This window comes from Gossypium arboreum, chromosome 8, assembly GCF_025698485.1.
Source record: "Gossypium arboreum isolate Shixiya-1 chromosome 8, ASM2569848v2, whole genome shotgun sequence".
Classification (NCBI taxonomy): Eukaryota; Viridiplantae; Streptophyta; class Magnoliopsida; order Malvales; family Malvaceae; genus Gossypium; species Gossypium arboreum.
Window position 1 is genome coordinate 139,151,809 of NC_069077.1, and position 142,942 is coordinate 139,294,750.

The 142,942-nt window shown below is 31.4% G+C and overlaps 14 protein-coding genes and 2 long non-coding RNA genes across 20 annotated transcripts; 8 read left to right on the forward strand and 8 right to left on the reverse strand.

The window, feature by feature from the left end:
• Positions 1-1,130: 1,130 nt before the first annotated feature.
• LOC108467631 (uncharacterized) lies at positions 1,131-6,073 on the forward strand. The gene is made up of 7 exons (XM_017768342.2): positions 1,131-1,870; positions 2,898-3,276; positions 3,589-4,958; positions 5,047-5,160; positions 5,293-5,447; positions 5,535-5,658; positions 5,770-6,073. The coding sequence occupies exons 1-6, from the start codon at positions 1,469-1,471 to the stop codon at positions 5,581-5,583; spliced, it is 2,469 nt and encodes an 822-aa protein (XP_017623831.1). The 5' UTR covers positions 1,131-1,468; the 3' UTR covers positions 5,584-5,658; positions 5,770-6,073.
• Positions 6,074-7,765: 1,692 nt separating this feature from the next.
• On the forward strand, positions 7,766-11,849 carry LOC108467977 (phosphatidate cytidylyltransferase 1-like). Of its 2 annotated transcripts, none has more exons than XM_017768818.2 (13): positions 7,766-8,001; positions 8,372-8,509; positions 8,941-9,194; positions 9,281-9,432; positions 9,704-9,845; positions 9,987-10,143; positions 10,352-10,399; positions 10,491-10,580; positions 10,733-10,861; positions 10,975-11,031; positions 11,141-11,224; positions 11,310-11,384; positions 11,469-11,849. In XM_017768818.2, exons 2-13 carry the CDS (start codon positions 8,432-8,434, stop codon positions 11,499-11,501), a joined length of 1,299 nt encoding a protein of 432 aa, XP_017624307.1. In that variant the 5' UTR covers positions 7,766-8,001; positions 8,372-8,431; the 3' UTR covers positions 11,502-11,849. The 2 variants fall into 2 exon arrangements, with proteins under 2 accessions (XP_017624307.1, XP_017624306.1); XM_017768817.2 differs by having other exon boundaries at positions 11,509-11,849.
• LOC108468852 (ethylene-responsive transcription factor 3-like) lies at positions 11,358-14,083 on the reverse strand. Its single transcript, XM_017769711.2, has 2 exons — positions 13,052-14,083; positions 11,358-11,578 (listed from the first exon to the last, which is right to left on the reverse strand). The coding sequence occupies exon 1, from the start codon at positions 13,733-13,735 to the stop codon at positions 13,058-13,060; it is 678 nt and encodes a 225-aa protein (XP_017625200.1). The 5' UTR covers positions 13,736-14,083; the 3' UTR covers positions 11,358-11,578; positions 13,052-13,057.
• An 8,032-nt stretch (positions 14,084-22,115) lies between these two features.
• LOC108468945 (ribonuclease 3-like protein 2) lies at positions 22,116-24,700 on the reverse strand. 2 transcript variants are annotated; one of them, XM_017769814.2, is made up of 4 exons: positions 24,075-24,700; positions 23,133-23,255; positions 22,826-22,956; positions 22,116-22,520 (listed from the first exon to the last, which is right to left on the reverse strand). In XM_017769814.2, the coding sequence occupies exons 1-4, from the start codon at positions 24,660-24,662 to the stop codon at positions 22,361-22,363; spliced, it is 1,002 nt and encodes a 333-aa protein (XP_017625303.2). In that variant the 5' UTR covers positions 24,663-24,700; the 3' UTR covers positions 22,116-22,360. The 2 variants fall into 2 exon arrangements, with proteins under 2 accessions (XP_017625303.2, XP_017625302.2); XM_017769813.2 differs by having other exon boundaries at positions 23,133-23,273; positions 24,075-24,697.
• A 648-nt stretch (positions 24,701-25,348) lies between these two features.
• On the reverse strand, positions 25,349-27,946 carry LOC108468980 (ribonuclease 3-like protein 2). Its single transcript, XM_017769850.2, has 4 exons — positions 27,273-27,946; positions 26,310-26,450; positions 26,009-26,139; positions 25,349-25,680 (listed from the first exon to the last, which is right to left on the reverse strand). Exons 1-4 carry the CDS (start codon positions 27,777-27,779, stop codon positions 25,524-25,526), a joined length of 936 nt encoding a protein of 311 aa, XP_017625339.1. The 5' UTR covers positions 27,780-27,946; the 3' UTR covers positions 25,349-25,523.
• An 816-nt stretch (positions 27,947-28,762) lies between these two features.
• On the reverse strand, positions 28,763-30,453 carry LOC108468560 (glutathione S-transferase U16-like). Its single transcript, XM_017769442.2, has 2 exons — positions 30,079-30,453; positions 28,763-29,164 (listed from the first exon to the last, which is right to left on the reverse strand). The coding sequence occupies exons 1-2, from the start codon at positions 30,397-30,399 to the stop codon at positions 28,763-28,765; spliced, it is 723 nt and encodes a 240-aa protein (XP_017624931.1). The 5' UTR covers positions 30,400-30,453.
• Positions 30,454-36,825: 6,372 nt separating this feature from the next.
• Positions 36,826-41,617, forward strand: LOC108469854 (aspartic proteinase A1-like). Its single transcript, XM_017770923.2, has 14 exons — positions 36,826-37,039; positions 37,903-38,290; positions 38,381-38,441; positions 38,767-38,861; positions 38,973-39,085; positions 39,222-39,390; positions 39,480-39,519; positions 39,664-39,728; positions 40,016-40,129; positions 40,259-40,323; positions 40,483-40,639; positions 40,731-40,850; positions 41,095-41,183; positions 41,285-41,617. Exons 2-14 carry the CDS (start codon positions 37,919-37,921, stop codon positions 41,367-41,369), a joined length of 1,545 nt encoding a protein of 514 aa, XP_017626412.1. The 5' UTR covers positions 36,826-37,039; positions 37,903-37,918; the 3' UTR covers positions 41,370-41,617.
• Positions 41,618-44,755: 3,138 nt separating this feature from the next.
• Positions 44,756-50,100, reverse strand: LOC108470317 (dihydrolipoyllysine-residue succinyltransferase component of 2-oxoglutarate dehydrogenase complex 2, mitochondrial-like). 2 transcript variants are annotated; one of them, XM_017771620.2, is made up of 15 exons: positions 49,962-50,100; positions 49,697-49,766; positions 49,539-49,604; positions 48,837-48,900; positions 48,718-48,745; positions 48,317-48,387; positions 47,677-47,751; positions 47,515-47,570; positions 47,393-47,437; positions 46,975-47,250; positions 46,779-46,873; positions 46,447-46,537; positions 46,223-46,333; positions 45,477-45,671; positions 44,756-45,309 (listed from the first exon to the last, which is right to left on the reverse strand). In XM_017771620.2, the coding sequence occupies exons 2-15, from the start codon at positions 49,745-49,747 to the stop codon at positions 45,118-45,120; spliced, it is 1,416 nt and encodes a 471-aa protein (XP_017627109.1). In that variant the 5' UTR covers positions 49,748-49,766; positions 49,962-50,100; the 3' UTR covers positions 44,756-45,117. The 2 variants fall into 2 exon arrangements, with proteins under 2 accessions (XP_017627109.1, XP_017627111.1); XM_017771622.2 differs by having other exon boundaries at positions 49,697-49,763; positions 49,962-50,064.
• A 2,320-nt stretch (positions 50,101-52,420) lies between these two features.
• On the forward strand, positions 52,421-57,820 carry LOC108469906 (NADPH--cytochrome P450 reductase 2). Its single transcript, XM_017771015.2, has 17 exons — positions 52,421-52,997; positions 53,097-53,156; positions 53,261-53,337; positions 53,470-53,527; positions 53,668-53,788; positions 54,293-54,362; positions 54,448-54,642; positions 54,738-54,830; positions 54,995-55,220; positions 55,314-55,397; positions 55,480-55,631; positions 55,967-56,063; positions 56,318-56,467; positions 56,546-56,623; positions 56,722-56,844; positions 56,946-57,059; positions 57,340-57,820. The coding sequence occupies exons 1-17, from the start codon at positions 52,641-52,643 to the stop codon at positions 57,418-57,420; spliced, it is 2,136 nt and encodes a 711-aa protein (XP_017626504.1). The 5' UTR covers positions 52,421-52,640; the 3' UTR covers positions 57,421-57,820.
• Positions 57,821-59,603: 1,783 nt separating this feature from the next.
• On the forward strand, positions 59,604-60,690 carry LOC108469314 (uncharacterized). The gene has a single exon (XM_017770207.2). It carries the CDS (start codon positions 59,826-59,828, stop codon positions 60,552-60,554), a length of 729 nt encoding a protein of 242 aa, XP_017625696.1. The 5' UTR covers positions 59,604-59,825; the 3' UTR covers positions 60,555-60,690.
• Positions 60,691-62,130: 1,440 nt separating this feature from the next.
• On the forward strand, positions 62,131-62,797 carry LOC128279407 (uncharacterized). Its single transcript, XR_008269523.1, has 2 exons — positions 62,131-62,414; positions 62,542-62,797. It is a non-coding gene; the product is annotated as an uncharacterized LOC128279407 (long non-coding RNA).
• A 364-nt stretch (positions 62,798-63,161) lies between these two features.
• LOC108467399 (uncharacterized) lies at positions 63,162-67,557 on the reverse strand. Of its 2 annotated transcripts, none has more exons than XM_053018205.1 (6): positions 67,170-67,557; positions 66,529-66,643; positions 65,712-66,356; positions 65,500-65,611; positions 64,741-64,802; positions 63,162-63,583 (listed from the first exon to the last, which is right to left on the reverse strand). In XM_053018205.1, exons 1-5 carry the CDS (start codon positions 67,193-67,195, stop codon positions 64,777-64,779), a joined length of 924 nt encoding a protein of 307 aa, XP_052874165.1. In that variant the 5' UTR covers positions 67,196-67,557; the 3' UTR covers positions 63,162-63,583; positions 64,741-64,776. The 2 variants fall into 2 exon arrangements, with proteins under 2 accessions (XP_052874165.1, XP_017623487.1); XM_017767998.2 differs by having other exon boundaries at positions 67,150-67,557.
• An 11,618-nt stretch (positions 67,558-79,175) lies between these two features.
• On the reverse strand, positions 79,176-80,938 carry LOC128296674 (uncharacterized). The gene is made up of 4 exons (XM_053032126.1): positions 80,761-80,938; positions 80,437-80,673; positions 79,807-80,283; positions 79,176-79,297 (listed from the first exon to the last, which is right to left on the reverse strand). Exons 1-4 carry the CDS (start codon positions 80,936-80,938, stop codon positions 79,176-79,178), a joined length of 1,014 nt encoding a protein of 337 aa, XP_052888086.1.
• A 24,466-nt stretch (positions 80,939-105,404) lies between these two features.
• Positions 105,405-106,365, forward strand: LOC108469350 (zinc finger protein 2). Its single transcript, XM_017770240.2, has one exon. The coding sequence runs from the start codon at positions 105,734-105,736 to the stop codon at positions 106,217-106,219; it is 486 nt and encodes a 161-aa protein (XP_017625729.1). The 5' UTR covers positions 105,405-105,733; the 3' UTR covers positions 106,220-106,365.
• A 4,404-nt stretch (positions 106,366-110,769) lies between these two features.
• LOC128296462 (uncharacterized) lies at positions 110,770-112,516 on the reverse strand. Its single transcript, XR_008287074.1, has 3 exons — positions 112,423-112,516; positions 111,871-111,937; positions 110,770-110,994 (listed from the first exon to the last, which is right to left on the reverse strand). It is a non-coding gene; the product is annotated as an uncharacterized LOC128296462 (long non-coding RNA).
• A 26,835-nt stretch (positions 112,517-139,351) lies between these two features.
• On the forward strand, positions 139,352-140,432 carry LOC108469508 (nicotianamine synthase-like). Its single transcript, XM_017770384.2, has one exon. It carries the CDS (start codon positions 139,422-139,424, stop codon positions 140,241-140,243), a length of 822 nt encoding a protein of 273 aa, XP_017625873.1. The 5' UTR covers positions 139,352-139,421; the 3' UTR covers positions 140,244-140,432.
• Positions 140,433-142,942: the final 2,510 nt, after the last annotated feature.

Below are 142,942 nucleotides of genomic sequence, written 5' to 3' on the forward strand. Positions count from 1 at the left end.
GCGTGTAAAATTGAAAGTAAACTCAATTGAGTCACTTGGTTTACAGCAAAAATTCTAGGGAAAGAGTTCTAGTGGAGAGTGATCTGTATTAAAAGTATAGATGTGAAGTTGTTATATGTTAGGTGAATATGACTTAAATCATAATTTATACGTGTTGAATCATGGTGAATTAGCTCTTTACACAATACTCTGTAGAAGAATTTGAACCGTGCAACAAAGTTTTCAATGTACATTTTTGTGTTTCACGTGCACTGTTTTCACGTATTCTAGTTACAATTTACCATGTATATATATGAACTTATAGCTTTCAGGAAAAAGCAACAGAAAAAATAAATTTCTATTTATATTTATATAAAACATTTGACTAGTTTGGTGTCACGAATTAATAAAACATTAAAATCTTGTATGACAGGTCATAAAAAAAACTAAATCAACTAAATATTAATATTTTAAGTGATTTATATTTTCAAGCACATTTGATAATTCATAAAATAATTGTCTCATAGAAATTTTCTATGATGAAAAATTATAATTAAATAAAGAGTTACTTATTACTTAATGTAGAATATTTTTAATTAATTTCTTTTAATATTATATTACAATGTAAAATAAAAAAAGATAAAAATATAAAATAAAAAATTACATAATTTAAAATTTATATCTATCAAATTGTTTAATTATATATCATACTTAATTTTAAGTAATATATCAAAACATATTTAATTTTTTACTTAAATTTTCAACTTAATTTTTAGTTTTCCAAAAACATATACTGTTTCACGGAATAAAAATGAACTGTAAAAAGAAAAAAACTTTCAATTTGTTCTGGTGCAAATAGAGAATGTCATAGTTTAGTAACATTTCATAATTTTTTAAAATTAAATAACTAAAATGTAAATTTATTAATAGTTTAGTGCCTTAAATTTAATTTAACGAAAATTTTATGGTGACCTTAGTGGTGCCCATATAATCTTGATTTTTACTCATTTTTTTTCTTTCTGTTTTGCTGACGTGGCTACTTTTCATTGCTCACTTCCCGATAACCACAAAGCCTTCACCTCACGTTGTAAAAACTCCAGAAACCCAAGATTCACCTCAAAATCCCCAAATTATAATATCCGGTTCGATTTGAGGAAACCGCCCGGTTCACGTTTAAATTACAAAAACTCCCCTAAATAAACCATCTTTTTTATCTTTTTCGTCATTCGACGCTCTCACAAAATCCCTTCGTTCATTCAATCCTAACTCTGATCCCTTCTTTGACAAAGTAAAAATTTATTTTAAAAATTTCTCTCTCTTTCCCCCAATTTACCCGCCAAAAAGTTCCCTGATTTTTTTTAATTTTTTAGTTTTATAATTTCTTAATTCCCACTCGGATCTTTATTTCTTCCTCTCTCTCGCTCTCGCTCTGGTTTCAGTCCCTCTTCTGAGACGACGACGTTTTTTTCTAGATTGGCTTTGTTTTGTAATGGATCCCGAGGTGGGTGTCGACGAAAACGCAGCGTTTGAGCCTTCTCCTGCGGTGGGGGAGAAACGTGGGGTCGAAAACGGGGCAGTTTCTGCGTCCAAGAAGCAGCGGTGCGGTGGGGAACTAAAGAGGGTAGCGGAGATTGTGCTGGTGTTGTCAACGATGGGGAAGATGAGGGGAGGTAAGAATCCTACGTCGGCGGAGATGTCGTTGATGGCGGAGGCGCGTGAGACGTTGGCGGAGATGTGCGGGGAGATGGCACCTAAGGATATTGTTGGGAGGGATGCGATAGGGAACGTGATTGAAGAGTTGGGGCTTAATTCCAAGCTCAAGGAGCAGAGATTAGGGTTTAGGGGTATGGGAATGTCGATTTCTCAGAAGGTTTTGCTCGCCAAAATGAAGGTAAAAAATGTCTTAATTGTATTATTATTTTTATTCTTTTAATGAATTTTTCATTAATTTTGTTTTTTATTTGGTCTGGAATTATGGGTACATTTGGATTTGTGTGGTCATTTTCATTTTTTGATTGATTTGATTTTATATTGGTCAAGAAGTATATAGGGCAGACGTTAATTTTGTTTTTCTTTGGTGCAATTTATATGAGAAATTGTCCTGAAATTCAGTTTTCCGTATAATTACGAAAGTTAAAGTTCTCAATCTATTGTATAATTTGATTTTCTTCTCGGTTTTTAAAGTGAATTTTGGTGGATTAAGGGCTGTGTGTGTAGCTGTGAAAAGCTTAATTTGGTTTAAATTGCTTATAAGAAAAAAAAGGTATATAGCGATTTTAGTAACTGCTAGCAGGTTTTTGTCATTTTCAGTCTGATATTTTTTGTGGCATAGTTGTTTATTTATGGGTTCATGGTTTTGAGCACCATAAGATAGACATGGCTTAAGGTGGTCGTTGTTTATGGATTGAGAGATGCATTTGATTCACATGTTGTTGTACTACTTAGACTTGGGTGTGACTGTTAATACTCGATATAGGTATGTGTTTGACGTGAGTATGTTCAATATTTTTTAAAAATCTTTTCATATATTTGGAGGATCGTATCTGTTCATACCCATGTCTAAATATGTGTCGAACACAAGTACTTCAAAGGAAATTAAATCGGAATAACATAGATATGTTGTCTTAAAGGGTGGCAATGGCAAAGAATAGTATACCAATCATGCTATCTAAAGGACGCATCCTTTAGTTCCTAAATTTTGTAGCATTCTCATGATATTTGTTAATGTAATATTAAATTTTTGGTATCAAATGCTTCCTTCCATGATCTATGTGCTGCCAAGCTTTTCAGCTGTTTATGCAGACATGGCTTGATTTAATTTAAAGCGCACTTTTTCTGGGCATGTTAAACGATTGAAAAGGTCATGCCATAGTATTATACTGGAATCTGAGTGTTTGATTACCTTAATGCTTTTCCAGATGGAAGAACCTAAGAAATTCACTACACCTGGTACATATACATCTCAGCCTTTGCAAACGAATATTGGTGGATCAGCTGAAAACCGTGGAGCATCACATGCAGTTCGCCTTTTGCCATCAGATCGACCGATTCACCCAACTGTATCTTCTGGTGGCATCCCAGTTTCTTTGCCACCTGCTCATGTTGCAGCAGCGGGTTCAACTCCCTTACAGCATCAATTGCCCACCAGCGATGTAAAAATGCCAGCAATGTCCACTGGATTACCAAGTGGCCATCTGGGAAGGGATTCGTCTTCATTTGCATATTCCAGGGTTGAGAGACCACAAATTAAGTTGGATGGAGGATCAAACGCGGCTTCTTATGTTTCCCAAATACCAGGTAATTCTCTCTTCAGCCAGGTCTCTTTCCCTTATTAGCAAATAAAATTGAAGTGCTATGTACATATCAATTGGAATTTTTGACCTTTGTATTTAGTACCATCCAGAGATTAGATAATATGGTCTACTTACTTTTTCCATGGGTGGGGTGGGGGAATGGCTTCCTTGATTGCAATGGTGTTCTATGGTGAATTATCAGATGATCAATGCTTCCTTTACCCAAATGTTTTGCTACTATGTTATTACTATTCTCTCCCTTATTCGGTTCTGTTAAACATTGCTGCATCTTTATTGCAAATATTGTCTGTTTCAGTTAATTCTTCGGCAAGCCATCCACCCGCTAATGCTCCCACTTGGTCAATACAAGCTCAATCTGCAGGGTTAGCTAAATCTGGGCAAGAGAACAAGGTTTTGACTCATAATCCAATAAAGGTTGAAGGAAGTTCTGGTTTGACTACAGCCCAGATGAATAATCAAGCAGTGAGAGATCAAACCTTTAGACCATTCATTACTCAAACTGCACCTGGAACTTTTCCTAGTGTGCACCAGCCAGTGCAAGGTGCAAACTTTACACAAGCTCCTCCATTTATTAATAATCACAATGAAATTGCTCGAATTGTTCAAAAGCTGTTACAACCGAAGCTTCCTGCGCATCCAACTTGGACTCCTCCTTCTAGAGAGTATATGAATAAGGCTTTGACTTGCCAAACGTGCAAAGTTACCATTAATGAAGTGGAAACTGTGCTGATTTGTGATGCATGTGAGAAAGGATTTCACTTGAAATGTTTGCAGTCAAACAATCAGAAGGCAATCCCTAGAGGTGAGTGGCACTGTGCTAGATGCTTGTCATTTTGCAACGGCAAGCCTTTGCCTCCTAAATATGGTCGTGTCATGAGAAGTATCAATGTATCCAAAGTGCCTTCTAGCACAGCTGAACCTCAGTCATCTTCAGAGAAGAAAATGGAAAATCTGGGTCCAACTGTCAATCATGAGAAGGTAACTGCAAATGGAAGCTCCGCATCACAGACTCTGGCTATGGCCACTGCAGTTGACAGCAATTCTGTTGAGTCAGCATCTGGTTCTAAGGTTCCAAAAGAGAACTTGACGAAACCTTTGGAGGCTGTATGTGAATTGCCTTCTGTTGGCACCGTAAATGAGAGACCTGAAGAACATTCTCAAATGACTGAATCATCTAATCATGAAGAAAGAAAAGATCCCACATCAACATCAGAACCTGCTGATACATCAGATAACACAATCTGCAAGAGGGCAGATCATTTTCAGCCTTCAGATAACTCTCAAGATATCCAAACAGGGCAGCAAAACTGTGCTGAAGTCCCTTCAAATAATTGCCATGTTGAAAGTTCCGGAGTTAAAGATATGGAGAAAGATTGTTCGAAAGGAGATATTGACTGCATTAAACAGATTAATCAAAGTGAACAAGATGCTGTAGCTGCACAAGTTAATCCTTCTGGAAATTCTGGAGCTAATACTGAGATTTCAAGGCATCTGGAGTTTTCTTCTGATGGTTTGCGTGCTGTGGAATGGGCTGGTGACATACTTCAAGTTGTGGATGGGAAAAAATTTTACCAGTCTTGTTGCATTGATGGCATAACTTATAAAGTTCACGATCATGCTCTTGTTCATTCTGGCCAGGATAAACTGATACCATCTAAGCTTCAGGTGAGCATGTTCGAAAAAATTTATATTGAGATTACTGATTCCAGTGTCCTGTAAAAAACAAACTTATAATTTTGGATCTTCGCTGCAGGCAATGTGGGAGGATGCTAAAACAGGGTCAAAGTGGGTGGTTGTCAAAAGGTGCTACTTTCCTAGTAATTTACCGGAGGGTGCTGCACATCCATGTCCTCCTGAAATCAGTGAGGTAATCCTTCATGCATGTTTACTCCGACTGTTCTCTTACTATTGTTGTATCTGTTGTCTATACATGATGACTGTCATAGTAGCAAGTAAAATCTGGTGGTTTGCTAATTGTTGCTTCTGTTATTCTCTGTAGGTTTATGAATCTAATAACGATAGCACTGTAATGGCAAGCTCGATCCAGTGCCCTTGTGAAGTTCTTCCCGCAGATAAATTCAAAGAAGAAAGTGAAAGACGAAGTCAGTTAGGAATTGAAGCAAATGAAAGATCAAAGGCAATTTTCTTATGCAGGTATGTCTTTTCGATCGATAAATTTAGCATGTGTTAAGCACACAACAGATCGGATTTCGACTAATGATGGAACTATTCATTCTGCAGATGGCTTTATGATGAATTCAATGGAAGTTTTCAGTCTATATCAAGTTAATACAATTCTGCACCCACTATACCCACCATGCCATGACTTGTTTGCGTGGCACATTATATCCGCTACTCAGATTGGGTAAATATAGTAACAACATCTTGATTTTGTTTTCGATTTTCTAATATTACCCTGAACCATTTTTTTTCCTGATAAATTTTCCGGAATTGTAACCTTTTGTGTTGAATACAGGTATAAAAAAGGTTTGCAGCTTGGACCTGTTGTACACATCTGAGGATCATTATTACTTGCTATTTTGCCTTGTATTGTACATGTAGGCATAGTCCTAGAACTAGTTTGTGTATCATAGTTTGGTTAGCAATTTAAGTCGATTTCTTAGTGCCTTTTCTAATTTGTTTCAACTATTATAAAGAGCCTGTTTCAACTTTTTAGAACATTTTCCCACATTTTCTTTTATATGAAATCATTTTTGGGTGTATGTGACCAAATGCTTAAATTAAAATCTCAAATTGATTAGACTTGTTTATGGATTAAACTATTTATTCGGCTCAGAAATTTGATCCTAGTTTTGTTTTTGGAAATAAAAACTGATATTAGAAAAGACAATTTTTTAATACTATTTTTATTAATTGAGCAATAAAATGGACATGTGAATTTGATGCAACCATGGTAATTTGGTAATTTTATTTTACCATTGATTAGATTAAGGGTATCATTGAGTAGAGTCGTTTAAATGGTGGTAATTTTAGCCTCTAACTTGACTTAAGATTCTGTATTCGGTTCGAGCTTAATTTGAACATTAATTTTAAATTTGAATTTAGTTTGAGATATCATTAAACTATTTAAGCTCGAATTCAATTAAGTTTATTTATTAATTTTATACTCAAATTCGAATTAAATTTGATTAAATTTATCCAAATTCAAGTTTAATCTCATTTATAATTAAATTCTTTTTATGAATATAAATATGTAATTTTATAATATAAAAATATTAAGATAAAAGCTTAATTAAATTTGCAAGTGGAATCACTTGAATATCATTTGATGGATAATAGTTCAAGCTAAAATTCAAGTAAAATATTTTCATAAATATTTCTAAAGATTAGAGTTCAATCACTGACAATTTCAATTATAGAAAAAATTGTATAAGTTATTGAAATAATATTTTATATAAAATTTATAAATTCAATGATAGACTTTTTTAATTTATTTTAATATTCTTTTGAGAATTTAATATTATTTTATTATAATTATTTTGTCAAATTCAATATTAAACCCTTTTTCCTAACTGATATTATACAAATTTTAAATTGACAATCGCCTTTGGTTTTAGTATTGAAGGATTACATTTTATCCAAAATTTAACTATTAAAACCATTAAATTATTACACTTTATTTAAACAAGACTTTAAACTATTTTTTGGTTAAATAAACCTTTGATTTATGAAATTTACTCATAAAAGTCTTTAATTTTTAATATCTAATCTTTTATTAATGAAAAAGAAATTATTTACACTTTGAAATCAACATGAAATTTAAAACAGTACTCAAAATTTTCAAATACATAATTAAAGGTGTAGCGTAATTAAACACTTTCAAAAGGATTTTAAAAATATATTTTATTTTACTTGTAAAAACATTATTTTATTTTATTTCTTAAACTATTTCAATTAAATTCACATCAAAATGCAAATCAATTTAAAATTTAAAAATAATTTTAGTTTAAGACTTTCATATTAATTTTAACTCAATGGTATGGATTTTTTCTAACTTAAGCACATCCTTTAATTATTTTGCTAAATTTGGAAAAAAATTGTTAATTGGTTAAATAGGTCAATTTTTCAAAAATTTAGAGAAATAAACAATTTTTGAAGAGAGAACGTGAAAGTTCATCCAACTGGATGAGCTTTCTACGGTCATATCAAGAAAAATGCGCCTAGTTGAAAAGAAAACGTATCTAGCTGGACGCACTTTTCCTAACATGTTAATAAAAAATTTGCCTAGCTAAACAAGTTTTTCTGCCAACTATCTAGAAAGTGCATTCAATTAGACAGACTTTCACACACTTTTTAAAAAAATATATTTTTCTAAATTTTCAAAAAAATAGATGTATTTGGTCAGTTAACTTTTTTTTTTGACACATGATTAATTTAACTTTATTATCTATCGTATTAACCGCCCACGTGGCAATTATATACAATTAGTTCTCAAAGGAGCCTACGTGGCAGATTCTGGGAATTCCAAGTCATTGGGTCCAGAAAAGAAGAGTTTTTTCGTGTTCTTCAGTCTTCAGTTTCTGTTTGTTTCCTAAGAATCGGTAGAAGCCGACAATTTGATCCTTCATTCTCCTCTTCAATTTTTCATTTTATGTTTTATTCCTTTTTTTTTTCACATCAATTCGATCGTTCACCGTTTATGAGTTTTGCATTCAAAGGAGGTTTAAAACTTTTCAGATTCGGAACTGTAAGCTCCCCATTTCTCCTTTCTTCCTTATAACTATGGCAGTAGATTTGCATGGATATTTTTCCCATTGTTAACATTTTTGTTTTTATTTTTTCACATTCCCATTTTGTTATGGAGAATGTCAAATTTAAGTATTACAGTTTTGGGTTCCTTTAGATGTACGAAAAAATACAGATAGAACAAAGAATGCAAATTTAAAATTTCTTTTTTAAGAAGGAAATTTTTTTTTAGGGTAAAAATTATATGTTCTAAAGAGGAAATCTAACAAATAATCGAAAATTAAAAAATTGCGTGATAGCATTGACTAAAATTTCATCATTTGCTTGAATTTCTTTGTTTGTGATAAGAAGAAACTGTTCTATTGGTGCAGGGAGGGGTGTGTTTATGTTGTCTCAAAGTTTATTAGATTAGCGGTACAATAATAAGAGCAATGCAAAAGGATCATGGTTCTAGTGCACCATCTACGCCTACTTCCGCCCGACTTCGGCACCGGCGACGTTCCAATGAGGTCTGTATTATTTACACGTACATAATATAATTCAAGTGTTCTTGGGCAGTTGATTTTTATTTTTATTTTGGTATAATTAAAGTATTTTTCGCGGTGCTTTTGGGTTTGTGGTTGCGCCTCCCAACATCTCGTCTCGAAATTGAGTTCTTTACTGATAGTGCATTGATCATTGCACCCAACACTTATTGTTGATTCTTTAAGACCTTGATCTCGATTTCGATATTTAGAGAGTATGTTACTCACATACCCGTGTCCAAATATATGTAGTTGTTTAATAGGTTTACTCCTTTTTTGCAACTTGCCTTTTATAGTTCGATTTGGACGTGCTCACTTGATATGCCGTTTGTTCTGTTAAGTGATGAGATCCCTTTTTTCTTTTTTTCCTTTTTATCATCAAATGGTGAAAGTGCGCTTGTGTTCTTTGATGTCAGTTTAATTTTGAGATGAGCAAAACAAATGGGAATCATTTGCTTATCAATGATCACGACAAATATAAATCAATGTGGATTCGTGCGTGTTCATCTCTGTGGATGCTGGGGGGCTTCCTTTTGATTATCTATTTGGGGCACCTTTATATTTTGGCAATGGTGGTTGTTATCCAAATATTCATGGCAAGTGAACTCTTTAATCTACTCAGAAGAGCTCATGAAGATAAACGCTTGCCGGGGTTTAGGATCTTGAATTGGTAAAAGTACTTACAATGCAAATTCGATATTGTGGTATAGCACCTCAGATGGATTGATATTCTGGTGGAACTTTATGTCCTTGTAGGCACTTTTACTTCACAGCTATGCTGTTTGTATATGGTCGCATTCTCAGTCACCAGCTCGTGAACACAGTAACTTCGGATAAAATTTTCTACAAGCTTGTTAGTAAGCTCATCAAGTATCAGATGGTTATTTGTTATTTCTTATACATAGCAGGTTCGTAATTATATTGCTTTTGAAAATAAGCGAGGGATACACACATTCTTTTTACATATAAGCCCATGAACAAATATTTAATCTTAATCGTCCTGCATTCATTGCTTTTTCTCAATTATGATGGGGTCGATTAACTTGTTCGGTTGTCTAGAACATTAAGTTCCATGTTAGTTTATTATTATTTTTGTTCTGGAATTCGAGTTGGCTCACAATAATATTAAGTAGTTTTTATCTGCATTCCCTTATTAGTCCAATATTGATTCGTATTCAGGTGTCATGTGGTTCATTCTTACACTAAAGAAGAAGATGTATAAATATCAATTCGGGCAGTTTGCATGGACACACATGATTCTCATCGTTGTCTTCACTCAGTCTGCATTTACCGTAGCCAACATTTTCGAAGGCATCTTCTGGTAACATGCGAGCCTAAGTAGTTAGTCTTTAGCAGCTTTGTTACTTTTTATTTATTATGGTCCGATAAATAACATTAAATTGTTTTTATCATTTACTCTTTTCCTGATACTGAAATCGAAACAAGTCTTGGATTTATGCAGGTTCCTTCTCCCGGCATCACTAATTGCTGTCAATGATGTTGCTGCTTATTTCTTTGGTTTCTTTTTTGGTAAAACTCCTTTGATCAAGCTATCTCCTAAGAAAACATGGGAGGGTTTTATCGGTGCATCAGTTGTGACAACAATCTCGGCATTTGTGGTAAGAAAATTTACACTGTGCTTGACTCGGTCTTCAACTTTTTTCCTTTCGGGATAGACTTGAAACTATAGAGATGCCTTATTCATGTTTCTTTTGTGCCATCACTATTAGTTTGATTCTGCGAGGTGATTGTTTCTAATACTTTGATCACCGCGGGTAACCAGTATGCATGATCGTGAACATAATTTCTTTGCATCTTTTTATGCAGCTTGCAAATGTCTTTGGTCATTTTCAGTGGCTGACATGTCCAAGAAAGGTAACTCATTCTGCAATGCATTCACCTTTTAAAAAAAAGTGATGCTATTCTGATAATGCTCATATGACTGAAAAGTCTGAAATGCATGCAGGATTTATCAACTGGTTGGCTTCTATGCGATCCTGGTCCACTTTTTAAGCCAGAGTATTATCCTTTGCCCGGATGGCTTTCTCGATGGGTGGTGAGGGATTGAGAAATGGGAGAATTTTATTCAATTTGAACTCTGCTCTATAAATATCTCTTACTCGGCATTTGCTAGCTTTATTTATATATTAATCTGTCCAGCAAAATACGATCAGTTCTGTATTTTACACTTTTACTAATATGTTGCAGCTGCCATGGAAAGAAGTAGCAATTTTACCAGTTCAGTGGCATGCTCTATGCCTAAGCTTATTTGCGTCGAGTATTGCTCCATTTGGAGGCTTCTTTGCAAGTGGTTTCAAGAGAGCTTTTAAGATTAAGGTACACCTTTTTGTTTGTTATTCCTCTGTTTGAGATCGTAAAAAACCGAACATTCATGAACTTTGTCATATCCATTCTGATCTCCTTGACCAACCCTTTCTCGGGTGACACAGGATTTTGGCGATAGTATACCCGGACATGGAGGATTTACTGACAGAATGGACTGCCAGGCAAGCAACTAGTTGTATGACATATTTTTCAGTGAACAGCTATAGTGTTTTATCTTTTCATGTAAAGCTCGATTCGAGAACTACTTTTTATCTGTTTATCTGTTTCCAGATGGTAATGGCTGTTTTTGCATACATCTATCATCAGTCATTTGTTGTTCCCCAAGATTATACTGTCGAGATGATTATAAACGAGGTAACCGCATCGATCTTCTCATCATTTCTTTTAAGTTTGGGAAACACAACTGAATACGATTTTATTTGTTTGTTTGTTTTCGTAGATATTACGCAGCCTTACTTTGGAGGAGCAGCAAATTCTATATACCAAGTTAGGTCAAATATTGCAGAAGAGAATGGTTGAACTATATTGAACAAAGTTCTTACACAAATGCACTTCGATTTCCTGCCTTTTTCATTTTTCGAATTTTTTTGGATTGAAGGAGAATAGTTTACATTTTTTCTCCCTCGGGTGATTGCCAGTCGGACTTGATAACGATCTTTGGAGGTCTCTTGTATGATCCACACGAACGTAGCACGAAGGACTCGGTTTCTGACGAAGTAGACAGAGGTTTCAGCTGTTAGTGAACTTAGTTTTATGGCACCAAAGATTAGAATGATCTCTATTAATGTTCATAATGCAAATTGAGTGATGAGAAAAGTGGAACATAAAAACAGATATTTGGTTGGAACTTTTGCATTTTGGACTCTCTAACTTGTCTTCAAGATTTGACATAGATTTTTACTCTTAGTACTTTTTTATGTTTGTATTAGGTTTGGATTATACTAGATCTAAACAAGTTCAATTATGGTTTTATATCAAAGTGATTATCTAATTTTTAAAAATAAATTTTATATATTATATTTTTTAAGTCGTGAAAATATGGTTGAAAATTTTATTAAATTTTAAAGCTTGAAAAATAATTTTAAGATTACTTTTAAGTGTTTTTAGGTTAGGTAAGCTGCAGTATTTGAAATTTACTGTAGAAAAACACAGAAGTATAAAGATGCGGTACTAAGAAGTTAGTATGTAAAAAGGCATATATGTGTAACACCTCCTCAAGACGTACCACACCTTTTAATCCAAGTATCGAGTCCTACTCGAGAGGTATCGCACCTTTTTCAAGAGAGACCGAGTACATGTGACGAGGCTTTTGAAGTTCAAATTTTAAAATTTATCCTAAACTGTCATAAATGTTTGTAAAACTCATCCTTTGATATAAATATAATATGAATATCTAAATATAGAAATTAAGAGAAAAATTTTCAATTATTTATTTTCTTCATCTTACTGAAATATTTTTCTCAATTTCAAATCCACAAAAGCGTAAAAAATTTAGTTAAGCCGTAAACAAGGCCTAAAATTTGATTTTGTGTTCCTAAATCATTTTTTCCATAAATTATGTTTAATAAATTTACATGAATATTCTTTTTGTTGACAAAATAAATGTTCTGAGTTTTAAATATTCAAATTTGAGATTCATAATGTGTAGTTTTAATACGTGTGTTCTTCGTTTATGATATCTAAATTGTAAATGTTTTTGCAATAATTTAATTTTACTTGAACAATCTGTATGGTATTATTCCAATGATAAAAATTTAATTTGAAACTTAATTTTAATCCTTTATGATTTTAATAATTTCTTTTTGCCAGAAAATCAATTATGTTTAGAAAATTTGTAATTTGAATATTTAAATTTTCTTCTAAATGATAGCAGGAAAATTTATTTGGATTGAAAGTTATTAAGATTTGCGGATGCAGAAAGATTCATAGTAAAATTGAAAGGAAATGCATTTATAGATCATAGAATCAAAGACCCATTTTTTCTTTTGAGGGATTGAATTAGACAAATTGTTTTATACAAGAAAGAAAGATCAGATAATCAGACTGAGATATGAAAATCGAAAACCCTAAATTCATGATCATATTTCTAAAACAACAATGATCTTTATCATTTGATAAATAGCGAAGGGAAATCGTACTATTTCATCTTAAATCATAAGGATTTGATAAATTGATCGTTACCGCTGATCAGAGACATAAGGTGAGATCATCGACTTCATCCAACGGTGGAAAATTGAGATCGAAAGGCAAGATTTTCCGACGCGAAGACGACACGTTATCGTCATCCCCGTCATCGACGACCGACGACGACGAATCACAGTCACTACGACAATCCTCCGGCGCCATCCGCGGCATCTTGGGATGGTATTTCCTTGTCGAAACCGCCTCGAAATCTGATGGTTTTCGCGGTGGTTGGGTAGGTCTCGGACCACTAAACGACTCCACCGTGCTACTCATGCTACTCCTCGCCGGTCTCTGCGGGTTCACTTCCGGATCTTCATAATAGCCGCCCGTCTGATGAAACCGGTGGCCGTCGGCGATAAATCCTTCGTTGTTCCGACGATGATGACGATCTATTCCGAAAGCAGGGAAATCGGAGGAATTAAAAGGGAAATTCGTTTTCGCTTTGTTTCCACGGAAGGTAATCGCCGCCGCATCATAGGCTCGAGCAGCTTCTTCGGCCGAATCGAAGGTCCCTAGCCAAACCCTAGTTTTTTTCAAGGGATCTCTAATCTCCGCTGCAAATCTTCCCCATGGTCTTTTCCTAACACCTCTGTACCTTAGTTCTTTGACCGATCCGTTGGCTTCTACCGCCGGTTTCATCGCTGCATCGGCAGCCGCGGCGGCTCCTCTTCCTTTCCTCATCGGAAATAATCGGAAGTTAAATCTTCAACCAATTCTCTCAAAAAGGTAATGAAAAATCAGATCTTTTAAATTTCAAAGATTGAAAGAAAAGCAAAATTGTTATATCAATACAAAAGGGTTTGATGAAGAAGATTAGAGATTTTAAAAATTATATAGATCAAAAAAGTAAACTCATCAGATCGATAGGCCCATATTTAATATATTTAAGAAACTGAAAAAAAAGGATTAAAATGAAAAAAATAAAATAAAAATAAAAATAAAAAATGGAAGAGGGAAGGAAGAAGGGATGGCATAATCTTCTCTTTTACACAAATTATATTAATTTCAGTATGGTTTTTTTTAAATTCTTGATTTAAAAAAAAGAATTTTACTTTGTTTATTTATTTATTAGATTAGGATTGTGTTTTATTTCAGGCATTCTAAATAGGTATAGTTCATATTTTGATTATTTTAATTTTCTTGATTAATTTGGCCACTTAAAAAAAGTTGATCAAATCAGTCATTCTAAAGGTAATTTATCTATATATGCCCAAAAAAATAATTAAATCAAGTAACCATGTCATTTTGCTGAAATTTTGTCAATCTATTATTTTTTGGAGAGAGAAAAGAAAACGTGTGACGCGTTTTCTTTGATAGATCAGTTAAACTGCGTTCTGCCCAATGGTAACATTTGCCAATGGGCAAAAATCCCAACGACTATGGAACTCAAACAACCAATTCAATTTTTTTCAATTCAACTCTCAACTCACAATTTTCACAATTTGATTCTCAATTTCTTGTTTTCGATTTGTTATTCTCAATTTTCAATTCTCGGGTTTTTATTTTAAATTCCAAATTCTAAAATATTTTTTTTAAATAAAAATGGTCTAAATCCCTTTGTTTTATTTTAAACAAAACAATTTTTAGAAAAGAAAACGCGTCTTACAGGGCGTGTGTTCATTGGTCTGCCAGAGAAAACGCATCACGTAGGACGTGCTTTTAGGAAAGAGAAGAAAACGCGTCCTACATGCACACTTTCTCTACCAGATCAAAGAAAATGCGCCCTGTGTGACACATTTTATTTTTTCTTTCCAAAAACAACATAGATCGATAAATTTTAAAAAGATTTAGTTTCTCAAATAATTTTTTCCAGCATATTTACATAAATTTCCCCACTCTAAAATTAGAATAAACTATTCGATTAGTCACCTTAAATAGGAGTCATTCTTATTTCGGTCACCCAAAAAATCATGTGAAAATGCACGATTAGTCTTCTATTACCATTTTAACGGTGGAGTGACTAATTTGATTAATTTTTTTTTTAGGTTATCAAATTAACAAAAAAAAATTGGGTGATCAAAATAAGAACAACCCCTATTTTGAGAGACTACGGGATAGTTTACCCTTATGTACTTAAAAAATTGCTTAATGATAAATGCAACCTTTAATATTTACATTTTTTGTCAATTTGACCATTATTCTTTTTTGAGCTAAATTTGACTATCAATCTTTCAAAAATAGTTGAATTGTTTTTTTTAATGATAATACTAACTAAAATATTAAAATTTTAAACATAGTGATTTGCACGACAATCCATATGTACTTTATTTTTTATTTTTATTAACTTTTATAGTTGTTTTAATTTTGAATATTTTATATTTTTAAAATTACTTGCCGATGTGGCATATAATACAAATAATATCATGACAATATGAGGTACATGTGGATCATTATACTGATTACAACACCAATATTGTTAAAAAATTTAATGTTTTAGTTAGCATTTACATTAAAAAAATATTTGACTCTTTTTGACGCAATGCCTAGAACTATCCATAGCCCCCAGCTCATAAATGGGAGGATAATGCTCTTCGCATTCGAACCCACGTCCTCTTCCATTGATAACAATACCTATATCAATCAAGTGAAGACTGAATCGACTAACAACTGGATTTTTTAACATTAAAATAATCTTCACATTAAATTACTTAAATAAATAATATTAATAAATTGAATCCTCTCAAAACAATTTTCAATTTTCATTATATTTACAATTTTGTTTAGATTAAAATTTAAATATAGTTTTGTATTTACATTTCCTTATCAAAATATATATACAAATTTTTATTTTACAAGGAATTAACCAAAAAGTAAAAAGTAACCGAGAAGAAAAAATGGTAAAAGTATCATGGAGTCAAGTTGTTTTTTTGTTCTTTTACTAAAAAAATAAATAGATTAGTCTCTATATATTAGATCAAAGAGCAAATGAGCCATTTCTGTTAAAAATTTCACCATTTGTACTGTTAAAAAATGATATGAATGATGGAATAACCAAATAGTAACTCATGATGTGTCACGTGTACCTCATGCTGATGTATATGAATGAATTTTTAACAGAAGAATCGGTTTGCTCTTTGATCAAACGTACAAGGATTAATTTGTTTAGTTTTTTAAGTAAATGGGCCAAAATGCAACCAACTCCTAATACAAGAGCATTCATGCTAATTTTATTAACACAAGTCTCAATGGGTCAAAAAAGGTAAAAGTGTTATCGAGACCCCTAGACTAAAAGTCAGATTACATTTGACTCATTTTACTCAAAAAATGGGTAAATTAATCCATGTATATTAGATTAAAAATCAAATTGGTCTTTTCTATTAAAAATTTCATCGACTTCTACTGTTAAAAACTAGCTTGACTGACAAAATAACCAAATAGTTACACGTGGCATGCCACGTGTATCTCATTCATACATATAATAACTAGTTTTTAATAGTAAAAATAGATAAAATTTTTAACAAAAAGATTTATTTACTCTTTAGTCTAATATATAAAATAAAATAGATAAAATATAATTTGACTCTGATATAAATTAAGATTATGGTCAAGAATGTAAATTAATATGCTATTTCTTATTCTCCACTAACAAAAATATTGTAAAATTTGAAAACTATAATATATTTTCTGTAAAAAATCTATCCCACATCACCTAAATCTTTTAATTTTTTTTGTTTATAAACGATATTGATTTATTAAATTTAAAGGAATTAATGAAAAGAAAAGTTTGTGTATACAATAATGGGATTTTGTATGTTTAGTATAATGTAAATGGATAGATTCTTTTTGCACGTTTCTCAACTATTTTATTTTGGTCAAATTCGCTATTAGACTCAATATTTTACATAAATTATGGATTTAATATTTATACTTTAATTTGATCAATTTTAATCTTGCAATTTTGAAATAATCAATTCTAATCTCTATACTTTTTAATTTTTGAACTTTAGTCCTGGTTAAACGGTAATAATTAAATATGTTCGGTTAACTTCTGCTATTAGTCTTGTATTATGCCTAAAGTTATAAATTTTAGTTCATGTTTTCCAATTGGATTATTCTTGGTCGCTATATTTTTCGAATTTAGAAATTTTAGTCTCAATACAACGGCATTCATTAAATCTATTTATTAATTGGCTTTTTGTGTAGCGTGTGAAAGTAATAAGCTGAAATGACATTATACATGTGATAATATATTTGTCGCATCAAATTTATAAATAGCATAATTTAACTTAATGAATTTAGAGTAAACTACACATATGGTCACCCAACTATAAAAAAATTTTATTTTAGGCATCCAAAATAAAAAGTTTGCAATTTAAGCACTCATGTTACATAGTTCGGTCATTTTGGTCACTCTCGTTAAAATCACAAACGATAAGCTAATGTGGCAACTAAAAATTGGTATAATAATAAATTTATCCCTCAACTTTTACATATTATATCAATTTAGTCATAATTTAAAAAAAAATCCCTTGACATTTATAAATGTTCTCAATTTGATCCTAATTTCAAAATCCTCCACCCCCGTTCCTCTCCCCTGATTTCTAGTGGTGTCAGAAAATGCAGTTTTGGGACCTCATTTATGTAAACCGAATCCATAAATATTAAATAGGGATATTTACAAAGTTAGAATATAGATGAATTGAAATTCAGTTAAGCAATTTAGCCAAAATTGTGGTTAATTAAGGACTAGGGACTAAATTGTAAAAGAATAATTGCTATAGATTTTAATTAGAAAAAGGTTTGGGGATCTAGATAGAAATTATCTAAAAGATCAAAATGGTAAATAAACCAAAATTTAACATGTATTAGTGGATGGTAATGATGATAGGCAATTAGTTTAAAATTAAAAATAAATTAAGTAAATAAAACATGATTAAATATGTTCATTAAGATAAATCACGGTATAAATAAGGAAAGGTAGTGGAAAATTTTCATCACTTTCCTCATCTCCTACCGTCCATGCATAGAAACAAATAAAAAAAGATAGCTTTAAGTTCATCCAAGATTCGGACACTAAATTGGTAAGAAAACCAAGTCCTTTTTCTTGTAACTTTTATAGATTTCAGATCAGGAGAGCTTGATTTAGCTAGCCCATGTACCAAATTGATAAACTATTAAAGTTTTAAAAAGTTTTCATTTTTGAGAATTGGGTGAATTAGGTGTGAAATTGATAGGAATTAAGCTTAGATTATGAAAAGGATTAAATTGCAACGCAATTGTTAGTTTAGTACATTAAGGACCAAATTGAATAAAATGCAAAGCTACTATAAAATTTTGGTAGGAATAAAAAGTATGAGGTCCCTAATGAATATATGTGAAATCGGATTTCAATCCAAATTTTTAGATTGAAAGTTATGTTTGTCTTAAGTTTAAGAACTAAATTGAATAAATTAAAAAATATGTTTGGGTTTGTATTTGAATTCCATTTGGATGGAATTTGATATTGTGTCATTGTTGAATTATCATTCATAGCTAAAGACAACGCCGAACTGTCAAGAGGGAAAGGAAAGGCAAGAGTTGACACGAGTGACACAAGCTTTTAGTTTGTATTTCTATAATTCAAAATCAATTTAATTCTTGTATATTCATGTTATTTTGAATTATATACTATTTAGGTGAGTTGAAAATGGTCACTTGGTTTGAATTGTTATGATTGAGATTGGATATCGATATATGGACTAAATTGAATAGAATACAAAATAGCATATTTTAATGGATATACAATAATTGGTGTGAAATTGTGTTGAAACATGTTATATGATGAGTTGAAATGATGAAATATTGATGAATTGAAAATAATGATTCATGAATTGGAATATATAACTAAATTAGAAATTAGTTACCTTATTAACTATTCGGACTAGTTTGGATATAGTTGATATGTCATAGGGTTAAGATATTGATTGCAAACCATCTTTTTCAGGCAGCCTGCGATGACAGGATAATCAAATTGTGAAAGCCATCGTTGCTGGGCAACCCAGGGTGGCAGTATGTATATGTTTAGCGTCATCATTGTTGGACAACCCGGGGTGACAGATCCACATATCCGTTCTAAGTCCGTGTCTGGTTAATATTATTATAAAATATGAATTGATTAAATGGTATGTGAACTAAAATGCGAATTTCGACAGCATGTGAAAGATTATGCGAAATGAGTTGAAAATGAGCCTTAGGGGCCAGTTGAATAATAGTGAGCCAATAGGCTCAGAAATGGTTGAAATGTTGGCATAAAATTATATTTATATATATATATATATATATATGCTAATGATGGTAGATGAAATAATATATGTATGCCTATAGTTCTTAATATGGATTAGTTAAATACTATATGCAATGAATGAGAAAAGGCAAATGTAGGTGCATTCATAGTGAATTAGTGTATAAGAATGAATATATGTATACTTAAGTAGTAATAGAAGTTTTTGACATGAAATTGTATGAGAATAGGCTGTGTATTGAGTTTGAATTAGATGTATGCATCGGTTAAACTTGTGTGTTTATTGACTTGAATCATGGAAATACCACTAAGCTTTATCGTTTAGCACACAATTTGTTTTTCTATGCGCAAGTATAGGTACATCTTGAGATTACGAGAAGTGATTCCCGCATCCAATAAACGATCTTCGACACATCAATGTTTGTAAAGTTCTTTTTTTTATTAGTATTTAGGACGTACCTAGGGTTTAAGTTAGTTTTGTATCATAAATGGTCGATTTGGAAATTGGTTGATTAATGTTATCATGAGGTACCATTTTGACATATTTTGGTTTGAATATACTTGATATGTTGTTGAATTGACTGTAATTGAATGTTTAAGTGTTATTTTAGGTTATTCCAACTTGTACCAAATTGGACCTTTGGGAAATAGTCGATCACGTTGCCACGACGTCCTCTCAATATTGTGATGAGATTAAACAGAGAGTTACGTCGCCATAACATACTTTCAATGTCGCGATGAGCCAAGTCAGTTTGTTGTGTTGCAACTGCGACAAGGAACCCCCGAAGTCGCGACGTCAACCCCATACTTTGGAATCTTTACAATTTGGTTCTATTTTGATCTCAGGTTAGCAAAAGAGCTTTCGTAAGCTCATGTATGACCCGGAAATGATTATATATCGTATTATACACATGTGATACTTATATTTAAAAGTTTAATGATATGTAATTGAATATAAATGATCGTAGTTGCTTCGGCAATGAATGTGGCATCCTGTAGCTCGGATTCGACGATCGAGTCGGGTATCGGGATTTTGGTCCCTTTCCCTCCCCCACCACCGTCCCTTTCCCTCTCCCTCTCTGCTACTGCTGCTTTTGGAGACGAACATTATTTAGTTGCAATTTCAAGTATTCCATTATTTTGTTTACTACCATGTTTTTCTTTTTAAAAACCTCAACCATTTTCTTCTTTTCTTTCAAATTTCTCATACCCTACTTTATTTCCACCATCCTATAACTCTCTTATTACCTACACTTTTATTTTTGTTAAGGTTCCCATTTGGGACCAAATATAATAGTAATAACAACAATTTTTTAGATGATTTAAATGAAATCTGGGTGTAAAATCATTCCGCAAGACCAATAGAATGATTAGAGGATTGTAATTTTGTTTCATACGAGCTTTACACCAATCTAAGATTTTGGTTAGTTTAAAACACGTTACTCAATTAACACTGGAATTCTTCAAATGGGCGAAAACCCAAAAGGGATTTTGGCATACAAGTGAATTTTATTGTATATTTGTGCATTATTTTGTTTTATGATAGAATGCACTTTGATTCTAGTTGCATCCTCAAGGTACTCATTTTGTTGAGACAAAGGGTGGTATCGCCTAGTTGTATATAGTCATAGATACTATGTGCAAAGAAGGCGAATTGGACACTTTGCAAGTACGTTATTTTTTTTTTTTTTGTTTGGACAAATGAAATAGATTGGCTTATTATCGGATATTGTCCTTAATTGATGGATATAGAAATGTAGGATCATTGGATGAAAAACGTAGCATGTAAGCCTAATGTTATAATACCTTATTAAATTGCTTTTGTAAATTTCAGAGGATGCCTCAGCTTTGAGTTTTTTCATGAAATGAGAAAAAGTGGAGGGAGAGGTCTGGTAGGGGATAGGGATAGGAGATTTTTAAATTAGGATAAAATAGAGAATATTTGTAAATTTTAAGGGTTAATTTTTTAAAATTGTGACTAAATTGATATAATATGTAGAGGTTGAGGACTAAATTTGTTATGATACCAATTTTTTTATCTACCACGTCAGCTTGTCGTTTGTGATTTTAACGAAAGTAACCAAAATGATTGAACTATGTAACATGGGTGCTTAAATTGCAATTTTTTTTATTTTGAGTGCCTAAAAAAAAATAGTTGAGTGACTATCTATATAAATTTCCCAGGAATTTAATAGCTAACATTCGATCATGATTAAAAAATTTTAAAATTCTAAAATTACAAAATCTAAAAATAACAAAATTAAAGTACAAAGACTAAATTCACAATTTACGCATATTATATGTGGTAACGGCAGAGTTTAATCTTTTATTTTTGAAAGGAAAACCTGAAATAGCATAAACCAAACTAAAGTGTTTGTGTCATTCAACACAAACTGTTTTCTTGAATAAAAAACTCATGAAGGCAAAATAGCGAAGTTGTTCAAATTGAGCTGATTGGTACACAAGGCAAAACTTGGATAATCCGTCCAACGGTTGATTATAGTTTTATATTTTTTTAATAATTTATTTAATTTGAACTAGATAAATCAATCAAGTTAAAATAAATGGTTGAATTGATTCGATCGTAGATCTGATTTTATAAACATAGCCAAATAGCATAAATGAAATTAAAGTATATGTTGTATAGATAGTATAAAATAAACTAACAATTGACGTCCTAATCAAGAGATCGATGAATGAGTTGATACACAACCCGATCGATATGCATATTTGAAACGACAAAATCAAACCAATCACACAATCCATAAACCTCCCGAATGATTTGTCCCTCAATTACAAATACAACTATGGTTGGTTGGGTTTAAAGGGAAAAAAAAACTGTTTTCTTTGTTCAAGAATCATCACTGCTCTACTTTCGGAAATTTTCGAACTACAAATTTACTATCCAAAGGTACCACAACATCAAAGTCGCAATCTAAAGCTGCCTAAATTGCCAATATTTGTTGCTTCTATAGTACAATCCAACAGTAAAATCCAACACGTATATATACCAATATATAACTCAGCCAAATCCGATAACATTATCCATATACCCTATAGATATGAGAGAGTCATATAATAGAAAATTATTGCAGGGAACGAAGCAAAAGGTAAGCAGCAGAGTTGCGGGCATCTTTTGGGGTTGATTTTTCATCACCCTTGTGGCGGCGAACACCATCCTGTGTTTCAACTTCAACTGAATATACATATTTCATTCCGTGTTGGCAACGTTTAGCTTTCACTAGGCTGTAAGTAAAAAACACCAAAGCAAAGGACACAAATGATTGGATATTTTCCAGGGAAAAAAAATAAAAGAAAATATGCCAAAAAGTTCTATACCCTTTGTAAATTTAGAATTTAGTCCCTATATCTAGGTCTAACTGTTAACACGGTTAATAATATTTTATTAAATTCAGGTTCTACCAAGTGGGTCACCAATAAATTTAATCGTGTTAACAATTAAATTTATATTTTGAAATTTAGAAAGTAGAGAGACTAAATTCCTGAAAATAAAAATATAAAGACTAAAAATCCTTATATATATACGCAACCTGTAAACTGGTTGTCCCCATTTTCTCTTGCCACATGATCCATACAGCTTATTTTGTGCTCCAATAATCTCAGAAGATTCAAAATCCTTTGGCACCTTAATTTCATCTATCATTAATACCTCTTTAAATATCTGCCAATATCATCATATAAAGTGTACATTAGATGATGAACCAATCTCCATCTCCATGCATGTGGTGTTGCATACTTGCAGTCCCCACTCAGAAAGGGATAATATAGTTTTTGGTCCTTAAACTTCAGGGTCAAGAATTATATTAACCCAATTAAGAATAAACGAAAGAACTGTACCGTCCTCAGCTTGGTGAGATCAAAATTGAGATCCAAATAAACAGCACCGGCTAAAGCTTCGACAATATCAGCCAAAATATCTGGAACTGCCAAGTTTTTAAGATCATCTCCTTGTTTAACTGCCTGTACATACTTCCTAACCTTCAGCCAATAAGATATATATATCATGGGCTTAATGTATTACATTTTGATTAATTGAAATTATATAGCTCTACTGAGAGTGAATTACCCAAAATGGTGAAAATTTTAAAAAATTACTAGATTAGGTCGTGTTTTTCAAAATTTATCGGATTAGATCGATTTTGGAGAGAGAAGAAAAATGCGTCTCAACATATTTAACGAGAAAATATCTCCAGTTGGACGCGCTTTACTGTCGCATCTGCTGAAAACAATTCTAAAATTTTTATTTTCCACTAAATATAAATATCATAAAAACTTTCTAAAGAATATATAAAAATGTTAAAAATTAAAAAAAATCCTAAAATAATAATTTCCTAAACCCTAAATTTCAAAAACCATTACAAACCCTAAACAAAAATCTTTAAAAACCTCTAAACTCTAACCTTAAAAAGTTAAAAAAACCCTAAATAAATCGTGGATAGAGAAGGAAACGCGCTTTGTTGACGGAGCGAGAACGTGTGTCTAGCTAAAAGTATTTTCTTACCAAATCCGTTAAAGTTTTTTTTTTCTCTTTAAAATCAACTTAATCCAATAAATTTTGAAAAAACCAAACTATCGATAATTTTTCAAAATTTTCAAAATTTTTGAATAATTCGTATCGAATATTAAGGAGTTTGATACTCTTTAAAGCAAATTCTCGAGTACAAATTTTATTAAATTATTAAATTATGTTTTAAAACAATAAAAGGTATTAATGAAAAAAAGTGAATAAACATAGAAATAAAACTGAAAATTGGAGGAGAATTAACAGTTTCTGCTTACATTGCGGTTAAGAGCAGTGTCTTTGCTCCTGACGAACTGGTGAAGCTCATGCCTAGCCGCCACGCGCGCCAGTCTCTTGTTGCTTACACTTTTTTTCCGGAGCTGCGTAAGCTGGTGAGAGTTCAGTCGCGGCTCCAAACAGAAGAAATGGGTAGCAACAGCCAAGCCGAGCGCCGCGTCCCCAATAAACTCCAGTGTTTCGTACGACATGTCTTCGCGGCACGAAGAGTGCGTCAAGGCTTCTTTCAGGAGTCTTTTGTCTTTAAACGTGTATTTAAGGATCTTCTCCACTGGGGCGATTATCGACCGGTCCATGTTAGCGGCGGCGGTATAAATTGAGCGACAGCAACGGCAAAATATTTGTAAAAGCAAAGCTAGGAGCACCGTCGCAACCATCGCTCCGAAATTAGAGGCCGGTTTGACGTCGGCGGAGGCGCCGTCGTCGAGTTGGGTGAAGTGGTGTTCCATGGTGAAGTACAGTGATCGAATGATGAGACTTCGCTTAGAATCCAAGCAATCCCAATAATTTAGCAGAAAGTAGGTTTTGGTAGAAAATAAAGCTATTCCAAAGACAGACAGACATACCATACTTTTTTTACTTTGAAATTAGCTGCTTTTTCCTTTTCTTTTTTTTTTAAAAAAAATACAGTTGGGGTTTTATCACTTTATTTAAAAAATATTTTAAAGTAAAGCATAAATTATTTTTTTAAAATTTATATATTAGCTAGGATAATTGATAAAATAATCAGACAAATAATATATGACATGTTATGTATACTTTATACTAGTATACATGAACTAGTTTTTAACGATAAAAATTGATAAAATTTTAATAGAAAGAACAATTTGTACAAGAACTAATTTACTAATTTTTTTAATAGAAGAGTTAAAATGTAATTCAACTATTATATAAGGGTTTTATAGTACTTTTATCATTTGGAATTACTATTCATGTTCGGGGTTCATAGTTATTTACTTCAATAATATTATCTCTTAAGTTCGAATATATATTCTCCTCAAATAAATATAATATGTGTCTCATTACTACACTAACACTTACTAATAAACCTTATATTTCAATCCATAAACCTCCGGAATGATTTGTCCCTCAATTACAAATACAACTATGGTTCATTGGGTTAAAAGGGAAAAAAACTGTTTTCATGGTTCAAGAACCATCATTGCTCAACTTTCAGAAATTTTCGAACTACAAATTTACTATCCAAAGGTACCACAACATCAAAGTCGCAATCTAAAGCTGCCTAAATTGCCAATTTGCTTCTATAGTAAAATCCAATATATACCAACATGAGTACAGGAGGATATTAATTTTCCAATGGTGTATAACAATAACGGATATGTATTCATATTCGACACTCAGCCAAATTCGATAACATTATTCATATACCCTATAAATATGATCCAAGAGAGTCGTATAATAGAAAATTGTTACAGGGAACGAAGCAAAAGGTAAGCAGCAGAGTTACGGGCATCTTTTGGGTTTGATTTTTCATCACCCTCGTGGCCGCAAATACCATCGTCTGTTTCAACTTTAACTGAATATACATATTTCATTCCGTATTCGCAAAGTTCAGCTTTCACTTCGCTGTAAGTAAAAAACACCAAAGCAAAGGACACAAATGATTGGATATTTTCCAGGGAAAAAAATAAAATAAAATATGCCAAAAGTTCTTGTGCCCTTTATAAATTCAGAATTTAACTCCTATATCCAGGTCTAACTGTTAACACGGTTAAAAATATTTTGTTAAATTTAAATTCATCACAACACCATTTTTTAAATTACATTGCTATCAAGTGGGTCACTAATAAATTTAACTGTATCAACAATTAAACTTGTATTTTAAAATTTAAAAAATAAGACTAAATTCTTGAAAATATAAATACTAAAAATCTTTATATATATATATGCAAACCTGTAAACTGGATTTCCCCATTTTCTCTTGCCACATAATCCATACAGCTTATTTTGTGCTCCAATAATCTCAGAAGATTTAAAATCCTTTGGCACCTTAATTTCATCTATCACTAATACATCTTTAAATATCTGCCAATATCATCATATAAAGTGTATATTAGATGATGAACCAATCTCCATGCATGTGGTGTTGCATACTTGCAGTCCCCACTCAGAAAGGGATAATATATTTTTTGGTCCTTGAGCTTCAGGGTAAAAAAGTCTATTAACCCAATAAAGAATAAACGAAAGAACCGTACCGTCCACAGCTTGGTGAGATCAAAATTGAGATCCAAATAAACAGCACCGGCTAGAGCTTCGACAATATCAGCCAAAATACCTGGAACTGCCAAGTTTTTATGATCATCTCCTTGTTTAACTGCCCCTACATACTTCCTAACCTTCAGCCAATAAGATATATATATCATGGGCTTAATGTATTACATTTTGATTAATTGAAATTATATAGCTCTACTGAGAGTGAATTACCAAAAATGCTGAAAATTTTGAAAAATTACTAGATTAGGTCATATTTTTCAAAATTTTTCGGATTAGATCGATTTTAGAGAGAGAAGAAAAATGCGTCTTAGCATATTTGACAAGAAACTATCTCCAGTTGAACGCACTTTACTGTCACATTTGCTGAAGATAATTTTAAAATTTATATTTTCCACCAAATATAAATATCATAAAAAATTTCTAAAGAATATATAAAAATGTTAAAAATTTAAAAAATTCCTAAAATAATAATTTCTTAAACCCTAAATTTCAAAAACTATTACAAACCCTAAACAAAAATCTTTAAAAACCTCTAAACTCTAATCTTAAAAAGCTAAAAAAACCCTAAATAAATCATGGATAGAGAAGGAAAATGCATCCAATTAGCCGCGCTTTATTGATGGAGCGAGAACGCATGTCAAGCTAAAAGTCTTTTCTAACCAAATCCGTTGAAGTTTTCTTTTCTCTATTTAAAATCAACTTAATCCAATAAATTTTGAAAAAACCAAACTAATTGGATAATTTTTCAAAATTTTCAAAATTTTTGAATAATTCGTATCGAATATTAAGGAGTTTAATACTCATTAAAGCAAATTATCGAGTACAAATTTTATTAAATTATTAAATTATGTTTTAAAACAATAAAAGGTATTAATACAAAAAAAAGGTGAATAAACATATAAATAAAACTGAAAATTGGAGGAGAATTAACAGTTTCTGCTTACAATGAGGTCAAGAGGAGCAGTGTCTTTCCTCCTGACGAAGCGGTTAAGCCCATGCCTAGCTGCCACGTGCGCCAGTCTCTTGTTGCTTACACTTTTTTTCCGGAGCCGCGTAAGCTGGTCAGAGTTCAGTCGCGGCTCCAAACGGAAGAAATGGGTAGCAACAGCCAAGCCGAGCACCGCGTCCCCAATGAACTCTAGTATTTCGTACGACATGTCTTCGCGGCACGAAGAGTGCGTCAAGGCTTCTTCCAGGAGTCTTTTGTCTTTAAACTTGTATTTAAGGATCTTCTCCACGGCGGCGATTATCGACCGGTCCATGTTAGCGGCGGCGGAAGAAGAAGAAAACTTGTATTTCTTGACATGATTACGGTAAATTGAGCGACAGCAACGGCAAAATATTTGTAAAAGCAAAGCTAGGAGCACCGTCGCAACCGCCGCTCCGAAATTAGACGCCGGTTTGCCGTCGGCGGAGGCGCCGTCGTCGAGTTGGGTGAAGTGGTGTTCCATGGTGAAGTACAGTGATCGAATAATGAGACTTCGCTTACAATCCAAGCAATCCCAATAATTTAGCAGAAAGTAGGTTTTGGTAGAAAATAAAAGCTATTCCAAAGACAGACACACCATACTTTTTTGACATTGAAATTAGCTGCTTTTTTTTTTCTTTTTTCTTTTAACTACAGTTGGGGTTTTATCACTTTATTTTAAAAATATTTTAAATTAAAGTGTGAATTAATTTTTAAAAATTTATTTATTTTTATGGTTTAAAGCTGGTATAATTGATAGAATAACTAGATAAATAATATATAGCGTGTCATGTGTACTTTATAATAGTGTACATGAACTAATTTTTACCGTAAAATTGATAATTTTTTAATAGAAAGAACAATTTGTATAAGAAATAATTTTTTATTTTTTCAATAGAAGAGTTAAAATGCAATTCAACTCTTATATAAGGGTCTTCATGGTGCTTTTACCATTCGAAATTACTATTCATGTTCGGGGTTCATAGTTATTTACTTCAACAATATTATCTCCTAAGTTCGAATCTATATTCTCCTCAAAAGAATGTAATATGTCTTATTACTACACCAACACTTACTAATAAACCTTATATATCAATTAATTTGATGAAACCAAAATACAATTTTAATTAATTTAATTTGATTTTTATATGAATAATGCATCTTATCCTATATTGATAAAAGGAAACTATTGGTTGGAATTAGAGAGCACTTTTTTTAGTCGAAAAAATTAATACCCTAAATCATAATACAAATAATTTTATCTCATTATTACGTATCAAATACTGAATTTACATTTTAACTCGAACTAATACAAGAGGCGAAGAACAATTAAAAATAATCACTATGGACCTCTAATACATCCTTGCTTATTAAACAGTACATTAATTAGTTTATAAATTCAAAGCACAACAGCGACCCAACATTTCAAACCTTCAAATTTTATAAACTCAGTAATATTCTCACTGATTAATCACTAATTCCGAGCAGCAACCTTAGCTCAGGCCTAGCTCTCAAGACAGGTATAAGCTTCATAGCAAATTCTATAAGCTTTTCAACTTCAGGAAAAATAGTCTTCACGACTGCATGAGAAAAGAAGCTATCAGCCCAACGAAGCAACGACGGGGTGTTGGTTTCATTGAGCAGCTTGACCCCATTAAGCTTCTCTATGATCCCAATCCAGACCAAGAAGGGACCCAATGCAATGTCCATGTACCCAAGATTTTCCCCACCGAACAAAGCTTTCCCTTTGCTCAACTTTGTCGAGGCTGCTTCTTCCAAATGCACCAGCCCCTGTTCCAGTTCGGCTATTGCTGCGTTTTTTGTATCTTTTGACTTAGCTGCCAATGCTATTATCAAGGCGGGGACGAGCTATAACAAATGTATAAAAAATTAATATAAATATTAAATATGATTGTGATTAAAACAATAAAATTGATATAGTAAAAGGTATGATGTTTTGGGTTTCAACCTTATAATTTTTATCATATGTATATATATATATATATATTTAGATTTATCAATCTATAAAATGATATAAATACTATCAAATAATATTTGTTACTTTGTATAAGAAATGGGCTTTTGGTAATTTTACAATTGAGTTAAACTCGGTTAATATGAGACATCAACTCAATCAAACACATTAGATAAAAAAGTCATAGATAAGTCACTAACGGTAAAAGTATCATAGTGGCCCATGTACTAAGAGTCAAATTACATTTTACTCTCTCTACTAAAAAAATAGAAGAATTAATCCATGTATATTAAATCAGAGAGTAAACTAATCCTTCTATGAAAATTTTTATGCATTTATGCTGTTAAAAATCGGTTTGTATATGTCAGCATGAGGAACACTTGGCATGTCATATGTTATATACCACATGTCATTATATCTAGTTATTTCAATTTGCTCATTAATCTAATATACAAAGATTAATTTGCTTATTTTTTTGTGCAAAATACAATCCAAGTAATAGTACATAGATCTTCATGGTACTTTTATTTTCGTTAATAGAAAAAGTTAACCACAAGTTTTCATAGGTATTAAAATAATTTGTCATAACATAAAAATAATTAGTACAAATTTAAACTTGAAATTAAAATATGAGTAAATTTATAATAAAAGTAAAAAAAAAACTTCCAACCCTTTTTTGAAAAAAAGTTATGAGCAAATAAAATTAATTTATTGTTAACTCATGTCATGGAAAAAAAATTCCCACCAAACTTAGCATAAATTCATTGAAGACACACCATCTAAGATCATCAATGTAACATAAACAAACCTTGTCATCAAAATAAGCAACCCAAAATCGAGAATCAGCTCGTTGAGCGGCATCAGAAGGAAGAATGGAAGGGGCATTAGGCCAAACTTCATCGATGTATTGAACAATGATTTGAGACTCAAGGATGGTGTTACCATCATGAAACAGGACTGGGATTTTCTTATAAATAGGGTTGGATTTAAGAACCAACTCACTTTTGGGTCCCAATAAATCTACCTCAATGAACTCGTAGTTTATAGATTTGAGGTGAAGAGCGATTCTCACCCTCAACATAAAGGGGCTTGGCCATGCACCTAAAAGCTTCACCTCACTCTTTTCCATTAATGTTCTTTCCTCTCTCTAAAACAAAAAAACTACGTAGAAACCAGTAATAAAACTGCCTCACAAGGAACGTGAACGTAATGTATATATAGATGAGGGTCTCTGACTTTTGATGAAGATTGCTAGAAGCATATAAAATTTCAAATGAGGGGAAAAGTATTTCATATATATTTCAAACTAGGGAAAAATATTAATTTTGTCATTTTGTAATTTTATGAGATATATTTGATTAAACGATATCTTGATAGTTTCTTGTTAAAAGATTGGTAGAACCATACAAAATTTCAAATGAGGGGAAAAATATTGCATAGATATTTCAGTTTAGGGGAAAATATTAATTTTGTCATTGTTGGAAAAAGATTTGTTAGTTTTATGAGATATATCTAATATTAATTTAAAAGTTTGATATAATATTCTTAAAAGACGTAATATGTTTACTCGACTCATTATAAATTAAAAGAACTTGAATTGTGTGAATAAGGCCTTGGTTCAGTTAGCGAAGGCAGACGCTTTGAGTTCTAATGATAGGGAATTTATTAAATTTCATTTACCAAAGTTGTCAATTCTCAAGTTTGAGAAATTATCTGACTTGTAACGACTTTTTGGATGGGATCCAAACATTTCTTGGTTAAGATATCTTCATGGCGTTCGAAAATCTATCTCTTAGCTTAAAAACGCACTCTGAATCACTCGATTTTAAGTTCGAGAGCTCAAGTTATAACCATTTTAATAAAGACTGCAGGAACAAAATTTCTAAATGAGATTATGAAAGGAATTACGAGTTTAATTCAAGTTTAAATTATATTAGGTTCGGATTCTAAGCTTAATTTTTATCATCATATGTGAGTTTTAGTACAGTTTGTTTGCTTTAGTCTAAATTTACAAATTCTTATTCCGTTATGTTGTAATGATTTAAATTTAAATTTAATTTGTGATTCCTCCAAAAATACATATTTGTGGTTGTTATAGTTTTACATGTAATACTTTGAAAAAATTTGAATTTTTGCATTCAATCTAATCAATAGCATATTCACAAATTAAATGACATAGATTCACATGTGACTTGAAAACACTGCATTTTACTTTTCTAAAAATAAAAAAGTCACATCATTTAATTAAATTTATATCATGAAATTAATTTTTTTCCTATTTGTTACAAAAATGATAATTTTTAATTTAGTTGACATAGTTGTTATTACAATATTTAAAAATACGGGTTTAAGTGAGTTTAAAACATATTATCCTTTGTTTTAAGGGTTCGGATGGGTTATCAATAGTTATAGGAATTCTGTAAAAATTAAAATTTTATCACATTCGTATGCATGTGTAAACTACATATTTAAAACACAAATGTTTGTTAAAAAGTAACATACAATAAATAATGAAATGTATGGTGTGAAACTAATTATACAATTAATGTAGGTAATAAATTGCATATATTAAAATAAAATGTATAAAATACATTAAAATAAAGCTTTAGGTTAGTGATAAATTTAATATTTTACAAATCTAATTAGTGCATATTTTAATCGGTTTTGTTAATATGAAAAGGCTAAAATACTTTTGAATAATATTTTTAAATTATTGGGCATTTCCGTAATTTTCGATTGAATTGGTGACCGGTTGAAGGTGACACGAACTCGTTAGTAGCTTAATAAATAATATAGTATGATCCTAAAATCTATAATTTTAGACACCAATAAAATAGCGTGACAACCTTAATTTTAAATACATCCAAAGCTTATTATACACTTATTTACATCTAATAACTTCTCCAATTTAATTAAATTAAGTATAATTAAAATTTTGAAAAAAACATAAACAAACAATTTTCTTTATTTTGTAATTTTTCTTTTCTTTTTCCTTTTGAATTCTAATTGTCTTTTATTTATTTTATGAGAGAATATTTTATACAAACTATCAGTGCATAAGTCTCATACACATTCGGTAAATAATAACATGACATCTTATCATTAAAAAAGTAAAATAAATATTTTTCAAAATATCAAAAATGCAAAAAATAATAAAAATTCATGAAATCCATTAAAATTATAAAAATAAAAATATATTTATTTATTTAAAATGAAAAAATTATATTCATTAAAAATCATTAAGGAAAAGATTTTTTTTGAAATATTTTTAAAATGGTATAATATAACTTTTAACTGTTTAAATAATAAAATCAATAAAAATCTAAAAGAATTTGTAGAAAGACGAATTTTCTAATAAAACTTACAAAGAGAAGTGCCAAAAAACTCTTTTATATAATGAACTGTTAATTAATATAGTTTTTAAATTTTTCTAATAAATATAAATCTTTTTGTTATAATTTTTAATGTATTTTTTGAATTTTTATATTTTTGTATTTTTGCAAAAAAAAAAAGAGAGGAAATTTTATTGTTTTTTGAATTGTTAACTAATAAATTCGTTTTATTAAAAATATAATATATATTTTTAATTTTTATAATATTTTAAGATCCTTTTTCCAAAATTTGGAAATTTTATTGAATTTCTTTAGAGTTTTATTGGATTTTTCTTAGTCTCAGCAATTTATGATATTTATTATAATGACTAAATTAATTTATTTGTGTAAAATGCTACTTGACAAATTTATTCAAAGTGTGATATAATTATCACTAATTTACATTCTAATAACATGACATAATTATGACTAAGAATATAAATTTCAATTATATTGATACATTATTAATATTTATCAATTTCCACAATATTAATATTTGCAAATAAGAAACTTAAGAAATTTGTTTATTTAAAATTTCAAAAATATTCACTAATTAATTTTCATAATAGATGTTTTAATTCATTGGTAATAGTATTTTATTCCAATAATTTCACCCAAATAAGACTAAAGTATTATAAACAAATAAATACTTAACAAAAAAATGTATCATGCTCTTATTTGTCATTTTACATATATTAGCTTTCAGCTATCAAGTAAATTTTACTAAACACTTTTAAATAAGGCCTTGTTTGGCAATTAGTTGATTGTCGATTGCAGTATTTGGTTTGATCTATACCTGTTCATGGGCTCGACTACTCGCCCAGGCCTGAAGGCCCACCTGTAATTTGAGAGGGTTTAGGCAGAAATATTAAGCTTGTTTAAAATATGGTCAAGCTCAGGCTTGAATATTCAAGGCCTAAGTCCGACACGACCCATTTTTAAATTTATAAGATTTTATATTATGTAATTTAGAACACATTAAAAAATCATATATTAAATATATAATACTACTCTAATGTAAACATTAAAATAATGTTAAGATGATTATATAAAATTTTTTAATAAATAAAAAATGTATAAAATTATTAAATATTAAAAAAACATCTTTTTAAAAATAATATGGGCAAGCCTAAAATAGGCTTGGGTTAGTCTTTTACAAATATGGGGCAAGTTTGGACAAAATTTTATACTAATATTTTTAGGCAAACATAAATTATGTTAATAATACCCTTATGCCCCATGAGCACCTCTAATTTGACCAATTGGTTCTATTAACTGATTTAACCAACTGATTCTATTAGTTGTTTATTTAAAGTTATAAAATAATAATTAAGGGAGTATTTTGGAACTCCAAACACTAATTTAGAATTCAAAATTTTGGCACAATAGTGATTCGAACTTATATTATTTTTGAGAAATTTAAACACCGACTAATAGATTACGACTTGAAATTCACATGTATAAAATTTTAAAACTAAGATAAAACATGAACATTAAAATCTATGTTTAAACATGTCATATTGTATCTATTTCTATATTATATATAAAACTCTTAACTGAATTGATATAATGAGTAAATGATATTGCTCATATCTTGAAATATAAAATAAATTTGCTTTAAATATTTTACTTTTTTTCTTAAAAACAAATTTAAATAATAAACCTATTATAGTTTATTTTCAACAATCACATCCATTTATCTCACATATTAATTTTTAATAAAACTTTTTAAAACTAATTAAAATGTAAAATTTTAATCAAACAAATATACTTATCTATGGTTGCCGTAATAGTTTTTGGGTTTGCTAAATGAATTTTAATAGATATGGAGTTAATATTTTTAGTTAGGTCTGGTTGGTCGCTTAAAATATATCATTTAAAAAATTAAAATTATTAAAAATAATTTTGATTAGCAAAATAAAATCAAGTTTGAAAATACAGTTGTCTAGAAAAATATTGACATTCATATTTAAAAAAGTACCATTAGACGTATTCAATTTAAACTTAACATTTAAAAATTAAACAATATTATGGATGTGGCTGTGGAAACTGTTAATTAATATTTTAAAAAAATAAAAAATAATCGATTGATTCTTAACTCAATTGATATGGGTATTGTTGTTAATGCAGAAGGATATGAGTTCGAATGCGCTAAAGCGTAGTATGCTTCTATTTATGAGTAACTCTAATAGGAACTATGAACAATAAGACTATAAAGACATAACACATAATACAAACGATAAATAAATCATTACAAATTAATGCACAAATGTCATATCTACAAAAATCATCTAAAAAATGAGAAAGATAAATTAACCGTAATTGCAACTGCAATATTGAAATAATTCAGAAATAAACTAGAGATATATCAATTTGATCAAATCATTAAAATTTGCATTGAAATTCCCGTCATCATCAAATCAACCTGATAATGAACACTGGTCAAATAAGAAAAAATTGCCAAAAGCCTTAGAAGACCTATCACATCAGTGATGCATAAAAAGGCAAGTCTCAAATGACTTACCTTCTTTATCATCATATCGGATTAATCACCATCACTATAATCTATCATAATAAAACTTTTTGAGAATGATTATTATAAATTTAACAACACCTTTAGATTGACAAATCTCATTCATATATATATATATATATTAGTACTTGACTAGAAATTAAAAGTTACTTTCAAAGAAAACAAAGTAGGTAAAACAAAAACCTCAAAAAATATAGACAAAATAAAACCTTAAAACTACAAACAAAATTAAAATAAAATAAAAGCCACAAAAAATAACGTTGAAGAAGTTGTGATCAGTACCCTACCCAAAAGTCGATACCACCATTGACAAAGCAAAGTTTTTGTTTGAAAAAATTGAGCAACTTAGTATTTTAAGTTGGATAGCTTTTTAATCAAGAATGAAAACTTTCAGAAATATATATTTTTAATTTTTCAATTTTTTTCATAAAACTTTAAATAAAAAACTTAAAATTCATTTCTTGTGTATTATTTTTAAAAGGCTTAAAATAAATTTAGTTGTTAACGTTTACATGTTTTGTCAAAATGACCTTTATTATATTTTTGAGCCTTTTTGACTATTAACATTTGTTTTTTCAAATTATTTTTCTAACAAATTTCTTGAATGTACGTTAAAAATATTAACGTGGATGATGTGAAATGTTTTTAATGAGATATAATTTATTACTTAGGTAACCCAATAAAATAAATACATATGAAAAATAATAAAATAAATAAATCATACATGAAATTTTAAAAGAATAATTCTTAATTTAAAAATAAACTTAATTATCTAAAAAGGTTTCAAAATTAAGTGTTAAATTTTAACTTTATGATTTATTTATTTATTTTATTATTTCTACATATAATTATTTTATTGGGTTATCTAATAATAAATTACGCCTCATTAAAAATATTCCGTATATAAAATTTCACAATATCCCATTATTTTTTAACAATACATTCATCAAATTTGTTAGAAAATACAATTTGAAAAAAGAACAAAAGTTGATGGCAAAAAACAAAAAACAAAAATACAATTAGAGCTATTTTGACAAAACACGTAAACATTAGTGGCTAAATTTGTTATTAAGCCTTTTAAAAACTACCTATTTATCTTAAAAATCACCAACTATTTAAAAAATTAAAATATAAAATTTTCAATTAAACAAATATATTTATATATGATGGCTCATGCAAATTTTTTTAACAATCTCATTATATTTGATCTTTTTATCACAATGTCTAAAATTAAATATAACTGTTTTCAACTAATAAAGAAAAATAATGTGATTAAACGTACTCGAATATATATTTTTCTGCATTAATAATAATACCTGTAGCAATTGAGTTAAGAGTCAATCGACTTTTATTTTCCATATTTATTTAACAACATAATCTAGTATTATATTATTTACAAAAATTTCGATCTATTTTTTTATAGGTTTACTGTATAACAAAAAATTATCCCTTATGATTCTATCAAATCGCTCCCTCACCCAAAATCGTCATACAGTCAACCGTACTCAATCACGCTCTCCATTTCTTACACAACAAGGAAAAAAACCAAAATAAATGAATAGCCTGTAATCGCTTTCCACGTGTACCGCTACGATTCTCCAAGAAGTCCGCTAATTTAACACTCCAAGTCCACAAAAAGAAAAAAAATTAATGAATAGCCTGTAATCACTCTCCACCTGTACGGTTATGATTCTCCAAGAAATCCACTAATTAAACACTCTCTTACTTCAGAAAAGAAGAAAAATCAGGAAACTAAAGGAATGGATAGTTGAGAGACACACCTCAAAAAGGATCTAGAAAAGAGAATATCTCATCCTTTTATTTTCATTTCGTCTTCTTTTCAGCTCAAATTCATCATCGAAATTGTAAGTAGCTCTCTTTTATTATATCGAAATTATTCATGTAATTCATCTTTACTTTTTATTTTTGGTTCTAATCTTGTTTACTCTATCTCCTTTGGATTACTCTTTTTCTTCTGTGAGTTTTCTCTTCTTTTTCTTTAGTTATTTTTTGAATTTTTTTGTTTTGATTGATGAATAGTTGCGATATTTGGAGTATGTGATGTTATAAACTGATATTTCATGGAAAAAAAATTAATTAAAAGATTTACTGTTTGGCTTTGATTATTTTTGGTTTTGACTTTTGAGTTGACCGTCTAACTATCGAAGTTCAAGTTATATGTTTAAGTTTGTAGTTATCTTTTTGTTGTGTTTTCCGTTTATGTGATGAGATACTGTGAAATTTTTAGTGTTTGGAACCTCAGAGAAGTGGAAGAGTAACTAGTTGACTTTTAAGTGAAATCTCTTTTGACTTCAATATTCAGTTGTATTAAGTTGATGATTTTGTTTTGAAGTTCTAAGAAGATAAGATTCTGTTTCTGCTTTTTTCTCCGGTAGTCTAACATGAACTTGCGGGATACTGACTTTCACTTAATTGAAGTGTAGAGCAACTATATTTAAGATTTCTCTTAGCTTTAATCAAATTAATTCGACCTTAAGAAACTTGACATGGCAACGTATTTGACTAGATGTTTTAGGCATAGGTGAAATAGAGATGGTTTTGATCCCTGTTGAGCAAAAAGTGGCTTGTGTGCTAGTTTTCATGTGAAAGTACTGTTTCCAGTTGTACTGTTTCTAGTTGTGCGTTTGTATCATATTTTTGAAGCTTCCCGTTTGGAGTTCTTATCATATCTGACTGCAATCTTTGTTTTGTTGGCTTTCAATTGCAGACTTGTAGTTATCAAAATGGGGACAATAGGCAAAACTACTACGGCCACTCTTTTTCTTTGTCTTCTTCTGTTTCCTATTGTCTTTTCCACGCCTAATGACAGATTGGTTAGAATTGGACTCAAAAAGAGAAAGATTGACCGAAACAATCGGATGGCTGCACACCTTGAATCCAAGGAGGGAAAGGCATCTGAAGCTTTTCTTAGAAAGTATCGTCTTCATGGGAACTTGGGGGAATCAGAGGACATTGATATTGTGGCACTAAAGAACTACATGGATGCTCAGTACTTTGGTGAGATTGGTATTGGCACTCCTACACAGAACTTCACTGTGATATTTGATACTGGGAGTTCTAATTTGTGGGTTCCTTCATCTAAATGTTATTTCTCGGTGAGTTTTATTCCTTAAATTGACATTGAAGTGCTCAAGAATTGGACACTTGATTTGGAATATTTCTTACATGTTGTTGTATGGGTGCAGATAGCATGCTATTTCCATCCAAAATATAAATCAAGCCGTTCACGTACCTACAAGGCTAATGGTTTGTTTCTGCATCCATTCAAGCTTTCCTGAAATCCACTTATAAACTGGTTATTTTCTTTTGATCTATCTAGAAATGCCAATTAGAACAGATGTGGTAGTTGAATTTGGTGTTATTTACTCTTTTCTTTTATAATATTTTGTTTTCTTTCTGTTTTTTAGATGAAAAAAAAGTCTCTTGTGTTGGTTATTACTTATTCATAATTAATTCTGTGTGCTTTTGACCGTGGAAGGATGACAAGAAGGATATTACACTTGTTTATTTCAGTCAAAGTGAGGATAATGAAGTTGATGCCTATGTACTTTCTTTTGTTGAGTACTTGCAGGTAAACCAGCGGATATCCAATATGGCACTGGGGCTATTTCAGGATTCTTTAGTGAGGACCATGTAACAGTTGGTGATCTTGTAGTTAAACATCAGGTATGTTTGGTAAATTATTTGTTATTATATGTTTACGCTGTATTTCACTGGTACTCTATTCTTGATGGTCCAGATTTCTAAAAAGTAAAGTTTTCTTCTGTATCTGTTTAGGAATTTATTGAGGCAACAAAGGAGTCCAGCTTAACATTTTTGATTGCCAAGTTTGATGGTATACTTGGACTTGGATTTAAAGAGATTTCAGTTGGAAATGCTGTGCCTGTATGGTATGCGATAGTACCTTTTAGTTTTTATATGCTTTTATGCATTGTTGGTCTCATATTTTGACAGAAGATGTTTTTTGTGTAAGAATTAATGACGCAACTGCCATTGCATAGAGTATTAATTTTGTAAGTGCTACAGGTACAACATGGTCAATCAAGGTCTTGTTAATGAACCAGTTTTTTCATTTTGGCTTAACCGCAATCCTGAGGATGATGTTGGCGGAGAAGTGGTTTTTGGTGGGATGGATCCAAAACATTACAAGGGGGAACACACTTATGTTCCTGTAAAACAGAAAGGATACTGGCAGGTTAGGATTCTAAACTTCCCTTGTTTTCATATAATATTTGATGTTAAGTATTCATTTCAGTAAATGCTACTTTTTTCTCGAGTTTGCAGTTTGATATGGGTGATGTTCTGATTGGTGACCAAACAACTGGTGAGACTGTCCTCAAAATTATCTTACGAAGAAGTTTGCATACCTTTTTTATGATATTATGCCTCACAGGATAAAGCTGATAAGGGACTGGCAAATATTTTATAGTCTTATACTGGTTTCCTTATTTTCTTTGACATGTTTCAGGACTTTGTGCCAGTGGCTGCAGTGCTATTGTTGATTCCGGAACTTCCTTGTTGACTGGACCTACGGTTTGTATCCCTATATGTGTATATTACATGTGCATACATGCTTGTGTGGTTGCACTTGTGTAGCAAGGTGGTGGTATCCATGATTTGTCCTTTCTATGATAATCGTGGAAAAATTGGAGTTATCATTTATCCATGACAGTTTTTCTTCTTTAACTAACACTTCTATGCTTGTAGCTGCACCCATTTCCTTCAAACAATTCTCTGGATGTACTATAAACCTGGTGCATGCATTGGCTATTTAGTCGGATCTTTCGATGGTGATTTTGTTTCTTATACTATGTTTTCAGGCTATTATTGCTCAAGTCAATCATGCTATTGGTGCAACAGGGGTTGTAAGTCAAGAATGCAAGACTGTAGTTTCAGAATACGGAGAAATGATAATTGACTTGCTCTTATCGAAGGTATATGTTCCATTTAAACATATGATTGTTGTGTTGCAGCTGCATGGTATCGGGATATTGTCAGAATAAGATTCTGGTAGTTTATTGGTTGGCTGCCTAATTATAGTATTTATTTTTCTGCATTGTCAGGACCAACCACTGAAAGTTTGCTCACAAATAGGTTTGTGTTCATTTGATGGAACTCGAGATGTAAGGTTGGCCACATATCTTTCTGGTTCCTTTTCTCTCTGTTTCATACCTTGAGTGAAATCGTCAACATAGCTTGAATCAGCTAGCTTAGAAATATTAGTACACGTCTTTTCAAAAACATGTTCTGTTACTTCATTAATTTTTGTAAATTTTATCGTTTTCAGTATGGGAATCGAAAGTGTTGTGAATGAGAATGCTGGAAAGGCCTCTGGTAATGTCCATGATGCAATGTGTTCTGTTTGTGAGATGGCAGTCATATGGGTGCAAAGCCAACTTAAACAGAACCAGACTCAGGAGCGTATACTTGATTACGTCAATGAGGTGAATAAGCATCCCCTTCTTCAACCATTTTGTAAATTCCGGCTAGTTTAACAAAAAGGTGCTTACCTTTTGCCGAAATTGATAATTGCAGCTCTGTGACCGGTTGCCTAGTCCAATGGGAGAATCAGTTGTTGATTGTAACAGCCTATCTGCTATGCCTAGTGTCGCCTTCACAATTGGTGGAAAGATACTTGAGCTTACCCCTGAGCAGGTATGATGTATTATGCCAGCCTTTTGCTTCGATGTAATTCATGATCATAATGTTCATCATCATATCAGCTTAGCTCCAGTAATGATTCCACCGTGCGTATCAATAATTACTTGATTATCGGTTTGGGTAGGACTTAGTAATGAATGATAAACCGATTGATCTGGTTGCGATGTCATATTAGTGTACACTGATTCTGTTCCTGACCTCCTTTTGCCTTTTTTGTTTTTTGATGACCGGAAATCAGTACATTCTAAAAGTTGGTGACGGAGAGCTAGCTCAATGCATTAGCGGATTCGGTGCTCTCGATGTACCGCCTCCTCGCGGACCACTCTGGTATTCTTTATATACTTCACCACTCTGATATTAGATTTTTATTCTAGGCTGGCAAAGAATATCCGAAACCATACTAATATTTCCATTCGATGGATATACAGGATCTTGGGCGACGTGTTTATGGGTAAGTTCCATACGGTTTTCGACTATGGAAACATGCAAATTGGATTTGCAGAGGCTACATAAAGTAATCACTTCAACAGTTAAACCCCTTTCGTATGTATAATATGCAGTGCTAAGTATTACTCTTATAAAAATAAAGAGAGTGGGATTTAGTATGTAATGATAATTTGCATGTAAATATATTGTTGCTTGTGGTAGGAGCTTTTATTAGGAAAGAATTTTACTTACTCTATACTTATAATTAATGATGCAACTGAATTTTAGCTTTTATGAGAGCTGAGGTTACATATTTTTATGACCTACCATAAGAATTATGCGATTGAGTTTTTTGAATGTTTGATGTAATATTTTCTTTCACCAAAAAAAAAAAAAAAAGGTACGATGCTCCTCGTTGATAAATTCAGAGGAGAAAGAAAAAAAAGATTTAGACGGGTTAGAAATTAAATTATAATTTTATGATAATAAAATATAATTTTATTATTTTAATAGTATATATTTTTATAATTTTAATAGATTAAATTAAATTTTTATTATTTATGGGAGATTAAAGTGTAATTTTATTTTTATTAATTTAAAATTTTAAAATTTTTAAAAGTCTGGAAATGTGAGGGGTTGGGTATTCTATTTTATTTATTTTTATCCATCTTCTATAAAGGAGGCGAATGAAATCAAAACCATAACTTTCATTGTGAAAGTTTTTTGGCGTTTTTATACCGTATCCTCTATTTCTCTCGATTTGTAATCCAATGCACAAATCAATTGGTTCGGTTAGGCTGGCTACATGTTGTGTATTATCAACGATTTCCACAGAAGGTGGTAAGATGATGTCTTGAGCAGTTACATATCCGGGACCCTTGGCACAAATAAAGGCGTTGAATTAGAGTCGTTAGGATCAACTATATCCACTTTAAGTTGGCCTTACTCGGTTGAATTTCTACACTTATCTCATCTGCTAGCTCGCCGTCTTCTTTAACTAGTCTTTACTTTAGCATTCTCTTTCTCTTTCTCTTTCTCTTTCTCTTTCTGGCTTAGCCTAGCCCGTGAGAACATACTTTTCTTTTTCAATTCATTTCCATTGGACTGATCTGGGTTCTAATTGATAAGTAGCTTGCACGGGTGAGTCTGCTCCTCTCGATCTTACTCCAAGAGATTCAATATCACCGAGAGAAAGCCTAGTCACGAACTGAAACAATTGAATTACCCGAGGCTATCTCGGTTCAGCCGCTAACATGAGGAAAGTCTGTCTTTTTGGCATAAATCATCTTTTCTTTAAACCCTAAACTATTCCTTATAGTATAGTCTACCAACGCAACTCTTTTGAAGTTAAGCAGGCTTCAAAGCTTTAAGGGAATTACGTAAAATAGCTCATCTTTCTTCCTTACTTGCTTCCTCCAGCTCGGAATTACTCTATAACCTTGCTCACTTTAGAACCAGGGGGAGACTCACTGGCCGACTCCTACTCCTACTCATACAAGGCTAGCTTACAGGATAGCTTTCTCTAGCTTACTTTGAATCACCTTACCCTACTTCTGAAAAAGGGTGACCATAGTCAATGTTGACTATAACCCTTAGCCTTCCAAGCTAAGATGCGGGTTCTATCAGGCCTCTAGTTTAGTAAATCTTATCAGGCCTCTAGTTATGTCTCTAAGTAAATTTTATATATTATTGACGCTTAAATGCTTTTGAAATATAGATTTATTATATAAATAATAATAATGAAATATCTATATTATAGATAAATTAGTTGAAATTTAAGATATATTAAAAAGTAAAAAATATTTTGAGAATTTTAAATTTATTATGAAATAGATATTTAATAAAATTATAGATTTAAGTATTTATTAATATTACATTTTAAATAGTTTAATTTTAAGAAATAAGCTTTTAAATGCTACCAAAGGGGATATGGGTTGAATTTTGAAATGGGAATTTCTTTGATACTATAGTAGATTTGAGTCTAAATTCAATTCATGAACGTATGATTTTACGGAGGGAGAGCAAAAATTGATTCTAAATAAAATTGTACATCTTCCTTTTATTTAATTTTTCGTTTTAATTTAAAAAAATATTTTAATTTTTAATTTTTATTTATTTTGATTTTTAAATTTGTGTTATTTGTTAAATTACATTACAATGAATTGTTACATAGATGTGGCATGCACGTGAATTGTTACATAAATATTATATTAATAATTAAATAATTTTTAAAATATAAAATATAGGAAAAATTATTAAAAATAAGAATTATTTAAAATTAAAAATATTTTTAAAATTTAAAAAATTAATTACTTGCTCACATGGCATTTTACATGCATATTATATCATCAAAATTAATAAATTTTAGATATGATTTGATAAATAATATAAATTTAAAGATTAAAATAATTTTTTTAATTAAAAAAATAAATCATTACGTTTTTTTTTTTTTAATCTTAGAATTTGACATATTTTCAGGACGTTAGTGCATGTGACGCCTAAAATTGTGATGGACAAATCCCATCACGAATACGATGGAATCGACCGAACACTTGTTTTTTCCTTTGCCCACTTGCGAAATTAGATTGAGGTTTACTCGAAACTTGGGTAACTCTCCATTTTCGGATTTAGATCTTGTCTAGATTGGTGGTCCCATATGAGCGAAACCGATCAGATGATCTTGTCTTGGTAGGCTGCCATATGCTGGAAAATCTACAATGCCTGACCATATACAATTTTAGAGGAAAGCAGATTAAAGGGTTCATAGAATTTTATGGCCTGGCGTTTAGTAATTTAAGTTGCGTTTAGTATTGTTTGTAAGAAATATTTTTGAGATAAAAAATATTTTTGAAAAAAAAAGTGATCTTAAACAAATTGTTTTTTAGAGAAAAAAAATACTTCTTCTAAATTAAAAATTAGCTGAAAATTTTAGCTTTTCTAAAAATAGAATATTTTTTCTCAAAAGCACTTTTAAGAAGTATTCTTAAATTAAACCTTAGCTGTATTGCATGTTGTTTGTTAATAAAAAGAATCACAAATTTTCATTCCAACTCTTCAAATTTTTCATCACTTAATTATAAAAATTATAGATTGACCATTCAACTATTAGTAATTTTCTTTTCGATCATTCAACTATAAAAATTATAAAATTATCATTCAACTATTCAATTTTATCTTTTCCTTGTTACTTTATTTTTACTTAAGCCAATCAAAACGGACAAAATTAAATAATTAGATAATTATTTTGTAATTTAAGAAAATTTCATGGTTGGGTACTATTAACGTAATTTAAACAAATTGTAATAAATGTTATAATAATTCATGTAATTGAATAATATTTTATGTAATTGGACAATTACACAAAACATTACAAAAATTGTAATAATTTGTATAATTAAAGTTGACTGAAAACTTAATTTTAGAAAGCTTGCCAACTTCTCATACGTATAAACTAAATAACATTAATCCAATAATAAATTCAAACTGTCCATGTCTGATTTTTTTTTTTCACATTTAAAAGTGTCACAAATGTTTGATTTATGGGTAATACATTAAACTAGCAGTGGTACTATGCCCACCCTTTCTATACCAGAACTTCAAACAACTTAGTGCAAAATAGAAAGAACACCATAGTTGCCACATCAGCAAACTCGAGAACAGTTCAACGATGGCCAGCCGCGATTTTGGAACTCGTTTACGGGTGAATCAACAAATGAAACCCTACAAAACTTCAGACATTTATTCATGTTCATTTAGATAGGAGATATACATCCAATGCTAAGTGTGCCGGAAAAAAAAGCATGAAAATTATCACGGTAGTTGCGATTTAGGCCTTTTAGACATCAAGTAGCAGCCTCCGAGGGTCTTCGACAACATCCTTGATACGTCGTAAAAAGAAGACTGCTTCTCTTCCATCAATCAGCCTATGGTCATAAGTGAGTGCAATGTACATCATTGGTCTTGGCACTACATTACCTCCAACAACCATTGGTCGGGACACGATTGAGTGCATACCCAAGATCGCCGACTGCAGAAAAAGAATAGTTTAGTCCACAAGCAAAAATTGAAAAACGAGAAACTTGAAAGTGACCAAACACCTCCACCAATACGGATTAAGTCACATGTACTGAACCCTCATTCATACATCTACAAGTATGTCTACGTTCATACAGTTTATAGTTTGCAACCACGAACCTGAGGAGGGTTGATGATGGGGGTACTCAAAAGACTGCCATAGACACCACCATTGGATATCGTAAATGAGCCTCCAGCCATTTCATCAATTGAAATGGTCCCATCATTTGCTTTCTTAGCAAGGTTGTTGATTGTTTTCTCTATCTCAGCAAAATTCATCTTGTCAGCATCACGGACTACCGGAACGACAAGCCCCTAGAAGGAAAGATAAAAGGACCAAAAAGCTTAACATCAACAAAAAGCAAAACAAAATGAGAAAAGACACGTCTAATCTTCGAGAAATCACATTTTCTTACTTGGCATGGAATAAATAAAGCATCTCAATTAATAACGAAAACAAGTAAAAAAAAACAGCGTTACTTGGAGAGTCCTAGGTGGTTCATATTCCAATTCTTATGTCGTGATATAGATTTGACACAAGTGACGTGAATACTTCAAGAAAAGTGAAAAATCTGAGCAATCTAAAACATCCCTTGAACAAATCTATAGTGCTCTTTAGTTGTCAAAGGTCACTTTTGAACCTATTGATTACTCTTTCCAACTTCCATAAATGCTTTCACTTTTTAATTTCTATAATTTTTGCATGCATATACCCCAGAGCTTTATAAATTTCTACAAAATTAGCCAAGATAAAATGTTGAGAGACACACTGACTATCCCAGGTTCAGCAAGTTATTTGAATGGCTAAATTGCAATTTGGAAAATAAAAAGAATGTTAAAGCAAGACAATGAAGCAGAAAGATAACCTTTGGAGTACCAACAGCAATGCTGATATCCACATAATCTCTATAAATAATATCATCCCCATCAATTACAGCATTTACAATAGGCTGATGTTGAAGTGCACTAACAGCAGCCTGAAACAAAAAACATAAGAGGTAAAGGCTAGGAAAAAACGAGAGACCAAGGCTATGGTGAAGGCAGGCCAGGAATGCATATGTGAGCATTTCAAGAATAAATCATTGTATACTTTAACAAATCCTGACATAAATCCCAACTTGACACCATGTTTCTCAACAAAAGCATCCTTGTAATCAGATCGGAGCTTCATCAAGTTAGTCCTGCAACACAAAGCAAACCAATAAGAAAAGTAAACAAATTCATGGAGTCAGATTTATCATGAACACACCATAGCCTTTATAGAGTGCTCTCAACAATTTCACAGAAATTAGTTTTGAAAAAGGGAAACAAAATGTTAAGTATGGACAAATAGAAATGGTTCAGAAAGTCGGGTAGCACAGGCAGTCAGGGTGACTAACACCTGATACAAAGAACTAATGTATGTGGCAAAAATGAACTCACATATCAACTTCATTGAACGTTGTTAACATTGCAAAAGTATTCTGGGAATCTTTCAATCGTGTAGCAACCCGTTTCCTAAGCCTTGTCATTGGAACCTGTAATCATGAAGCAATACATTCAGGATTCTTTTCTATGATGATAACATAATTTTTCACCAAAGTTATAATTTGGATGTAAACAGAATGAAAAGACTTACTCTTCTTTCCCTTTCCTTCGGTGGAAGTACAGGTTCAGTAGCAGTTCGCTTGGGAGGTGGAGAAGAAGGGGGTTTAGGCTTCTCCGCAGCAGGAGAAGCTTCAACTTTAGCTTTTGGCTTATCCTCCTTCACAGATTCAGCTGGAGGAGATGGCTTGGAAGCAGCTTTTTCTGATTTCTTTTCAGCAGGAGCAGCAGGTGCTACTCCTACACCAGACTTAGAAATGACAGCAATCTTGGCACCTGCTTCCACAGTATCTCCTTCCTTTGCTACATACTGGAAAAACATTACAATTCACGACACAGATCACTCCCCTAGCTCCCAGGAATGGAAAGAATCTAGGAATGACCAACAAGCTAGATACGTGCATGCATGCATGCAAGTGTGATCCATAGATCCAAAATTGTTGAAAAATTACCTCTTGTAACACACCAGCTTGGGGACTGACAACATCAATTGTTACCTGATGAAAATAAACACTGCAGTATTAGTGGAATAAACACATATCTCTTCGATACAAGAAAAGGTGAAGAATAGTACCTTATCTGTTTCTATTTGAGCAATTGGTTCATCAGCTGCTACTGAATCACCAGGTTCTGCTCCCGAAAATTCAATTCACATGTACCCAAAATCAAACACTTACAACAATGAAAACAAGTGTGCCAGAGTGATGGATGGAAATCAGATTAGTAGAAAACATACTTTTCAAGAATGTTGCCAAAGTGCCATCACTAATTGATTCTCCCATAAAAGGGACAACAGCATCGACCAGATCCCCTGCACAAGTTGATTCGGAAAGCCAAAATTTTTTTATTTTTAAGATAATAAAGAACTAAAAGGAATGCACAGTCATTTTCAAGCAGACACCCACTCCTCATCAATATGTACTTTTGCAAGTGAGAAATGAATAAAAATGCCAAAAAAGGCAAAGGTGCAAATCTTGTACCATAGAATTTCTACTCCAAATCATTATACAACTAAATTACAGCCAAAATTTTCATGCTATGCCTTCACATTTTTCCAGAGAGAAATTTTATAAGAATTTCTGAACTAAAACTAATTTCTTATTTTCACATATTGCTTCTGATCTAGTAACTCTTGACCAGACACCTTGGGCTGCCCAACTGCAAACCAAAAAACAGGTTTGATAATATTTAGATGTTAAAGGTATATTCCAGGTTATGTGGTGATCAAATTAACACTTCTAGGGCATGGGAAACAAATTCTTAACCAAAAGAACACACCCATGTATTAATAATGGTTTAAAATAAAACAATAACAGAAAAATGATAAAAAGCCTCGGCAAAATAAATATCATTAAGGAAATTGATCAATATCATACCGTCTCCAGAAGAGAAAGCCCTGCATGACTTTTGCATGATAGTCTCTGACTGAATGCTAGAAAAGACATCCCTGCACATAAGAAAAGCTGTCAGGGGAAAGAAGTGCTGAGAAGCAGCAAATTGATTGAAAGAACTTTAAAATTTAAGTATGTATATGAGCATAAAATTTCCTTTTCTAATTGCCCTAATTAACCTAGTTTCGTGATAAACAACAATGAGATGGACTACTTTGCATCGAAATGGACCTTCTATTAATATATATACATACGGTAATTGGACATACAAACATCCTGAGATTAATACAGCAGTCAACACATACCCTCACAGTCTGAACTAATGATAAATGAGTGCTAGTGGAATTCCTACCACAAGTGCATTAGAAAGTTCAGAACAAACTAACCTTGTCTTTGCTAAACCAACAGAACAACCTGTAATAATCATGAAATAGTTTTCATTCAATAACAGAGGCAACTAACAAAATTTTGCCAACATCAGAACAAAACCACCCAAAAGATTTACCTGGGAGAATGAGATGAGAAAAGTTACGGACATGGGCAATTCCTCTAGGCTGAAGTAATAGAATCTGTTCAAACACATGAAATTCAAATCTTCCGAGAATATTTACTACTGGATGAATGACGAATAAAAATCCAAAATGATTAAAAAAACACAACAGCTTCTATTTGATTATTGATTGTACCCTGAATTATTCGAAACGGGATGAGTGTCTGATAGGGTCATGTGTTTGATACAAGTATGCTCCATTTTTTAAGAGTGGTTTCATATATTTGAAGGACCATATAATATACGTCAAGCATAGGTGTCCAACACATACTTTCGAGAAAATGAAAAATCCAGGTAACACGGCTTTAACTACTTAATTTTTGACTCATTGCTTCCAAAAAGTGAAAATAGCAAGCGTAAAGTAACTAATAAATTAATGACAAAATGCAAGGTTTTTACTTTCAAAATGACAGGACTAAGTTTGAATTGCAATTACAATTTCACTAATTGTTCTTTATATATTAAAAGAAAAAGAAACAAAAAATAAAAATGTTAATCTTGCATTCTTTACTATCTTCTTACTTTATATCAGCATTTACTGAGACAAAGCCTAAACAAATCAAGCATCTTCGACATCAATTACAAATAAAAGAAAAATAAGATCGATCAAAATTCAAATAAAAATAAACTATAAGCATGAATTACTCGACTATTTACCTCTTCTCCAACATTGACAGAAACTCTAGATGCTGAAATAATTGGCCGAATCGCTTTCCCTGACACCTGAAAAAAATTGAAAAAAAATTTTAAAAAAAATCCAAGGGCTTTACTTGAACGAAGTACTATTCAAAAAAACTTAGATTAAAAGTTCTAACCGAGGCTGACGAGCCTCCAATCGCAACTTTTCTCCTTAAAGCGCCCAACATCACCGATATTCAATCCCTTCTATTTTCAAAATCAAAAATCAAAAATACAAACCAATACTTTTAAATTCAAAATCAAATACCTTAATTTTTTTTTTCAAAAATCAAAATATTTACCAGATTTCTTCTTATAATCGATATTTAAATCAATAATTAAAATAATAATAATAACGAGACATGGATTAACAAAAAAAAAAAAAATAGAGAGATGTAAGACCTGATATTTTAAGTTTAATTTGAATCGTCGAATACAGTATAATAATAAGAATAATAATAATAAATAGCGTTTTGACTTTTGATGTTGAGAGAAACCGCGAAGATGCGCGTTAACGTGGCCAGCTCAGTTGAGTTTGTTTACGTGGAATTATCTTATTGGTTGATGCATGAAAAAGCGAAGATTCTTTTTCTTCCCTCTTGACCGAAAATGGGAAGGAAAAGTCTAACGGCGGCGTTTTGAAATAGCTTTACACTTTGGGCTTGTTTTGGGTAAGAAATATGAAGCTTGGGCTTCTGTTACCCACAAATCTTTGGTTAAGAAAGAACAGCCCAGAGTTACTAAGCCCATATAAATGATAACATTTTAAAATCTCTTAAAAATAAAAATTTTAAATAAAAATAAATTTATTTGTCTCAAAATAAAGAAAATCGAGAATTTTAAAATTTATAAATAAATTCAAAAGATATTTTTCCAATTTCATTTAATTTATATGTCTTCACTACAAAATAAAAATTTAAACAGTAAAATATCATTTTATTTAAATTTAATATATTTTATATTTTATACCATCAATAATAAGCTGAGTATTTAATATATTAGCAGTGTACCAAATAATTTTCATTAATAATATTTAGATGTTTTACAAATATAATGATACTCATGTTAAATATTTTTCTATACATGTATTTTTCTGTTTACATTTTTTGTAATTATTTTCAATTTTATTAATTTCCAATAGCTTAAAATTACTTTTAATATACCATAATTTCAAATTTCTTCAATAAAATTAAAATTTTCCATCCAAATGTAACATTAAAGTTTTTCATCAATTTATAAATAGAATATAAAAATATTTGGTATATTATTCTTGGAGTGTCTAGACTCCACATGTAATATTAGAGAATTGACATGTAATCAGTGGTGGATCTTGATGGTAAGATTGTTGGGGTTAATTGAAATTTTCAAAAAAATTAAAGGATTTAATGAGAATGATTATATTTTCTGATAAGTTTAATTAAAACATTTAAAAAATTTAAAGACTTAAATGAAAATGGACAAAATTTTGAAAGACCCTAACTACAATTTTTAAAAAATTTAAAAAGACTCAAAGAGAAATTTAGAAATTGGAGAGCTCTAACTAAAATTTTCAACTTCTTTTTCTGGAGAGAAAGAGGCTAACCCTGTAATTACTGAGATGTAGTGCAAAATTAAATAGTATAAAAAATGAAAGTTAGCATATTTTTAGCTTTATTCTTTGAAATTTAAAAATTAATATCCAATCCCAAAAAATATATTTATATCAATATATTTAATGAGTTGTTGAGAGTTAGACTTTCGCTTTGAGTATAGTGAAAGTATAGAGCAGTTTTAAAATTCGTGATCAATATTTACTCTTTAATGGGCTTATAAAATACAAAGGATTAATTACTGGGCTCGTTCTGATACATACATTGAAAAATTAAAAAATATATATATCTAATAAAATGTGATAATCTATTATATGCTCAAATGCATTTTTCTCGTCGACCCAAGAATTAATGCATACTATTTATGTTTTTAAAACTTCGTTTAATTAGAGATGTCGCTCTTAGTAGAAACCTTGATCCTTTAAAAATAAATAAATAATTTAATTATTTTAAAAAATTATAAAATAATCAATGATGAAATTTTATTTTAACTTTAAACATAAAAAATATATTTAATTCCTTCAAACTAATAAAATTATAATTTAAAATATATTAAAATTATCTTTCAAAATTTTATAATTCTAACTCCGTTAAATTATTTTTCACCGCGATGCTTGCTTATCGTAAGCTTTTACACAACTTAATCCGTCACGTGTGTCACAAAGTCACAATTACGTACGTATCAATATTTCCGTATACAAATTTGATACATATATACGCAAATATAAATGAATTTGTCGAATTATTCAAGCGAAACGGCGCCGCTTCAATTATTAAATCTAACCGTAGTTATCTGGCAAAAGAAGTATCTAACCAGAGTTAATTTTGGTGTTAGGTGGGTGACTAGTATGGGTTGGTAGGCGTTGGCTTCCTTCATTTATAAATTCGATAATTTTTATGGTAAAAACAATTAATATATATAATATAATAAAAATTATTTATGATAAAAACAATTAATATATATAAGATATAATAAAAATTAAATTTTACTATTAAATTGTAGATTTAGTCTTATATTTCTTAAATTTTATACTTTTAAATTTATTTAAATTTAAATTTAAAATTTTATAATTCAAAAATACAAAATTAATATTAATTAAATTAAAATATAAAATTAAATTCACAAATTATACAAAATACGGAGTAATATGCATAATTTTATATATAAAAAAGGGATCAAAGAAAATCAAAGAAAATACATAATAAAGCATATTAAAATTTATAATAATTAAAATATATACAAGTACTTAATATTTTAAACAAAAATAAATTCCTCCATTTGTCATCTGGGTCTGCCGCCTTGCTTTGCCTCCCTTTTTAACCCACCTTCTCTATTAGTCTCACAACTCTCAACTACCACCAAACTCTCAACGACGCCAAATTTTATTTATTTATTTATTTATTTCATTAAAGCCGATCAGAGATCTCCTCCGCCTCTAATTTCTCCTCCATTTGTCTTTTGCATTTACGGTTCTTTAATTTTCTGTAACAAATGGAACCTTCATCTTCATCTTCTGGTTCAATGAAAGTTTCGCCGCTCGATCTGATGTCGGCGATAATCAAAGAGAAAATGGACCCTTCTAACGCCTCCGCCGACTCGGCTGCCGAGATGGCTACCATGCTTCTAGAGAACAAGGAGTTCGTTATGATTTTAACTACCTCCATCGCGGTGCTCGTTGGCTGCGTCGTCGTTTTGGTATGGCGTAGATCCTTTTCTCAGAAACCTAAGCAAATCACTCCTCCTAAGCCTTTGATTGTTAAAGATCGTGGAGATGAAGTTGACGATGGAAAGAAAAAAGTCACTATCTTCTTCGGTACTCAAACCGGCACCGCCGAAGGCTTCGCGAAGGTTCCGTTACATTTATATATAAGTGTTTCCTTGATTTGCTTTTTCTTTATGTTTTTCTTATTAGTTTTATCTGTTCATTTCTTTTTTATTTTTCCTTAGGCTCTAGTTGAGGAGGCAAAAGCACGCTATGATAAGGCGACGTTTAAAGTTGTAGATTTGGTCAGTTTAATGTTGAGCTCCTTTTTCTTTTGTTGTTTGAATTTTTGTATTCGAATTGGTGATTTTGACTTTTGACTTTTTTTTTTTTTTTGCACTCTAAATAGGATGATTATGCGGCCGATGATGATGAATACGAGGAGAAGATGAAGAAAGAAAGTTTGGCCTTTTTCTTCTTGGCGACGTGAGTTGTTTTGAATCGTTTTCTTTCTGATGATTATATGTTTATCTTTTGTATTCGTGTGTTTTGTGTGTAACTGTGTTATATACTGTTCGTATATGTTTTGCTGATTCGCTTAATTTGGTAAACTTGTAGATATGGAGATGGTGAGCCAACTGATAATGCAGCTAGGTTCTATAAATGGTTCACTGAGGTAAATATTAATTGTAGTTAGTCAGGGACATAACGAGTTAGATTTTTTTTTCAGCTAAATTATGATATTGCAGTTGTATCTAGAGTGATTTTGTTTAATTATCTGTTATTGTATTATTTAATGACTGGTTGGATATTTAGGGAAAAGAGCGGGGAGAATGGCTTCAAAACATGAAATATGGAGTTTTTGGCCTTGGTAACAGACAGTATGAACATTTTAACAAGGTTGCAAAGGTTGTTGATGAAATCCTTACTGAGCAGGGTATGCTATTAATTTTTCTTTTATCTCCCCCTTGCTTATAAACTGACACTTCGATTCATGGAAATTTAATTTCTGTAATGGCTACTTGGATGCTAAAAATGCTGTTAATCTTGGCTAACTAATTTTCCGTTTTATGAATTATGATGATGCATCTTAATATCCACATCATTCCAGTATAAAAGCTATATTATCACTCACCTCTAGTCACTTGACTGTTTCACGAGGAAAAGTTCTATTGAAAGGTGAATGCAGAAGGTTTTGGCTATACTATTACTTAAATCACTAAATATGCATTGCAATCCAGAACTATAATGTTCATCTTTTAACTTGATAATTCTGAATAGATGTGCATTCTAATTTCAGTGAGATGAAGTGAGTCTTGACATGTATCCAAATGTTTCTATTTATGTATTCAAATGTTCAAACAGAAATATACACATAATGTCATCAGTTTTTCACTACATGGGAACCTATGAGCTAAAATTGGCCTTGCTATATTTGCAGGAGCAAAACGCCTAGTTCCTGTGGGTCTTGGAGATGATGATCAATGCATTGAAGATGACTTTACTGCATGGTAAAAAGAACATCACCTCTGTTCGAATAAAAGGCTTTTTCATTCTTTTACATTTACCCTTTATTGAACCATGTTGCTCTTCTAGGCGTGAATCAGTGTGGCCCGAGTTAGATCAGCTTCTGCGTGATGACGATGATGCAACAACTGTTTCTACCCCATACACTGCTGCTGTTTTGGAATACCGTGTTGTATTTTATGATCCTGCAAATGCACCTGTCAAGGATAAGAACTGGAACAATGCAAATGGCCACACTGTTTATGATGCTCAACATCCATGCAGGTATACAGGAATAGTTTTTTCAGATATCCTGGTGGCCATTTTTTTAGTATTCTTCTATGATGAAATCTAACTTGGTTTTTGTTTCTAACTTGAAGGTCTAATGTGGCTGTGAGGAAGGAGCTTCATACTCCTGCATCTGATCGTTCTTGCACCCATCTTGAATTTGATATTGCTGGCACTGGACTTTCGTAAGTTACTACTTTCCTAAATATTTTGTTCTGTATTGCTAAGTTTTTTTTTTTTTTTCTCTTTTTCCAATTATGATGACCTCCTTTCCTTTCTTATCATCATCTTAAAACTAGATGCTACATAATAGAGAACGTCACCAGCTCATAATTGTCTTCCTTTTCAGATATGAAACAGGTGATCATGTTGGTGTTTACTGCGAGAATCTAGACGAAGTTGTAGAGGAAGCATTGAGATTGTTGGGGCTATCCCCAGACACCTATTTCTCTGTTCATACTGATAAAGAGGATGGCACTTCGCTTGGTGGAAGTTCATTGCCTCCTCCTTTCCCACCTTGCACTCTAAGGACAGCACTGGCAAAATATGCTGATCTTTTGAGCTCACCAAAAAAGGTTTGATTATTTTGCTGTTCTCAAGATGTCATGGACTCTTCTATCTTTTTTCTTTGAATAAAGAAGCTAATTCTTAATGCATGCATCTTCCAGTCTGCTTTACTTGCTCTGGCTGCTCATGCCTCTGATCCCACTGAAGCTGATCGACTAAGACACCTTGCATCGCCAGCTGGAAAGGTTCTGAGAGTGAACTTATAGTATAGTTTGGTTTCCCCATTTGTGGCTTATTTGTAAACTAATGCTCCTGGTATTTATCCAGGATGAATATGCACAATGGATGGGTGCAAGTCAGAGAAGCCTCCTTGAGGTCATGGCTGAATTTCCTTCTGCCAAGCCTCCACTTGGCGTCTTTTTTGCAGCCATTGCCCCACGGTTGCAGCCTAGATACTATTCTATCTCATCCTCACCAAGGTAATCCTCTTTTCTTATCTTCTCTCTCTTTGGCAAGTAGTTTTGCAAGAGGAAAAACACCATTTTGGAGTCCTGATTCCTCATTTCCTGGCCAGTTGAGTGTTAAGAGTTTACCCTCTTGTAGAAATGACTCCACAGCCATCTATTTCAGCATTTCTTTTAGCAAGAAGAAACCTTCCAAAAGGTTGAAAAATATGTAGTAGGCAATTATGTCAGTGGCATGTAATTCTCTCTTTTAGGAGACTTCTATCATCTTTAATTTCATGTTTTTGTTCTAGCTCTAATATTTTCAAATGTACATGGACATATTTACCATCTACAATCGTGTTTTACAGGATGGCACCATCTAGGATTCATGTAACTTGTGCATTGGTTTATGAGAAAACACCAACAGGTCGTATTCACAAAGGAGTTTGTTCAACTTGGATGAAGGTATTAAGTTCATGTTTCCTTTTTCTCTTTTACATAGGAGAAGCCAGCCTTTGCAGTTGACTTAAATGGCATTTTTGAGGAGATACATGATTCCTGTTTGCAATGTGCTAACTCATTAGCATCCATTTTCTCCTCTCTTCTTAGCATCCATTTTCTCCTCTCTTCTTATTACACCTCCCTGTTGTATTTTACATTTCTTTTCATTGAATAATAGTGTTTATATAATCTTTATCCCCCATTTGCCCCCTTTTCAGAATTCCACACCATTGGACAATTGCCATGATTGCAGCTGGGCACCTATTTTTGTCAGGCAATCAAACTTTAAACTTCCTTCAAACACTAAAGTGCCAATTATTATGATTGGCCCTGGTACTGGATTGGCTCCTTTCAGGGGATTCCTTCAGGTAAGTTCTATTACCTTCTCAATGTTCATGATGGTGAGTGAATATTATAAAACTAATTATTTATATTTTCCCTTTCAGGAAAGACTTGCCCTAAAAGAAGCTGGAGCTGATCTGGGTCCATCTGTATTGTTCTTTGGCTGCAGGAACCGGAAAATGGTAAGTCATGCACTTTCAAGTCCTACAATAAGTGGTGGGTTTAGGGATACATTTGTAATTGAACACAAGTTTTAAATTGGTACACATTTTTTGTCCAGGATTACATTTACGAAGATGAGCTCAACAACTTTGTCAACAGTGGTGCACTTTCTGAGCTTGTGGTTGCTTTTTCACGCGAGGGACCTACCAAGGAATATGTGCAACATAAAATGATGGAGAAGGTGTATATTTTGCCTACCTTTGTTTTTGATGATTTGTGCATTTCAGTTCTTTGTAGTACCCTTAATTTCAAGTTCTAAGCACATTTCTGCCTTCTTTCCAGGCCTTGGACATCTGGAACATGATTTCTGAAGGAGGTTACCTATATGTGTGTGGTGATGCCAAGGGCATGGCTAAAGACGTGCATCGAACCCTACTCACTATTTTGCAAGAGCAGGTATGTTCCTTTCACATGTATTCTAGACTATATAATTGCTGATATCAATAATTACCAGCCGCCAGTTTAGAAGGCAATTTGACCAAAAATAGGTCACTGCAACTTTTGGAATTTTATATTCCAATGCTAGAAAGTTTTTCCTTTATCGTTGAGATTTGATTATCATTTGATGGCGCTTCCAAAAGTCTCATGAACATGTGGCCTGAGTGTCCCCACCATCTTTTCTTCTATTCACTACTATTCCATTTCTGTTTCATATCTGTTGTTTCGTTGATTTCAGGGATGTCTAGACAGCTCAAAGGCTGAGAGCATGGTGAAAAATCTGCATACGACCGGCAGGTATCTGCGTGATGTATGGTAACTGACTACACCATGAAAATGCAGAAAGAAAAGAAATGGCTTTATACGTTATATATAATACACAAGCGGACGCCATATTGTTTGAGCCAAATAAGCTTTGAAGAGAAAACATCACCTTTTAAAAAGGGGGTGGAAATTAATGATTCTTTTTTAACTCTTGCATCGCAATATGAAGGATTTTTTAATTTTTGATTCATGTAATTTATGTATGACAATATAATTAAGAGTATTAGGGGGTATAGCAATGGATTCTCATTTCATTGGTTTAGTTTTTTAGTTTTTACATTGTATGAACCGGCCAAGGAAGGTTCAAAATTACAACCAAATGTTGCTGTTATTCTTACGTTGTAACTTTCTTTATTCTTCTGAATGGATAGTTTCAAGTTTGGAATCTTTTTTAAGAGATTGCTTTCATTGGTGCGGAGAATTGGTATTTTGACATTTCACATATTGCATTTATTTGCTGCTTCTGAAAATTGACTTCGACCAACATGATTTTTTATGTTAAGCGGACCTAAATCAACCCATGATTAATGTGAAATTTTTCTTTTTTTTAAAAAAAAAAAAAAGAAAAGAAGAGAGAATGCAATGTATAGTGTAGTTCTTTCGTTAGCGTAAATGTAAGATGTATGAACAACAAAGAGAGTATTTCTCTAGAGAAAGTTGAGTACTTGGGAGTCTAATTTTGTCATTAGTCTAACACTTTCGTTAAATAATTGTTTTTTCAAAATCTTATCTGATAAATTTACAAGAGTTCATTGACCGGAAATTGATAGACATATGTACTTATGATTTATAAAATTTATTCTTTAAATCAAATTGATATTTTAAAATTTGAGGAATACAAAATCTAGAATTATTAAATTAAAGTACGTAAACAAATGCCTCCACGCATGATAGAAAGTATAATTCCACAAGTCAAATCCAATTGAGGGCGAGAATAAGAAAAAAAGATGGAGCAAAGTTTAGCAAACGTGCTAAAATATCAACCGCTCATGCAAGCCTACTCTTAAAAGCCAAGCAACGGTTATACGTCATGTCAACTTTCTTGATGACGAAGTGAAAGCTCGAGAACCAATCCCCCCCACCCCCACATACACAAAGGTCGTACCATCCACGGTTTATTGCCCATGGGGCATAACAAGAGACGACGTTAGCAAACTACCCTCCAATGGAATTATTCAAAATCTTCATTTTAAGCCAGTTAATGGTTAAAATTTTTGTGTTCTTTATTTATACAGTTTGTGTTAAACCAATGTTTTCTTTTCAAATTTTTAGGGTAAATTATAAAAATGGATATTTATACTTGTTTTAGATTACATTTTAGTCGCTTATATTTGAAATGTTACGTTTTAGTCACGTTATCGTTTTGTTACGAAGTTGTTACTTTACCATTAAGCTCCATTACCTCCTTAATAGTAGTCCTACGTGACAGTCCAAATGGGTTTTAAATGCCAATTTGGATGTTCTATATGGTAATCTAAATTAAATTTATTTAATCAAAAACTTATTTTCTTCTTAGCAGTTGGACATTCATGTTAACATTTAAAACTCATTTGGACAGTCACGTAGGGCTACCTTAGGGAGGTAACAAAGTTTAACGGTAGAGTGACTATTTCGTAACAAAACGGTAACGTAAGTGACTAAAACGTAACATTTTAAATATAAATAATTAAAATGTAATATGAGGCAAACAAAAATGACTATTTTTGTAGTTTACCCTTTTTTTTATAGTTTAGTATTTTTTTTAATGTCATGAATCTAAGAATCAAAATCTAAGTAACTTTGTTCTTTCAATTTCCGGTACTGACCATCAGATCATCTTGAACTTAATGTATGTTATTCTACTTGTTAATGTATATTAGTCCACTCAAATTGTTACGTGAAGCTCATTAATTAAACATATATATATATATAAATAAAATTTAACAACTCAATAATTTAAATAAAAACATTGATCAATAATTTAATAAAAATTTCAAATAATTTTATAAAATTTTAAAATTAAATAACCAAAACAAAAACTATAATAAACTACAAAAACAACATGAAGTTCTTCTATTACTAGGCTTCCTATTATCCTTTTATATGTTTTTTAATCAGTTTCTAGATGTTTATCCTTGTTTTCCTCTTCATTTGTTTTGTCATATATATATATATACTCTTGCATTATCATCTGGACAATAACCCCTTAAATTTCAACTTCAATAAAAGCCATCTAAAAATAAACAACTTTTCCCCCTCTCTCTTACTTTTCCTTCTCTTCCAACTTACGTGAATCAATTAAACTAAAAACAAAAATCATAATTTTTTTTCATATATATAATACTCTCCTTAGCCGACCAATTCATTCTCTCTAAAGCTTTTGCCTTTTATTTTTTTTTCCCTCTTAAGCAATCAAAAACAATGGGAGAAGAAGAAATTACTACTAGTATGCAAGTTCTTCATGAAGAAGATGAAGAAGCACTTTCTCTTTGTGATCTTCCTTTAGAATATTTACATACCAAAAGCAGTCCTACAAATGATCATTTGCATAATTTAAAGCATACCCGAACTCAGAAATCATCATCCGAGTACGACCCAGAATTTTTCGAGTTCTTCAGCGACAAAAATGGTTCCGATATGTGCCCGGCCGACGACTTAATCTTTGGCGGCAAGCTCGTTCCTTTGAAACAACAACAACAACAACAACAATACTTTCCGAGTCAAACTCAAAGCCATGTACTTTTACGCAAACGATCCGAGTCACTTTCCGAGTTACGTACCCAAAACAGAGCTGTTCTTCTTAGGAATAGTCGTTCTTTGGATTATCAAAAGCCGAAGCTTCATCGGTCTGATATGGCGGAGAGGAACTCTAAACCCGAAGTTTTTTCGCCTAAAAAGGTGGTTAAGCCAAGGTGGTACGTTTTCATGTTTGGGAGTGTTAAGTTTCCGCCGGAAATGGAGCTTAAAGATATAAAAAGTCGGCAGTTCCGTCGGAATCCGGCAATTATGTTTCCCAATGACGGCAAAAAGATGGGTGATAACCGGAGCTCCGACAAGGGTTCTTCTTCTTGGTGTTTGTTAAAAGCGTTGAGTTGCAGGGATTATACTAGCGTTGCCGTAACGTCGTCGTTTTACTTGTCTCATGCCTGATAATACTGAGATTAGGAGATTAATTATGGTTCATGCAATTTCTTATTTACATTTTTACCCTGCTAATTTTTATGAATGGTAGGGCATTTTGGTAATTCCAATATCAAAATACTAATAATAATTATCATTATCATTATATTTTTAAGTCTATGGTTGGTGGGCATCTTTAAAGAACAAATATTTATTTATACATATGAAATTTTAAAAATATAAATACTTTATTTTTTATAAATAAATATCTTTATTTAATTATTGTCATTATAGTATATTATATTTATTTTTATAAAGTTTCATTAATACAAATATAAATTCAAATACAAATACATATTCTATCAATTTCAATATAGAATCCAATTAATTCAACACATGAAGTAAAGGCAAAGTCATAAAAATTTTTAATGGCGAAATTAAATTATAATTTTTACGATAATAAAATATAATTTCACCATTTGAATAGCCTATATCTTTATAATTTTAAAGAATTAAATCAAATGTTTATCGCTTTTAGGGGATAAAGTGTATTTTTATCTTTACTAAAGAGTTTAAATAGAATTTTTTTTTATTTTAAGAAGGTCGAAACTTTGCCAATCCCTGACTATGCCCTTAACATAACGAATGAAGAATTAGGCAAAACCTACATATAACATACGCATTAAAAACCCGACACATCGCGATTTTAAATAATAAAACACAAAACCCAACCGAGACCTCAACCTTCATCAACCTTCATTTACTTTTATTTTACTAATTTTATTTATTGAATAATATCGTTCACCCATTACATCAAACGATTTATTGTAGTGATAATGCCTTTCGTACTTTCTATTATTAGGAGAAAGAATGCTATGAAAATATTAATTTAATATTTTTAAAAATTATCGTTATTAATATTTAAAAATATTTATTTATTACAAAATAATTACTGGAGTATATTTATATTTAATTTTATATGTATTGTGTAATAAATAAATAATTCTTTTCTTTTAAAATTTTTAAAAATATCACCATCATTTATATTAAAAGATATAATCAATATATATATATATATATATTTAAACAATTTTATTGTAAATTCTGACTATATCAGATTTTTTAATATAATACTTAAAATTACTAATACGCTTCAGCACACTAAATTCATGTCCTATTATATTGGTAGCAATGCTCGTATCAATTAAACTAAGGCTCAATCGATAATATATAATTTATTTTTAAATATTAGTTTTTTTTATTTTTTATTTTAATTTTTACTTCAATGAAATAGTGGAGAATGTCATGTGGGGACAAAAAGTAATGATAATCACGAGACTCCCGGCCCTAACATTAATATATAGTGTTATAGCTCATCAAAGAATATTGATTTTGTAATATTTAAAGGGAAATAATATCGTCACTTTTGGATTTTTGCTTTTATATTTATTTGGAATTTGGTAGTTAATAATTTATTATTTTCTCATAAAAAACAAGTATTATTACTTTGCATTCTCAACCAAAAGGTGACATTTACGTATTACAGCATGCTTTATTTTTTTATTGAAGGCAAAAAATATTTGAATTAATTTGATAAGCATAAAAGTACATCAAGTATAGATATTATAAGATTGTTGATACAGGGAATAAAAATAAAGAAATAAGGAGGATATGACGATGAAGACTGCGAGACTAGTTCACATTTGATAGGCGGAGAATCAGAGTAGAAGGTTAAGGGAAAAAGAGAGAAGGAGAAGGAGGTCCAAGGACAGGAGAAGGTTGGTAAATGCTAAGTTAACATGTAGAATGCCAGAAGAAGATCCTTGATATCTCGTGTGTAAAGGTATATATAGACGAGGTTCCCTTATTTGGTCACCAACAATACGAATGGTAAGTTACTCATGTGGCCGACTAGATAGGCATGTTAGTTGTTGTCAAGTGTCATACTGTGTGGTCTTACTTTAACATTCTCTTTACTAAAATAATATGAGATTGTTATGTCTTGGCTGTCTTTCAGTGATCTCCCTTAGGAGAATAAAAGTGGTTGATATGAAGTGCACGGATGGATGGTCATGAATGACCAGCCGGATGGCCACCACTGAGGGTACAAGGCAGAGGACCATCCGCGAGTACTCACTGAGCCGTTCCTTGTGCTACTACGTGTTCAAGTTTAAGTAGGGGAACAACAAATATGAATTTTAATTTTAATTTAATATGTAGTGTGATTTGTGAATTTTAATTATGTGTAATAATACACATAAATTTTTTATTTAGATTTAGTTCTTCTGGATAATTATTTGCTACAGCATGTGGAGTTTTTAAGACTTCACAAACAGGTTAAGAGTGTGACAAACATCTTATGCGGCATAGCAAAAAATATTAAATATATAAATAAATCTAACACTTGATACATTCTCAACTCACTTGTAAAATCTAAAAAACCCCCAAAATCCCGGAACATTTTCAAGAAATGAATTGAAATACCTTTTAGACATTGAAAGTAAAGAAAGTTGAAGCTTCAAAGTAAAGGAAAAAATGCACCAACCCAGTAGACATTAAAAATTTCCAAACAAGAAAAGGTGAATGAATTGATAGCACATAACATGACAACAAATTTCACTAAATTTGAAGCAACAATGAAGGACAGAAACAAGCCTTTCAATTATTAATTTGGAGTAAATGTGAGGGCAAAGCATCCTTTTTTGCTTTACAAAGGTAGTGTAAGTTCATAATGCTACAATTGACACCGCTTCTTACTTAATGTAAATATTTATTATTTAAAGCACATGAAAGCTTAGCTCACATGAGAATTGACTGTTTTCTTGACTGTTTTCAGACCCTCTCTATGCTACCAAATAATCCTTCAACCATATATTTATATATAAAAGACTATCAATGCATTTACAGTGTAGCAATGAAGATGGCAACCAACCTTTCTTGTTCAAGCTTAGCTCGAGATGAAGTTTCACCCAGATCTTGAAAATGACAGGGAAAGAGGTTAAAGCTCGCAATGTATGCCTCCAAAGGGAATCCGAACCCTGGGGGAATAGATACAACACCTGAAGGGGGAAAACGATTTAAGAACTAATCAAGACTCTAAACTTTTGGGAGATGTCATGTGAAACTAGAATCCACACCACTCCAAAATCACCAATATTCACTACTCCCTCCTCCCGTCGTACAAAACAAGTTCCCCAACCTCAAGTAGAATGACTAAAAAGCAAGGATTTAAATTGTGGTCTAGTTGCATTTATCATGGATGCGGATATAATGGTGGTGAAAATATGTACCAAGTCCTTCTACATAATAGATTTAAAAATGTAAGTTCAATATTAACAATATAATTATAACAATGTCACCAATTGGACCTAAATTTCTAAATCCAATAAGTAGAGGGTCTAAATTCCTAGAAATAAAAGCAGAGAGACTAAATTCTAAATGTACAAAAAGTAGAAGGATTTGAAGCATATTTTAACCTATAATGAATGCTACCTCATTAAGTGCAATAAATATAGACAACGGAGAAAGCTGAAACCAAATAATAGCAGCCAAATATTGCACTGTGGTTACTATTTAATTAATCCTGCTGACAAGGGAAGCCAGAATTTTTTTTTTTTTTTGTGCCTGTGTGTTTGATGCATTTCTTCTAGTCTTGTCAATTGGGCAAGTTGAGTTCGTTTTGGGTCCAATAAATTCGAAATCTAAAATTTTCCAGTCATTTTGGGGTTCACACTGTTCCGGCTTTGAGTCATTTAGGCCTAATCGTCATGAGTTTTTGAGTCATTTTGGATTCTAGTCACTACACATTCAGGTCACGTTGGGTTACTTGTTCAGATTATTTCAGGTCTAAATTATTTCAAGATTGTGTCATTTCTGGTTCAGGTCAGTTTCGGATTTGGGTTCAAGTTGGAATGGTTTTGTTTGTTAACTTTGATGGTTGAAAGTATTGAGTTGGGTTCGGGTTTAGGTTGATTGGGTTGAGTTTTCAAGTTTATGTCTAAGTTGGCAGGTTAAATTTCTTCAGGCAACAACTGGTACCATGCACCCATTTATTAAAAGATCAAAGTTGTTCTAAACTATAGCATATTAGCACCACCTCAAAAGAGAACTGACTTCAGTCCAGTATCTTCAACTACACAGCATATAATGAAATACGAGTTTCCACACCAAGTATAATAAAAAATCGAGTTACTGTATTCCGGGGAAATAGACTTACCTCTCTTGATCAACAGCACATGACAGCCACTTGCTCTCAACTCGAATAAAGCACAAAAGGCACTGCAGTGCATTGTTTAAAGATAAAAAAAGAACATAAGAAATATTCCTTCAGTGGTACAAAATCATGAATAAATGTTACCTCATTAGGATAATTCACAAATTTACAGTCCCTATGAAATTTACTATAATAATTTGTGAAAGTTCAAGGGCACGTCGATGACTCTTAATCCTAAACATGGTCCAAAACAGAACCAATTATTGCTAAAAGTAAATCAGGGTATGGATTAAAAGGCCAGATTATATATATATATATATCCTTGCAGCTTGACCATACTGATACTATAATGGACCGAAACATCACAAAATTCACGTTGGCTTCAAGAAAAAACATATATAAACAACACTAATTTGGTCATTGTTAACTAGAACACTTCAGAGTTAGCGGGTGTCTTAAAAGCATGAAAGGATAATTATTGGCATCTTGAGGGAAGTGCTTCGAGTTCTTAGCTTGTAATTGATAAACACCGAAATCATCAACTGAAAATTTCTTATATGTAGCAGAGCCCGATCGAAAGGACTAGAAACAAGCATGCTGTCGGATTTTTAATCGAACTTTTGCATTTTTAAGCCAATGACAGCATCTATCACAAGAAACCCAGAGTGACTAATGATAAACAATCTATTATAAGCATATACAATGACACTCTTTCAAGCATAAAAAGTCCTCGACTGCTTGAAATAGAAAAAAATAACTTACCAAATAGAAAAATAGCAATCAGTAAAGCAAGTGTAAGTTGCAATGAGCAACTAAATTGCAAGTGCACCGGACTTTGGAGATGTCTCAATAACCCACTGATCCAGCCAAAGCGCTGTGACATATTACAATTAGTATACTCCCCGAGTACTTAGCATAGCATAAAATCAAGAAAAAAGGAAATAAGTAAATGATGCTCCTTCTGTGATTCGTACCTGATAGAATAAATTAAAAGCACCTTTGGCCTGAGGAAGATCTCCACACCTTTGCTTACGGAAGAAAGGCTTCGATCCTTTTTCTTTAGGTGTGGACTCGATGCCAGACCTGGTTTTGGTCCTATCATCGTATTTATCGGCGATTACAATTTTCAATGTGCCAAGATTTGGTGAACACCATGTTTTTCTTGCACCAGTTGTTCTCTCTAGTCCACTACTAACCTCATTTGACCTTCCGGAACTTTCACCATCTTCTACATCAATAATACACTCGGCATCTTTACCGGAATCTTTAAAAACTTTCGTCATCTGCACTTCAGATGTATCTCCATTACAAGCAGCATTGTTAGAATCTGTGTCTTTTCTCTTGTGGCAATTCTCCGAAAGAGTGTTCTTTGTAGACGGTTGCAACAAGCTTGGAGAAGTCCCCGAAAGGAAGATTGCTAAATCATCACATTCTTCTTCATCCAAATTAACCCACCGAAGTGGTTGCTTCCCTTCCTTGATAAATGCTTCTTTTAGTGCTGCTTCTACATGGGAAATTTGACTCTCGATTGCAGAAATAAATTGTTTGTGCCTAGTTGCAGTAATATCATCGCTACGATGTCCATGACTCAACCTTATTGCTCTCTCAAACTCCTCCAACTGAATTAAGCATACAATTTATGAAGCCAACACTAACACGAGTAAGCTTCTTAGAAATAGATAAAAGGCATCGATATGGAGATATTACTAGTCAAACATGCACCCGCATCCAACAAAAACCGATATCCGAGTGACATAGATGTCTTAAAATCAAAAGAAAGAAAAGACACACCTGCCATTTAGCTGTGCCTAAAGCAGTTTGCAGTTCTCTACACAGTTCAACAGAATCACCAGTTCTTAGCCCTTCTTTCCTCTCTTTGATCCACATTCTATATGCTGATTCCATTCTGGAAAAAAAAACCAACAGAAGCCGTTAAATTACTTCAAAGGCTTCATGAAATAATTATTCTAAAAAATATATGTTTGAAGCTTAAGCTTGTTTATATATACAAAAACCTTATTAAGTGGCTGATTCATAACATTAAGCATTACAAAATTTCCATTGAAGTTTTCAAATCACAAGCATATAACCTTCCACCAAAAAATGGAACCTTTAATTATATGTTTTTCCCTGGTTCAACAGATATATATATATATATATATATATACACACACATAAGCATGAACATACATATCAGCATGAAAATTAGGAAATATAGCACATTTAGTAGAAACCCAACAACAAAAAAGGAACCTTTAACCCCCCAAAAAAAAACTAAATAATTGAACAGTCAATTATATGAAATTAAACAAACATTTAAGAAGCACAAATAAAACCCATGTCACCAACCAAACCCCAGTAAATTTAAAAAAAAAAGGCATGAAATTTAAAATTTAAAAAAAAAAAACATACATATCAGCAGATTCTTGAACCTCTTCTGCTGCAGAAAAGAAGGCATCTTTTTTCCACAAATCAAAGCTATTTGCAACCATCATCTTCTTCACCGTTCAACAGCTTCAATCCCAAAAATAATTCGCTTTTTTTGAACGCGCACACACATACACACACACAAAAAAAAAAAAAACCACTAACAAGAGATTTGAATTTTTTGGTGGGTTTTCATTTGTTTACTTTGATTTCTTTGCTTTCTCTTCTTTGCTAAGGAAATTATAGAGAAAGCAGAGACATGGCTAAGCCAAAAAATAGAAAGAAAGACAGACAGAGAAGAGAAGAGAAGAGACGTGCAAAGGATTCTATTATTCCTCCATTCCCTCTTTCGTCTTTCTTTCTTTTCCTTTCTCTTTTACCTTTTTTTTTTTCTGAAATAAACTGGAATTGTGCACATAAAATTTTATAAAAAAGGTCAAATTTGAAGTTTGGTCCCTCTAGTATGATAAAATTTTAATTTAGCAAAATTTCATAGTCTATTTAATAGTTCTGGCTAAAAAATTGATATGATTTTTTAAAGAAAAAATATCTCTTCAAACTTATCGAACCAAAGATAGGGGTTAGCCAAGGTCTTGATCCTTTTCTGTTAAAATATTTTACAACAATATTCAGAAATAAAGAAATTTTACTTAAGTTAAACTTTGAGTGTTCGAGTTTAAATTTTACATTGTGTGAATCATATGTAGGCTTTGTTCAGATTTATTTTTACTTAAATCTCACTATGTATGGATTTTATCTAAAGTTATTCTAGTCCAATGTAAACTCACACTCCCGTATAGTATCGATATTTTGGAACATAAAGGATAATTTCAATTAACGTTAATAGTATTTCTAGCTTTCTCCTTGTTGCCATCGAATTTTTTTATTCGAATGGTGCTCTTTTTTTAAAAAAAAATTCAAGTTACATTAACTATTTGAACTAATTAATTATATTATAAAAGTAGAGATTAAATTGTGTTAAATTAAAACAAGATGACTAAATCTCAAATTTAAGTATAATAGAATGACCAAATCAGAATTTGACCTAAAAATTCAGTATGTATATACAAAATTTTTATTTACGTGATACGGTGTTTGGTTCAGACTTCAGAAAGCAGGAGGTTCTATCTGGTGGTTTTATAGCCAAACATTTCATTGCTCAGAAACCAATCAAAGCTCTCCACGCCAATGTCATAGGCACTTTGACTGACGTGTTTTAATTTTAATGGTTAATTCTATGATATCATAAAAAGGAGTAGAAACAGGTAATAAAAGCTCAACAAAAATTAAAAAGTAAGCTCTGGTAGTTGCAAAATTTAATTAAAGTGTTATTTAAAATGATTCTTTTAAATTTTCTTCCCGTTTATTAGAATAAAATAGCTAATGATAATTTATAAAAATTATAAATTAATTAATTATATCGGATAATATAAATTATAAAAGGTTTAAAATAATAATTTAATAATTATAAAATTTTGCTTGAAGGAAAGTTTAAAAGTAGTTTTATATTTAAAATTTTGAAAATTTATAATATTTTGTAAAAGTTTAAAATATTATACAAATAATAGTTTTTCTAAGGAAATTAAAATAATAGTTTAATAATTATAAGATTTGCAGATTAAGTCTTAGTTCAGTTACTATTTATATTATTATTTGTATAAAAAGATATGAGTTTGAGTACATTAAAATACGTTATTTTATTATTTAAAGATTGAGAATCTATAAGTAATAGAATATTTTAATTATTATTAATTATTATTGGAATATTGATTTATTTAACTAAAAATCCCAAATATTCAATATTACCTTCATTTATCGGTTAATTAAATGTCAGATGAGAATCATAAAAGATGGTAATTAATATATCTTTATTATTTTCACTTATTCATTATATTTAATAAATAATAATAATTTGAACATCAATATCTTGAATTGAATGTCACCAAAATAACTACAAATTTGTACATCAACAAAACTTCAACTTGAATCATGTTTTTAATTTCTTAAAGTAAATCTTACTCAAAATATGTTTTAAACTTCAAAAGACAAAAAATTAATTAATTAATTGATTGATTAATTGAGGATTAAATCATAATTTGGTTTTTCTATTTTTGCTTAAGTCACTAAATTGTTATTTTTTTTAAAGTTTGGTTAGTGAGCTTCGAGTGACGATTTAATGACTAGTATGGTGGAACATTACCTATTGGCGAGTAAAAGAGCATAACCCAGACCCAGATCCAAGCTGATCTGACTGTTGATGTCGGAGATAAAAGAATAAAGTTGTTCGACTTTTGATTCGTAGATTCATGGTATTCAAAGCTATTTTATAAAGATATATATATATAAAAAAAACACTAAATTGTATTGGGAAGTTTACCCTTTCGATTGGTGCTAGAAGTGAGAATGGAGAAGGCCATGCAACAACAATTTTAACAACCCAATGACTTAAATGAAAACTTTCAAATAGTTTAGTGACTATTTTGTAACTTATTGAAATTGAATTACCAAAATATAAGGTTACTAATAATTTAATGACTTTAGATATAGTTTACCTGTTAATAAATTAGTATTGATTGTAAGTTTTTTTTTTGAATAATCTCGTTATAGATTCTGATCATATCTGTTATTTTTGACACAATATTTAGAACTATCTATAGTTCATCCCCAACCCATAAATAAAAAGATAATGCACTTCAACGTACTCAAACTTATATCCTCTAATATTAAAAACAATACACATAGCAATCGAGCTTAGACTCAATCCGTAATATTAATTATAAATTAATTTTGTTTGGTGGGGAAGAATAGAAAGAAAAAAGTGAATGGGAGTGTTGGACTTTGAATTTATAGATTAATAAATGAATGGTAAGGAGAGATGTAAACATCATGAAAGTCATACCTCACTTAACCACCACTTTAACCACCATTTCCTCTTATTTTATTATTATGTGGCTTCAATTAAATTTGTACCCATTCCTACCCTACTATTTTTTTTGTCTTTTATTTCTCTTTTAACTTTAATTATTTTACTTGTAGACACACATGTCTTAATTCAATAATCTGTCCTCTAATTATTGCCTAAATTTGAAAATACTCCTCGACTTCTAAAACTTTCTCATTGAGTCATAAAAGTATTCGTATTTAGCGATCAAAGGTGGGTTCTACTGCCTCCTGATTCTTTTAAGTTGAATGCTGATGACACTTGTGATTCAACTTCAGGACTAGCTTGCTTGACAGTAGTGGCACACGATGAGCATGGCAGATGAATGTGGGGAATCGGAAGAAATATTGATAGATGTAGTGTGGAGCAAGTTGAACTTTAGGTAATTTATGATGGCCTCCAATTAGCGTGGGATGTTAATTGAGAAAATATTGTTGTTGAAACTGATTATGCTCTAACTATCAAAGGTATCCAAGGTAGCATCAAAAGGCATTCAAGATTTGGTGTTGTGAATTTAAGAACTGTGCAGACGTAAGTGGAGAGTGCATATCAAGCAAATACTAAGGGAGGCGAATTGTACTCCTCATATTTTGGCTAGACTGATGAAAGGTTTTCCTACTAATACTTGAATCTTTCATGAAGCTCCTTCAATAGTTGCTAATCAGATACGGTTAGATAGACATTTTTTGTTATCTAACCCTACTGCTATTACTGTTATTTTATAATTGATAATTATTTTTAGTTTGTTATAAAAAATATATACACGTTTATAATTTAATTAATATATTTTAAATATGTTGTATCAATTCCATTTAAATTTTAAATATGGTATTTAAAAAAGAAAAATAAATAAAATTTGTAATGATTTTTTTAGGAAAATGGATGTTTGTTTAATTAAAGCAAAATTATATGGTCCAATTCTCATTCAAATATTTAGTGGAATAAAGGCATTAAATGACAAATCAAAACTTTATAATAAAGTAAATAAACTATATATATTATGGTAACTAAGTTCTCTTGTGACAAAGCATGAAAATAAATTATTGTACCATTACTCATGTCGAAAATCCAGGGTTTCCTGCTGCTTATATTATAAAAATTTAATGACACAGAGCCAGATGTTCGACAGCTCATTGACCTTCTCAGAGTGGGTGTGCCTATTCACATTATTTTGCAATCAAATGAATAAAATTCTTATAAATTACAACTATCCAAATAAATTATTATAAATTATAAATTAAATAATTTAATATACATGAAACTTAGTGTTTTATAAATTAGATTAAAATTTTTAATTATCCAACATGAGCTCTAATATTTTTTTTATAGATAATTCACGTATTCTTAATAAGAATAAATCTCTGTTGCACCCACAATAAATAGACAATTATTATAACTAGAACTCACGATGTTTGATAGAAAAATTCTATACTTTAATTTAAATAAATGAATTTGTACGCTAAACTTTAGATAATGATTTTTAAATTGATATATTTAGTTTCACTTATTATTTTTATTTAATAAAATATGATTAATATATTTTATGTGAAATTTAAATATTTTATTAAAATAATATCTAAATTAACGTATTTTTATTCAATAAAATTTAATTATTAAGTTTAATTATATGAAATACTATAACTTTACTTAATATTTGAAACATTAAATAAAAAATTATTACAATTTCTTTTTTAAAAAATATAAAAAAAATCAATTCTATTAAAAACTTTACTATTATAAAACAACAGACTGATTTGAAAAATGATTATAATTATATACAATGGATTGAGTGAGAATTTTTATTGAGTCCATGTCTCAATTGGTTTTCCAAAGGCCCATTGAATTTCGGCCTTCAATTGAAGCCTCGTTGTAGTTATAGAAAAATATTCTCACTCATTGCTTTTTATAAAATATAAAAAAATTTATAATTTTGCGGATAAAGTGTTGATTAAAATGATACTGTTAAAATTTATATATAAGAGGGCGAATTGAGTTGTAATTGTCAGTGTAGGAAGACGTGAGTTTGAATGCATTAAAGCGCATTATTATTCTATTTAAGGGTAGATAAGAGGCTATATGTAATTTTAGGAAATTTATTTGATTTGAGTTAATTATTTAATTCAATATTTATAATAATTAATTTTGATGATAAGTGTTGACATAATTTGTTATTTAAAAATATATATATATAATTTTTGGTTGAGGTTCGATTCTCACCTCGAGTATGGAGTAGCTTTAAAACTCATGATAAGTATCTACCCTAAATAAGCCTACAGGAGGATTAGTTCTTGGGTTCTCTCTAGTAGATACTTTAAGAAATAAATAAAATTATAATTTGAAAATCAATCTTAATTTTAATAGATTAATTAATTAATTAATTATAATTTTATTATTTATATGGATGATTATTTTCAAATTCATGTATTTATTACAGGCTTATGTAGTAATAAATTAAAAATTCTTTAAAATTATTGAATTTAATAATTTAATAATTTTATATTATTAAAGTAGTTTCAATTCAATTTTTTTATGTAATTAATCCTTAAACTTGAATTATTTATTTAATATTAAAATAAATAAATAAAATTTATATAAATATAGTAATTAAATTTAAATAAAATAACTTTTAATAATTAGATTGTAATTGGGCAGTAAACTAAATCCAAATCAGTGAAGCATATAACCCAACCTTATCCATCCATCTTTTTTCTTTAAAAAAGTTAATATCGTTTCCAATATTCTTTTTGAACGTAAAGCTCATCTTTTTCGAGCTTTTAATATTCAAGAATTTAACAAATCTAGATTTAATACTCTTTTGGTGTTTAAAATATTATATTATGAATCTCGTGTTAGTCTGATTATTAAAATGTTCACTTCTTTAAGTTTGATTATTAAAATGTTCACTGCTTTAAATGTAGTTTAGGATAGAGCCGTGTTAATTTTGTTATTATTAAAGCTTTGCCATCATATTATAATTCAAAAAAAAATCATATTATCATTTTTTTTCTAAATGGTGAAATTTGAATTTTTAACCATATTAAATTGTAAAATTGATTTTTTCATTATTTTTATTAAATCAATTAATTAACTATAATTTATAAAATTGATCTAATCAATTTAGAGTTTAAGAATCATCATAATTAAACTGACTTTAAGTCGATTGATTAATCGATTAAATTTTTTTGAAATTTTAATTGACTTAGTTGGGTTATTTCTAATTGAGTTATTTTTACTTTAATTAGTGTTGGACTTATTAAGCTTGAATAATATGATATATTATAAAAATATAAATATATTTTAAATAAATAAAATAGATTAAAATATGTCATAAGTCATTTTACTCTTTGAAAATTTAAAATTTAGTTCATTTATTTTTAGAAATTTAGTCTCTTCACTTTTCGATTTGAAATTCAGATCCAATTGTTAACATTATTAAATTTTTGTTAAATTTATTGGTGCGATATTTAAAAAAAACTCATTTGATAGCCATGTAACTGAACAAAATGACATTATAATGAATCTAAATTTAACAAAAAAGAATAACATCGTTAACAATTAGGCTTGAATTATGAAATTTGAAAAGTAGAGACTAAATTTTTAGAAATAAAAATATAATGACTAAGTTTCAAATTTTGGAGAAGTAAAAGAGCTTATGATATTTTAGCTCAAATTGATTTTTTTTTAACATCAATCTCATTATAGATTCTTCCTATATCTGTTCTTTTTGATACAATATCTAGAATTAACTATAGCTCCTCCCCAACTCTTACATATTGATGCGGTCGTTGAGAGCACCAAAAATATCCTATTCCCTGTAAAATAACGAAAAAGAAATAATAAAGGGGAAGTAGGGTCGAATCCTCAGGGACCGGATTATACGAATGCTTGTCTCTCGAAATCCTGGGCAGAATCGTGCCCAAGAAAACCTGCATTCCTAGAAAAAAAATAAAAAACAGAATTTAAGAATTGATTTTGGAAGCAAAAATAAAATAAAAACAGAATTTAAAGTTTACTAAAATTATGATTACGAAAATAATAAAAATAATAAAGAGAGTTTTAAGAGAAAAGAAATTCTTATGGGAAAGTTCCAGCCTCCGGTTGTCTCATTCCGCCTTGGGCTCAATTCTTGGCTTTTGGATGATCCTTCTCGACTCAAGTAAGCCAGTTATAGTGGAAGAGGACGCCTACGACCACCAGCTCCAAAGATTAGAATTACGATTTTTAGGGAACCTGACTCTAGCCAGTAATCTATGCTAGATGAACGCTTCTCAATGGCGAATCCCACGCCATTTTGTCTCTTTGGCTCGCCAACCTCTGACGCAGTAAGTTAACGAACCGACTATGCAATCCTTCCAAAACATACAAAACGGTCGCCTTTGCATATGCTGAAAAGTTTACTTCTTAAGGGCCATGGACGGAAGCGCCAGCCCGTAGTGCGGAGAAACGATGAATACTTGGCGAGAAGGCTAAGTACGGATTCTAGGCCTCAAGAACCCTTTTTAGGGAAATATTGACAACTTTTGGCTAGAAGGGTTTTTTAGTGGCTCATGATAATGGAGGGAAAGCAAATAAATAAAAATATAGAAAAAAAAATTTTATTGAAAAGAAATATGAAAGAACAAAAGACTTTTTGGGGGAGAGTGTTTACAGAAAAGATGCCCCCAAATAGAGTCACTTCACCCCCTATTTATAGTGCTAGGGAGATAGTCTAATTGAACTTAAATTCTAAAAAAATAAATACATTTAATTAAAGATAAACAAAGATAATTAAAATAAAATCCTAAATTTGAATAATCCTAATAATTATCTTAATATTAATTATCCTAATAGAATAAAATAAAATAGAGTCTTCCAAAATAAAATCTCTTCTATTTGCTTTTAAGTCCTTGTGCCTTCCATGTTCGCACTTTTGGCACCATATTTGTCCCACGTTGCATATTGGCCCATTTAATATCCAAATTGACACTTTTTCCCTTGAATTTACTTTTCGCCTCCAATTTAGTCCCTAAAAGATAAAAAGACATAAATAGCTCAAATTAGTAGGCTCAAGTTCAAAATAAACACATGATTAATATATAAAAACACGTCATTTTAGAGTATTATCAAATTCCCCCTACTTAGCCCATGCTTGCCCACAAGTATGGTTCCTATCGATTGTGAAAGCTAGATTCGCCATAAAAGAAATACCACTCCAAAGTTTCATAAAATTAGTTAAAACGCATATGAAAAATAAAGAGACCTCTAAGCTTGCTTTAAGTAAAACAGAAAAAGTATTCCAATTATTTCACACAAAAATTAAGATCGACTTGAGTTATGCCATTTAGGTAAATTACCAAACCTACTAAAACACCTTAATTATTTCCTCCTTTAGTCCCCAAAGTGCCACATTATTAGTACTTATTTTTTTCTTCTCCCTTTTTTTTATTTTTTTAGATTTTATTATTATTTATTTACTTAGGAATATATTAAACATTTTGACGCGAAGAGAGATGACAACCCAAGCACCCCACCCTGGTTACTCAGCCCAACATACTCCTAAAATTATTTATTTCCGGTTAGCGGAGTTTTACCTAACACGTCACACAACCTTTTGACGCCAAGTAGAATGACAACCTAAGCACCCTACCCGGTTACTCGATCAATCCACGATTTGAGCCATACTCATAACCTCGGCTAGCGGAGTTTTACTTGTCACGTCACACAACCTTTTGACGCGAAGTAGAATGACAACCCAAGCACCCTACCCCGGTTACTCAGTCAGTCACGATCTAAACTGTACTTATAACCATGGAAAACATTTATTAAAAATTAAACGATATTTAAAATTCTTGAGAACTCAGGAAAGAAAAAAATTTAAGTGTCAAAAATAAGTTTCAATAATCACCTAATAGCCATGAACATTAATTAAGCATGCAATCATTTTAAGTGTTCACTTTATATTAAACTTGATCAATTTTACGAAAAGCAAGATAGAATTAACCCTATTAATCACAATTATTTTTAGCCTAATAAAAATAAAACAGTGGAGATGGAATCAATTATGGGAAAAATCATAACTTCCTTAGAAGGTAAGGATCATGCATGAAAGTCAAACAGTAGGCAATTCCTGGTAAAATCTTGGGCATGAAAAGCAGCAGGATATTCTTAAAATAAATAGGCAGAAACGAGCACAAAACAACAGCAACAACAATATGACAGCAAAAATAGCAAATAATAACAGTAACAACGAAGAATGCCTCCCCCCACTTAAAACACATAGTCCTCGATGTGAAAGTAAAAGGAAAACAAATAGGAGGAGAGAAAAAAGTTTAGAAAAACTCCCCATGTAGTTACCGTCGGTTGGCGCACACGGTGGAGAAGAAGATGGCGAAGTGGCAAGAGGTGGAGACGGGGTAGGTGACGTGTGTAATGTTGGTTTGGCTTCGGGTTCACACCATGGTGGCTAAGAAATCGGCGGTGGGTGGTGGAGGAGAAAGGAGTCGACGGTTATGGAGAAATTTGGGGGAAAAAAATGTAAGGTTTGGGGGTTTTATTTGCTGAAAAGGGGTGTTTGGCTGCAGGTTTTGGGGATTCTAAGGCTGGAATAGGACTGTTTGGCTGCAGAGATATGGCATTCTGGGCTGGAATAAAACTGTTTGGCAGCATGGATAGAGTTGTTTTGGTGCACACTTTCTGTCTTTTTTTTTTTTTTCGTATTTTCGCTTCATTTCACCTAGATGGAAGAAGAGAAATTTATTAATATTTAACTAAAATAAAATAAAAATAAAAGAAAATAATAAATAATAAAAGAAAAAAATAAAAATAAAAGAAAGATTGGGTTGCCTCCTAACAAGCGCTTGTTTAACGTCGTTAGCTCGACGCATTGAACGGTTTTATGGTGGTTCTAATTGAATTTTCTCGACCGTGTGGGCCTGGAAATTCTCGTAAAATGGCTTCACCGTTGACCATTGACTGTGAACCGCTTTCCTGATTCTTCATTCTCTATTTCAACTGCACCATTTGTAAATACTTCAGTCACAATAAAAGGTCCTTGCCACCGAGATCGAAGCTTACCTGTGAATAGCTTTAATACGGAGTTATAAAGCAAAACTCTTTGTCCTATTGAGAAATGCTTCTGAACTATATTTTTTTCATGAAACATCTTTGTTTTGTCCTTATAAATTCGAGCATTCTCGTAGGCATCATTGCGAATTTCCACCAATTCTTGAATGTCCAATTTCCTTGCCTTCCCCGTGGGCTCTAACTCCATGTTACATTGTCGAATAACCCAATAAGCTTTATGCTCCAACTCTACTAGTAGATGACATGCTTTGTCAAAAACAAGTCGATACGGGGTCATGCCAATTGGTCCCTTATACGCCGTCTGATAGGCCCAAAGCGCGTCATTGAGCCGAAGACTCCAATCCTTACGGTTGGGTCAAACCGTTTTTTCCAAAATTGACTTGATCTCCCTATTTGAAACCTCTGCTAGGCCGTTCGTTTGGGGATAGTAGGCTGTTGCTATACGATGATGAACCCCATATTTTGATAATAGTGCCTCCATGACCTTGTTGCAAAAGTGGGTACCACGATCACTGATCAAAGCTCGAGGTGTTCCAAACCTAGAAAAAATAGTTCGTTTTAGAAACTCCACAACAGTATTAGCATTATCATTGCGAGTAGGCTTTGCTTCTATTCACTTAGAAACATAGTCTACTGCAAGAAGTATATATATGTTTCCAAACGAAGAAATAAAGGGGCCCATGAAATCAATGCCCCATACATCAAAAATCTCACATACATGAATCGGGGATAGGGGCATTTGATTTCGTCTAGTGATATTACCTGTATGCTGACATTTATTGCAAGACTTACAGAAGTTAAACGTGTCGCGAAAGATTGTAAGCCAATATAGCCCACACTCCAATACCTTGTGAGCTGTCCGCTTAGGGCCAAAGTGACCTCCACAAGCTTCTGTGTGACAAAAAGTAAGGATAGAGGTTACCTCGGTTTCTGGAACACATTGTCGTATTATCTGATCTGAGCAATGTTTCCACAAGTATGGATCGTCCCATATGTAATTCCGAGCTTCGCGTCTAAGCTTGTTTTTTACGGATTGAGCTAACTCAGTGGGCAGCGATCCCGTGGTTAAGAGATTAACTATGTCTGCATACCACGGATAGTAAGCTTCGGTTGATAATAAGTTTCATCGGGGAACTCATCCTTTATGGGATCATCATCAAATAGAGTTTTTATCCTACTCAAGTGGTCGGCTACCAGGTTTTCACACTCCTTTTTGTCACGAATCTCGATATCAAATTCTTGGAGCAGTAAAATCCACCTAATGAGCCTTGGCTTTGCTTCCTTCTTTGCGATTAAGTACTTAAGAGCTGCATGGTCAGAAAAAATAATCACCTTAGATCCCAGTAAATATGATCGAAATTTTTCTAAAGCAAACACAATAGCTAAAAGTTCTTTTTATGTGGTTGTGTAGTTGCTTTGTGCAGTATTTAGGGTCTTTGAGGCGTAACAGATGACATGAGGCTCTTTCGCTATCTTTTGTCCCAATACGACTCCCACGCTACGTTCGTTTGCATCGCACATAATTTCAAAGGGATAGTTCCAGTCTGGTGCTTGTACTATAGGGGCGGTTACCAACTTTTGCTTAAGTGTATCAAAAGCCTCCTTGCATTTTGAGTCAAACTCAATTTTTTTGTCTTTCTGCAACAACTTGCATAATGGTTCAGCTATTTTTGACAAGTTTTTTATAAAACGCCTGTAAAATCCTGCATGGCCAAGAAAAAAACGTATCTCTCTAACAGTAGAGGGATATGGCAAAGAATTTATAATGTCAATTTTGGCTTTATCAACCTCAATTCCCTTAGATGAGACTATATGACCTAGAATCAAACCTTTGTCTACCATAAAATGACACTTTTCATAGTTCAAGACAAGATTAAATTCCATGCACTGTTCAAAATTATCGTAAGGTTTTCAAGGCATTCAAGAAACAGTTTCCATACGGTAAAATCATCCATAAAACTTCAATAATTTTTTCTACATATTCAGAAAATATACTCATCATGCATCTCTAGAAGGTAGCTGGTGCGTTGCAAAGTCCAAATGGCATCCTCCTGTATGCAAACGTGCCGAACGGGTATGTAAAAGTGGTCTTTTCCTGGTCTTCTGGCGCAATAGGGATCTGGAAGAAACCTGAATATCCATCAAGACAACAAAAGTGAGTTTTACCAGCTAAACGTTCAAGCATTTGATCTATAAAAGGAAGAGGGAAATGATCTTTTCTAGTATAAGCGTTCAACTTCCTGTAATCGATGCAGACACGCCACCCGTTCTGCACTCGGACCGGTACTAAGTCGCCCTCAGCATTTTTCTTTACTGTCTCGTCCATTTTTTTGGGCACGACTTGTACCGGACTTACCCATCTGCTGTCAGAAATAGGGAAAATGATGTCAGCATCCAGCAGCTTAATTATTTCTTTTTTCACCACCTCCATCATATTCGGGTTTAAGCGTCTTTGTGCCCTCTCCTTAGTTTTGTGTTCTCCTCCAAGTAAATCTTATGGGTGCATGTCAAGGGGCTTATCCCCTTCAAGTCAGCAATGGTCCAGCCAATCGCCTCCTTATGACTCTTTAGTACCTGGATCAAACTTTCCTCCTAGGGTTTAGAGAGTTTATTTGAAATTATAATGGGTAAGGTATTACCTTTTCCTAAAAATGCATACTTGAGATGCGCGAGAAGTGGTTTCAATTCCAAATCTGGAACCTGCACAACAGAAGGTAGAAGCTTAGTTTCTGATGGTGATAATAATGTCTTAACAAATTCATAATCATCATATCTATATTCAGATTCGTCTTCATAAGTTGACTCAAAAGTCTCGTTCACTAATGAGTCAATCAGGTCGACTCGGTTTACGCTCAAGATTTCGCTTGGATGGGTAATGGCATCGTAAACATTGAATTTCACGATCTCCCCATCAAATTCCATCGTAAGAGTGCCACTTCGGACATCGATCTTGGTGCTAGCAGTACTAAGGAAGGGTCGGCCCAACAGGAGGTCTGAAGATCTAGCAGTGTTGTCCTCCTCCATCTTAATTACGTAGAAATCTGCAGGGAAAATAAGTTCATTAACTTTTACCAAGACGTCCTCGAGGACTCCTTCGGGATGCACAATAGACCTGTCTGCCAATTGAATAATAACACCTGTCTTTGTCAAAAAACCCGCGTTAAGTGATTCATAAATAGAATAAGGCATTACATTTATTGAGGCCCCTAGATCACACATAGCCTTCTTAATTCCCAAATGGCCAATTTTGTATGGAATAGCGAACATACCCCTATCTTTGCATTTAACCGGCATTTTTCGCTGTAGAACTGCAGAAACATTCTCACCAACACTTACCTTTTCATTACCTGTTAGTTTTAGTTTGTTGGTGCAAAGTTCTTTGAAGAACTTGGCATACCGCGGAATCTGTCTAATGGCATCTAACAGTGGTAAGTTGATCTCAACATTCCTGAATGTTTCGAGGATCTCCTTGTCTTCCTTACTTTTTTTACACTGATTTAATCGTCCTGGGAATGGAGGTTAGATTTCCGGCAGTGGGGGTTTCGCTCAGATCAGTTCGTCGTTTCCTGGAGTTTCCTGGGCGATTTCTTGACCAAGATTCTTGCCAAGAACTGGTTCCAGGATCTTTCCGCTTCGTAACGTTACTGCATTCTCATTCTGTCTCGGGTTTGGTTCTGTTTGTGATGGCAGTTTCCCTTGAGAGTTTAATTTCTCAATTGATGTGGTCAACTCCCTTATGGATGCTTCAGTTTTCTGCTGAAAACCCTTCATTTCTCTTTGGAAATTGAGAGTTTGCTGTTGAAAATCAAGGACATTAGTTGCTAATTTATTGACCAAAGTTTCTAAAGAATTACCTGAATCTTGCGACTGTTGTGGGGCTCGATTTTAATATGGCTGGTTATATCGTGGATTAGCCCCATAACTAAAATTAGGGTGGTCCCTCCATCCTGGGTTGTAGGTATTGGCGTAAGGGTTGTATCGTCTTTGTGGTGGCCAAGGAAAATTTCCCATAGCATCTAAATGGGCTATAGAATCGTCACACAGACTAGGGCACGCATCAGTCGTATGTTCAGGTGTAGCACATATTCCATTCTCGGCTGGTTTCGATTTTTTTGTAACAAGGGAATTCACAATATTAGTAAGTCTATCAAGTCTATCTTCAATGGTAGAATTACTTAGCTGGTGAACCCTTCTAGGGGGTTCAGGATTGGCTCGAAATTGCTGGGAATTCACAACCATTGTGGAGATTAAGTTTCTTGCTTGTTGTGGAGTCATGTTGACTAACGCTCCTCCACTCGCGGCATCTACCATATTCATCTCCATGGGTTTCAAGCCTTCATAAAAGTACTGGAGCAAAGACTGTTCCGTTATACCGTGTTGTGGGCAATTTGCACAACAACTTCTTAAATCGCTCCCAATAGTCGTATAGAGTCTCTGCGTCTTTTTGCCTTATGCCCATGATTTCTTTTCTTAACTCAGCTGCTCGTGATGCAGGGAAAAACCTGTTAAGGAATAAACGAGATAGATCAGCCCAAGTTGTAATGGATCTAGGAGGTAAATAAAATAACCATTCCCTGGCTGAATCTGCTAGGCAAAAAGGGAAAGCGCGCAATTTAATTTGATCCTCAGTTACCCCCTGAGGTTTCATACTCAAACAAACCATATGGAATTTTTTTAAATGCTTGTGGGGGTTTTCATTTTGTAACCCACGGAAAATTGGCAGTAGCTGAATCAAGCCTGACTTTAATTCAAAATTAGTATCCATAGTAGGATACGCGATGCATAGTGGTGGTTGTTCTGTCGGCGCTTCGGCCAGTTGCCGAATTGTCTGAGCCATAAGTTAAGGTGTTAAATTAGGGTTTCGTCAACCCTAGTGTTCAACACTTCTTCAGGGGAATCAACATCTTCTTCTTTACTTTCTAACGTTTGAGTAGGGTTTTCGTTAACCCTAGATTCTACTCGTAAATCGATTCTAATTTCGGCGGTGGATTGCTTTGAGTTCCAACCACCATCGATGTTTTTCCTTAGTTTTGTTTCCTTTCGATTAGCTTTCGCAATCTTTTCGATTTCTGAGTCGAACGCAAGAGTACCTGGAGAAGATCTGGTCATAGAAAACAAAGAAAAACAAGATTAGTATGTTGCCGATCCCCGGCAGCGGCGCCAAAATTTGATGCAGTCGTTGAGAGCACCAAAAATATCCTATTCCCTGTAAAATAATGAAAAAGAAATAGTAAAGGGGAAGTAGGGTCGAATCCTCAGGGACCGGATTATACGAATGCTTGTCTCTCGAAATCTTGGACAGAATCGTGCCCAAGAAAACTTGCGTTCCTGGAAAAAAAAATAAAAAACAGAATTTAAGAATTGATTTTGGAAGCGAAAATAAAATAAAAACAGAATTTATGTAACAGCCTAATTTTCAGTGGTATCGGGAATAGAGATTTGAGATCACCAAATCTGAAGGGTGAGTTAAAAATTTAATAAATTAATACCTATGAGTCAAATGCGAATATAAAAGCATTTTTGAATTAGTGAATTTGGTGATTTAAAAGAATTAATTAGGTAAATTGGGTCGAGAATGAGGTATCGAGACCTCGACTTCATAAATCGAGCCATAAATATTTTTAGAAATATTTATGGAGTGTTGGTGAGGTAGTATTAAAATTTAGTCAAAAAATTTTGATGTTTGGGTGGTTAATTAAATAAAAAGGACTAAATTGAAAAGAGTGTAAAAGTTGCTAGAAGGATTAAATAGCTCAATTATCAAATGAGGAAGGACCTAAAGTGAAAATAGTCCTAAAGGAGCTATTTTGGGTGGCAATAGCTGAGAAAAATCAGGAAATGGATGACATAAGGGCAAAATTGAAAAATTGCCAAAATTGGCTAAATAAAAATGGGACTAAATTGGAATATCTAGAATTCTCTTCATTTCTCTTCATATTCATCAGCTGAAAAATATCCATGGAGGAGGGTTCAAGCTGGTTTTCATACTCTAGCTTCATGTAAGTTTAATTCTTGCTTTCTCCTTGAAATTTTTATGTTTTTGTGACTTTTACAACTAGGTCCACTTGTTGAATTCATTAGTTTTTGATTCTATGAAAGAAATTGAAAGTTTCTATGAATATGTGCTGGAAGTATATGATGATTTTGCATGGAATTAGAGCTTTAAATTATTTATATGCTGATTTTATTGAAAGAATTGAATAGAAAGTGAATGTTTGGGACCTAATTGTAAAAGAGTTTGAAGTTAGAGTTTCATATGGAAATTCTGAATTTCAATAGTTATGAAATAACTTATAATGTCTAGAAAAAGTGTTAATTGAGAAAATTATCTTAATTGAAGGGTTAATTGAGTAAGGACTGAATTGTATGAATTGTGAAATTTGGGGCAAAATGGAAATCAACATTTTGCACTAAAACTGTTTTAGACAGCAGCAGTAGTCTAACTTTGAAAAATCACTAAAAATTATAGAAATCGAATTAGAGGATGAATAAAATATGAAATTAAAGCTTATTGAGTCTAGTTTCTTGTAAAAGAAATTATGTAAGCAATTGAATTGTAAATCATGAGATACAATAACTTTTGTGAGACAAGGTCAAAATGATTTTGAGTTCCCTTGTTCTGACTTTGGAAAATCATAAAAAATTGGATGAAAATAATTAGGGCCTTAAATTTATATATTTAGAATCCTGAATGAGTCTATTTTCAAGATAAACAAACAAGGACATCATTTGAATCCTGTACAATAAGATAATTAATTTTTAGTGAAGAAGGGTCGGAACTATCAGACAGCAGAACAGGGGAGACTTTAATGAATAAACTGTATTAATTGGCCCAACCAAAAATTATGAAATTTTTATGGTAAAAAGGTATATGAGTCTAGTTTCAGGGAAAATTAGAGGATATTAATTTGGAGTTCTTTAGCTCAAGATAAAAATAATTTAGTGACTATGACACAAATGGACAGCTTGAATATTTACATAAGTAGATAGTGAAAATTATGGATAATGTTACCTACAAGTGTGTTGTTTATACTAAGGATGTGGAATGGAGAGGAGGAGGAGGAAAAATATGTATGAATATTCAGCTAGCATGGCTAATTTGTATGTTTTTGGCTCAAGGACTAAATTGAATAAAAGTAAAACTTTATGGGTAATTTTGTAAAAATATCGAAAAAGACTAAATTGAAGGGAATGAATTGTTTTATTATCTAAATTAATAAATTGAATGAAATTATCAATTTAAGATTGGGTGAAATTTGGGAATATGGTAAATTACCAATATGCCCCTAAATCTTGGTATTTCTGCAACTTAGTCAGGTAGGTTCGTATATCCTGCATGAGCATGTAAATATGAAAATTTAAGTATTGTATCGTATTTTATATGATATTTTGAATTGAATATATGAAAAGAATGTTACATGAAACATGAAAATGAATACTAAATAATATAAATTAATTGAAATTATTCTGAAAATCTCGGTAATGCCTCGTATCCTATCCCGGTCTCAGGTATGGGTATGGGGTATTACATTTAATGGTATCAGAGCTACGGTTTAGTCGGTTCTCGGATCAAACGTAGTATATGTGAAGTCTAAAAACACATGTCATTAAAATATGTGATAGTGTGATATCTTTCGACTCTAATGAAATTTGTTTTACTTATAGAAAGAGATGTTTTATAACCAAGTTAATTCTGATAATGCTAAAAACGATACTCAAGTACACAAGTAGAAAGTCGATTATGATGAATCGGTAAAAAAAAAAAAAGGGGCATGAATAAAAGTTTTATAATACATGTCGATGATGAGTATTATGTTATATGTATTATTAAAAGTAAATTATATTACTATATGAAATATTGTGCTGATGACTAAATTACAAAATATATAAATGTGATATATGAAGTACATGATAAGGATTATTAGAGAATTATGAATGAATAGTGAATTTTGAAATATATTACATGTATTGAAGATACTGAAGATATAAGCATATAAATTATTGGTACAAGGATTAAATTGTAAAGCATGTAAAAATATTATACGAAAGGTGTAAAATTGATATGCATGTATGAAATAATTTGCCCAAGTAGACAAGATTAGAACTACTAGGATGTTAAGGGACTTCAGCATGCTCTCTGATATTTAGCACGCCAGTGCTCTCTGATTAGCACATTTGTGCTCTTTGATATTTAGCACACCAGTGCTCTTTGATTACTAGCACGCCAGTGCTCTCTGATATTTAGCACGTCAGTGCTCTCTGTATAGCACTTCAGTGCTCTCTGTTCATTAGTGCATAATAATGCACCTCTGTATAAGTCCTGTATATCCGAAGTGTTCTATCTAGTCTACTGGGCCTCTGTTAAATAAAAAATTAAACAATTTTCGTTACAAGATAAAGGATTATCCCTGAGTAAAAATGTTAGTTATGATGAAGCAGTACTCGTAAAAGTACGGATAAATGTTTTTATAATACTTGAGAATAATAAATGTTATATGAGTAAATACATGAAAATTAAATTATGAGGCTTTACGATCTATACCCCTTTACTAATACAGTTATATGCAATGAAATTCATGAGATTTATATTAATTAAATTCAGAAGCGGAAAGTGAAAAAGTTCAATTGTTGAACAATTGATAATACAGTCGGAACTGAGAATGCGTTAATAGGTAAAGATGGGTTCTGAATAGAGACATCAAATTTTTTCTGAAAACTAGCTGGGATATACAGTACCACTGTTAAATAAAGAAGTTATTTATAGGAAAATAGATTTGTTCAAATATGGTATTTACAGAATGGTTAACTGAAAATTCCTTCCAAATTAATTTCTTGAGTGAACTGAATGATGTGAAATTATTGATGACTATACTAGTCAATAGATTGGTGAATAAATTGCAAAAATATTTGAATATAGCAGTTATAATTGGGTATATTATAGTAAATTTTTGGGATATTATGTGGGTATCTTATATGTACTGATATTTTCAGAGGCATATGCAATTGTTAATGTTTGGATGCTATAATAAATATATTAAAAGGTTAGATAAATATGCTAATAGACAGAAATTTCGCAAGTCTGATTGATTCACAAGCGGTACTACTCTATCTTAATTTCTTTGGTTTTCCAAGCTAATATATGTGATAAAATACTTGATAATAAGATTCATATGATATTATCTTCTATTCCTGTTGGTAAAAGCTCTGAGAGGCAAATGTGAAAATTGAATTGAAAATAAAATGTGAAATGAAAGGATAGAAAATGGATATAAATGATAAACTAGGTAAATATGTGCAAAAAGAAACTATAGAATTATAGAAATAATGAAATTCATGATCAAAAGAAAATAGTGTAAAGTGTTTAGAGATACATGCCATATAAATCTGTGATAGAGTGATGTGTATAATCCGATCAAATTTTTATTTTACTTATAGACAGAAATACTTTTTAAGCGAGTTATTTCAGAAAGTGTTGAAAGTGACACTAATGTGTCTGAGTAAGAATGTGTTTATGATGAGTTGAAACTTGGAAAGGTATGAAAAGAGTTCATGTTATGGATGTGATGATGCATGAAATGAAATAAAAGTTTATCTTGTGATGAGCGCGCCTATGTTGTTTGGTATTTATATGATGTTATGTTGATTGATAAATGATATGTTAGATGTGTGTATATATATAAGAGCTAAAGTCGAGGCTTTACAATCTTCACCCCCTATCATTATGGAATTATATAATAAAGTTTATGAAATTTATATTGAATAAGTTCACAAGTGTGAAACAAAAGAGTTCAAAAAGTGGAATAATTAATAAAGTGGTCAGAGATAAGAATGGTTTAGCAAGTAAAAACGGTTCTGGAATAGATGATAAACTGTTTTGAAAATCATTCAAATTAAGTGATGCCACAGTTAAAGAAGAAGGCAATCAACTTATCCCGGTATGATATCTAAAGAATGTGTTATCAGGAATTCTTCGAGTTTTTTTAAGAAGATTGACATCAACAAATTGTGGATTGTGACTGTTCAAGCTAAATTTTTATATTGATTTTCTTTTATTAGGTAATATTGATTAAGGTCAATGAGATAAATCGAGATGTGGTGTTTTGTTTGAACTAATGACGTTAGTAAAGCTTTTTGACTAGCATGTTACGGAAATTTGTGAAAGATTATGTGATTGAGTTGTTCTAACAACTTGAAGAGGAAATTGTTTGAAAGGTTATTATTGTTTGACAGTTAAGATGGAATAAAATGTTTTAATCAAAACAAGTTATTCAGTTGGAAGGTAAATTGAGATATATGCATGTAAATCGATCCTCGAGTTTGGAAATGAATTTTATGTATTCATGAGTAAATAGATGGATAGTCGGAAAAAATAAAAAAAAAATTGCTACATAATCCCTGATTCCAAGAGTTTAAAGTGTCGAATATTACAGAAAAATTTGAATTTAAGACAGTAATGATGATTTGAGTTGTTGAAAGATTGTGAGTAGCTATCGATTAACCTTTGAGAGGAGTAAACGTAGATATGTATGCTCTGAGTAATGAAGTTTTGTTTACTTTGCGAGTGATGATTACTTAATTAATATTGTATAATGACATTCAGAAAATTTAAAGTAATCGAGTACAATGTAAGGTTCTTAGGCAACATTACAGGATGGAGGATTTATGCTGAAACGTTAACCTCTTTTCTGATAAGATTTTCGGGGACAAAAATCCCTAAAGGGGGGAAAGTTGTAACAGCCTAATTTTCAGTGGTATCGGGAATAGAGATTTGAGATCACCAAATCCGACAGGTGAGTTAAAAATTTAATAAATGAATACCTATGAGTCAAATGCGAATATAAAAGTATTTTTGAATTAGTGAATTTGGTGATTTAAAAGAATTAATTAGGTAAATTGGATCGAGAATGAGGTATCAAGACCTCGACTTCATAAATCGATCCATAAATATTTTTAGAAATATTTATGGAGTGTTGGTATAAAATTTAGTCAGAAAATTTTGACGTTTGGGTGGTTAATTAAATAAAAAGGACTAAATTGAAAAGGGTGTAAAAGTTGCTAGAAGGATTAAATAGCTCAATTGTCAAATGAGGAAGGACCTAAAGTGAAAATAGTCCTAAAGGAGATATTTTGGGCGTCAATAGCTGAGAAAAATCAGGAAATGGATGAAATAAGGGAAAAATTGGAAAATTGCCAAAATTGGCTAAATAAAAATGGGACTAAATTGGAATATCTAGAATTCTCTTCATTTCTCTTCATATTTATCAGCTGAAAGACAGCCATGGAGAGGGTTCAAGCTGGTTTTCATACTCTAGCTTCATGTAAGTTTAATTCTTGCTTTCTCCTTGAAATTTTTATGTTTTTGTGACTTTTACAACTAGGTCCACTTGTTGAATTCATTAGTTTTTGATTCTATGAAAGAAATTGAAAGTTTCTATGAATATGTGCTGGAAGTATATGATTATTTGGCATGGAATTAGAGCTTTAAATTATTTATATGCTGATTTTATTGAAAGAATTGAATAGAAAGTGAATGTTTGGGACCTAATTGTAAAAGAGTTTGAAGTTAGAGTTTCATATGGAAATTCTTAATTTCAATAGTTATGAAATAACTTATAATGTCTATAAAAAGTGTTAATTGAGAAAATTATCTTAATTGAAGGGTTAATTGAGCAAGGACTGAATTGTATGAATTGTGAAATTTGGGGCAAAATGGAAATCAACATTTTGCACTAAAACTGTTTTAGACAGCAGCAGTAGTCTAACTTTGAAAAATCACTAAAAATTATAGAAATCAAATTAGAGGATTAATAAAATATGAAATTAAAGCTTATTGAGTCTAGTTTCTTATAAAAGAAATTATGTAAGAAATTGAATTGTAAATCATGAGATACAATAACTTTTGTGAGACAAGGTCAGAATGATTTTGAGTTCCCCTGTTCTGACTTTGGAAAATCATAAAAAATTGGATAAAAATAATTAGGGTTTAAATTTATATGTTTAGAATCCTGAATGAGTCTATTTTCAAGATAAACAAACAAGGATATCATTCGAATCCTGTACAAGAAGATAATTAATTTTTAGTGAAGAAGGGTCGGAACTGTCAGACAGCAGAACAGGGGAGAATTTAATGAATAAACTGTATTAATTGGCCCAACCAAAAATTATGAAATTTTTATGGTAAGAAGGTATATGAGTCTAGTTTCAGAGAAAATTAGAGGATATTAATTTGGAGTTCTGTAGCTCAAGATAAAAATAATTTAGTGAATATGACACAGATGGACAACTTGAATATTCACATAAGTAAATAGTGAAAATTATGGATAATGTTACCTACAAGTGTGTTGTTTATACTAAGGATGTGGAATGGAGAGGAGGAGGAGGAAAAATATGTATGAATATTCAGCTAGCATGGCTAATTTGTATGTTTTTGGCTCAAGGACTAAATTGAATAAAAGTAAAACTTTATGGGTAATTTTGTAAAAATGTCAAAAATGACTAAATTGAAGAGAATGAATTGTTTTATTATCTAAATTAATAAATTGAATGAAATTATCAATTAATTGGGTGAAATTTAGGAATATGGTAAATTACCAATATGCCCCTAAATCTTGGTATTTCTGCAATTTAGTCAGGTAGGTTCGTATATCCTGCATGAGCATGTAAATATGAAAATTTAAGTATTGTATCGTATTTTATATGATATTTTGAATTGAATATATGAAAAGAATGTTACATGAAACATGAAAATGAATACTAAATAATATAAATTAATTGAAATTATTCTGAAAATCTCGGTAATGCCTCTTATCCTATCCCGATCTCAGGTACGGGTATGGAGTATTACAATTTAAAGTTTACTGAAATTATGATTACGAAAATAATAAAAATAATAAAGAGAGTTTTAAGAGAAAAGAAATTCTTATGGGAAAGTTCCACCTCGGTTGTCTCATTCCTTGGGCTCAATCCTTGGCTTTTGGATGATCCTTCTCGACTCAAGTAAGCCAATTATAGTGGAAGAGGACGCCTACGACCACCAGCTCCAAAGATTAGATTTACGATTTTTAGGGAACCTGACTCTAGCCAGTAATCTATGCTAGATCAACGCTTCTCAATGGCGAATCCCACGCAATTTTGTCTCTTTGGCTCGCCAACCTCTGACGCAGTAAGTTAACGAACCGACTATGCAGTCCTTCCAAACATACAAAGCGGCCGTTTTTGCATATGCTGAAAAGCTTACTTCTTAAGGGTCATGGACGAAGCGTCCACCGTAAAAGGAGAAACGATGAATACTTGGCGAGAAGGCTAAGTCGATTCTAGGCCTCAAGAACCCTTTTGGGGAAATATTGACAACTTTTGGCTAGAAGGGTTTTTAGTGGCTCATGATAATGGAGGAAAGCAAATAAATAAAAATATAGAAAAAGAAATTTTATTGAAAAGAAATATGAAAGAACAAAAGACTTTTGGGGGAGAGTGTTTACAGAATAAGATGCCCAAAATCGAGTCACTTCACCCCCTATTTATAGTGCTAGGGAGATAGTCTAATTGAATTTAAATTCTAAAAAGATAAATACATTTAATTAAAGATAAACAAAGATAATTAAAATAAAATCCTAAATTTGAATAATCCTAATAATTATCTTAATATTAATTATCCTAATAGAATAAAATAAAATAGAGTCTTCCAGAATAAAATCTCTTCTATTTTCTTTTAAGTCCTTGTGCCTTCCATGTTCGCACTTTTGGCACCATATTTGTCCCACGTTGCACATTGGCCCATTTAATCTCTAAATTGACGCTTTTTCCCTTGAATTTACTTTTCGCCTCCAATTTAGTCCCTAAAAGATAAAAAGACATAAATAGCTCAAATTAGTAGGCTCAAGCTCAAAATAAACACATGATTAATATATAAAAACACGTCATTTTAGAGTATTAACACATATATAGGAGGATAATGTGCTTCAGTGCACTTGGACCCATGTTTTCCTACACTGACACCAATACCGATGCCAATCAAACTAAGGGTGAGTTTAGATAGGCGGTGCATTTACTTGCAATTAGTATAAAAACAACGGTGGCGGTGAGATTAGATACTGTAACGTGCGACAAAAAGTAAGCTAAACGCACTGCATTGCACCGCACCACACAACCCATCTAAATCTACCCTGAGACTCAATTGGCAAATTACATTCAACATAAATTACAAAGAAAAATCTCCAGCCATGATCCTAGAATACAATGAATCATATTCATGTGGAGATAACAATAATATGAATACAAAACCAATGCATAAATACATGTCGTGTTGGTGCTTCATATATCTTGACCCCCTATTACATGAAATAACAAGACGAAGTTTCATTGGCATCTGCATATCATCCCACTTAAAGAACATGAGTGCTTCCCCACAATGAGAGATTGGTTTACAAAAAGAAGAGCAAAGTGTTAAAAACCTTTGTAAATGCCTTCGCCCACCTCCCCCCACTTTAAAACAATCCTTCAATGCCGACACCTCAGCTTTCCAACATGTCCGACGTTTTTCCAATTTCTAGGGTCAACTTGTGTTACTCTTTTATGTCTGCCACCTATCATTGCCAATAACCTACTTTCCCATTACATCACTTTTTATGTTTTTTTCTGTATTTGTCGTTATCTTCGTTATATTCTTAATCACGATAAATCTGACACGATAATAAAAAACGTTTATGATTACTATTTAATTTACTGTTTTTGTTTTTCTCTTCTTTTTTAAGAGTTGAAATTCACTTCGTGTGCGTCTTGCATTCCATTCCTTTACGTGCCCCACTCTTTTTTTTTTTTTTTTTATATAAAAGAAGTCCAAGTTTAAGAATTGGGGTTGAATTTATATTTTGTGAAGACCATTATTTTGAAATGACTGCATGAACTGCATGTTTATGTTTAATGTTATATATATATATATATATATATATATATATGTTTAAAACAAATATATTTAAAGATAAATGAGGGTTTGTTTGAAATCATAAAAATTATATAGTGTATAATTAAGGTTGAAATTACATTATATGTGTATTTTTAAATTTTTACATAAAAGATGTATTATAAAATTGATAGTGTGTTTAAGGTACAATATCCCAGGTTGAAGCAAGGGTAATATTTGAAGGGCTTCAATTAACATGAAACAAAGGATTTTGGAAATTGGAGTTAGAGTGTGATAATGTTCTGTTGGTTAATATTATTCTTGCTGGTGGTGCTACGGATTGTAGGATGATGGAGCTCCGATTGGTTACATGCTTATTTGATCTTGGAAGGTTCGTGTAAAATATATTCCTCGGTCGCAGAATACAGTGGCAGATCTTTTGGCTAGAATTGAAGCTCTGGAGTTACTACAGTTTCATCTATTGGAGGAACCTCCATCTTTTGTTAGGGAGTTGCTTATGATGGCTTATAAGCTTTCCGTTTCGAATTAGGGTGTCCTTTTGTCTCGCTTATGTTGTTTATTTTTACTAAAAAAAAAGTAATAAATTTTATTTTATAAAATAATAACATATTAGTCATTATCTAATTGAATTAGCATTCGATTAACTCATGATATTAATACTATTTAAGAATTAATATATAGTATATATATCCTAGCTTGAGAAAGATTACCAAGCTTAATTTCGATGATAAAAGATTGATTTTATTATAAATATATGATGAGATACGATCACATTAGTCTTGAGTTTAAAAATGAAGTTAAGCTATTTTTGAATATTATTTATTATATAAATAGTGAGAAGTAGATGAGTATGTTATGTATAAGTTAATTTCAATTTAATATGGTTATATATTATAAAAATATGATTTTTTTGAAGTTTAAATTTTATATAAAACTAAGATATCTCCACTTATATTAAACTTGAGATTAATCGTTATTTAATTTAAGAGTATTTAAAATTTTATAAAAATTCTACTAAATTATTAAAGCGTGTTAATTTTATAATATATAATCGAAATTATTAATATGAACTTGGTTAAGTTGGTGTCATCTTTAACAAGATCACTAACTTAGTTAGAAAGTCACGAAAATGTATTTTCATAATTAAAATAAGTAATATTATTTTAGGGTATTTTAATCTTTTCACTTAAAAATAATAAAAATATACATATGCTGGAATTTGAACCTTGGCCAATTACATTAGTAAAACTTTTAATGTACCACTAATCTATAACTTTATTTTAATATTTTATACATTTTAATTTTATTATGCATACTACCTCCATCAGTTGTATATCTATACTACTAATAAAATCCCTTCTTGAGTTGGTGTCATAATCAATTGGGTCACTAACTTGGCTAGAAAGTTACAAGAATACCCTTTCGTAATTAAAATAAGTAATATTTTCTGAGGATATTTTAATTTTTTTCACTTAAAAAAACCAAATAAAAATATTCATATGGTGGGATTTAAATCCACACCAATTGCAATACTAAAACCTTTAATTTACCACTAATCTAAAGTTTTATTTTAACATTTTTATACATTTTAATTTTATTATGCACACTTAATGTATTAGATTGAGTTGGTGTCACAAGTTAACTTGGCACCGACTCAAGATATATGGCAACACCGTGATAAACAATTTAATCTAAGATATTTATTTTAATAACGTACATTTTCATGTGTTATTATTAATTAATTTCAAACCATACGTTTCATTATTTGTTGTATGTAATTTTTAAACAGATATTTGTATTCTAAATTTGTGGCTTTATACGCATACACATTTTGTAGTCTATACTAATAATAAAACCCCCAACTGGGTTGGTGTCGCCCTCAACTGGGTCACCAATTCAGTTAGAAAGTTACGAGAATGTCTTTCCATAATTAAAACAAATAATATTATTCGAGAGTACTTCAGTTTTTTCACTTAAAAACCAATAAAAATATATATATGATAGAATTTGAATCCAAATTCATTTAAATTAATTTAAAACATTTAATTAAAAACATTCTTTTGAATTCTTTAACATTCATGTTTAAATTTTATTATTTACAATTGTAATGTCATTATTTACATGTCATATGTGAATTTTAATTTTACTTATATATTTATTAATATATTTATAATGATGAAACTTAAAAAGGGAAGCCATTCATATGTTTTTAAAGGGAGAAAGAAGGTTGATAATGGAACTCAATGGAAAATTAAGTCATATATAAATTGGGAAGAAGTATAGCAATTGAGATCACATAGTGATAGGTTTGATTGATTGGACTGCAAATGACAGACAAAGATGGTTTCACAGCATAATTGACAGCAAAGAATGGACAATGGATTAATGGTTGTCATAAAATTGGATTTCATTTGTCTTACGTACGTCATTAGGATTCCATTACGTTAAGACCAGCTAATTATGATGTTCTTTTCATTACATATACAATATGATTCTCATATTTATAAGAGTTCATCAACTCACATACTGCTACTATGATTTTAACTCATAAAAGTGAATTTTGAAGTCAACATTCGATATTACTAAACTAAAAATTTGGGATTCAATTAATTGTTTTTAATTTTTAGAGATAATGTTTAACATAGATTTATATTTTATGGATGGTTGAAATTGGTGTTGTATAAATCAAATCAATGATCGAATTAATCAAATGTGCACGAGATAAGTGTTGAATAAAGGATTAGGGTTTGACTAAGTTGGTATTGGTAGAGTGCATCAGTTGAACTCCTTACTAGTTTCCTTTTGGTTAGAATGATTAATTTAATGAAATTTTTTTGACGAAGTATGAAATATATGGCGAAATTGCTTATTTATTAATTTATAACAGTGTAAAGGTATAGATTCTATTAATATAATCTATTCTAAAACGTTCTTAAATTGTTTACATTAAACATGTGTTCAGAGAGAAGAATGAGGTTGCGGATGGCTTAGTAAAAATAGCATTCTTAAGACCTTTGAAAAGATATATTTATATGCAATTACCAGATAAAGTGTTGCCGTTATTTCACAATAATTAAGATGGAGGGGAATCGTCTTACTTAATTTATCTTTGACTTGATACTTCTTTTATAAAAAATGAGTATGAAATAGAAGTTTTGTTTAATAAATCATGGAATTGATCTTTTTAGAGTAGATTATCTCTTTCCTTCTTCCAGAGCTTTAGACATTTCCACATATGACAATAATGTATGGTAGGAGTTGAACCTAAGTACTCAAAAGCCAATGGCTTTAGCCTCTGCCAACAATGCTAAAACTTCATTGATAGGTATCTAAATAATAATAATTTTTAGCAAGTAGTTATATTTGGAGTAAATTATACAAATGATGATATTGTTATAAATCTATACGCTCCGAATTAGTATTTAATGCTTAAATTATGACTATATTGGTGAAAGAACTTAACTGATATAACATTGATACTTAAAGAATTCAATTAGAATTCTTGAAATTTAGGAGGTAATTTATAATCTGAATGATAGTTAGGGACTTTAGTGCAATTAACCCAGAAAATAAAACTTAATGAAAGAGGGCTAATACTTTTAAGTTGATGATATAATAATGGCTTTGAGTAAGAAAGTCACAAATTTGGAATTTTCTTTTCCAATTTTGGAGGTCTTCGCCAATTATCACATATATAAAAAAATTTAGTGTTTGGTTATTTTTTAATTCATAGTTTGATCGCTTTGATTTACCGATAATGATTTATAAAAAAATTTTAGAATCTTTCATAAAATTATATAATTTAAAATATTAACATATAAGTCGATTGAGTGTTAGTTCGATTGGCATGAATATTGTTGCTAATGTAGGAGAACGGGAATTCGAGTGCGCTGATGTGTATTATCTTTTTATTTATGAGTTGGGGAGGGACTATAAATAATTCCAACATTTTAATTTCTTAAAATGGTAAATTTATCGTTTAATCCTTTAAACTTTTATAAAATTATACTTTAAACCTTGATAATTTATGATTCAACTTTGATCAATTTTCTAATTTCATCCTTGTTGATTTTTACTTTTATAAAAACATAAAATATCTTAAGAACTTATAACATAGCCGAGAAGTTGATTGGATATTAGTGAACATTAAGACATGATGTAGAAACAGTGAAGTGATCGAAGTTCAAAGAATGGAGTTGATGTCTATAGTGGGATTATTATCATAATGTCTAATCTTGTACGGCTGTTTTATTGCAGTATACGATATGTCAAACTGCTATGTTTTTCTTTTCATGTTTGAGTCTTTAGTATGAGACAAGCCAGTTTATCTTTGCATTAATAATTTAGTGATTTTGATAAGGACTGATTTAATCCTTCTTTTTCTAAACTTATTTATTCAATTTTGATAAAATGATAAATAAAATTGTAAATTATTAACTGCATTACAACCTTCAATTATATTACAACTAGATTATGACATTTTTACGATGCAAGTAAAAATATTAATGTAATAAATTTATAAAATTTTGATATAAAAATTAAATATTGTTTTTTTGAAATGATTAAATTAAAATAGTAAAAATAATAAGGTTTTAGGCTCAAATCTCATAATTCTCATTATATGTGTATATTTTTTAAATTTATCAAAATATAAAAAATATAAATGTTCTCAAAATAATATTAGGGTCTATTTGTTTGACTGAAAATAACTTATTTTCTTGGAAAAGTTAATATTTTCGATATTTGGATAAATCATGTAAAATATTTTCTGTTGTTTGACATATTTCTTAAAAATATTTCATAAAGGCTGTTTTCAATGAAATAAACTTACATTTGAAATGTTCTTTTCTTTTCTTTTCATTGTTTAATTGAGTTTATTTAATATCTATAAATTTATATTTTACATTGTTATTGCATATATTAAAAACATTTTGTTAAATCCAGGTTCATTATAATGTCATTTTTAGTTACATGACTAGCAATAAGTATTTTTATTTAAAATTGTGACATCAACAAAATTGACAAAAAAATTAACAATATCAATAATTGGACTTGATTTTTAAATCTGAAAAGTAGAGGACTAAATTCTAAAAATTACAAAGACTAAATTACAAATAGTCAAGAGTACATACACTTATGATATATTTTAACCTTTATACTACAAAATATTTATTATTATATTTAAAATTACAATATATATTTATTATTAAGATATTAATATTGAATATTTTCAGTAATATCTGAAGAATATTATTTAAAATTATTATTTTAAAATTTATTAAATTAAAATATTAAATAATTTATTAAAATAATAAATCATATTAATAATTTATTATATGACTAAATATAAATAATTAAATATGTATGATTAACAATATTGATAATATATATTTTATATTAATATTTTAATAATTTTAAATATTCTTAAAAATAAAAATAAAATTTATTATCAATATAATAATATTAAGCTTGATTTAAGTTAATTTTTATATAAAATTAAAATTACTTATAGAAGAGCCCTTTTTCGGAAAATGACTTATGCTTCTCAAAAGAGTAAGTTATTTTACAGGAACGATGACTTATTTTATGTTGATCTGTAAGTCATTTTCTGTTAATTAAGCTTTTTTCTATGAAAAAAAATAAGAAAATGTAGAAAATATTTTCCGTAAAACATTTTACATGTAAACAAATGAACCTTAGTTTATTTGGAAAAGAAATTACCAGGTAATTTCACAACAGTTTGAACCCAATTAATGGGTGATTCAAATGGTAATATCAAATGATATAAAATTGAACTTATTGTCAAATGTTATACTTAAAAGGATGATATTGAATATAAAGAGACTTTGTAACACCCCAAAATTCTTATTTCTGCTTTTGTGAAAATGTGACACAAGTGTGTATTTGCTTCAGTGGTTAAGTGTTTTGGGTGTGTGTGAGAGGTCCCAAGTTCAAGCCCTACCTTTGGTAAAGTTTGATATTTTTTCTGATCTAAGCCTTGTGTTTGGGGAGTGGGCTTATATTTAATTATTTGTAAAACCATATCAAAATGAGCTTGTTGATTAAAGTGGTAAGGGAGTTGATAATAGAATTTTTGTGCAAGCATGAGTATTAATTTTTGCTCAGATTGCTAACAGAATTTTAGTGGGGTTTAAAGTTTGAGGGGGTTATGAGTAGTGGGATTAAGAAGAGGAAAATTAGGGATTGTGATCGAGTGGGGATTCAGTTTTAATTCATATTTTATTTTTTCTCTCTGGAATTGGACGTTCCTCTTCCTTTAAGAAAATCTCCATTTTTGCTATTTTCATTTTCTCAACTCTCTATCGGAATTAAACTCTTCCCTTCGCTTTTGTTTTTGTCTCTTATTTTCGCTTTGGGTGTTTCAAACTTTTAGTTGCCGTGTAAACCGGTAAGTGGGGCTTCCATTTGTATTTCTCTTATCGTTATATTCTGAAGGTTGAGACGCTGCTGTATTTTTGTGGTGTAGGAGAAGTCGACGGACTGTGATTCTCGATTCATTTGTTGATCAGTGCTTTTCGTCGTTGGTAAATTAAGTTTTTAGTCGGACTGTTGTTGACAAATTAGTAAGAGTAGTCGCTAAATCGGTGTTTGGTGTGCTGTATTCAGGTCTTGGAAGGCTCAAAAGTCATTTTGTAGCAAATCGATACCAGATGTGTACCCAAAATGTAAAAAAACGAGATTCAGTGAAAGCCAAAAAGTCCCATTGTCGACGTCACACGGCTGTGTGGTAGGCCGTGTTCGATGACACGGCTGTATGATCGACAAAGGCTAGGCTATGCTCAAGACACGGCCGTGTGATGGCCAAAGTGTGGCCGTGTGAGCCACACGGGCTAGGCTAAATTGGGTGTGTGGCCCCACACGGGCGTGTGATGACCGGGATAGGCCATGTGATCCACACGAGAAAGGCAAATTTGGGCGTGTGGGCCACACGGGAGTGTAGGTCCACACAAGTAACCCATACGGGCGTGTGGGCCCATTATACTGAAATTCTTTGTAGAGTCGCACGGGTTGTCCTAATTGACTGTGGGCCTACTGTAGAGTCGGTAAATGCTATCTAACCCTAAAAACCAAATGATCAGTTAGTCTGAAATATGGTTATGAGCATGCCTATGTTTGTATATCTATTATCTGTTGATGAAAGCATGTTAAGCATGATATTATGTTAATTATATATGCATATTCTGTTACTGTAATTGGGGTGGGATGATGTATATCGGAGGAAGTGGTCTGAAAGACAGATTATGCCTAATATCTGGCAGCACGGCTGCATTATATCTGATATGTGTCGCATCAGTATAGCGTGGTATGTAGGGCTGGGTGGGTGTTTTACACCCCACATGGTGTGTAGGGATGGTCAGAGATGGTGTGTAGAGGATGGCCGTAGGATTTTGTTATCTGATTTGCATATCTGTAACTGTATCTGTATCTGAGATGGGCTCATGCCCAAATCTATATTTGTATCTAACATGGGCCTCGGCCTGATTGTCAATTTGTCTGATTTGTGATATTTTGTATGTGTGCACGCTTAACTTTGCTAGGTTACATACTGAGTTTACTTAAAATCACCGCTTTTTATGTTTGTCTATACAGGTAACCCACAGTCTTAGGCGGATCGGTGTAACGGAGGACTCAACGGTAACCACTCGCCAAAACTGTTTTATTTGTTTTTAGTTTTTATTTAAGTTTGGTGTTAATATTTGAGAGTTTGTATTTTTTGAGACTCTCTAGACTGTTTTAACTATTTGGCTTTGGTTTTGGGTTTTCGTTTTTACTTCGTTGGTTTTACTTAAAGACATGTTTTTTTAAAAATATCAAATGGTTTTTCCTAAACTTAACGACTTTAAAAGCTTCCGCTACAAACGTGTTTTATCTCTAGAAGATCAAATGAATAAGGCTTTGAAATTAATAATAACCCTAAAGGCTAAAAACTGGAAAGGTTTTAATTCAACGATGATGGTTTCTCAACCTATTTCTTGTGACACTTCCGGATTCGGCCATAACGTCTAGGCCGGGTTTAGGGTGTTACTTTCTCACCAGTCTTTAAAAAAGACTCAAGAATTAATTTGACATTGGTAACTCATTATGATTAAGAGTTACACTAAATAAATGTAATAACAACCTTTCTAAATAGAGATATTGAGGAAAAAATGTCTATATGGACCAATACAAAGGTTTTTTACTTGAAGGAAAATACCATATAGTGTGTAAACTTAAAAAGTTAATATATAGACTTAAACAAGTTTTACAAAAATGGTACATTAAGGGTGTGCTTGGTTGGATGGAAAAATGGAAGAATGAGAGGAGGGAGTGAAAAAATGGAAGGAAAATAAATTTTAAGTGTGCTTGGTTAGGAAGAAAAGTGAGAGGAAAGAAAAGAGAAGGGATGTCCATTTTCCATTCTAATGCATAAAAATCAATCCTCCCGAATTGGATAGATGAAATGAAAGAAAATAAGAGAGATGCGTATGCTAGTTCAAAATTATACATTTTCAAATGTTTTGTATTATTTCCTTCAATTTTTCAACTCTACTAAGCAATGAATAGAAAGAAAAAACAATTTTCTTTCCATTTTTCTATCTCTCCTACTAAGCACACCTATGGAAAGAATAAAAAATAATGTTTTCCATCCTTATAGTTTTCTACCCCTTCAATTTTTCATCTTTTCAATTTTGTTTCCACTCTACCAAGCAAAGCCTAAGTTCAATAATATCATAAATTCTTTTGGTTTTGAACACTGTGAGTTGGCCTGATGGCCAGGGTATTCATCGCCCTAGGTGGTGCCTGGGTTTGAATCGCGCTAGTTGTATTGTTATTAAGACTTTGTCCTCCTCTTTTTTTGTATTTCACACACACAAAAAATTCTTTTGGCTTAGAATAAAATATAATTGATTAGTGTATATGCCAAAAGATCACTAGGAGCAAGTTCATTTTCTTAGTTCTATATGTTGACAAAATATAAGTATATTTCGTGGGAAAAAAAGTTTTTCTATCAAACAACATTGAAATAAGGCATAGGAGAGGTATGTTATTGATAGAAATTGAAATATTTCGTGATGAATCATAAGGGTTGTTTGAGTTATTTTAGAAAAAAACTATATTGAATGAGTTCTAGAGAGATTTAATATGCATGATTGTTCAATATGAATTATTTCTATACAAAAAGGGGATAAATTTAATCTCATGCAATGCCTAAATAATGATGTGAAATGGAAAGGAATGAAATCAATTCCTTATGCTTCTATTATGAGTAGTTTAAACAAAATAATTACATACTTATGTATTGAAGATCCAATTAGTTGGAAGTAAATGTACATTCAAATTCAGATTTTTCTCTTAATAGTATAAATTTCACTATTGACTTTTTTGTTTTTAGTTGTTGAATGAGACATATTATGGAAATAGAGTTTTGTGGTAGTAAAGTTTGTGGAAGCAAGTGGTAAACAAAGTGTGATGGCATCATCTATGATGAAGTAAAGTTTATGGAATATTTTGAGGCTACAATTCATGCATTATATTTGTGGAACGTAATTTCAAGATTTGAGGTAGTTGACATCATTGTCAACTCGCTGAAAATTTATTGTGATAATTTTTCAATAATATTTTTCTCTAAGAACGTCAAATATTTGAAAGACGCAAAACATATGCAATTAAAATATTTTGTTGTTAAGACGAAAGTTCATAAAAATTTAAAAAAAAAAAGAACAAGGAGTGTATATAGAGCTAGCAAACTAGACTTGATCTTATGATTATAGGTTTATTAACTAAAGGCTTACAACTAAAGACATTTAGGGTGTGTTTGGTTAAGTGGAAAAGTGAAGGGATGTGAGGTGAGAGTGGAAAAGTGGAGAGAAAATAAATTGAAAATTTATGTCTTTGGTTGGTGGATTTCATAATATCTTTAGGCTTTGGTGGAAAGCAAATTGGAAGTAGGGGTGTAAATGAACAGAATGTTTAATGAACTGTTCGTGAATCATTCGTATAACGTTCGTTTATGTTCGTTTATTAAGCTAAATAAACGAGTATGAACAAAATTTTTATATTCGTTTAATAAACGAACGAACATGAACACAGGTGTGTTCGGTTCGTTTATGTTTACAAACAAGCTCGTTTAAAAACTCGTTTAAAAGCTTGTTTATTGGCTCGATTATTTATTAATGATATTTTCTTATAAAAATTTCATTAGTATATATTAATGAAATTATCTTAAAACTCATTTATTGTTCCATTAGTATATATTAATAAAATTATCTTGGTTTGTATTTTTTCATTTACAGTATAATTATTAATATTAATATTTGACTATTTTATATCTAAACAATATATGTGTGTGTATATATGTATTTATTATTTGTTTGATTGTTTATTATTTATTAACATTGTTCGTGAACATGTTCGTTTAATGTTTGTGAACATGTTCGATTAAGTTAAATGAACATGTTCGTGAACATTAAACAAACGAATATGAACACACATAATTTTAAATAAACGAACATGACCAAAAATTTAAAATTCTTAATGAACACAAACAAGCTTAAAAATAAACAAATAAACATGAATAGAGGTTTGTTCATTCAAGCTCAGTTCGTTTATAGCCCTAATTGGAAGGATGAAAAATTAAAGGGTAAAAAACTAGAAGGATAAACGACATAATTTTTTCCCTATAGGTGTGTTTGGTAGGAAAGATGAAAAAAGAAAAAGAAAAAGAAATTCTTTTCATTTATTGCTTGATAGAGTTGAAAAATGAAAAAAAAAATAAAACATTTGAAAAATGCATAATTTTAAATTATCATACACCTCTCTTATTTTCTCTCATCTCACCTTTCCAATTTGGAAGAATTGATTTTTATGTATTAGGATGAAAAATGATTATCTCTGCCATTTTCTTTCCTCCTACTTTTCTTCCCTATCAAGCATACTCAAAGTTTATTTTCTTTCCATTTTTCTACCCTCTCCTCCCATCCCTCCACTTTCCCACCCAACCAAGCACGCTCTAAAAAGAACATGTACATTGAACATGTTTTGGTTGTCTTGATGGATGGATGGTATTTTATGATAACGTGGCCTTTTCAGCTTGGCTACTATGTTTTTCCCGTTTGTTATGATTATATGCACATAAATTATTTAAAAATTTTGCAATAGAAAAGTCTTTATGATATATTGTAGTGATTATGGCGTGACATGCTACTTAAGGACCTATTATATTGAATTGTAATATTATAATATATTGAAAGAAGCATTTGACTTAAACTACAACCGTCATAACTTACATTCGCGGTTGATTATAATATGATAATAATGATAAATGTTAAATTTTTTATTCGCACAAAATGTTTTCACTATTAAAATTTGTTTTATTGCATCGGATTAAGTGGAAAAATATAAGATTTTAGTCCAAATTTATGAACCCAAATTAGAATATAATTGAGTTATTTACTTTAATAAAATATATAAATTAATCATCCCTTTATCTATTACGGTTAGTGACATAAAATTAATAGAAATTCTTTACCTCCTCCAAATTCAATTTATTGTGATGTATTTCTTCATTAATTTTAATGGTTGACTTCAATTCTACATCAAATAAATTTATATATGAAATTTATATTATTTTAAATATCATATAAATTATTTTTATGGAATATCTAATTTTGGTTTGCATAATTTCCAACATTTTGAACTTTTACAGAAAGCCTTTAAAGGAAGGTTGGTAACACATGTTGAGTTCCATTCTTGTCGCGCCATTGACAAACTTATATTTACTTAAATTGTGTCTGTCTTGGAACCTTGTTTTGATAGTAGAGATTAGGAGTGTTCAAATGGTCGGTTCGATTATTAACCGAATCGAATTAGCATTAATTGAATTAATCGAATTGTATAATTTTTTAATTGTTAATTAAATCGAATTTTTTAACCGAATCAAAATATTTAGGTTAATTTGATCGGTTAACCAAAATTTATATAATTTTGTGTTGAAAATTAACCGAATTAATCAAAATTTTATGTCTTGAAACACTACATAAGTCTTGAAATTAACACATGATATTAATTAATTATTAAATTTAGTTAATTACTTAATTTTGAATCGAATTAACCTATAACTGAAATTTTAAAAATTATTAATCGAACTCTGATCAAACTAAATTCAACCACCGATCAATTAACCAAATTAAACTGATTCTATCGGTTATAACTGAAGTTGAACACCCTAATAAAAAGAATAAACTTCTTATTATATCAATTTTCAAATATATTTCTTAACTATTTTTCTTGTCACATGTATATGTATCATACATTGTCTACATTTTAGAAAGATTTTATCACGTCTATGATGTCTGTAATAAAAGATATTTATGTTATTTTATTATAAATTTATTTAATATTGAATATTTGTAGAATGATAATAAATTTGTATTTTATTATTAATAAATATATGTTGGATGTTTATATTTTTAAATTTTTTATTTAAAAATAATATAAAAGTATACATGAAAAGATAAAATATCATTATAATAGTATTAATTATAATTTAAAATAAGAAATATTTTATAATTTTATAATTGAACTGATAACCCGATTAAATGTGATATTAACTCAATAAAATACTAGTATTAGGTGATTATTTTAAAATTTAACAACCTTTTTATTTTGTGTGTATATAGAGAGTGAGTTGTTTGGTGATATAAATATGAATAATTTAAGCGAATTATGCTTGCATTAACAAGGCAGACATCTTGAAATTTAATAATTCAAATGTAATATTCTCACATATTTAAAAATAAATCTATCAATCTCATCTTTAAAGAGATATACTAATTTGGAGATTTGAGCACGTCAGAAAGGATTATACGAAACTATTCCACGTTATTCTTATCCCTTTTCAATAGAAAAATGACGAATCTCTTTATCACTTTTACCATTTTTAGTTGAATTTAAATTTTTTTAAGGAGAAAAAAATTAAAAATCAATTGAAAAAATCTGATTTGTCATTCTCCTATTGAAAAGATATATGGATAATGTGCAATCACAATTTTACATAATTCCTCTCGTACTTACATTATACTTATATTCTTCAATATATTCAATATTTCATAGTTATATTAAGTCCAGATTATATTCGAAATTATCTTGCATCAAACATTTAAATGGGAAAAACTTTCCCAACATTACTTTTTTTGTTTACAAGACTTAAACCCAAGGGTTGAAGCTAGTTTCTCCGTAACCCAATGGGAATTTAAAGAGAAGTATCCAGTACACATATAATACCACACATATAAGCTGAATAATTGAAGAAAAAAAGAGTTGAAAATGATTTCCCTGGGCCGACAAAAGATTAGAAAATGCTGCCGTTAATGGAGGCGACAATACTTTGATTCCTCCATGGCTATCTGCACATAACTCACTCAATGGGGGCCATCCCCCCCTTTATAATTTTTTTTTTTTACTCTTCTCACTATTTGTAGTTGCTTCAACAGTAATACCTTTACATTCCTCTTATAACCAACACTTCACAATCCTTTCTCAAACTCCCTTCTCATCTTACAAAACTTTGCCCTATTCTTCTTCTTCTTCTTCATTTGTCATTAATCACCATTGAACTCGTTTGATAAACTCCCTTTCTTTTTATAATGAATTATCAACCTAATACTTCTCTTCGTCTAAGTCTCCCCAACGATCAACTCAACCTCGACCTTGCCCTTGAGCCATCGTCTTCATCATCGTCGTCCAATAGTCCGACGACTACCGAACCACGAGTCTTTTCTTGTAACTATTGCCAAAGAAAGTTCTTTAGTTCACAAGCACTTGGTGGTCACCAAAATGCACACAAACTAGAACGAACCTTGGCCAAGAAAAGTAGAGAGCTAAGCTCCTCGGTTCAAATCCATGGGTCTAGTCTTAGTGGTTTCAGCCATCCACAACGTATGCAGTCACACGTCGCGACTTTCGAACAACACCATCGAGCCGGTAGGTTCGCCGGAGAAATAGGGTATGGAAGGAGAGACATAAATTATGGTCCTAGAGACGGGATGATGGGTTCATGGTCGTCCAAGGGTTACCGGCCTGAAGATGTTCAAGACGAGTTTAGCCACCTTGACTTATCTCTAAGACTTTGAAAATTGCACTTTGGTTTAACATAATTTTGATCAAATGTCACCTTTATTTTTCAATGCAAAATAATTATTTTTAGTGTTATTTTGTGCAATCATCATTTAAATCCCGTTTGTGTCTAACTTTTATTTCATTTAAATCATATCATAAAGCTTTTTTTATTTTTTTATTTCTCAAATAACATTTTATTTTACTAGTTAAAGTTCGAAGATTTAGATAAAGATAATGAGTTATAAAATATTACCTGTAACCCTTTTTCAACCCATATAAAATAGGATAATACGTTTTGGCATATTTGAACTCACTTCCTCCTACATTAAGAACAATATTCATGCTAATCGAACTAACACTCAATAGGTAATATTATATAAATTTTAATTATTATTTTTAAAATTTGCTATCTTTTATCCTCTTTAATATGTTGAAAAGTAAAGTTTAAAGGACTTTTAAAAGGTGCATGCAAGTATATCCATGTATGTTGTTTAAGAGTGGGTGCATGTATCAAATTCCTTTAATTTGTTTAGAATATGCATTTTAAAATTTGAATTTGGATTTAGATTTAATTTATTATATAATTATAAAATAAAATGTATATTTTATGAATAAATGTATATCATGAATATATATGAATTTCAAATTTTAGAATATGTGTTAGCACTTAATTTGCACCATTTTAGAAAATCTAAATCAAAATTTTAAAAAATTTAATTAAAATTTTGAAATCTAAATTCCAGTTAAAAATAAAAACTTCAACATTGCTTTCTCCTACTCATCACTTTCTAACCTTAGCATTAAATGCAGAAAATTTGAATTGAATTTTGTTTATGAGTTTTGAGATAATATAATTTAAATCTAACGTTCAATTTTTTATTAAATGCTTTATAAATAAGGGAAAATGATAAATTTTTTGAAAGAAGCAAAGTAAATACATGATTATACAAAATTGTTAGTAAAAAATTCTCTAAATCGAAATATAAAACACGTTTAAATGCTTTTGAATTTATACATGTATCAATTAATATAAGGAGCATTGAAAAAAAGAGAAAATTATGGTTTTAGAATAGAAAAGAGATTATGGATATAAATATTTGAATTTCATATAGATTAAATGATATTTTTAAAAATTATATAAATTAATTCAATCAAATTTTAACTTGGAAGTGTTTCTTTCTTTGTGAAAAGCATTGGGGTAGAATTTTCTTTCTTTGAATGATTTAAGTCTATGATATGATGAGCGAATTAATTTATCAAGTAATTATCAGTAATTTGAAAGTTTTACTCAAGCAATAAATGGTTAAGTATAATGGTAAGATACATTACACTCCTAAAAGAATAATTCAAGTTTGAATCTTAGAGATAACATTATTAAAAAAATAACCTTAAATTATAAATATAAATAGTAAAATAAATATGCATAATATTAAAAATGTTTTTAAAAAATATATTAAGGGTTTAGGGAGGAAAGAAAATTGGTAATGAGAAATGATGAAGGGGGAATAAAGGCTAAGTGTACCGAATGAAGTGTAAGGTCAATAATTAAGATGTCTATATAGGGCAAGTGATAAGAGCAATTAGTTTGAGATAATGTAAGACCAAATTTATGTAATCACTTGCTTTTCTCTTGATTTGATGGGGCTTCAATCAAAGTTTAAAAGAGGATTCAAATTTAAAAAAGCATTTGAATGACGTCAACATATTAGCTGGCCAGTTTTAGACGTAATGTATGCCTTAGGGGTCCAATCACTGTCTTAATTTAATTAATCACTTTCCAAAGTCATTAATATTAAATTTTCGCTTCTTTTTCAATTTGAAATTTGAGTTTAACTTCTTAATTATATTTAGTATTCAGACTAAACAAAATTACGTGATTACTTATCAAAATGAATATTAAAATAAAATTTAAGTATTAAATTGAATATTAGAGTTAAATCTAGATACTAAATAGTATATTAACTTTATTTTTTTTGCTTATTTATTGTTTTATTCTTGTTTTTGTTTCAATTTTTCTCGAAAATACTTACGAATAAAATTGCTAAATGTACACCATTTGGGAGTTGGCTCCTCTAAACTTTCCTACTAAAAAAGAATGGCTTTTTTAATGGATTTTCTAATCAACAACAAAAAAATTACTTACGTTTTGAGTTTGATTTTAGAAAAGTGTTTTATTATTATTATTTATTTGATAGTGATATCGAAATCTTGTGTTTTTTTCTTGAATAATCTCATTATAGATCTAGTTTTTTCTTTTTGATACAATGTCTAAAATTACTCATAGCCACACCCCAATTTATAAATAAGAGGATAATACGCTCTAACGTACTTGGATTTATATTCTCCTGCATTGACAATAATGTCTATACCAATTGAATTAATACTTATTCACAAATATGTGAGTTTTTAATTTTCAAAATTTTATGTCTTTTTGATGTATGATAAAATATACATATGGAACCTCTCATAGATGTTAATGTCTTTTCAATACGACTCTAGATGTTCTACTACTCAAATGAGCTTATCTCGACGTGAAATCAAATTAATTGATTTCATATTTATCTTATAACCCAATAATGGACCCTAATCAAATTATTAAATAATTAGAAAATCAGATGCTAAGGTGATCCAATAAATACCCCATTCTTTTTTTTTCTCACACAATAATAAAACCCTAAATTAATTATTGAATTCCTAAAGTTCCCTAATTGTAACTTGAAACTTAGGATTATAAAATGATTTTGAGATTTTAATATCGACTCAATCTTCATTGTCACAATCATGATAAAATTTTGTTATTAATAAATTTCATTAAACTTTAATTTTGCAAGTATTAATAGTTTGAGGATAAGCTTTTTGAGTGTGTAATAATCTATATTTTGGTGTCTTAAAACGAGTAAATTGAATTTAAACAAGACTTTTTTATATGCATTATCTCAAATGAATTATTTTTAGCGTGTGCTAAAGTTTCTTGTCACGTTAGTTGAAAGATAAAGGGTTTGAGGCCCATACTTTCCATTTTTCATGTGGCATAGTGACAACAACACTAGAAAATATAGTTTTATTAACAAGCCTTTCAGTTAATGGAAGAGTGGTTGCAGGAGAAACTTCTTTCGATCTACACTTCGTATTCTTCATATTGTTAGTCATATTCCAAAAGAGACTGATTTTGATGGGTGTCAGATGAAATTTACACTGTTGAAAAACCTAACCATTGTGCTTCAACCTAATGCACATGAAGTTGAGATTGAGCAATATGTCAAAGTGTACACACTTTGCATGATCGAAGGAATGTTGATGCTAGAAAAGTTTGGTAGTGCGATTCACTTCATGTATCTCACACTACTTACTAATTTTATTGGGAAAAACATACAACTAAGGGTTAACGGCTTTGCTGTTCCTCTATAGAGCTTTTTCAGGGCAAAGCGAATTGAGATTAATGAAATAAATGATTGACTACTTTTGCAGGCAAAGGGGTGGGTGGTTGTAGTTGTTGTGGTTAGCACTTATCCCTTCTTGGCCATACACTTTTCCTTTTTACGAGAAGGTAAAAATATTATCATACTTGATATATCACATTATGGAATGTATTACGTTATATGTTTTATATTAATACTTACATTTGATATTTGTATAAATTTGGTAGTAATTTGGGTCATATCTATTATGAAAATAACCTTAGATTCAATCTCAAATTAATCAACAGGCATTTTAATAGGTAAGTTGCTTTTATATTTGTATTTAATTCGTGAAACCCCACACTTGATCCAATCATCGAATCCGAGTATGTAACATCACATTACGTTGCCGAAGTAACTCAGACTATTTTAACATAATTTCACTAGATTCAATTCACAATTACCAATAGCATAACAAATAAATCATTTAATAAAATCTTTCATATGCATTTATAAGGTTTAAGATCTTATTTCATTAATTATAGGGTCATGCTAAGTCGAAACCAAGTTAGGGCATGAATCCAAACTAATTTATCAAAAATCAAGGTTATGTATCGAGACAAGGGACTTCATATATCGAGACAGGCCATAGATTATTTTGAAAATTTTAGCTTCGATGTTTACTTGTCTTGAGACCCTAAAGAGTGTGTCTCGAGGCAAGGTCTCTTTTGTCTTGAAACTAAGTTTGGAGACCAACCTTTCATGGTTTCTTATTTTTGCTTCGATGTTTAGATGTATCAAGACAAACAGTTCCTATCTTGAGACCTGGAGCAAGGAAATATCTATTTAGCTTCAATGCACCTCTATCTCGAGACAAAGACCACTTGTCTCGAGACTTAAGATCAATTGTCTCAAGACTATACATTTATGTCTCATGAAATTTGTTCTAATGGTCTCGAGACTCAGTGACCAAATGGTCAAATTCTTGCACTTTTGATTGTTCAAAGCCTTAACCAAATGAACCTAAACATACTTAAAACTTACCACAATACATATTGATCCAATTAATCTATCTAGACATATTCAAACATTACCAAATCATAACCTTCAACTCATCATTACTAAACCAATACCAATTTGGACATCCAAACTTACAGAATCAAGCATAATTAACTAGTAATCAAGAGATAAAATTCAACCAAAATAACATTATAGGTCACTTACCAACCAAAAGTGCCATAACTAGCTTAGGCAACAAGTCACCAACCAAGGTACATGCCATATGAATTCAAAACATATATATACGTACAAAATAGGTTCTTAATGGGTTCTGAGCTAAGTTTGAGAATTAAATGCTTGAACACGAAACGTTTATAGCTTTTATCCGAAAGCTGCGTAAGGAAACAAACAAATCCGTAGTTGAGTAAAGTATGTTTAGTTTTGATAACATAATTTCAATTTAATTATAAACATAACAAAATCAAACAGAGGTAAGTAACAAGATAACTCGAGTTAACTAACCAACCATTTTAACATTAACATCAAGGATACGTATATACCAATAATTCATTTATCATGTCAATTGGTTCACATCTATGCTTTGCTTAACTACTCAATATATTTTTCGATGCACCCTCAAGGTATTTGCATCTAATTTAACATATCAAATCATATAACATATCAACATTTTTATCTCATTTTAGTTTCACATGTATATAATAAGCAGTGTTACCTTTTTAATCATTATTATAAAATTCAAGTATCTTATTATAAATCGCATTCAATTAACCCTTATTAACTATCTCGAGTTAAAGAACGAGTACACAGATCAGTCCATCAACACACTGATATACGCACCAAAGTTCTAGTCGGGTATAAAGCACCAATCCCGCCAATCACACTAATATAGCATACATTAAGCACTTAATATAACACGTACGAGGTGTTGAATGTAAACCGCACATAGCACTGAATGTAAAACACATAAGGCGCTGAATATAACACGTCTAAAGCTTTGAAACTCCCACCTAACAAATGAACCCTATAGCATGTCAACTATACCCATAACTCTATTCCACAATATTAATAGGAAAAATTTCATTATTAATGTCCATATATCATCAAACAAAGCATCTATGCATACGAATCACACATACCAACAATCACAAATCACTTAGTCAAGTTGATAGTTTGCCATTTCTGATCACTTAACAAGTCAAGCAAATACATTGAGATATTTAACGAACTTGAATTATGAGAACACAAACCATATTAGCTATTCGTCGACGACTTTGTCTTTTCTTTTGTTTTTCGACATCTCGACGTCATCTTTAGCTACGTACAATCAATTCAAATATAGGAAATTCATTAATCACACAATTCAAATGCAAATAAATACATTATATACATGAATGGATTTTATTCGGTTTAGTCCCTATATACCCTAATATCCAAAACACTTTTTCACAATTTACTAGATCAAATTTAAATCGGCTTAATAAATATAGTAAAGAGACTTCCTACAATCATTATTTATTCTTAAACCCTATAATTTTATCATTTACAATTTAGTCCTTAACAATACATTATTTATGAATTGATTCAAACTAAATTCTTTAATTCCTATTACATTTCTAACATATTTCCATCACTTAACTAAATTCATGCATGAATTCAAGCTATTTATATCAAAATTTAAAACTTTCTAACAATGAAAACCTAACTAAAAACTTATTAATTTCATAGATTTATGACATGCGCTTCTAGAATCTAACATTATTAACCAACAATTTTACACAAAATTAAAGTAAAGAACTCACCCATCCTCCTAGTTGATGGCACGACAATGGAGAAAATGAAAGGAAAAATTTGCTTCTTTTCTTTCTCTAACTAACAGTGAAAGGGGGAGAAAACGAGCTCTCTCCCACTATCAAAGCATATATGTAGCCAATTAACAAGTTAATTAATTCACTAATCTAATGGTTTAATTAACTTAATATTCACTTAGTGGAAAATGATGACACTCCAGTTAGTTAAGCACTAACATGAAATTAAAATGGTTTAATTGCTAATATAACCTTTGTTGAATTTCAGTTTAAGGAACTTATCAATTTAAAAATCTTTTTTCTTTCACTTTATTCACTAATCATTTCGGTTCCTGTGCTATTTTTATTAACTGGTTCAATTCAATTACATTCACTCATTCAACCTTTCCAATCCGTATTTAACACGTAATTAATTTCATTTAATTATCTATTAATTTTACTTAATAAATTTGGTCCTAAATCAAACTTTTTATATAGTTGAAAAGCGAGCCATTACATAATTAATATAATTATTATCATAAATATAATATAACTATGTTCATTATAATTGTTTGCAATTTGTATGGGTGCCATACTGGGATAATGCAATTACTATTGTTGTATGGCCAAAAGTAGTTTTGTAGGGATTTTTTATGCTTATATGCTCCCACATCGAGTGGTATCACACTAGCCGAGTTGTACAACAATTTGGACTAGTTTAAGAAATTCTAAAAGAGCCAAGTAACCTCGATAATCTTTATAAGGTTGACTTATCTGGGAGGAACGAGTGCTATTGTCGCATTGTTCACCGAGAGTGGATTACCCTTTAGGATGCTCATGTTCAGATGTTGTTGCGTATGCGGATTTGATATATTTTTTTAACAATTTATTTATATATTTTGATCATATTTATTCTTATGAATTTGATATTTCTAGTTCATCTCATAAGTGACATAATATAAGTAGTATAAGTTGAACAGCTAACTATGCCTATACAAGGAAAGACAGCTTCTTGAGTAGAGTGGACAACACATACAAATGAGTCGTTGAAGAACACATCAACAAGCACATCCCTAACTTATTAAAGTGACATTTATTTAGCCTGTATACTAATTGGACTTGTCATCTTTTTAACTTAATAAGAAAATCGCGACCCTTCAAACTCAATCATGAGCGTAACAAATTTTAGTAGTATATATATTTATACTTGTATACATTTATGATTATGTATTCATATTTTAGTCTAATTTTTTACCTAAACATTGGTTTTCAAAAAGACATGAACACAAGACCTTTCAAACTTACTAAAATATTAATTTAACAAACCAAGCAATATAAAATTATAAAATTATATAATTATAAATAAAGAAATCATTAATGAAAAACATGAATAAGAAATAAAACGAAAAATGTTTCTAAAGGGATTTACACATGAGTTAAACAAATTAAATACAAGTACATTTAACCACTAGCATGTGATGATGCAAAAGTTTGGAATTGAATTTTATGAGCCTAAACAATCAACTCGAAGTTTGTGACTCTTTCTTATAACCTAATTGACTTCTTGCAAGAGCAGTTTCTAGACCAATTTTTTTGGATTCAAATACGAAATTTCCAACAAGATTTAGTTGATTAATCAATAAAAAATAAAAATAAAATTAAAGAACTAAAAAATATAAACAAAAGATTATAGATGAGTTGATGAAAAGAAGAGAGAAGATGAATGGTGTTGATGACAAATAGTTGAGTAGATAGCCTAGCTTCCTTTGGTGAACTTGCACCAACAAAGAACTATATCAGCCCTTAGTCAACTCTTCCAATTGACTTGAATTAGGCAAGATGAAGTTATTATGAATCCCTTCCGTGATCTTGAAAAATTGAAGCAAAAGCTCTATCAAGAAATTAGTCTTGTAAAAAAAACCTCCCTTAGAGTATTTTATTAATAAAAAATTAAGCATAATTTATATTATAGTGGCCGGCCATACCTAACTATTTATAAGCATGTATAAGTCCTACTTAAACCCTAAGTAATTACTAAATCTCTTAATACTTAATCAACTATATTGTAAAGTAAGTAATATAAACCTCCTTAGACTTAGTCAAACTCTTATTAATCCAAAGTATTAAAATTTGAAATAAATAAATTCAAAAGATATAACACATAATACATAATCAATATATAAAACTTGAAATGCACAATTTATTCATGTATAGAAAATTCATGTGTTGTCTTCATTAAAATAATCATATCTTGAGCTCTCAAAAATAAAATAAGGAGATTTAAAATGTGTTTCAAACTAAGAAACATTTTTTTTCGTTGGTTAAGAGAGATATTAATCCAAAAATGCATGTATCCTATTTAAAAATATATTACAAATTGACTGACTTTCCAAACCTGAAGAGTGATAGCTTTGAGAAACTTAATTAAGTGTCAACCCATCTGTATAAATATCAAATGGCATTTGATGTAAGAGTTGTACCGTCTGGGCACTTATTCAATAAAAGTGTGCTATTTAACTAAATAAACATCAAACTATGCCAATTAGATCCGTCTATGGGTCAGGTCACCCAGCCCGGCCTGAAGGTCAGCCCAGAAAGTGGGAGGGTTTGGGTAAAAATATAGGCCCGAAAAATGGGCTTGGACAAAAAAATAAGGTTCATTTAGAAAATGGGTCAAGCCTTGGGTCAGGGTTTTTTGGCCCAAGCCCGACTGGACCTGAATATGCGAAAAAAAAAACTATTTTTTCTTTTACTGTTTTGTTGCTATTTTCTTATTTTTTGCTACTATTTTCTTGTTTTTTTATAACTCTTGTTTTATTGTTAATTTTGTTACTATTTTAGAGACGTTTGCTTGTTAAGTTGCACCTACCTTAGTGTTATTTAAGTATACATATTGTTTTTTAATTTATTTTTAATTTGTTGAGAAATATTTATTTTAATATTTTTAGCATTTTGATGTATTATATATTTTTATAAATAATATAAAAATTAATCTGAATAAACCGGACCAAATCCAATTTTAGTATTTTTATCCGCACCAAACCTAACAAATAAGTTTAAAAATTTTATTAAATCTAACCCGTCCCGACTCATGAAAACCTATAATGCGAATCCCCTATTTTCCTCAACGTGATATTAAGAGACATCCCCATCTGCACCTCAGCTACACCCTAGCAAGTAGTCATTTAAAACGAGTAGATAACTTAAAAAAAATAATATTTTGAAATTAAAATACCTAATTATCCCTATTATATTTTTTAAAATTCGAAACTTTTGTTGGTATTGTTTAAATTTCAATTGCTTAGTTGAGGCCACTCAATCCATAACATCAACTTTAATCAATCAAATCATAATAGTATAGATGTAAATCTCTAATCATTGTTGAATTTTAAGCTCCTTTGCTTCAGTTTTAAGGAATTTACAAATATAATTATCGATTAATATTAAAATTAATTTATTATAATATACAATAAATTTAAAATAAAAAATATTCAGATATAAATTAAAATAAATTTGGACAGGGCCTGAATATTTACGAAATCCACATGAATAGGATAAAACCTTATTCCATGGTATTTATATGAAATTTCTCTTTCTTATTCTTAAGCAAGTCCCCGAGAGGGCTTAGTTGATCCATAATTTATGTTTCAGTTTTTGTTTGTTTCGAGAAATATACCGATCAATTCTGATTCTTTCTTTTTCTATTGATTCTTTTCCGATCGTGATGTATGGATTCATGAATCTATGTGTCTATATCAATTCTGTTCATGGATTAATGAAAATGTACAAAAGCTTTATTTATCTCTGTCATTCTATGAGCCTCTTCCTTTTTACATATGGCATCGCCCCTCCCTTTGACAATGTCCACTAATTCAGAATTTAAACTTAAATTTAAAATAATCTGAAAAAAATTTATATGATATTTGTGCATGATAAAACTCAAATTAACCGTCAAAATCTCATAACTTCGACTTACTTATATAACCAAATTCATTTGAATTTGATTGAGTTGAAATTATCAATTTTATTGATTAAATCAAATTCGTACTACTTGTTGAAAAGTCAATTAAGGGGGTGTTGAAAAGTAAAAAATGGGAGGTGCAATTGGCACCGAAAGAAAAAGTGATAGGCAAGTTGTTTAAAGTTGAATGGGAAAATTGCAATTTTGGTCCCTAAATTTTTAGGCCATTTGCAAGTTGGTCCCTGAACCTCAACTATAAATAGGCCTAATCATTTTCATTTCAACCATCCCAACCAATCTTTCTCTCTTAGTTTTCTCTCTTTTCCCATTTGAGAATTCTTAAGGAATTCTATTTGTTTGTAATATTTTGGAGATAGTAAAGTTATCATCTGGTGTTAGTGCTCGAGGACGTAGGTATAATTTACCGAACCTCGTTAAAACTCTTGTGTTCTTTCTTGTCCTATTTTTCTTTCAATATTTGAGGGTATAATAGTAGTATTTAATTGTGCTATTAAATTACTATAAAAGGGATGTTCTGACTAAGGAAAGACTTGGTATTTAAGAGATTCTTGTGATCCACCTCTCTTCCCTAGGAATTGAACTTTGTGTGATTTTTTAGTACAATAATTTACACGCTTCCGACCCTATTGGAACTACAAGTGGTATCAAGAGTCGAAGGATAATCGTAGTATGCTCTTTGGTTGCAGTTTAAACTGATCTTCCACATCAGAAAAGATTTCGTTAGGTATATTGAAAGATTATGGAGAAAACGGTCGGTGTAGGAGCTTCAACATCGTCCATGTGGACAAGACCGACAATTGCAAATGCAAGATTGGCCGTGGAGATCTTTGATGGCACGGGCCATTTTGGTATGTGGCAAAGTGAGGTTCTAGATGCCTTTTTTCAGCAGGGTCTAGACATTGCCATTGATGAAGAGAAACCAGATGATGTACAGGAGAAAGATTGGAAGGCGATCAATCGGTTGGCATGTGGCACAATTCGATCATGCCTTTCTCGAGAGCAGAGGTATGCTTTTTCAAAGGAGACTTCTGCAAATAAGTTGTGGGTGACACTTTGTAGCGACGTAAAAATTTTGGTTTCGGGTCGCTAATTGTGGCGATTAAAAACTTGGAATTTAAAATTTGATTTTAGATTAAACCGGGAGTCGCCACCGATCTTTTTACTAGGTGTGATCGGACACCTATTAAAATTTTTTTAAAAAACGAGGAAAAGGCCGAGTTAAGGTCTACGTTAAAAAGCCAAAGAAAAATTAGGGTTCGGGAGTCGGTTACGCGCAAGGAAGGTATTAGCACCCTCGCGACGCCCAAAAAATGGTATCTCATAAACAAGTGTTGTCTTGATTTTCAAAATATGAGTTCAAAGTAATATTCAATTGTGATCCAATTCAAAAGACGAAAACTTTCAATTTTTATTTTGAGAAGGATATACCGTGTTAACACGGGCCTAAAAATTCCATCCAACATAGCGATGAAACTCATGCCTAATGTCACATCGATATATTGCCTCGCTTATTTAAAAACAAGAATAAGATTTTGAAATAATGCTAAGCAAATTGATGCAAAATAAAGATAATTAAAGGATCTAGAAATATATTGAGGCGAACAACGAGTGTGACAAGTAACATAAGAAAACAACAATAATACATACAAGATTAAATGTAATAATAGTATAAGATACGAGAAAGCGATAAATATACGTATATATAAAAACGATATTAAAAGTATATGTACGTAACGACGTGAGAAATATACATATATACAAAATATATTTAATGTGAACATATACAATGTACATATATAATAATATACATGAAATAGTAAAGAATACATAACTAATAATATAAAAGATATATACACATACATACAAATGTATGAATAGTAAAGAAGTATACAATAAAGAACATTAAAATATATATGTATAATATATAAATATAGAAATATACACATACATTAGAAATAATAACATGAAAGAGAAAACCATTAGCATATTTATAAGTACATACATGCATATGTATAAATAACAGATATTAGAAATATATGATATAATATAGAAACACACATAAAATAGTATATAAAAATATAACTAATAATATAAGAAAATATGCATAACATATAATGCAGAAAATTTATATACATAACATGTATAAAAATATATATAGTATGATACTAAGATATTTACGTAATATACATATTAGGAATAAACAACATCTAATAATATTAATAATAACACAAAAATAATAATGAAATATATAAAACAAATACGATATAACAATAATATTAAAATAAAGTAATTGAAATAGTACCATATAAATGTATGAATATATACATATATAATATACATATATCAATATTGATAATAATGCTAAAGCTAGAAACAACAACCATTAATAATAATAATACTTAAAAAAATTAATATATTAATAAAAATAATAGTAACAATATTAGTAATATGTAACAAAAGGAAAATAAACGAAAAGGATTAAATCGAATAAGAACGAATTTTGGCGAATTTAAAAGGGATAAAGAAATAAAGGACTAAAATAGACACGCTTGAAAACAACGAGGACCAAAAATGCAATATTCTCTATTACCAAAACGCGTAGCAGAGACGGAGGGTCTAAATTGATGAACGGGCAAAACTCGGGGCCAAATTAAAATATTAAAAACCCGATCGTAAAATAGCAAAAATGCGGAAGGCCGATCGCAGCAATTAGCCCTTCCGCTTCAAAACACGCGGACCTGGCCGGACGGGTCGGGTCGACCGACCCGCATCAAAAGCGGCGTCGTTCTTTTGTTTAAATCTGGGTACCAAAAGCAGTCTGATTTTTCGGGCTATAAATAGCCTAAAACCCGAAAAAAAATCATTTGAAGGGAAGAAAGAAAAAAAGAAGAGAGAAAAGGAGAGGGAGAAAGGAGAGAGGAGAGGGAGAGGAGAGGGCTCGTGGGGGCCGATCACTGGACGGCCGCCGGAGGTCATGGCCGCTGGCCGTGGCCAACCACCGCGTGGGTAATTTTCTAATTTTTTTGCTTTTTATTTATTTTATATTTATGTTATATGTTTATATATATAAATATAAATAAAATGGATTGAATGTATGAACGAAACGAAATAAAAGTAAAACGATGACTTAGATCCCTTTTGCTTTCGATTTCAATACCTTGGGCCTCCTGATTAGTATGGTAGTCGTGTTTTTGTGTATCTGAAATTGCTATTCTGCTTTTGTTGTTTTTTGAATCGAATGTACTCTTTTTGTTTAAAAATGTATTGCTGCATTCAAAAATTTTTTCCCCCCTTTTCTTACTGACTTGATTTGGGTTTTATAACCCTTTTACACTTATTTTAATTATTCTTGTCATGCTTTTTTGCCTTGGTCTTTGCAGTGCAGAGAGGCATGGTGGTGGCAGATGGTATGGGGTGGTCGGGGTAGTCTTGAGTTGTCGAAGCATGGGCAAGAGGGTTCGGGTTTCGAATCTTGAGTCGGAGGGTAGGTTTGGTGGGTTTAGTACTGGGCTTTTAGGGTTAGCTAATGGGTTAGGCTTAGTGGGCTTGGTTGTTTAGGTTAATGGGTATGGGTTTTGGGCTTAAAATTGGCCTGTACACACTTGAAGAAATTTTTTTGAAGAAAAACAGTCAAAATAAGCTCCACTTGAAGAAAATACTGTTTCGTTTCACTTACGTCCCAGGTACCACAATGAATGATCACATCACCAAATTTAATTAGTTAGTCACTGATTTGCTAAATACGGATGAGACATTCAAAGATGAAGATTTGGCTTTGATGCTGTTGGGGTCACTTCCTGAGGAGTTTGAGTTCCTAGTAACTACTCTACTTCATGGCGGGAGTGATATATCTCGAGCGAAGTGCATGCGCCTTATACGATTCGAGCAGAGAAAGAAGGACAAATAGAAAAACTCAATCAGAGATACAGAAGCTTTAGTAGTCCGAGGTCGTTCATACACTCAAAAGAAAACTCAAAAAGGGAGATCAAAGTCAAAGTCTAGACTCGGGAAAGATGAATATGCCTTTTGTCATGAGAAAGGCCACTGGAAGAAAAATTGTCCAAAGCTGAAGAATAAGGGAAAAGCTGCTGTAGATGCTTGTGTTGCAAAGCATGATACCGGTGACTCGAACTATCACCGTTGCATCATTATTGTCGTTCCATTCGGATGAGTGGATATTGGATTGGGTTGTACCTATCATATGTCCCTAACAGGAGTGGTTCTCGATTTAGTAGAACTAAATGGAGGAGTTGTTTATATGGGCAATGGCAATGCCTGTAAAACTGTTGGGATAGGTTCAATCCAATTAAAGAATCAAGATGGATCAACCAGAGTTCTGACTGATGTTCGGTACGTGCCCAGTTTGAAGAAAAATCTCATCTCATTGGGAGCCTTGGAATCTAATGGTTCAGTTGTTACTATGAGAGATGGGGTTTAAAAAGTGACATCTGGCGCACTTGTGATATTGAAGGGCATCAAGAAAAATAACTTGTATTACTACCAAGGTAGTACAGTTATTGGAGCAGTCGCTGCAGCTTCCGGTAACAAAGAATTGGACTCAATGCAGTTGTGGCATATGAAGTTGGGACATGCCAGCGAAAAATCCTTGCAAATTCTGGCAAAGCAAGGATTGTTGAAAGGTGCAAAGGCTTGCAAATTAAAATTTTGGGAGCATTGTGTTCTTGGAAAGCAAAAGAGAGTGAAATTCGGCACTGCTATCCATAATACAAAAGGTATTTTGGAATATATTCACTCAGATGTGTGGAGGCCTTCCAAAACACCTTCGTTGGGAGAAAAACACTACTTTGTTACTTCTGTTGATGACTTTTCCAGAAGAGTTTGGGTGTATACCATGAGAACTAAGGACGAAGTGCTTGGAGTTTTTCTTAAATGGAAAACTATGATAAAAAACCAGACTGGCAAGAAAATCAAGCGGCTTAGGATGGACAATGGAGGGGAATATAAAAGTGATCGATTCTTCGATGTGTGCCAAGAGTATGGTATTGTTCGACACTTCACAGTTAGGGATACACCACAGCAGAATGGAGTGGCAGAGCGTATGAATCGAACATTGCTAGAGAAAGTTCGATGTATGTTATCCAATGCTGGGTTGGGCAAGCAATTTTGGGCTGAGGTTGTGACATACGCTGGCCATCTTGTTAATCGTTTGCCATCATCTACATTAGAAAGAAAAACTCCTATGGAGGTATGGTCTGGAAAACCGACTACAGATTATGATTCCTTACATGTGTTTGGATCCACTGCATATTACCATGTGAAGGAATCAAAGTTAGATCCGAGGGCAAAGAAAGCTCTCTTTATGGGAATCACTTCTGGAGTGAAGGGATTTCGTCTTTGGTGCTTAGACTCAAAGAAAATGATCTGTAGTAGAGATGTTACCTTTGATGAATCTGCCACATTGAAAAAGGTAGCAGATAAAGATATTCAGACGAGCGATACTTCACAGCAGGTGGAGTGTACTCCAAAATAGGTGGAGTTTGAGCAGATGGGGATTTGCCCAGTTAATAAGTCTAATTCTCCAGACACAATGAAGGAATTAGAGGTTGAAGAGGTTACTTAAGTACACCAGAACCAGTTGCAGTTGCAAGGCCACGAAGTGAAATTCGTAGACCTACTCGATTTATTGATAAGGTGGCCTACGCCCTTCCTGTTGTTGATGATGATATTCCTATCACTTATCAAGAAGCAATGCAAAGCTTACAAAGTGACAAATGGAAAAGCGCCATGGATGAAGAAATGCAGTCTCTCCGGAAGAACAATACTTGGGAGTTGGCGCAATTACCGAAAGGTAAAAGGGCAATCGGATGCAAGTGGGTATTCGCAAAGAAAGATGGATCTCCTAGCAAGAAAGATATTCGCTACAAGGCAAGATTGGTAGCTAAAGGCTACGCTCAGAAGGAGTGAATTGACTACAATGATGTATTTTCCCCTGTTGTGAAGTATTCCTCCATCAAAATTTTGTTGGCCTTGGTAGCACAGTTGAATTTAGAGCTAGCTCAACTTGATATTAAGACGGCTTTCTTGCATGGTGAGTTAGAAGAGGAGATCTATATGACTCAGCCCGAAGGATACACAGATGCTAGTGGTAGAAATTGAATTTGTAAGCTGAACAAATCGCTATAAGAATTGAAGCAATCCCCGAGGCAGTGGTACAAGCGATTTGATAGCTTTATGAGAAGGCAGAAGTACACAAGAAGCAAATATGAAAATTGTGTGTATTTGTAAAAGCTGCATGACGGATCTTTCATTTATCTACTCTTGTATGTTGATGATATGTTAATCGTTTCGAAGAGCCAAAAAGAGATAGATAAGCTAAAGGCTCAGTTGAATAAAGAGTTCGAGATGAAAGATCTAGGTGAGGCTAAGAAGATTCTTGGCATGAAGATAAGTAGAGATAGACAGAGATGCAAGCTTTGTTTGAATCAGAAGCAATATCTGAAAAAGGTATTACAATGTTTTGGTGTAAATGAAAACACAAAATATGTAAGTACCTCACTTGCTTCTCATTTGAAACTTAGTGCTCAATTATCTCCGAAAACTGAAGAAGAAAGAGAATATATGGCAAAAGTTCCATATGCTAATGCAGTTGGGAGTTTGATGTATGCGATGGTGTGTATACGGCCTGACATTTCACAAGTTGTTGGAGTTGTGAGCAGGTATATGCATGATCCTAGAAAAGGACATTGGCAAGCTGTGAAATGGATTCTACGGTATCTTCAAAAAACCATAGATGTTGGTTTAATTTTTGAACAGGATGAAGCACTTGGTCGGTTTGTAGTTGGATATGTTGATTCCGACTTTCTTTGGTGATTTAGATAAACGTCGTTCAACTACGGGTATCTGTTTACTCTGAAAGCCAGTGAGTTGGAAGTCTACCTTACGATCTCTCTGAGGCGGTGTCTACTACAGAGGCGAATATATGGCGATTCTGAAGTCATTAAAGAGGCTATTTGGCTTAATGGATTGTTGAAAGACTTGGGAGTTGTTCAAAGTCACATTAGTCTATATTGTGACGATCGAGCGCTATTTATTTAGCGAAAATCAAGTCTATCATTCAAGAACCAAGCATATCGACGTAAGATATCACTTTGTGCGGGAAGTCTTTGAAAAAGGAAAAATTCTACTACAGAAGATTCCGACAGTAGATAATCCCGCAGATATGATGACTAAGGTGGTAACAACCATCAAGTTTAATCATTGTTTGAACTTGATTAACATCCTGAGAATTTGAGCACCTTCAGATGTATGGCGCTTGAGAGCGCATTTGGAGGCACTACAAAAGATAGCTTTATCGAATATGGGGAGTTGAAGGAAGTGTGTGAAGATGTGATTATCCTAATCAAATCTTTAAGGTGGAGATTGTTGAAAAGACAATTAAGGGGGTGTTGAAAAGTAAAAAATGGGAGGTGCAATTGGCACCGAAAGAAACAGTGATAGGCAAGTTTTTTAAAGTTGAATGGGATAATTGCAATTTTGGTCCCTAATTTTTTAGGCCATTTGCAAGTTGGTCCCTGAACCTCAACTATAAATAGGCCTAATCATTTTCATTTCAACCATCCCAACCAATCTTTCTCTCTTAGTTTTCTCTCTTCTCCCATTTGAGAATTCTTAAGGAATTCTATTTGTTTGTAATATTTTGGAGATAGTAAAGTTATCATATGGTGTTAGTGCCCGAGGACGTAGGTATAATTTACCGAACCTCGTTAAAACTCTTGTGTTCTTTCTTGTCCTATTTTTCTTTCAATATTTGAGGGTATAATAGTAGTATTTAATTGTGCTATTAAATTACTATAGAAGGGATATTCTGACTAAGGAAAGACTTGGTATTTAAGAGATCCTTGTGATCCACCTCTCTTCCCTAGGAATTGAACTTTGTGTGATTTTTTAGTACAATAATTTACACGCTTCCGACCCTATTGGAACTACAAGTGGTATCAAGAGTCGAAGGTTAATCTTAGTATGCTCTGTGGTTGCAGTTTAAACTGATCTTCCACATCAGAAAAGATTTCGTTAGGTATATTGAAAGATTATGGAGAAAACAGTCGGTGTAGGAGCTTCAACATCATCCATGTGGACAAGACCGACAATTGCAAATGCAAGATTGGCCGTGGAGATCTTTGATGGCACGGGCCATTTTGGTATATGGCAAAGTGAGGTTCTAGATGCCCTTTTTCAGTAGGGTCTAGACATTGTCATTGATGAAGAGAAACCAGATGATGTACAAGAGAAAGATTGGAAGGCGATCAATCGGTTACCATGTGGCACAATTCGATTATGCCTTTCTCGAGAGCAGAGGTATGCTTTTTCAAAGGAGACTTCTGCAAATAAGTTGTGGGTGGCACTTGAAGAAAATTTTTTGAAAAAATTAGTCAAAATAAGCTCCACTTGAAGAAAAGACTGTTTCACTTCACTTACGTCCCAGGTACCACAATAAATGATCACATCACCAAATTTAATTAGTTAGTCACTGATTTGCTAAATACGGATGAGACATTCAAAGATGAAGATTTGGCTTTGATGCTGTTGGGGTCACTTCCTGAGGAGTTTGAGTTCCTAGTAACTACTCTACTTCATGGCAGGAGTGAATATCTCTGAGCGAAGTCTGTGCGGCCTTATACAGTTATGAAAAGAGAAAAAAGGACAAACAGAAAAACTCAATCAGAGATACAGAAGCTTTAGTAGTCCGAGGTCATTCATACGCTCGGAAGAAAACTCAGAAAGGGAGATCAAAGTCAAAGTCCAGACTCGGGAAAGATGAATGTGCCTTTTGTCATGAGAAAGGCCACTGGAAGAAAAATTGTCCAAAGCTGAAGAATAAGGGAAAAACTGTTATAGATGCTTGTGTTGTAAAGCATGATACCAGTGACTCTGAACTATCACTGGTTGCATCATTATTGTCGTTCCATTCAGATGAGTGGATATTGGATTCGGGTTGCACCTATCATATGTCCCCTAACCGGGAGTGGTTCTTTGATTTAGTAGAACTAAATGGAGGAGTTGTTTATATGGGCAATGACAATGCCTGTAAAACTGTTGGGATAGGTTCAATCCAATTAAAGAATCAAGATGGATCAACCAGAGTTCTGACTGATGTTCGGTACGTGCCCAGTTTGAAGAAAAATCTCATCTCATTGGGAGCCTTGGAATCCAATGGTTCAGTTGTTACTATGAGAGATGGGGTTTTAAAAGTGACATCTGGCGCACTTGTGATATTGAAGGGCATCAAGAAAAATAACTTGTATTACTACCAAGATAGTACAGTTATTGGAGCAGTCGCTGCAGCTTCCAGTAACAAAGAATTGGACTCAATGCAGTTGTGGCATATGAAGCTGGGACATGCCAGCGAAAAATCCTTGCAAATTCTGGCAAAGCAAGGATTGTTGAAAGGTGCAAAGGCTTGCAAATTAAAATTTTGGGAGCATTGTGTTCTTTGAAAGCAAAAGAGAGTGAAATTCGGCACTGCTATCCATAATACAAAAGGTATTTTGGAATATACTCACTCAGATGTGTGGAGGCCTTCCAAAACACCTTCGTTGGGAGAAAAACACTACTTTGTTACTTTTGTTGATGAGTTTTCCAGAAGAGTTTGGGTGTATACCATGAGAACTAAGGACGAAGTGCTTGGAGTTTTTCTTAAATGGAAAACTATGATAAAAAACCAGACTGGCAAGAAAATCAAGCGGCTTAGGATGGACAATGGAGGGGAATATAAAAGTGATCGATTCTTCGATGTGTGTCAAGAGTATGGTATTGTTCGACACTTCACAGTTAGGGATACACCACAGCAGAATGGAGTGGCAGAGCGTATGAATCGAACATTGCTAGAGAAAGTTCGATGTATGTTATCCAATGCTGGGTTGGGCAAGCAATTTTGGGCTGAGGTTGTGACATACGCTGGCCATCTTGTTAATCGTTTGCTATCATCTGCATTAGAAAGAAAAACTCCTATGGAGGTATGGTCTGGAAAACCGACTACAGATTATGATTCCTTACATGTGTTTGGATCCACTGCACATTACCATGTGAAGGAATCAAAGTTAGATCCGAGGGCAAAGAAAGCTCTATTTATGGGAATCACTTCTGGAGTGAAGGGATTTCGTCTTTGGTACTTAGACTCAAAGAAAATGATCTGTAGTAGAGATGTTACCTTTGATGAATCTGCCACATTGAAAAAGGTAGCAGATAAAGATATTCAGACGAGCGATACTTCACAGCAGGTGGAGTGTACTCCAAAACAGGTGGAGTTTGAGCAGATGGGGATTTGCCCAGTTAATAAGTCTAATTCTCCAGACACAATGGAGAAATTAGAGGTTGAAGAGGTTACTTAAGTACACCAGAACCAGTTGCAGTTGCAAGGCCACGGAGTGAAATTCGTAGACCTACTTGATTTACTGATATGGTGGCCTACGCCATTCTCATTGTTGATGATGATATTCCTATCACTTATCAAGAAGCAATGCAAAGCTTACAAAGTGACAAATGGAAAAGCGCCATGGATGAAGAAATGCAGTCTCTCTGGAAGAACAATACTTGGGAGTTGGCGCAATTACCGAAAGGTAAAAGGGCAATCGGATGTAAGTGGGTATTCGCAAAGAAAGATGGATCTCTTAGCAAGAAATATATTCGCTACAAGGCAAGATTGGTAGCTAAAGGCTACACTCAGAAAGAGGGAATTGACTACAATGATGTATTTTCCCCTGTTGTGAAGCATTCCTCCATCAAAATTTTGTTGGCCTTGGTAGCACATTTGAATTTAGAGCTAGCTCAACTTGATGTTAAGACGGCTTTCTTGCATGGTGAGTTAGAGGAGGAGATCTATATGACTCAGCCCGGAGGATACACAGATGCTGGTGGTAGAAATTGGGTTTGTAAGCTGAACAAATCGCTATATGGATTGAAGCAATCCCCGAGGCAGTGGTACAAGCGATTTGATAACTTTATGAGAAGGCAGAAGTACACAAGAAGCAAATATGAAAATTGTGTGTATTTGCAGAAGCTGCATGGCGGATCTTTCATTTATCTACTCTTGTATGTTGATGATATGTTAATCGATTCGAAGTGCCAAAAAGAGATAGATAAGCTAAAGGCTCAGTTGAATAAAGAGTTCGAGATGAAAGATCTAGGTGAGGCCAAGAAGATTCTCGGCATGGAGATAAGTAGAGATAGACAGAGAGGCAAGCTTTGTTTGAATCAGAAGCAATATCTGAAAAAGGTATTACAATGTTTTGGTGTAAATGAAAACACAAAACATGTAAGTACCCCACTTGCTTCTCATTTGAAACTTAGTGCTCAATTATCTCCGAAAACTGAAGAAGAAAGAGAATATATATGGCAAAAGTCTCATATGCTAATGCAGTTGGGAGTTTGATGTATGCGATGGTGTGTACGCGGCCTGACATTTCACAAGCTGTTGGAGTTGTGAGCAGGTATATGCATGATCTTGGAAAAGGACATTGGCAAACTGTGAAATGGATTCTACGGTATCTTCAAAAAACCATAAATGTTGGTTTAATTTTTGAACAGGATGAAGCACTTGGTCAGTTTGTAGTTGGATATGTTGATTCCGACTTTGCTGGTGATTTAGATAAACGTTGTTCAACTACGGGGTATCTGTTTACTCTTGCGAAAGCCCAGTGAGTTGGAAGTCTACCTTACGATCTCTGAGCAGTGTCTACTACTGAGGCGAGAATATATAGCGATTCTGAAGTCATTAAGGAGGCTATTTGGCTTAATGGATTGTTGAAAGACTTGGGAGTTGTTCAAAGTCACATTAGTCTATATTGTGACAGTCAGAGCGCTATTCATTTAGCGAAAAATCAAGTCTATCATTCAAGAACCAAGTATATCGACGTAAGATATCACTTTGTGCGGAAGTCTTTGAAAAGGAAAATTCTACTTGAAGATTCCGATGCAGATAATCCCGCAGATATGATAACCAAGGTGGTAACAACAATCAAGTTTAATCATTGTTTGAACTTGATTAACATCCTGAGAATTTGAGCACCTTCAGGTGTATGGCGCTCAAGAGCGCATTTGGAGGCACTACAAAAGATAGCTTTATCGAATATGTGGAGTTGAAGGAAGTGTGTGAAGATGTGATTATCCTAATCAAATCTTTAAGGTGGAGATTGTTGAAAAGTCAATTAAGGGAGTGTTGAAAAGTCAAAAATAGGAGGTGCAATTGGCACCGAAAGAAAAAGTGATAGGCAAGTTGTTTAAAGTTGAATGAGATAATTACAATTTTGGTCCCTAATTTTTTAGGCCATTTGCAAGTTGGTCCCTGAACCTCAACTATAAATAGGCCTAATCATTTTCATTTCAACCATCCCAACCAATCTTTCTCTCTTAGTTTTCTCTCTTCTCCCATTTGAGAATTCTTAAGGAATTCTATTTGTTTGTAATATTTTGGAGATAGTAAAGTTATCATCTGGTGTTAGTGCCCGAGGACGTAGGTATAATTTACCGAACCTCGTTAAAACTCTTGTGTTCTTTCTTGTCCTATTTTCTTTGAATATTTGAGGGTATAATAGTAGTATTTAATTGTGCTATTAAATTACTATAGAAGGGATATTCTGACTAAGGAAAGACTTGGTATTTAAGAGATCCTTGTGATCCACCTCTCTTCCCTGGGAATTGAACTTTGTATGATTTTTTAGTATAATAATTTACACGCTTCCGACCCTATTGGAACTACACTACTCATTTAATTGGGTTTCAACTTATTAGAATCAACATTTCGCCAACAAACTAAAAACGTAATTAAGCTTGTCAACTTTTCTAAATGCATGGCTGATAAAACTTTCCGAAGTGCCAAAAACAGTAATAATGTTTAGCTTTCAATGGGAAAATTTTTTCTTTACGCATCTTTGTGATTAAAGCAATTTTGATGTAAATATAGAGAATTAAATAGGGAAGCAAGGAAATTTTTTAGAAGGTAAAAATTAAATTATAATTTTATTATAGTAAAATATAATTTACAAAGAATTAAATTAAAATTTTATTATTTTTAAAGGATATTTTAAAGGGTTAAAATAATTTTTATTTTATTTTACGGGAATCAACCCTGCGAACCCCTCTGAAATTAAATTAATTAATTATCTATGTACAATAAAAAGTTATTGAATTAGCCATTCGCGATTTGACTCTTTAAAATATGAGGCATTTTCCATGCCTTGAAATCTATATTTTCTTCTTGATAGTGTGAACAGGACCCCATTTGGGATCTGTCTCCCCATAATTATTTTTTAAGAAATATAATAAATTAAATTTTTAAGTGTTGATTTCTATTAAAGTTTTGTTAGGTAAATTAGTAAATATAAATACAGAACATAATTATATTATTTGATAAAAATAAATATTATTTTTAATAGATTATTTATTTTAAATTTAATATTATTAATATAATATTTTATATTATTTTAAATAATTTTGGATGAAAGTTAAATATGTTAATTTAAATATCCCATTTTTAAATAATAATTTATTTTAATTTTAATAAAATAAAATCAACATATTTTTTATCAAATAAAACTTAGTGTGAAAAGAATAAAAGCTCTCACTTCGACAACGACTCCTGTGATTAAATTTGTTGTACACTGTTTAGTTCGATTTTTAATAGATTTAAATCCAAGTAATCAAATTGAAGTCAAATTAAAATTGAATTGAAAATTTCGTTTTCATAATCTATTTTTAAGTGTTTAAACTATGGTTTAAATTTTAAATTATCTCAAATTTTTAATAATTATTAATTGAGTTCTCAAAGTATTAGTATTGTTTCAATCAAATCCTTTTATTGTCACAACCATTAACTTAAGCATTAAATGTAAACTAGAATCTGATTTGGAGTATTTTTAAAACATTATATGGATTAAATTGTAAATATTTGTGTGCTTACAATATAAATAACTTGAATTTAACATGTAAAAAAAATAGAACTAATCTTCTTAAATTTTAATGATATTAGTCATATCCAAACTTTCCGTGTGATAATAAGTGTTTATAATTCGATTTACATGTTTTAAATGCTCGCCATCAACATTTAATATAAAATTGATGGCTAGATTGACTTAATTTCTTAATTAATGTAAAAGTAATATTTTGAGGACTTAATTAAAGTGTTTTCAAGTTTGAAGCCCATATTTTCAATTGGAACAATAGTTTTGAAATATTTGATGGCATTAACCCAATTTTTATTTTAAAGGCTTCTTTTTGAAATATTAAATACTCTCTTCTTCTTCTTCTTCTTTTTTTTAGTTTTACTTAGATAATAATAACTCTGACTAAAAAAAGAGTATTTAATATTTCAAAAAGAAGTCGGAAAAAATCTAGACAACACTTATACAAAGATGTTATATTGGAATCACTACAAGAATTAAACATTATAGAGCACAAATTAGGCATAACCTACCTAAACCATAATAATTCTGGACAAGACTTACACATGATTTACGCAAGGTGAAACTCAAATCTAGGCATTAAACATCCATAGCTTCATCCTTTACTAACTATGCTAAAACCTCAATGACACTAAGCACATGTTTGACATAATAATTAGTGAAATTGTATTTTTATTCATTTTGATGAATTGTGGGATGGAAGTGAATGGATAGGCAAAAGAAAATAATATGGAAAAATTTCTCTTCTTCCCCCAATAACATAAAAGTATACAAATAGGAAGTAATTTTCTTAAAAGAAATTATGTCCCTTTCAATTTCTCTTTCTCCTCCTCCTTTCATTCATCATACTTTCTTCTTCCCTTTCACTTTCTATAATTATTAACATTCATCATACTTTATTCTTCCTTTTCAATTTCTTTTCTTAAAAAATATTTTGAAGACATGATATGTGGAAACTAGGTTGTTAGGCTACAAGCTTTCCACTACTAGGTTGTTAGGCAATTAGCTTTCCAAAAATGTACACTAAGCTCGTTAGAGCTAGACCAAGAAGCTCAATAGAGCTAGAATAGGAAACAACATGAAAGCTAGACTATTAGACTACTAGCATTTCGGTAACCATTGAGTGAGAGTACAAGATGCTAATATCCAACATAGTATCATGTGAAGTTGTATGAACCATGTTGGGAGAAATAGCCATTGATAGCATTGAGTTTCACTACAGCAAAATAGGGTTATTGCGGTGTATTTTACAGCTTATGGTAGCATTTATAAATGCTATTAAAAAAATAGTGGTGCAAAGGAAAGTGCTACAAAAAAGTTGATAAAATTCAAGCCACAAAATTTAGCAGTGTTTGTACAATATAATCACATATTCAACAATGCTTTTACATACAAGTGTCACAATAGTACCACATATTTATCGATAGTTGTACTTAAAAGCATCGCTAAGTTATTTACTTGTAACGACTTTTTTGTACTTATGTGTGTTTATTGCACTAAACAAATTGTTTAAGACTTTAAAGATGGTGGTAAGTTCTTTCACAGGAAAATAAAGTTGGTGCATAAATTTTTCGACATTTTTACCATGAAACGTTGATCTACCACAATTTAATGTGGCAAATTAGGCTTTCCCGGAATGCTTAAAGAGCTTATTCTCAAGCAAAGTAGTGTTTTTTGCATGGTTTTTCGTTATTTTTAGATTTAAGTTAATAAGTGAAAATGTCTTATTTTTGCTCATTTTGTTACCTAGTTTGGCCAATATTGTCGTTGGGGGGCTTAATGTGTGATTAAGTGGTATAGGGATGTGTTGGAGGTTGGAAACAAGCAAGAATGGCACCCGAGGAAACGGTATTATGATATCCACACCTTAGAAACGTGGTATCTCCAATAATATAAAAGATTGGAGACACCCTTCAATGGTATCACGATATCCACTTTGGGTATCGTAATATCCACCTTTCCAAGAAGACCCTAAGGCTCGACACTACCCGAGGTATCACAATATCCTCTTTTAGGTATCGTGACATTGACATCGTCAGGGGACAAAATTGGACAAAAAAAGGTAGCCTTTGTTCACCCAATCCATCAATCACCCAAGGCCTGTGTAGAGGCATTTTTGGCAATGAAAACTCATCAGAAGACAGCCTAAAACAACCAAAATTGGCTAAGGAGAGACACATATTAGCTTAGTTTTCTCTTAGTTTTTCTACACTTTTTCTAAGGTTTTCATTTTCTCTTCTTCTTTATTAGTTTAGAGCTTATTTTTCTACGTTTACTTCTTGTTCTTGATGTTCTTAGTGTTAGTTAAGTTAGTTATCACTGTAGGTTAGGTTTCTTTACACTTTCAATCTCTATACCTTGGGTGTAAGACATTTTTAGCTTTAGTTTAATGTATTTCAATTTTTTTTTTTACTTTAAACCTGTTAAAATTAGTTCCTCTTATGTTTATTGCTTTAGATTTTCTTGTTAAATACTTTTAGTTTCATGTTCTTTAAGTTTTCTTGCATAAAAATCTCAACTTTTATATTTTTCTTAAGTTTTACTTTAATGGATGTTTTGTCTTTCATTTCTATGTCCATCATCTTTATTTTTCAACATGAGCAGCTAAACTTAAAAGGAGGTTGGTTGATGGAGATGTGGGTAAGCTGATTTTTGGACAAGGACTAAATCGTAATAAATTGGACTAAATCGAATAGACATAAAAACTTAAGAAGTGACATCCCTAAGGGAATATCTAGGCAAGTGAGACTGAAAGGTAATCTTCTTGTGCACCCGTTCATTAGTCCCGGATTAACCGGTGAGATCAAGAGATAAATCGGAACTAATTTGTTTAAGTAGGTAAAATTGAGATCGAAATCAATCAGTGAACCACTTAGTAATTTAAGCGATTTAAGTCCCTTATTCGAGAACTGGTGAACCACATCAAAATCAACCAACCATCTTTAGTCATTTAATTTGTTTGGTTAAATTCTTAGTTTTATACTATTTGCAATTTAGTCCATAGATTAGAATATTTAATTTTCTTGCAAAAATTTCCTTTTTATTATTTGTCATTGATTGCCTCCGGACATACTAATGACTAGAGTGTAAATATTGCAACTAAAGATATATATTGAGGTAGTGTCCGCAAGTATATGTACAATTTAGTCATTGTACCTTATTTAGTCACTAATTCGGCAAAACTACCTATCCAAAATTCAATTCACCTATATAATGACTCTGTAAATATTTAATAAAAATATTTACAGGTTTAGTTCATGAAAACGAGATCCCAATACCTCATTTTTCAACACCACTAACTTTAGGGTTGAGGCACTTGTACCTTAACTAACTATTCAATCAACAAATTAGTCTGACCAAAATTTGATATAACACTATAATTGAATCGTAAATATTAATTAATAATATTTACGGACTCGATCATTGGAGAACAAGATTTCGAAACCACCATTTCTAGCACCACTGAAAAACTAGCTATTACAAAAATGACTCAATATACTAGGTACATGCCAAAACAAAAACAAAACAAAATATAAAAACATTGCTAAGTTGGGAATCGATTTTTGGATGCTGATATAGCCACTCAATCTATCGAGAATCTACTTCACTTGCGTATGGAGAAAACAAAATCATATGTCGAGCAAAATGATCAGTGGTAAATTTGTGATTCAAAACATTATAAACAAGATTATGCAATTACACACTTTTAATCCCTAACTTAATTTCATGTCAACTACTTTAGTTTCCTATAGTCTTGCTTATACTAATCTTACATGCCAAATCATTTACCTATTCATGTCAAAACTACCTGTTGTACATATATATACATATCATATATATAATCATCTTTACAACTCAGTCCATTATAAAAGTGTATAAACATATCATTCATTCTTAAATATAAATTTCATCATTTGAATCCATTTAAACACAATTCCATGTTACCATTTTAATCGATTCCGAGTCCACAAACTCGTTATTCCTCAAGTTTCAACTTATTTTGCATAATGCCATTCAATGTTATTTATCAAATTACATATTATTTATTATTTCTCATGTTTATAATCTTATTAACTAGACACATACTAAAAACATATATGTGGATCCGTTACCCCAAGTTGCCCAGCAACGATGACTCTATAATGATACATACTACCACCCTAAATTGTCCGACAATGATGGTTTTCTCAATCTGATTAAATTGTCACCTCAAATTGCTTGGAAATAGTGGTTATCAATCAATAACTTGACCTTATGACATGCCAACTATCTCCAAATCGATTCGAATAGCTAATAGGGTAACTAATTTCTGATTCATTACAATTAGATCAATTTGCATTCTTTTATTCTCAATTTATCATCAATTCATAAATTTATCATATAACACAATATGCTTGAAATGAATTTCAAGCCAATCATCAAATATCAATCGAATCAAGAAATTTCTATTCTCTTCAAATCAGTCCCTATTTCGATAATCAATCTCAAATATATCAATTCAACTCAAATAACTAGCAATGAATTACATCAACTCCATATAATGCAAAATGACATGAACATATAGAAAAATAAATGGTTCTCGAATCATAGAAATACAAACCGAAATTTCAAGCTACTCATCGACGACTTTAGATTTTCCTTTCCCTTTCGACGATTCCACGTTAACATTAGCTAAATAATCATAAGACATGTAACATATAAATTTCCAATTAATTCACAATAAATTCTTAATTCATACAAATTTTTTAATTTATTCAATTTAGTCCCTAAAATCGGGACAAGCATAACTTCCAATTTAAAGCCTCGAATTAAAATCTGATTTTATCAAAACTCATTAGGGACCTCCTATTTCTTATTCCTATTGTCAGTTTTACATTTTATTTAATTTGGTTCCTAATGTACAGAACTATCAATTAAGCATTAGAATAGTCTCTTTTCACATCTAAGCTTAAAATATATCAATTTAACACCAATTTCCTCATGAAATCAACAATGGAAACTTTCAAAAACTTTAATATTTTTGGAAATCGGTACATGAGCTAGCTAAACCAAGCTCTCATGACCTCTAAAACATAAAAATTATAAGAAAAAGACTTAATTGAACTCACCAAAAAAGGACTGAAACTGTGAAGCCCTTGCGACGGTTTTCTTTGTTTCCTCACTTGAAAATTTGGGAATGGGAAAGATAGTGAAGATGAATCTTCTCTTTCTTTCCACCAAATTTTTGTATTTTATACTATGATTAAATGTTTAATTAACAGTAATTTAACTTAATAAAACTTATTATAATTAAAGTATTAGCCTCATTATCCTACAGTCCACTAACTTATAATCTAAGGTGGTATAATTGTTGTTTTGAACTTTTGGTTAATTACAATTTAAGTCCCCAAGCCATTTACTAATTAAAAATCTATAGCGATTAGAATTTACAATTTAGTCCTTAGACCCTAATTAATTACAATTTGGCTAAATTGACTATCCAAATTTCATATCACCTATATAATAACTTCAAAAATATCTTTATGTAATATTTACAGACTCGTTTTATGAAAACGTGGTCCTGAAACCATGATTTCTGGTATCACTAGAAACCGGGTCGTTACAGAACAAATTTATCTCAAAGAGATTAAGAATATCCTGTGAGGGTAACACATTTTTGACAAGGTCATTGGATGTGCACTTAATAAGTAGCTTTCGTAATTGTATAATAAAGGAGAGCTCAATCACGTTACTTTAGTAGAATGACTTCGTGACTAAATAAGTTTATAATTAATAGGCGAAAAGCTGGAACATAATTATAAATCATTTGAGTCCTAATTATATATGTTCACTCGATTCCTCCACTAACTTATTGAAATCAGAAATGAATTGCACGTAAAACTAAATGAATCGAAATGAATAGAAATGATGAAGTAAGAGAAATAGTTCGCTTTATCAGTCAAGGCATTTTCTTGCTAAGTACAAAAATGAATTGAGAATTAATTTAAGGTTTTAAAATTATTATTTAATTATAATTAATTAAATAACTGAATTTCAAAAATGAAATTAAATTAGTTAGTCATTATGAATATGTTGAAATCTGAAAATTAAATATATTTCCTTAAAGATTCTATTATAGTAAAGTTGTTATAACTTTAATGTAATTAGAATTGAGTTGAGAAATTATTTAATTGAGAAATTAATTTAGTTAATTAAATTAATTAATTAACTAATTTTTAGTTTGGAAATAGAAAATAAATATCAGGTTGATTTAAATTATAAAGTGTGAGTCAAAAATCAATAAAGCACATATAATTAAACCCAATATATGAGAGGCCCAAACCTATCCCTCATGCAACATGAAGGGCGACAACCCTAGTAAATATACTAGGATGTGCACGCCCATTTCACTTAGAGTGGAATTGTGTCTTCTATTTAAATGATATTATTTTTTAAGGACTTATTCAACCAGGATACTTGTACTTCTCCCTATAAATAGAGAGCATCGGTTGACCTAAAAATACATTTCATACAATATTGAGATATCATTATTCTGTCATAAAGTAGTGGTAATTTGTTTACCTGGAATAAATTCTATTTTCAAGGAATTACAATCTCTATCGATTTTTATAGAAAGAACTTATTATCCTACTGAAAGTAAGCAAATCATTTCTTTTTTGTGTTTTGATTCATGTTGCTCGAGCCTACACTTGACGCAATTTTTCGTACGAGGATAGTGGAGAAGGTCGTTCGGGTGGAAGCCAAGATCGATTAAATCTGTCTTGCAAAAACCATAGGTACTATTCCAATTTAGGGTTTATTACTATAAATATCACAAAATAGCTTGATTTAAAAAAAATTAAACTTCCACTGTAACTGTAAAGATTGTTTTCTTAACCATTTTTTTTAGCAAAGCCATTGGTCAAAAGAGAGCAAGACCAACATAAATCAAAACAACAACAACAACAAAATGGCAAAGGATCAAATTGTCTCAACTCTACTTCACTTTCTTAATACTGAGCGAGAATTCATTGAAGAATTGAATTTCACACAATGATATTGATGCAAAGTCGTTAAGCATAAGCTCTGATACTATGTTGAATTTTCAATGAGAATCAAGAGAAAATCATGAAATATTTAGAAAGAAAATACAATCATTTGAGAAATTTATTCCATAAGCCTACATTCTTAATACAACATTACTGTGTATTTATAGCTAAACCATACTATAAATAGTTAATAAAAATTGATGTTAGCAACTTTCTAACTAACTGACTCTTGATTGACTGTTGTTATACTCTTACTCTGATTGGGTCATGTAGCAACACGAGAACCGATCAAAGAGACCTTTCAAGTGACCCTTCGTCTTGTACCGTCTAGATGGTCACACAATGACCGACTAACCGCATGCCTTGTACACCCCATGGAAGGGACTATTCGTCCTTAACCACCCGGTTGGCTCCTCTGTTAAGCCATTCGCTATTAACAGGTGCACTCTCTTCAAGAGGGGACCACCCGAAAACCGTCACCTCTCTTATAAATACTCCAAGTTACCACATAGAAAATGGGGCTCTTTCCTTCCCTCCCAACAAACTCTAAGATGCTAAGCCTTCATCTTTCTTTTCTCCATTATCTTTCTTTTTCAGCTCTTGGTCTAGCATGGGGAATCAACCTTCCTCGAGACCACCTTCTCTACCCTCATCGATATCGTGTATCGACAATTATAACTATTGTAGTTAATTGAGTTGGGTTGTGCTTGTTATTGATATGCACTTTTAATATTGTAAACATTTTACTTGCTATCCCTCTCTTCCTGTTTTCACACTTTGTTGACATTCATCAACTTGCTAACATTACCTACCCTTAGTATCGCCCTAATTATTGTATTTAATTACTATAATTTCTTTAGATTTAAACACACTAATAATTTATTTTGTATTCATATCATTTTTCATATAATATTTTTAAAATATTATAAATTTTAAAAAAATGGCAATTTATTTCATATAAATCTTGAGACATTTTAATGTTTATTTTGTATTCATGCTATTTTTCATATACATATATATATATATTTAAAATTATATTTTAATGCATTTACTACTAATTAATACACAAATGGTAAAAACAAATCACTACTAATTCACACAGATAGCTCTTGTGATTTGAACCTATGGCGTGAGTTTTTAAAGTGAGTCAGTAGGGGTTGAAATTGCTTGAAATTGCACCTACATTTTTGTGCCTATAACTTAATACTTTTACCATTAAGTTAAAAGATTGTTGGCATTCTTTTACCCCAATAGTTGGATTTAAAAAAAATGAAATATAAATCAATACCATTGTTTTTGAGAAGGGATTGTATGAAATTGTGATTTCATATTTACTTTATCTCTTTTCAATAGGAATATGACAAATCTTATTTTTTTCTAATTTTTAGCATTATTTAGTTGGATTTTAAATTTTTAGGAGAAAAAATTGAAAATTATGAGGAAAAATTTAATTTGTAATTTTTTTGTTAGAAATATATAAAGATCACCGGTTTATACAATTTTTTCTTGTTTTCCTGTTAGTCAAAGGTAGTTTAATTAATGCTTTTCATTTATTTCCTCGAAAAGAAACTCTTCATTTCTTAACTTCTTTGGCATTGAAATATTTCACTGATAATTAGAATATAAAAAAAATTAAAGTTGAGAGGCCTTTTTTTGAATTTTTATTTTAGAGTTTCTAATTTTAAATATTTTAGAGTTTCTAATTTTAAATTCTCTTTAAAGGACATGTGTTTCAATAATACATATATTTGCCATAAGATGCATGTCTGCATGGTTATGCTCGTAGAACTAATGTTCACTTCAATTCGACTTTGGCATATTGAATAAGAAATAAAATATTTTCTAATTTAATATATATATTCTATTTTAGATACGAAGGCATGAAGCATGATGCTCGAGATTGACCAATTGATATTTTAGCAATTCCATCATTGTCATTATAATATAAAAATCAAGATATATAGTCACATTAAAAGATGACCAAATCTCTATAAGTACGAATTGCAATGCATGTCCCCTGTATCCACGTATCAATTATTACATTGAACATCACATTTTGCTCTAAAGCTTCAATCTCCCATTTCATCCATGGCTTCCGCTCTTGTAACTCGTCTTCATGAAATCTATGATAGAATTGCCAAGCTCGAGTCTTTGAAGCCTTCAGAAGATGTCAATACCCTCTTAACTCACCTCGTCAAACTATGCATCCCACCTTCGAATATTATTATCGAAGATTTATCACAAGCAATTCAGGACATGCGTATGAACCTCATAGTTCTTAGCGGCCATGCAGAAGGTTTACTAGAGCTTGAATTCGCGACATTCCTATCGAAAATCCCTCACCCGTTCAAGAACCTCGATCTCTTCCCTTATTATGGGAACTACGTCAAGCTAGCTGGGTTGGAGTACAAAATTCTTAGCGAACATGGGATGGTGCAGCCAAAGAAAGTAGCCTTTGTAGGCTCGGGTCCGTTGCCTCTAACCTCCATTGTAATGGCAACCCATCACATGAAATCCACTCATTTCGACAACTTCGATATCGATGAAGCGGCCAACTACGTGGCTCACCAAATAATCGCGTCAGATGACGAGCTCGAGAAGCGAATGAAGTTCTTGACACGCGACATAATGGATGTAACGGAGGAGCTAGGGGAATATGATTGTATATTTTTGGCAGCTTTGGTTGGGATAAGCAAAGAAGAGAAGTTTAAAATTGTTGGGCACATAAGGAAGTACATGAAGGGAGGTGGGTTATTGCTTGTGAGGAGTGCCAATGGAGCTAGGGCGTTTTTGTACCCTGTTGTGAAAGAGCTTGATTTGCCTGGTTTTGAGCTACTTTCAATCTTTCATCCCACTGATGAAGTCATCAACTCTGTTGTTCTCGTGAGGAAGCCCATTTTTCAAGATTAGAAGAACTCTAAAAATGTCATAATAGTTAGGGTTTTCGTACCCGAATTTTCACTTCAGTTCAATTCGAAAGTTTGAAGCTCAAAAAAAAAACTGGGTTTTACTTTAACTTACTGTATCAAGCTTGGTATGTTATTTCTTTTCATAATTTTCTTGTTTCAAAGATGCTATATATATGTTTGTATTTCCCTACTTTTCATGTTACTACATTATCAGTTTCACTTTCGTAAGCACATTGTAATCCAAATCATTTTTCGAATATTCTAATCCGCAAAAATCCAATTCAAATATGCTAAAATTCTTTATATATAGAAAATAAAAATTATAACCATTTTGTAATCTAAATCTATATCCATTATCCAAATAAACAAGTTGAATTCAAAATATTTTAAGTTTAAATTTGCAATATTTAAATATGCAAAAGACAGATTAAATATTTGAATCTGCAATTCAAATTGTCATCTCGAATTGAGTTATTTAAATTTTAAATTTTTAACTAATTTAAATTTCACTTATTTTAACTTTAAATCATTCTAAACTTGTAATATTTCGAGTTTATAATATTTTAAATTCAAATAATTTTAAGTTTACATGTTATTACTTTTTATAATCAAATCAATTTACATCTGTTTAGATTTAAATTAGTCGGATTGAATTTCACATTCTAATGGACACGTTGTCAACATACATCTGAGACGCAACAGAGATCAAAGGAGTGACAGAGGAAACATTTGAACAACATCGGGGAAACATTGACATTGTAAGGCCCTAAAAATTATGGGACGAAAGAGAGTTGTGTAAGGCCCAAAAATTAAATTCTCTTACTCAACCCTATTCGTGCCGGATAACCCAATGTATAAATTTTATATTTTACCATTATAATTAAAAAAACTAATTTTATCACTAAAATTTTAATTCAAGTTTGTCTAGTTCTAGAAACAGTCTTATTTTAAAGACGATTAAGACAAGTTGAATATGGAAAACCTAACAATTACTCTAACATTTAATCAGATTTTATTAGAATTATGTGACTCGAATTCCGTTTAATCAGGTCCGAAAAATTTAAGATGCAACTCACTTGTTAAAAAAATAAAATAGGGTTACGAGTCTTTAAGACCCCAAAATTTTGACAATTTTTTTTCTTAGGAACACATACAAGATTCGTCACTACAAAGAGGATAATAGTAACCTCACGATTAATTACTTCATTTATGAATTTCATAGTAATAGAAATGCATGTCCTACCGAAATAGAATTTGTAACTTGTTATCCTCTTGCCTAGCGAGCAAGGATTTACCTCCATAGAAAAGATGATTCGTTCGGATCTGCATAAAAGTCCAACTCCGTTGCATTGCCAGAATCCATGTTGTATATTTGAAAAAGGTTGACCTCTTTGCTTCTCTCATGGTACAATCCTCTTCCCGCTGAGCCCCCTTTTTCCTCGATCCACAGAGACAAAACCGTATAGGACTATATTTCTTCTATTAGACATTGATTATAATAAGGTTGTTTAACTTTTAAAATATGTGTAGTCGAAAACCTTTTGTATCGTGGTTGTTTTTCAACATTCATAAATCTATTCTTTTGTCAGTGGTTTTTTTTTTATAAGAATTTTTTACGTAAAACCTGCGTATTCTTAGTTTTTCTTTCTTACCACTTTACAATCACTCCTACTATCATTATTAACGTATAATATATTTAATTTTTTTTAGTAAATCCAATTCAATTTAATGATTGAGTTTTCTCAGTTGTAATAAGCTTACGTAAAAATTTCATATATTATCAATCAACTAGACAAATGTGAACCCTAGTGAAGGGAAAGCATATAATAGAAGTTGAAAGTGTTACCGCGTCGAGGGATGCCTGAGGTCCCTTCTCAATACGTAAGATATTGGTATCCAGTGTGTCCACAGCTTTGCATGCATCAATGAGTTTGATTTTTTCAACAACTTTGGTTCAAATAGTTCATAGTCAATTTATTCTTCAACCTCTATCTAGAAAACAAAAACGTATATGTGTAGATTAATATAATGATTCCTCAACAATTTTAATCTACTTTATTTACATTCCTTTATCAATTAAATAAACAATGATTAAAGGAAATTTGTTCATTAATGGGATCAAATAAAATACATCCATTTCATTTTGTATTTATCTAACAAACATTTTAATTAATAATTTTGTTATACGTATACCAGGTGAAGCTATAAATTTTCTTTGGAAGGTCGAATTAAATTATGTATTTTATGAAAAATAAAATAAAATATTATCGTTATATTAATTTATATATTTATATATTTGAAAGAATTAAATTTAAATTTTATCATTTTGAGAAGGTCAAAGTACAATTTGATAATTTACTAATTTATAATTTTATAAAATCTAAGAAAAAAAATTCTATTTTCTCATTTTAAGGGGGGCTTTGGCCACTGCCATCCCCCTTAGTGTTGCCTTTGCCCATATCTCGTGACTTTCCAACATTGAAATATACTCTGTGAGTTAAGGTCACTTACAAAAACAATATCTTAGAGACCCTCTACCTCGAGGGCCCATAGTAAGGCGAGTAGATATATATTGTGTGGACACCCACCATTGATGCATCATATTTACTCGTTGTCTTGACATAACAACCCATACCTAGGAGGAAGAGACATTAGTAGATCGATTAGGCTCCAAAAAATATAAAACTAATAAGAGAACAA

What these genes read in the sequence shown, in the direction of transcription:
- LOC108469854 (XM_017770923.2), top strand. Translation starts at nt 37,919, where the DNA reads ATGGGGACAATAGGCAAAACTACTACGGCCACTCTTTTTCTTTGTCTT. An exon ending in ACGTACCTACAAGGCTAATG is followed by an intron (nt 38,442 to 38,766) that starts GTTTGTTTCTGC and finishes GAGTACTTGCAG; the next exon opens with GTAAACCAGCGGATATCCAA. An exon ending in ATCTTGTAGTTAAACATCAG is followed by an intron (nt 38,862 to 38,972) that starts GTATGTTTGGTA and finishes GTATCTGTTTAG; the next exon opens with GAATTTATTGAGGCAACAAA.
- LOC108469906 (XM_017771015.2), top strand. Translation starts at nt 52,641, where the DNA reads ATGGAACCTTCATCTTCATCTTCTGGTTCAATGAAAGTTTCGCCGCTC. An exon ending in CCGCCGAAGGCTTCGCGAAG is followed by an intron (nt 52,998 to 53,096) that starts GTTCCGTTACAT and finishes ATTTTTCCTTAG; the next exon opens with GCTCTAGTTGAGGAGGCAAA. An exon ending in TCTATCTCATCCTCACCAAG is followed by an intron (nt 55,632 to 55,966) that starts GTAATCCTCTTT and finishes CGTGTTTTACAG; the next exon opens with GATGGCACCATCTAGGATTC.
- LOC108468560 (XM_017769442.2), bottom strand. Translation starts at nt 30,399, where the DNA reads ATGGAAAAGAGTGAGGTGAAGCTTTTAGGTGCATGGCCAAGCCCCTTT. An exon ending in TTGCTTATTTTGATGACAAG is followed by an intron (nt 29,165 to 30,078) that starts GTTTGTTTATGT and finishes CATTTGTTATAG; the next exon opens with CTCGTCCCCGCCTTGATAAT.
- LOC108470317 (XM_017771620.2), bottom strand. Translation starts at nt 49,747, where the DNA reads ATGTTGGGCGCTTTAAGGAGAAAAGTTGCGATTGGAGGCTCGTCAGCC. An exon ending in CTGTCAATGTTGGAGAAGAG is followed by an intron (nt 48,901 to 49,538) that starts GTAAATAGTCGA and finishes GTGTTTGAACAG; the next exon opens with ATTCTATTACTTCAGCCTAG. An exon ending in GGCTTTCTCTTCTGGAGACG is followed by an intron (nt 47,752 to 48,316) that starts GTATGATATTGA and finishes CAACTTGTGCAG; the next exon opens with GGGATCTGGTCGATGCTGTT.
- LOC108468945 (XM_017769813.2), bottom strand. Translation starts at nt 24,662, where the DNA reads ATGGTATGTCTGTCTGTCTTTGGAATAGCTTTATTTTCTACCAAAACC. An exon ending in ACACTGCTCTTAACCGCAAT is followed by an intron (nt 23,274 to 24,074) that starts GTAAGCAGAAAC and finishes TATTGGCTGAAG; the next exon opens with GTTAGGAAGTATGTACAGGC. An exon ending in TGGGGACAACCAGTTTACAG is followed by an intron (nt 22,521 to 22,825) that starts GTTGCGTATATA and finishes TTTTACTTACAG; the next exon opens with CCTAGTGAAAGCTAAACGTT.
- LOC108467399 (XM_017767998.2), bottom strand. Translation starts at nt 67,232, where the DNA reads ATGATGGTTGCAAATAGCTTTGATTTGTGGAAAAAAGATGCCTTCTTT. An exon ending in GTTCAAGAATCTGCTGATAT is followed by an intron (nt 66,644 to 67,149) that starts GTATGTTTTTTT and finishes TTTTTTTTCCAG; the next exon opens with AATGGAATCAGCATATAGAA. An exon ending in CTTTTAATTTATTCTATCAG is followed by an intron (nt 65,612 to 65,711) that starts GTACGAATCACA and finishes AATATGTCACAG; the next exon opens with CGCTTTGGCTGGATCAGTGG.
- LOC108468980 (XM_017769850.2), bottom strand. Translation starts at nt 27,779, where the DNA reads ATGGAACACCACTTCACCCAACTCGACGACGGCGCCTCCGCCGACGGC. An exon ending in CTGCTCCTCTTGACCTCATT is followed by an intron (nt 26,451 to 27,272) that starts GTAAGCAGAAAC and finishes TATTGGCTGAAG; the next exon opens with GTTAGGAAGTATGTAGGGGC. An exon ending in TGGGGAAATCCAGTTTACAG is followed by an intron (nt 25,681 to 26,008) that starts GTTTGCATATAT and finishes TTTTACTTACAG; the next exon opens with CGAAGTGAAAGCTGAACTTT.
- LOC128296674 (XM_053032126.1), bottom strand. Translation starts at nt 80,938, where the DNA reads ATGAAGGGTTTTCAGCAGAAAACTGAAGCATCCATAAGGGAGTTGACC. An exon ending in GGTTAAATGCAAAGATAGGG is followed by an intron (nt 80,284 to 80,436) that starts GTATGTTCGCTA and finishes TTCAATTGGCAG; the next exon opens with ACAGGTCTATTGTGCATCCC. An exon ending in GTATGCATTTTTAGGAAAAG is followed by an intron (nt 79,298 to 79,806) that starts GTAATACCTTAC and finishes ATGGATATTCAG; the next exon opens with GTTTCTTCCAGATCCCTATT.
- LOC108469350 (XM_017770240.2), top strand. Translation starts at nt 105,734, where the DNA reads ATGAATTATCAACCTAATACTTCTCTTCGTCTAAGTCTCCCCAACGAT.
- LOC108467631 (XM_017768342.2), top strand. Translation starts at nt 1,469, where the DNA reads ATGGATCCCGAGGTGGGTGTCGACGAAAACGCAGCGTTTGAGCCTTCT. An exon ending in TGATACCATCTAAGCTTCAG is followed by an intron (nt 4,959 to 5,046) that starts GTGAGCATGTTC and finishes TCTTCGCTGCAG; the next exon opens with GCAATGTGGGAGGATGCTAA. An exon ending in AAGGCAATTTTCTTATGCAG is followed by an intron (nt 5,448 to 5,534) that starts GTATGTCTTTTC and finishes TTCATTCTGCAG; the next exon opens with ATGGCTTTATGATGAATTCA.
- LOC108468852 (XM_017769711.2), bottom strand. Translation starts at nt 13,735, where the DNA reads ATGAGGAAAGGAAGAGGAGCCGCCGCGGCTGCCGATGCAGCGATGAAA.
- LOC108469314 (XM_017770207.2), top strand. Translation starts at nt 59,826, where the DNA reads ATGGGAGAAGAAGAAATTACTACTAGTATGCAAGTTCTTCATGAAGAA.
- LOC108469508 (XM_017770384.2), top strand. Translation starts at nt 139,422, where the DNA reads ATGGCTTCCGCTCTTGTAACTCGTCTTCATGAAATCTATGATAGAATT.
- LOC108467977 (XM_017768817.2), top strand. Translation starts at nt 8,432, where the DNA reads ATGCAAAAGGATCATGGTTCTAGTGCACCATCTACGCCTACTTCCGCC. An exon ending in CAACAATCTCGGCATTTGTG is followed by an intron (nt 10,144 to 10,351) that starts GTAAGAAAATTT and finishes CTTTTTATGCAG; the next exon opens with CTTGCAAATGTCTTTGGTCA. An exon ending in AGAGAGCTTTTAAGATTAAG is followed by an intron (nt 10,862 to 10,974) that starts GTACACCTTTTT and finishes CGGGTGACACAG; the next exon opens with GATTTTGGCGATAGTATACC.